Consider the following 144,179-nt stretch of genomic DNA (forward strand, 5'->3'; position numbering starts at 1 on the left):
ACAACATTCATATGACATTCTGGAGGACATCATCTTCACCATCTCCTCCCACATCATGCTTCTTCCAGATGTGTGAGGTTGGCAGAAACAATCATTTCCTCTTCATTTCAACAGTATCCCAAAAACATGTCACAAAGGTGGTAATTGACTGCAGGGATTTTGTCCTTGATACAATCTTTTATCAGGAGAAATTATGGTGGCCATGTGTCTTACAGAGGACAATCTTATATATAAAGGGCTGTCAAGTCTGTGTCATATTTAAAGATATAGAACTCCAATTAGGGAGAGCACTAGCAGCTGCCTAAACATTGCCCAACAAAAGTTATCCAAGTGGCAAAGTAGGCAGTCTCAAAGATCACCTGGTCAAAGGACATGTATTTCTATTTCACCATACTGTATTTCTATCTAACTGATAATGATTATTTCTAAATTAGTGGAAACTGATGACCAGGGTTATGTAAAACAGATTCATTTCCAATTTACTGTGAAAGGAAATAGCTACCATTAATAAAGGATTTGTCTTCCTGCTAGTGTAGATTTTCTGCGAGACAAAAAAGTCTGTTGTTGATGGAGTCCAGATAACCAGGCTATGAAAGGGATTGTCCAACTTTAACATCACTTTATGATTAGCAGCTTAATGGCCATTCCAGCAAATAAACTCACAGACCAGAAACAATGAAATTCCATTAATATAGCCATGAGCAGCTGCTGATGCTGGAAGATGAGCCAGCACAAATATTTAAGCACAAAGTATTACGTTATTAATGGAAACCAGTGGCGCCAAGAATGACTGAGAATATTGGCACTTTAGACCTGCTGAATATATGTCATTTCTCCCTCTCCTGAAAATGTTAATAGTGAATTCATTATATCAGAAGTCTTCATCGCGTGTTTATTTGATACAGAAAAAGAAAACGAAACAAAGGGTGGAAATGTTGTGTATTTGTGAATGAATGGGAAGATGGTGGATTCGCAACACAGAAACAAAACCACAGCATATATCCATATTTAGAAATGGTATTGCCATATTCATGGCTTTGTGTATTTAGAACCTTGATTACTCAAGTACCCATTGACATGGTGTCCTTTCATGACTCATATGTTTCTGTACCTTGCAGATATGTGTTTGAAGGCATAGAGAAGGCAATATAGCCCCATTTAGATACACAAGACAAATACACAAGATCCTAGTCCTTTAATTAAGAAAGCATCTGACTTCCAATATGTTGTGGCAGATAGATCTTTCAATATGTGTGAGTAGTTTTTTTATTTGATTAAATTGGGTTTTGTTTAATTCTGTTTTAATGTTTGTATTGAGGTTTTTTTTTAAATGTATTGTATTTTAAAAATATTATACATGCCTTGGAATTCTGATGATCTTAGGAACCCATTTGGCAGAGGAGCCTGAAGATATCTCCACCTGTCCTTCTCTTCCTTTTTTTGGAAACAGACAGTGAATCCTCCAACCAAAAGCCCTCCTCCTGCTTTCTGGATGTAGGTAAACTAATAGTCGAAAACTCAAGCTCAATGCCCACCAAACCCTTCCAGTTTTTTCTATTGGTCATGGGAGTTCTGTTTGCCAAGATTGGTTAAATTCCATCATTGGTGGAGTTCAGAATGCTCTTTGATTGTAAGTGAACTATAAACCCCAGCAACTGCAACTCCCAATAGTCTATTTTCCCCAAACTCCACCAGTGTTCACATGTGGGCATATTGAGGATTTGTGCCAAGTTTAGTCCAGATCTATCATTGTTTGAGTCCACAGTGTTCTCTGGATGTAGGTGAACTGCAACTCCAAAACTAGAGTCAATGCCCACCAAACCCTTCCAGTATTTTCTGTTGGTCATGGGAGTTGTGTGTGACAAGTTTGGTTCAATTCCATCGTGGGTGGAGTTCCGAATGCTCTTGGATTGTAGGTTAACTATTAATCCCAGCCACTACAACTCCCAAATGACAAAATCAACCCCATCAATCCCACCAGTATTCAAATTTGGGCATATCGAGTATTTGTGCCAAATTTGGTCCAGTGAATGAAAATACATCCTGCATATCAGATATTTACATTATGATTCATAGCAGTAGCAAAATTACAGTTAGGAAGCAGCAACAAAAATAATTTTGTGATTGGAGGTCACCACAACATGAGGAACTGTATTACGGGCTCACAGCATTAGGAAGGTTGAGAAGCACTGCATTAGATGGCCCTCTATTGTTCCCCAGTTGGGTAATAGGACCCCAAACACCGACAGTTGTCTACCTCTGTCCTACAAGAAGAACAACTCTAATAGCAGAGCAGTACTTTTCTAAACAGTTCATCAGTTTCCTTAGAATTCAGCACCAATGGATTCAGTGGAACATATTCCCCAGAAAGAGCACCAGGACGTAAGTCTTACATGTGTTGGCTTTCCTGTGGATTACAAATCACTCATAGAGCCCTATTATATTTAGCAGGATCAATTTCCCTTCCTAACATTAGGAAAAATTAAAATGACTGGGGACTTAGGATACATCATCTTCCAAATACTTCCCCCTGGCCCCCACACATTAGTTGAAATATAAGTATCTTCAGCTGGCCGAAAAACGTAGAGGAATGAAGATGGCTGGAAAGCCCATGTATAAAGTTTCTATTTATTCTCTTTAGATGTGGCTGCTGTTAAATAGCAGGTGGTGGTAGCTTGTTGCCATTACCTTGTGCCAGAAGTCTTGGAAATTTAAGTATCACTAAATTAATTATGTGAACAGTCTGCTAAGGAGTGTTTTCATTTCCTATATGCAGAATTGCAATGCCAGCCATGCTTGAAGTTGCACATTATAATGAAGTTAGAAAGTACCCAAAGAACCTTCTTGCCCAACACTCTGTCAGTGCTAAAACACCCCTGAGAAGTCGTTATCTCCCTACAACACAGCAGAGTTTACTACATTCTAAAATCATGATAATGAATTCAGAACAAAAAACAGAAAAGGATCATAAAGGGGAAGTCATGTTGCCCTTCTATTCTGCTTTGGTCAGAGCTCTTCTTGAAGACTGTGTCCAATTCTGGGCACTACAATTTAAGAAAGATATTGACAAGCTGGAAGGTGTCCAGAGGAGAGTGACTAAAATGATCTTGAGACCATGCTTTATGAGGAGTGGCTTAAAGAGCTGGACATGTAGCTCTTTAATATTTGAAAGGCTATCATAAGGAACAGGGAGCAAGCTTGTTTTCTGCTGCCCTAGAGACTAGACTAGTAGTAGGAGCAATGGGTTCAAATTACAGGAAAGGAGATTCCACCTGAACATTAGGAAGAACTTCCTGGCCATGAGAGCTGTACTACAGTCAAATTCTCTGTTGGGTGGAAGCTCCTTCTTTGGAGGTTTTAAAACATAGGCCAGATGGCCATCTGTCAGGGGTACTTTGATTGTGGTTTTACTTCATAGCATTGGGTTGAACTAGATGGCCCATGTGGTTTCTTCCAACTTTATGATTTTATGATTCTAAGTCAAGACTTTACAAGACTGATGTGATGACATAGTCTGAGCCTGCATGAAGCAGCCACTGTGCTGAAAACTAAGTAGGTCTGCATTTGATTGATGGCTGGATGGGAGACCACCTGAGAACCCTATATATACCACCTTGAATGGGCTTTCACGATGAAAGAAAAGTGAGATGTCTTTGTTTGTTTTTCGTGTCAGGAGTGACTTGAGAAACTGCAAGTTGCTTATGGTGTGAGGGAATTGGCTGTCTGCAAGGATGTTGCCCAGGGGATACCTGGATATTTTGATGTTCTACCATCCTTGTGGGAAACTTCTCTCATGTCCCCACATGGGGAACTGGAGCTGACAGAGGGAGCTCATCCGCACTCTCCCTCTCGGTTTTCAGACCCGCTGGCACAAGGGTTTAATCCACTGCGCCACTGGGGGCTCCTAAGCGAGATGTCAATATATCACAAATAAACAGTTATAGGAAGGTTTTTGAGTTTCAAGTCCAAGCTCTTCACATGTACACTGAAAAAATTATTATTTCTACCTGCTCTTAGTCCTACTTTGGATCTATAGGTACCACTTTCCGTCCCAATTTTCATGGTCTCCATAAAATATTAGGAATCTGTTGTGCTTCTAGTCATATATTCATTCTGGGACTTCATTTCTGTGTTATTTCTAATTTTCTTAAATTATGGTATATGTGGATCCACTGTGCACTCTGACACTACTTTAGCTGCTGTGGCTCTGATCTTGACACTTGGGATTTGTAGTTTGGTGTAACACTAGAACTCTCAGACAGAGAAAGCTGAAACTCCAAATTTCAGGATTCAACAGCATTACATCATGGCAGTTAAAACTGAGTCGGATTACTGAAATTCTTGCAATATAGATCCACTTATCAATACTCACTTGATGAGAGTTGCTTCTTTATATGATTTCTTTATAATGCTTCTTTACATTAAAGTATTCTCAGAATTACCTCCCCTTGTGCTTCTGAAGCCCACCCACCTTAACTTTGATTAGGCAGCACTATCTTACCCAGACTGCATAAAAGCAGAAACAGATTGCTTTAAAATATTTTTTGTATGTTGCCTCTCTCCTGGGAATGGAAATTGCTTTCAGGAGATGAGGAATCAATAATTTCCATTTTGCAGAGAGAAAAAGGAATTCTGAAAAAATGACTTGTGCACATTCTTCCAGCTAGACAAAGAGCAAACCAATGATAAAGCTGCTCTCCTTCATCTTTCTGAAATTCTTGTTCAACCTAATAGGATGTTTACAATACAGAAAATGTTATGAAAGACCGAGAGGGAGAGAAGAACCCTTTCTGGCTCAGCATGACATCCTTCTTTGTAGATTTTCGGTCTCTCTTGAAACCGCAGGCAAGATCCATTTCAGTCTTGTGATTAAATTTCCCCCTCTCCATTTATGTCTTTCCAGGAGAGTCAGTGGAGATTTCCACAACCTTATTACTGTCCTCCTCCTGAAGAGAGAGAGAGAGAGAGAGAGAGAGAGAGAATAAACAAGCATTGACTGTGACCTCACACTGACTTTTGTTTCCCTTTCAGAGGGAAAACATTGTACAGACCCCTTTTGGAAATCTTTCCATTTCTCTAGGGTTGTCACCTCAAGCCTGAGGGTTAGGCTGAAGAATTGGAGTGTACTGTCTATATCCATTTGTGCATACCGCATTGTTGTCAAAATGGCTCTGCTTGGTTTTCCCATACTTAGAAATGCTGCATAGTCAACCACAGCCATGGACAAATGGCACTGTGTTTTTATTTTCACCCATTTGTTCTTTTTTGTCCAGATTCCTGGACACACACACATAGTGCTACACCAGGAGACAAGACTACCATAATTTGGCTTCAGTATTCCCTGATTCCAGTGGTACACCACCTACATCCAGATATATTCTCATGCTCAGCATAGCCAGGCTTTTCCCTTGCCCTGACTGCACATTCTACTGCACATTCTACATGGTGATAATAGGTTTTGCACTAAAGAACTCATTGACAGCCCTGTGTTCTGCAATGTTTAAATTTGATTCGGAACACACCACCTATGACACCAAGGTACAAAATCAAGTCAACAAAGGTGTGAAGCAAGGTTTTTTTTGGTGGTGACCACTTAAATTTGTATTTTTTTCTGCTGCTACATCACAATGCCTTGTTTCTAAAGGTTCACTCTGATATGAATAACCATTTTAGTTCAAAATATAATTAACACAGGCATGTGATGATTCCCCCCCCCCAATGTTTAAATGTATAAACACACAGCAAAATATTATACATGCACTAAGTTCTTTCATAAATTTCATTTTCATTCAGGCACAAGTAACAACATAAAATGTCAAAACAAGCTTTGAAAAAATCTGTATACAATGGAGCAAATCTGAAGTCATTTTTGAATAACAGCTTTCCCAGCTGTCATTACACTTAGCCTTCATAGTTGGGAAGGCAGGGAAATGTCCAAGTGGATCCAGCTGCGCTGCCAACTGGTGCTTCACTTGGCTGCCGCTGGTGGTGTCCAGTTCCACTTCAACTTTCCCCTCATTTCCCAGCTATGAGGACTTCTTTCTAAAAGGGTAGAAAGTGTGCTGACTGCCAGGGAAGCATCTTGGGCATCAGCTTTTTACAGCGATCTCACATGAATGGAGCTGTCGGAACTGGAGTCCTCACCTCTGTTCCCATCTTCTCTTTCTCCTACATTTTTTTCACAGCAACAGAGCAAAAGATCCTAAGGGGGAAACAGCTGGCATTGGATGTGTGACTAGCCCCCTTTCCCTAAAGGCAGAAGTGGGCAGCTGGTGGCAAAATGTTTTAGATATTGGACAGTTTCTAGATAAAGAAGCCTCAACCAGTTCAAAAAATTCTTTCTTAAGTTCTCACTGGTACTCATATTGCTATCAAGTCACCATGATTCTGCAGCCATATCAGGCAAGACATACCCAAATTCAATAAGTAAACCAGCTTTCTGGCCTTTCCATCTTGTCTTAGCAACCACCATGCAATGAGTATTTCAAATGCTGCTCTCAAAGGCAGAAGAGCAGTTATTTCTCCTTTGCACAGCCTGAGTGCCAAGGAATCATCTGGGGAAAAGGGAGTGAAACTTCACTGATTTCCCTGTTGCTAGGCGCATAGATATTAGAGCATCTTTGTCTTGACTATCGATTGCAATCCTGTGCTGCCTATTTTTAATATGCCATTACATTTCTAATATTTATTTTTGTGCTTTTGAGTGAAAAATTGTGATTTTTTTCTAACAAACAGGAAAAAATTACCTAAAACATGAAGAGAAAACACATTCCTAATATTTCAGAAAAAATGCTGATTCAGTCTGAAGTTTATATCAAACCATCACTTCCCCTGAATGGGAAAATTGGAGGTGGAGTGACATCAACACATCCTAACCTTTGTCTCTGTACTAGGTAAAACAAAAATAAGTATTGTAACTGGCTCGCAGGTTACGCCATATCTGAATTTCCTAGTCTGTTAAACTGGGAAAGATCTTACTGCAGGCCTCTCCCTTCAACCCAGCTCTACAAAATAGATATATATACACACACATTATATATAATATAATGCACAGGTTGAGTGTCCCCTGTCTGAAATCCTTTGGACAAGAAGTGTTTTGGATCTTGAAATACCTGCATTTGTATATACAGACATAATGAGATATCTTGGAGATAGGACCCAAGTCTCAACACAAAATAAATCTATGCTGCATACCTTATAAATCTATCTTGAAAGTAAAGATATTCATTTTTAAAATAGATATTGTGCATGAAACAGAGTTTTTGTCCACTGAAACATCAAAGTCACATATGTGGATGATTTTGGAATTTTTCAGATTTCAGAATTTTGGATAAAGGATATTCAATCTGTAACACAACGAAACAATATAACAAAATATCTGCTAGTCCTGAATTTTAATTTACATGACTGAGTATAGGATGCCATCTTCGGAATGGGGGAAAATCAACCACAGACCTGTATATGAGCTTGAGAAATCACATGTCTGCAGTCCTAACCAGGAAGCCTGAGCAACCAGTGGCTACACATTTTAATGGTCGGAAAAGCCACAGCCTCTCTGATTTGACTGTGTTTGGAACTAAGGTGCCATCTTTTCTCAAGCACTTTGGATGTAAGGAAGAACGACTGAATCCACAGACTTAAAACCTTAAGACCTCATGTTCTCAACCTAGAGGATAATAAGTTAACACGATCATCCACTTAAGACTGTTGGCAATCTTCTAAACGGCCACCTTGGATGTAGCTCACTTTTGTTTTCAAGCAACTGAAGATGGAAGAAGCCAAAGTGTTTTGGTAATTTAACATGTAATGTTTCTTAATCACTCAAATAAAAAGGTGGTCAAGTCTCTGAATCAGAGGCTATGACTTGTAATTTCATGATGTTGTGGCTACATCCTTGATGCAATGGGCAACCCCTCTAGTGAATTGTGGCAGTGCATTTTAGGGTGCTTTTGCTATTGTATAATGGGAGCTCCTGTTGAGCAATAAGTCCCATAGTGTTCTGGTGCCCACTGTACAATGGATTTTAGAACACAACAGCCATGTGAATGGTCCACAGACAATGTATTTTTCCCCTCCTGAAAATATAAGCATTGTGTAACACCACAATTCACATTCCATTTACAGTTAAGTAAATATTTAATAGGATGAGAACTATATATTTTTAGTGATCAACTGCATGCTTCTAGAGTCCAGAATATATATGGATTTAGTTGCTCAAAACCTAGAAAACAGCAGGCAGAAATATTCTGAATACACTACAACTATGTAGTCCCAGCTTCAGTTGAAACCATGTATATTTGTACCATGATTACAGGGATTATACTGTAGTTATATTTTCATAAGAAAGGTCCCACTGAAACTGCAACTCTGGTACTTATTTTTCTTAGGCCCCATCTAGACTGCCAAATAAAATCCAGATTATCTGGTTAGAGCTGGATTATATGAGTCTACACTAATAGATAGACAGACAGACAGACAGACAGACAGATAGTGTCAGGAGTGACTTGAGAAACTGCAAGTCGCTTCCATGTTCCCACATGGGAAGCTGGAGCTGACAGATGGGAGCTCACCCTGCTCCCCAGATTCAAACTGCCAACATTTTGGTCAGCAGTCCTGCCGGAACAAGGGTTTAACCCATTGTGCAACCAAAGGGTCCTGACACTACCATATAATTCAGTTCAAAGCAGATAATCTGGATTTTATATGGCAATGCAGATGGGGTCTGAGAGCATGCCATATTCAAATCAGTGAGACTTACTTTTGCGGAAACACAAATGCCCTTAAGTCCAACAAACCTGCTTTAGACCACACCCTTCTTTACACAATAAACTCAGTAATATATCATATATCATTTCATTAAAAATGGCTTTTCAGTTAGGAATTATATATACCAAGTATAATTAATGGAAAAAAGAAGCAACACATTTTTATAAGAACATAGCAATGAATTTTATTTCCTTTGAGATATTGAAATTACTTCCCTTACACAAAACGGTCTCCACTTCATTTTGTTAGATATTCATTTACTTCCAAGCCCAGTAAATTTGCTGCCTGAAGGATAAAATGGAGGGGGTTTACCTCAAAAAGAGAAATATATATATGTGTTGCAAACAGTTTCCAGGCTTATTCATTTGGGATGCTTTGAGATTTAAAAAAGGAGAGATTGGCCAGAATGTTTCATCAAATGAACACTGCATGTTATTTAACATTTTGCTATTTTGGAAAATATAAGCTGGTGAGGAATTTGGGCTTTCCAAATTGGCTGCACTATAAGTATAGCAATTTCATAAGAATGTTTTAAGACTAGATTATAGATATCTGCAGTTGTAATAAGATGAGAAATATTGCAAGAGCTTTCTACAGACTTCTAAATTCAGAAAAACACATAGTGATAAAGATAAGTTTTTTTAGGAAGTCAGTGAATGAGACTGGACAAGTTTCTAGCAGACCTGGAATATATTTTGGCCTTATCACAGGATTGTGGCCAATAGAACTGTGCTTACATTTGGCCAAATGCTACATAATAAGCTCAATAAGGCTGATTCAGACAGATCTGTGAGATGTCTGGATTGAAGTGGAGCTTTTCCAAATTGAACCAAATTGAAATCAGAGCACTTGGTTGAAAGACAGTGAATCCGTATAGGAGTCCAAGTTTATATCAAACTTATATGAACTACAATCTGTTCAACAAAATGAATTACGCAACTATCTTAAGAAATCCAACTTAACCACCATTACCAAAGAAGATCAAGAGGTGCTAAATAGCTCTATAACTATAGACGAAATTACGACAGCCATTAAAAATTCAAACAACAGCAAAGCCCCTGACCCAGATGGGTTTACTTCAATTTTATACAAAAAAGGTGGAGGGCTTTTTCATTGTCCCAGTATTGTCACAAAACTATCTGAAGACATAGACATGGCTTGATGGCTTTGAGTGATATCACTAAATTTGGTATCATCCAGTGGAGTAACATGTGGTATCACCCATTAATCTCTTTCCCTACCAGATCATGTCACAGTTTTGTAGCTAAAATATTTTTCTAAAAAAAACTGTGACTATAAAAAAACCAGCAGCACTGAGCACAACAGTACATGCTTTACCTCCTGCAAAGCCATGTGATTTAAAGTGTCATTATAATAGAATAATAATGACAATTCCGACCAGATTGCATGTGCATCAGAGGGCTATAAAATAAATTAGCATAAAGTTCTCGTCTTGTAGGTGTATTGATACAGTACAGGTAAGTTGCGTGATGAAAAATGTTTTTATTGTGTGTTTTTTTTAAATTTTACCTTCTTCTAACCATGTTGTAAGTTGCCTAGGTCCCATGTCAGGAGAAAGGTGGGATATGCATTCATTCATTACAATTGTGAAGATCTGCTACCACTTCTGCCTCCAACGATAATTAAATCTATCCCGAGTTCTTTATATAAAGAAAACATTGAGAGTGGAAGAGGATGGGTATGGATTTGCAACTGACAGCTATTTATTTATTTCAAACAACTCCACTGGCTGCCAATAAGTCTCCAGTCCCAATTCAAGGTGCAGGTGATTACCTACAAAGCCCTAAACAGTTCAGGACCTGCCTATCTTCGTGAGTACATCTTCCCCTACAAACCAGCATGTACTCTAAGATCATCCGGGGAGGCTTTTCCCTTGCTCCTGCCGCTGTCTCAAGTATGGTTGGTGGGGATGAGGGAGAGGGCCTTCTTGGTGGTGGCCCCTCAGCTCTGGAACTCTCTACCTAGGGAGATCAGACTAGCACCTATTCTGTCCATTTTCCGCAAGGACTTAAAAAACTGGATGTTCCGCTGTACATTTGACTAGGCAGTTCACCAGAGAATTGGTTCAATCTCACCAAAGCTCCTGCACTTTAGTTTGGCCGTCTTTCCTTTAACCCTGACACTTTAAATGGCTGACATTTTAACTAGCTAAGGACATTACCCTCCCAACTGGGCCTCATTGAATTTTGTACTTTCCCTTGGCTCTATTTAGGAACCACCTCACATACCCTGAGCCCTCCAAACACAGCACCTAATTCACTCAGCCATTATGTTGTTTTTATAATGTTTGCTTTGTGACAGCAATGCTTTTTTCTGATGTGTTATTGTTGATTTTATTTATTATGTTTGTTTTAATCTGTATTTTTGGACTCGTCCCCTTGTAAGCCGCCCCGAGTCCCTTCAGGGAGATGGAGGTGGAGTATAAAAATTAAGTTGTTGTTGTTGTTGTTGTTGTTGTTGTTGTTGTTGTTGTTATTATTATGAAAATAATAAAGGTTAGGATTTCTGAATCATAGTCCAGTCCTGAATTTGGAAGCCTCCATATCCGTCTGAGATTAATTGGATTGCTCAGATCCAGATTGCTCAGATCAAGTCATTGTTGCACCATCATCTCCAACCTGGCAACTGTACAGGGAAGCCAAGCAGAAAAAGACAGTTGATTTATTCTAAATTTAAGCTTGATTTTAAAACTTGATTCCCATTGCTGTATAAGGTCTTTTTCCTGTAAAAAGCTATTGTGGAATATAATCCACTTAGGCAGAAAAAATGAAAGGCAAAGATACAGAACGGGGGGCGCCTGGCTCGACAGCAGTATGTGTGAAAAAGATATTGGAGTCCTCACGGACAACAAGTCAAACATGAGCCAACAATGTGATCTGAAATACATATAGGAGTCCTGTGGACAATAGGTTAAACATGAGCCATCAATGTGATGCAGCAGCTTAAAAAGCCAATGGAATTTTGGCCTTCATGAATAGGAGTATAGTGTCTAGATCCAGGGAAATCATGCTACCCCTCTATTTTGGCTTGGTCAGACCACACCTGGAATGCTGTGTCCAATTCTGGGCATCACAATTGAAGGGAGATGTTGACAAACGGGAATGTGTCCAGAGGAGGGCAGTTCAAATGATCAAGGGTCTGGAGAACAAGCCTTATGAAGAGCAGCTTAAAGAGATGGACATTTTTAGCCTACAGATGAGAAGGCTGAGAGAAGACATGATAGCCATGTATCAGTATGTGAGGGGAAGTCATAGCAAGGAGGGAGCAAATTTGTTTTCTGCTGCCCTGGAGTCTATGCTGCGGAACTATGGCTTCAAACTAGAAGAAAGGAGACTCCACCTGAAAATTAGGATGTACTTCCTGACTGTGAGAGCTGTTCAGCAGTGGTACTTTCTGCCCTGGAGTGTGGTGGAGCCTCCTTCTTTGGAGGCTTTTAAACAGAGGCTGGATGGCCATCTGTCGGGGGTGCTTTGAATGTGATTTTTCTGCTTCTTGGCAGGGGGTTGGATTGGATGGCCCACGGGGTCTCTTCCAACTCTACAATTCTATGATTCTAAGATTCTATAATGAAGAAATCCAGCATCCATTGCCTGGCTACCATGCTTGACAAAGTTCATGGAAATCAAATGTGTGTTCAGAACAGCGAATTCTTAAGAGACCAACATCCTCTTTGGGCAGGGCCAAATCAAATCAACTCTTGTTGAAGAGGAAATTCAATGCACCAATATATAAGTAGATTGTCTGTTCCATAATTGTTTGCAGAGTGCCCTTCATTAGACCCATTTCTGAAGACAATATTGGTTTCTTTTTTAAAAAAAATGTAACCTTGGACAAGGATGAACCTATTACTGAAGTTTGTTTTCAAATGGTAAAATCTGGAAATTAACCAGCTCTATCAAACACATATTTCCAAAGCACTTTATCAGTTTAATAGGCTTTTCTAGATCCTACATGGACTGGAATAATCTCATTCCTTCTCCCAAAGTGATAGCAGAATATTGCCATCTTCTCCCCAGTCAGCATATTCGAAAAGGGTTGTATCCATGCCTAGGAAGTCAAGGGAGGCTCAACACACCAGCATCTGTCATATGGAGTCTTTTATTGGGTCCCTTTCAACCCACCCCCTGAAGGAAACTTTCCCCACATCCCTTCAATGTATAACTAAGTGAAGCTCAAGCAGTAGGGGGCTGTCACTAAAGTTATGGAAATGTTCGTCCTGGGCATGATGTGTATTCGTACTGACAGATGCCATTCATTCATTCCATTTGGAAGGCACCCTACTGAAAAGGAGATAGATTTGGGCAGATGATTAAACTGCCTGTCATTCATAGCCACCTTGTACTAGTGGATAGTGAAAACCACTGGCAACTGGGAACACTCAGTCATAGCAAATCTAATAGAAAACAATGGGCTTATTCATGACAAGGAAGGGAGTCTCCTGCTGTGCAGCAATTTAATATGCACCCGTTAAAAGTGACATGATGATCAAACAACTTTCTGTCCTGCTGACACTTCTTCTGGCATTGCTTGTGGTAAGCAAGCAAGTTGTAACAGCACCCTGATAGGAAAGTAATGTTTTTGCTGCTTGTATATTGGACGAAGATTGGATCATTTGCAGGAGAGGTAATGAGATATGCATCCTTTCATCTATATAGGTTTGGCTCAGCTTTGCTGAGGTTAGTGGTTCATATAAGCTTGCATTTTAAAAAAATCCTCGGACAAAAAAATCCTTTCATGTCCACTTAGCTAAGTGAAAACAGTTTGCATAGTCCATGTTATGAGATCGGTTTGGTCCCTTTCTCTTTTGCCACCCTTAATAAAGGTGTGATTTATTGGCTAAACATGGATAGGCCTTTCCCTTTTCCTTCTGTGTTTATGATGTGCCATGAGAGTTATCAGATCGTGAATGGCTAATGGGCTTTTGAGCCACATAGGCATTCTGGGAACAGCAAAACACCTAGAGGACCAAAGGTTGGGGGAGTCATTGGTCTAGTCTAAAACCTACAGCCGATTTTCTGCCTGCCTGGCTTGGAAGTCACCATAAGGTTTTCGTGGACTGAAAGCAAGACTAAACCATAATGTGCTTAATTTCTCAGAGGAGACATTGGGTTTAAATATGAAGCAAAACTTTGTGATGGTCTTTTCAGCAAAAATAAGACAACCAGTTACCCAGAGTAGTAGTTGACACTATCTTACTTATCAGTGGTTAGGCAGCTATTGTCTGTAGATCTGGATTTATTGTATTCAGAATGATTATCTACATCAGCGTTTCTTGACCTGGGGGTCAGGACCCCGGAGGGGATAGTGGCGAGGGAGGTATCAGAGGGATGTCCAAGGACCATCAAAAAACACAGTATTTTTTGTTGGTCATAGGGGTTCTGTGTAGGAAGTATTGACCCAATTCTATTGTTGGTGGTGTTCAGAATGCTCTTTGATTGTAGGTTAACTATAAATCCCAGCAACTTCAAATCCCAATTGTCAAGTCTATGTTCCCCAAACTCCACCAGTGTTCACTTTTCAGCATATTCATGCCAAGTTTGGTCCAGATCCATCATTGTTTGAGTCCACAATGATCTCTGAATGTAGGTGAACTACAACACCAAAACTCAAGGTCAATGCCCACCAAACCCTTCTAGTATTTTCTGTTGATTGTGGGAGTTCTGTGTGCTAAGTTTGGTTTGAGTCCATCATGGGTGGAGTTCCAGATGCCCTTGGATTGTAGGTTAACTATAAATTCCAGCCACTACAACTCCCAGATGACAAAATCAATTTGCCCTCAACCCCACCAGTATTCAAATTTGGATGTTTTGTGTATTTGTGCCAATTTTGGTCCAGTGAATGAAAATACATCCTGCATATCAGATATTTACATTATGATTCATAACCATAGCAAAATTACAGTTATGAAGAAGCAATGAAAATAATTTTATGGTCGGAAGTCATCACAACATGAGGAACTGTATTTAGGGGTCGCTGCATTAGAAAGGTTGAGAACCACAGCTCTTGATGACTTCCCCAAACACCAGTCTAATGTTATTTATTTATAATCCAAAACTTTTCTGTTGTGTGCCTTCAAGTTGACTCTGATTTATGGTTTTATCTGGAAAGATTAATTCGGAGCAAGTTTATCATTGCCTTCTCCTAAGATTGAGAGAGAGTGATGTGCTGGTTGTCACCCAGGGGGTTTCCATGACCCAGTGAGGATTCAGGCCCTGCTCTTATGAAACACATAGACCAGTGTTTCACAACCTTCCTAATGTTGCAATCCCTTAATACAATTCCTTATGTTGTGGTGACCCCCCCCCCCATCATAAAATTATTTTCATTGCTACTTCATAACAGAATTTTTGTATTGTTATGAATTATAATGTAAATATCTGATATGCAGGATGTATTTTCCCTCACTAGATCAAATTTGGCACGAAAACAGACCTTGACATTTGGGGGTTGAACCCCACCAACAATAGAATTGGGCCAAACTTCCCACACAGAACTCCCATGCCTTGAAGGGAATAGCTTGTGCAAGCCCCCCTCCAACCTTGCAAGCTCTCCCTCGCACGCATATGTGCACCATGCTGCCATGCGCCAAGCACGCCTGCTCTCTTCTGTCTGCTTGGAGTCTCAGAAACAGCCCTCCCCTTGGCTGAAAGGCCGGCCAATCACAGTGGAGGAGGGCTTTTGGTGGGAGGATTGATAGTCTGTTTCCAAAAAGGAAGAGCAGGACAAACTGAGAGATCTTCAGAGATCCTGACTCCCAGGTTGAGAAACACTGCCGTAGACTGTTACACAATACTGACTTTCTTAGACCAAAATAGCTGAAGCCAAAATGTTATGTTAAAAATGGCAATTCAGAAAGTACATATTTTTCTGTAATAAGTCCTAAGTTCAGACATCTGCTCAGCTGTTCTTGTGATCAGTGTATGCCCTACTTCTTTAAAAAGAAAATAAAATAAAAATAAAAACAACTGTGTTGTTTGAGTTGTAAATAGACTCAAAGACAAGCAGGACAAATGGAGATGGCACATAATACAGGCATTATTTACAACACCCTAAGCACAAATTCCATGAGTTTGATGGACTGTTTTGGCTGCAGCATTTTGGGAGAATTCATCTGATTTTCATGTTTGCCTTGTGTCTGTGTATAATGGTAGTCTAGGGTTACATGTTTATTAAAAGAAAAGCTATAGGGCTTAGCCAAAATATGATCATCTCAGATAAAAGCTGATTCATTTTGGCCTGAAGGGCAGAATCACTGAAATAAATCCCACTAAGCGCTAAAAATCAGGGAGAATCAAAGCTACAAATCTGGCAGGCAAAGGCATTAATCTAGAAGCGCTATGTGTGTTGTATCATAGAGAGGATTTTAATGTGCTCATTCTTGGGGAGAAATGCACACATCCACACATCTGCTTTACATTATGCCTGCAAAGAAGAGTTAAATTGATTTCAACCACAGGCTCAGAAAAACCTATATGATCTCTGGCCCTCTCTCAAAAGACTTCTGATAATAACATAGTGGGAGCGATTGCTGAACTGGTCATTTGAGATTTTAAACATAAGAGGTAAGCATAAAATGACTTTTTCCAAAAAGATTTAAGACATGTTTAAAACATAGACAAATTATTATTTGTGCGTGATTCATAATTTGCTCACTGATTCAGAGGATCCTCGGAATAATTATGAAAAAAAATGGGAACCCCTAATAGCCTTTGGAGGTGAAATGATGACCACCAGTTTTAGATATTCATTTGAGTTTACTGTTAAAAGAGGTGTGATATCAAAGGTATATAGAGTGTGTGGCAGAAACCACAGAAAAGATAATTGAAATATACTTTTTAACAGATTTGTAGCTTATTTCGTAGTATGTCTGCTGTCTTTTTTGTGTGTGCATTTCTTTATTGTACATGCCTATTTGTTTGATCGTTAGATATTATTCAGCTGGTTAAATAGATATTTGTAGCTTGTTTGTAGTTTGTTTTTATCGGAATGTTTAATGTTATTTCGATATAATTATTATTGTAAAAATAATCCATAATTTGCTCACAACGTTAAAAATGTAACATACATTTGGATATATATATTGTATTAATTTGAAATATATTTGAATTTTTTACATCCATGACTAACTGGCATGTTCTATGTGGAAATGGCGAGTATAACAAAGCACTCCTCTCTGTCCTGGGCAGAACACATAATATAATTTTAAAGCCAATGGAACTAATTTGATGGTATTTTATCTGATTGTTATGCTTTACTATGTTTTATTTTAATCATATTTTTTATTTTTAATGGACTGTTTTGCTTTCATGTTCTGTGGACATGTGTAAGCTGCCACGAGTCCCTTTGGGGAGATGGAGGCAGGGTACAAAAATAAAATTATATTAATACAAGCATGTATTCTCCTGGTGTAATATTCTCAGGAGATGAATGTGAATGGATACTATAAAATTATCATTTAAAAATCAGCTAAATTTGATTGCAAGAGTAGCATATATCTAGTTTTGACCTGCTTTGTGTCTTTAGGATGTACTCAGTGCTGGGACACCTGGGATGGACGATGCACTGGGGTTACAGTGATGTTTCACACTATATAAGATATAAATTGACCTCACACATAAATCAAGGGCAGGTTTTGTTGGGTTTCATCCCTGACTGCACAAGTCTCCAGCTCTCAATGAGTATCTAGCTTAGATAGACTGAGGGATTCCTCCCCAATTTCCTCTAGTGAGTTGACTTTATGAAGGTGTTAAGGGGGGGTTGTCTTACTCATCTTTGCATGCCATTATCTCCACCCTTTTGAATACCTAGGAATGTATTCAAAAGGGAAAAGTAACTTCCTCTTTTGAAGGTATTTTTATTGTCCTGGCCTGGCCATGTGGCCTGTCTCTATTTTCTGGCCTCTTCTCTTTTTGTCTTCTCTCGAGTGAGGAAGCATCTTGCCATTGTCTAAGGCAAGATATAGTAGATAGAGTTACTTTTATTATTTTTCTTTTTGCCTTTTCCTTAGAAGATATCTGTGAAGTTAATTAGCTCCAAGAACCTTTCCTATCTAGCATTGATTTCTTTTATCTTTAATAAACATATTATTTTTGATCCTATGAGTTGTGGATCTGCAATCCTGTTCCATCCTATTGAATGGAAACCAATCCTTGCTCTCTACATGTAAGTTTCTGCTGCTTATGAACTGGGCATCCCACACTCTGCTATATATTTGGTGGAATCACACCCAGAGAGTGTTATTTTTGAGCTTAACAGCTCCTGATTCCCAACAGGTTTTGGGGTCCAAATTATGGATTTTGATGTGATCCATGGATAGGTTGAGGGTCACTCTTAGAGAGGAAAAAGTCCCCACTCCAAGCTGTTCTTGTCCACCACCACCATTTTCCCATCCAGACATTCAAAAAGGCCTTTCACCACTCAACTCGGAAAGTGGTGAAAGTTAAGGTAGAAAATATTAAATATTATTTAAACATTGTTTTCTCTGAATAAATTGGTGAAAAGAAGAGGGCTCGGTTTGTCTCAGGAGAACCTAAAAGAAGCAGTAATCTCCTTATTCTTTTGATGCTTCTGTGAGGGCAAGTGTCAAAGAAGCACCACTGCCAATGCCATTTTCCTGAACAAGCATTCGAAAAGCCCAGAAGTGATTCCATGGCAGAGAGAGTTCTCCTAGGACTAAGATTTTGCCTTTCTTCATTCTACTCTTTTAAATATTTTATTTATTTATTTATTTATTTATTTATTGCATTTCTATGCCGCTTTTCTCAGCCCGAAGGTGACTCAAGGCGGCTTACACACAATTTGATGCCACAATGAACATAAACAAAATTAAAACAAAATTAAAAGCAATTAACACACATTATAAAAACCCTGTAAAAACATTAAAAGCATAAAACACCTTCCTATTAGCTCATTTTCCAAAGACATTGTCGAGCCATTCCATGTTCATTCTTTCCTGGGTTCCATATTCATCCATTACACTGCATTTTCAAAGGCTTGTTCAAAAAGCCAGGTTTTTAATTTTTTTTGTAATGTCAGTAGAGAGGGGGCCGATCTAATATCACTGGAACCGTTTAGGGCAACTCCTATATAAGAGTTAAGGTGCAGTACATACATAGATCTGTGGCATTTCCAGATAATGTTTTGACTGCAATTTCTAATTTATACATAAGTATATATAGTACTATGTTTCAAGAATCAAGAACAATGGAAATGTCTGGATTGAACTTTAGGCAGAAATCTTTCCTCAACATAATGAACTGAAGGACAAAATATAAAGTAAATTAAATATGCTCTGAAGAATGAGAAGACAAAACCATGAAGCAATTTTTCCATTTCTACTTGTACCACCAATTAAGAATAATGTTGCATATCAGGAAGTGGTCTGTAGCAACACAGGAAGATTAGGCAAAGGTTGTTTGTTGGGAAGGTTATGTTTTGTTCATAAAAATGGATAGGCCGGGACGAGAGACAGGGCCTTTTCAGTGGTGGCCCCTCGGCTATGGAACGCCCTCCCTAAGGGCATCAGATCAGCCCCCTCCCTTTTAACATTTCGGAAGACAGCTAAAACTTGGCTTTTTGAGCAGGCATTTGCAAATACAGTGTAACAGATATGGTTTGATGATGTGATTGGACGATGTTTTTAATGAGGAGACCCCAATGATACATGGTTTTATTGATTTCATTGACTGTGTTATGATTTTATTATTCAATTGTTTTATTATATTGAAATTGTATTTTATGGTCTTGGTACCAACTGTAAACAGTCCCGAGTCGCCTGCTGGCTGAGAGGGACGTTATATAAATGCATTAAATAAATAAATAAATAAATAAAAAGTGATCACAAAATTGATATTGTGCTATAGGGAACTTATCACCGTACTTAAATTATAGATAGTGAACTTAATAAGGTATTATCTTGATTGAGCATTGCAAATGATTAAAATGAGGTGTGTGAGAACGATAATCTGGATTAAGGTGGAGAAGTAATTTCCTACCTTGCTGCGATTTGCCAAAGGATGAATGTTTGTGTTGACATACTCTCCAAAAAATGAGAAAAGTCCCAGGCCTGCTCAGGCTCATCTTACATCTTCAAGAACTTCCAAAACCATTATCAAGGTTGAATTATCCAGCACTCACACTCAATGGCTACAAGCACCGAAACTAGATTGTACTAGTTTGGGTAGAAGAAAGGACTTTTCAGGCTCTTACTTTTGAAGCCAAATGGATTATAAAAACAGTTGTATTAGCATGATGCCATTTTAATTCAGTTTCATCTATCTCCTTTCCACCTGGTGACAGAAAAGAGACATAGCATGACTATGAATACCATGATAGCTATTTGCTTTGTCTACAGTCAAGGCAGTTGGTAGATAAAAGCACTGTTTCAGTATAAAAATTTGTAGGAACAGGAAGATTTCCTTGACTGCTTTTCCATATACATGTAGAGAATGTGCATATCTTTCTGTTATCATAACATAGTGAGCTATGGCTGAATATGTGGACAGATGATTATCAGCAATAACTGCTTTTGATGTGAGATTACACAATATAGAGATATTTAGTTTGGGATGTTAGATTTGTTATAGTTCTACTCACACAAAATCCAGTACTGAACAGATGGTACACGTGTCTTTGATATGGGGTTGTTATAGGTTTTTCGGGCTGTAAAGCCATGTTCTAGAAGCATTCTCTTCTGACATTTCACCTGCATCTATGGCAGGCATCCTCAGAGGTTGTGAGGTCTGTTGGAAACCAGGGAAATTGGGTTTATATATCTGTGGAAGGTCCAGGGTGGGAGAAAGAACTCTTGTCTGTTGGAACTAGCTGTGAATGTTTCAGCTTGATTAGCATTTGATGGCCTGACAGTTTTTAGGTGTTGCTTGAAAATCCAACAAATGCTACATTCAGCAAAGGATAAGAAAGATCTCCTCACCTCTGCACGAGTCTACCGTATACCATGCAGCTGTGGACAAGTCTACATAGGGACCACCTAACACAGCGCCCAAACTTCGAATCAAGAAACCTGAAAAGCACTTCAGGCTACTTCAACCAGGGCACCTGATGAACCAACCTGGACCATGAAAATGAACAAAATTTAAAAAACTCTACACCTAGCTCCAACAGACAAGAGTTCTTTCTCCCACCCTGGACATTCCACAGATATCTAAACCCAATTTTCTTAGTTTCCAAAAGACCTCACAACCTCTGAGGATGCCTGCCATAGATGCAGGTGAAACATCAGGAGAGAGTGGTTCTAGAACATGGCCATACAACTTGAAAAACTACAGCAACCCACTCTGGTATTGTTTCTCAAAAATATAGCAGCAGAATTAATAAGCTTAAAAAAACTCTAAGTAGAATGACATTTTGCATTCTGAAAGCCACTTTAATATGCAATTTTGAGATTTGTGTCTGCAATCTACTCTATCCCTGCAGGGTTATATCAGATAAATGATGATAGTGACTAAAGTAAGAAATACATAGACCCTGCCTTCTGAGACTCAAACTAATGGTATAAGTAATGACTTCCATGTTCACAGAGGATACATTCCTGAAGATTCCTATAGAGGACATATTTTGTAAGAAGAGGGTAGGGAAAACCTTGGATGCAGGTCCTGTGAGTACATGAGTCATACTGTAGTTCTAAAAAACAAATCTCAATGAATTCCATTGGAATTGTACTAATTCCCATGGACCCTCTGCTGACGATGGAGGCCCAGGTCTCTGCCGTTAGCAGAACCGCCTTTCTTCATCTGCGGCAGGCTAGACGGCTGGCCCCCTATCTGTCCAGGGATGACCTAGCTACAGTGATCCAGGCCACGGTAATCTCAAGACTGAACTACTCTAACGCCCTCTACATTGGCCTTCCTCTGTCGGTGATCCGGAAGCTCAAGGTGGTACAAAATGCAGCTGCTCGGCTTCCTGCGGTAATTCCGATGAGATGCCACATAACACCAATATTACTGCAGCTGCATTGGTTACAAATTGAGCACTGGATCACTTTCAAAGTGATGGTACTCACCTTTAAGGCCTTGCATGGTCTGGGGCTGATGTACCTCAGGGACCACCTCACCCCCTACCAACCCCAGAGATCCCTCCGTTCTGAAGACCAAGATTTGTTGGAAATTCCCAGTGTCAAGACCTTGCGTCTAACAGCAACCAGACACAGAGCCTTTACAGCAGTGGCACCATCACTTTGGAATACTCTGCCACCTGAAGTCCGTGCCTTGCGGGACTTAACAGCTTTCCGCAGGGGATGTAAGACATATCTGTTTCGACAGGCCTTTGATCTTTGATCTTGCTGTTTTTAAATTGTTTTAAATTGTTTTTAAATTGTGTTTGATTTTAGCCTGTTCTTGTAAGCTGCTCCGAGCCCCAGGGGAGTGGTGGCATATAAGTTCGAATAATAAATAAATAAATAAATAAATAAATAAAATATTAGATTCCAGCCTAAAGTAAATAAAAGGGCACTCATAGAAAGGTGAGAGGACAAGGGAAAACAATGAAAATGTAAATTATGGACATGCAGTGCACTGGCAATCATTGTTCTGCATGAATAGAAATCCATATAATCACATGTTTCATCTAGTCAGGGTTTTGGATCATGGACCTGTAATTATGGTTATACAAGTGTATTTACAACTCCTTTGCAATAAGAATATGATAGTGAATTTTGAGGGGCCAGGCTAAAACACATATTCCTGACTCTCTCTGCTTCAGGAATGGGAATCATGTGGCCCTCTGGATATTGCTGGGCATTCCCTACTATGCTGGAATTGTTGCCGACTTGTACGCCGCCCTGAGTCGCCTTTGGGTTGATATGGGCGGGATACAAATGTCTTAAATAAATAAATAAATAAATAAATAAAATGTGACATGATTTCTACACCTAGTCTATATGCATACAGCAACAGTTGCCTAAATGACATCCTGGGGGTATGTGCAACTTTCTAAATAAAATGTAAGAGATTAGTTTTTCCCTTTATGCAAACATCCAGTTCTTTATATGTGGTTACTAATGAGCACCATTGTTTATTCGTTCAGTTGCTTCCAACTCTTCATATCCTCATGGACCAGCCCACACCAGAGCTTCCTGTTTGCCGTCACCACTCCCAGCTCCTTCAGAGTCAAGCCAGTCACTTCAAGGATACCATCCATCCATCTTGCCCTTGGTCAACCCCTCTTTCTTTTCCCTTCCATTTTCCCCAGAATCATTGTATTCTCCAAGCTTTCCTACCTTCTCATTATGTGCACAAAGTACTTCATCTTTGCCTGTAATATCCGCTGAGCACTACAGAAGACAAATGTTCCAAGAACTGTTACCTAAGTGAGTGATAAAAATGGCTCTCAAGACCTCTTTCACTTTGAAGTGCAGCCATTAATGATGAATCTTTAAGCATGGCTCTCCAACCAATTATGGATCCAGCATTCAGTGTTCCCAGCTATTCTACATTTCATCAGTTATCTAATCAAAATCTTATGGAGGACTTTACCAAATGCCTTCCTGGAAATCAGATGAACATCCACATTTCCACCATAAGTTAGTGCCTTGATTGAAAAAAGGCAATCAATTGGCAAGATTTCTTCTTTTCTATTAATGATCACTTCACTGTCATCAAGATGCTTGCAAACAGGTTCCTGTTGGATCTGTTTAATATTCTTCTGAGTATTGAGGTCAGGATGACTTGTTTTGTCATCTTCTTTTGTCTTTTTCTATCTCGGATACAATGTTTGCCCATCTCCAGTTCTTTGGTATCTCATTCATTCTCCAAAATCTTTCAAAATTGATGGCAAATTGTTCCGGGGATACATCAGCAAGTTCCTTCAGGACTTTGGGATGCAGCCCTGAAGATCTGAACATGTTAAGCTGGCTAATCACCAAAATCCAGTTTCCAGGACAGAATATGTGCAATCTCACATCTTTCAGTTGTTGAGCACCCAGTCTGGACACCAAACTACTTTTATTTTGTCAATAGCGTGCCTCAGAGTGTTGGGAAGGATTCATGGCCAAGTTTTTTCAGCCATGCCCCCCATTTTTGACAATGCAGGAGCAGAGGAACTGCTTGGAGGGTGGCTTGTAGCCTCCACACCACACATTGCCCACATATTTTTAAGGGACAAGTGGGGATGAAAAACCCAAAGGTCCACTATAATATGAATCAAAATGATATTATGGCAAACATTGCATTTTTCAGGATGGACCAAAAAGAAGAAAAATCTATATGGGACTTCCCTTTCCCTTAACAGCCTCTTGCACTAATGCTTTCAAGTTCAGAATAGAAGGTGAATCAGAGTGTCATAGACAGATTTTTCTGAGGTACCCGATAAAGGGTTTGGCTTAGAGTATGTGCCCTTGATTTGTACATAGTGAAGGGGAGATAAATTGTTTTCTAAAGTATGTCTCTGGGTAGACCAATTCCAAATCCACCTGCCACCTTTTGACAGCCTTTTCCCCTTGTTCTTGAAAAACTGCAGATTGAGCTAAATGCATTGTGATTGGACCTCTAGGGCAAGGAACCAAAGTAATGAAAGTAGAACTAGATGAAAGGGCAGAAAGCCAGGGGGGAAATAAGCTATCGGCACACTTCTTTAAAAAATGCCACTTTTCCTAAAAATGTCTACAATAGGAAAGGGAGAATGAGAGGAAATTAGATTTGATTCTGTTCTTGTTCTCTGCCACTTCGTTTCATCCTGGAAATACCATTCTTTTGCAGAAAGCACACTGCTATATGTTCCAAATAGTTTAGAACAGTGGTTCTCAATCTTCCTAATGCCATGACTCCTTAATACAGTTCCTCTAGTTGTGGTGATCCTCAACCATAACATTATTTTTGTCGCTACTTCATAACTTCATATTCTTGTTAGGAATATAATGTAAACACCCAATATACCAGATGAATTCCCACAACCAACAGAAAATACTGGAAAGGTTTGGTGGGCATTGACCTTGAGTTTTGGAGTTGTAGTTCACTTAGATCCAGAGAGCACTGTAGACTCAAACATGGCACAAATACTCCATATGCCCAAATGTGAACAGTGGTGGGGTCTGGGGAAAATAGACCTTGACATTTGGGAGTTGTAGTTGCTGGGATTTATAGTTCATCTCCAATCAAAGAACATTCTGAACCCTACTAATAGAATTGAGCCAAACGTCCTACACAGAACCCCCACGACCAACAGGAAATACTGTGTTTTCTGATGGTCTTTAGCGACCCCTCTGATACTCCCTTGAGACCCCCAGGTTGAAAAATGCTGGTTTAGAACATGCAAGGTCTGTATTCTGGATCTCAAAAAGAGGGTCTCACTCAACTGTACAATTTGAGAATGCATGGGGGAATGAAATTCATCCTGGACAATATTAGCACTACCACTTTCAGCTTAAAATGCTATTCATCAACAAATGCTCTATGAACTTTATCACATGCTTTCTGATTTCTGACAACTGGCATTGAAGCAAGGTCATCAGCTTTGGAGCCCCCGGTGGCGCAGTGGGTTAAACCCCTATGCCGGCAGGACTGAAGACCGACAGATCGCAGGTTCGAATCCGAGGAGAGGCAGATGAGCTTCCTCTATCAGGGAGGCCCTCCTACCCCATGGCGGGCACAGGGACCGGAGCGGGTCGTAGGTGACCCCCATAGAGCCTCCGGATCTCAAGGGAACATGAGAGAAGCCTCCCACAAGGATGATAAAAACATCAAATCATCCGGGCGTCCCCTGGACAACGTCCTTGCAGATGGCCAATTCTCTCACACAAGAAGCGACTTGCAGTTTCTCAAGTCGCTCCAGACATGACAAAAAAAATAATCAGCTTTGGGGTGACAGTTCTGCTTCAAGACTTTGCTATAGGGACATTTGGTGATGGTTCCTATCACATGATGCTGTGCACAACCTGCTGCATCTGACTCGTATTTTTTTCCCTATTAACCTATTTTTTCCCTATTGACAGGCAAAACCCATAAATACCTTCCAGTCCTGAAATGCTCCCATTACCTACGTTGTGTGATGGGTCCATTCCGCTTCTGAATTGACATGTACAAAATTCAAAGCAAATAAAGTGTGAGAAGGTGGAGTTATGAGGCATGTGGACTTACCAGTGTGGGATCATGGATTGGCGAATTGGCATAGTTACACAAATCAAGAGGTGTAATTCTAAAGGTACTCATCCTGCTAAATATCCAGTGTCAGTGATCACCATAGAATAGCAGCTTCATGCCCTAAAATCCAAAGTGACTGGAGGGATTTAATTCAGCACTGCTCTACTTACATAGCACAATACATTTTCAGAATTTTTTTTCACTTTTAAGACTGTGGCATTGAGGCAGCTAATCCAAGAGAGAAAAATCACACACATATTAAGTCAGAACAGGACAGAATTTGTCATGTCATACTTAAAAATAAGAGGAAGCCAGTAAAATATTGCTATGTGCTGTACAGCCATTGCGTGTCTCAGAAATATACTTGTGGATAAGTTGAACAAAAATGTACACACAGCACATTCCAAAAAGCTCAGAGATTCTTGGCGGTGAACAACTGCTTATTAGTTCCATTTCTATTTGTACCAATACAGCCAATTGAAAACTCAAGAGCCAAAAGAGAACTTCATTTTTACACTTAGCACCAATTCGTTGGACTGCTTCCTTGACACAGAAAGCCACTGCCATTCATAAATACTGCATGCCTGCTTCACACATGCAGCAGATCGCTTGCGAAATCAGCTTATGGGACTGTGATACACAGCTGAATGTCGATATATTGACCTATCCCTTGATAAAAAGGAAGCCGCAACAGATCAATGCTTATTTCTATTCAAATAATATTTTCATTTACTGTACTAATTCCAATGGTTCCGCTTGGTAAAATAGGAGTGCAGCAATATTTTATGTGTGTCCTAAAATGGTCATGTATAGCAATGTTCTTTTTAATAGCTCAATGCTAAATTGCAGAATGAAGAAACAAAACTTGGTAGACACAGTAGTGAATTTAAGGAACACAATAATGATGCAGCAGCTAAATTACTACGGCATTCAATGTTTGTCTTGTTGCTTGGAAGCCGCCCTGAGACCCCTCGGGGAGATAGGGTGGCCTATAAATAAATAAACAAACAAACACTGCAGGACAATGCTTAATATAGCGAGGCATTTTTATTTATCAGCAGCCATAGATGCTGGAGACAAACAGGAGGGGAAAAAGATCTATTAGAAAGACAAAATGAAAGTCTAGTTCAGTATTTTGTAGTTGGGATCCTGCATTGGAAGATGAAATTAGGAGACATCACTATGCTAGTCTCCTACACATTTTCTCCTTTTCTCAACTGCACCCTCTTAAGCCTGGTTCATTTCCTCGTTGGCAGAGAGTCAGGAGAGAAGCAGGCAAATGTCCAACTATTTTCTTATAGTGGGTGCACAACAACAGACATCCACAATGATCTGTCTGCAACTACATGAAAATAGCTGGGTGTTTGTCTGACATTCCCCTGTTTCCACTGGCCAAGAACAAACTAGATCTGGGGCTGCAGCATTTGAGAAAAGGTAGTTTTGGGGTGGATTTTGGCTGCAGCCTGGTTGGGATGGAATTCTTCAACAACCAAAAAAGTGAGTTGTGATGGTGTAATTTTGCACTAACACCACTGTAATTCACCAACAGGATGCCAACATTGTGTCAGGATATTTCTCTTCTAGAGGGCTTTAAGTGTATCACAACAGCAGGACCAACAAGAGTATTATATTACATATAAGGAATCCGTAGAACTATTTTTCCTATCTTACTGTTCGAAAGGGTAGTATTTGGGGCTGGGGCTGTTGAATTCTAATGTCAGATCTAAATACGAGAACAATACACAAAGTATTACTTCGACAACTACATAATTCAAAGCAGAGGGAATCCCTATGATCTCAGTTGGAAGATTCCTATGCACATCAAATTATATCAGCATTGTGCTAGCCATTTTTGGAATGTGATCCTAATCAGAGTTACACATAACTGCCTAGGAACTGGGCAGGAATTGAATACCAGAGATCTTGATGTGGTACTTTCAATCCAGATGAGTCATGTGGACAACAACCTTCATCTGTGCTTCACCAAAATGTTTTTACTAAACATTATGAAGACATTATAACTGGGAATTAGAAAATCATTATAATTTAGAATTAGAAAAGTTAGAAAACTAATTTCTTAAATCACTGCAGTGAAAATAATCTATGCCCAGAGATGGAAAGAATCAGATATCCTGAAGCTGATCTGTGAATTAGCTGACATGGCCAAACTGGAAGAATCATAGAATCCTAGAGTTGGAAGAGACCTTGTGGATCATCCAACTCCCTACCAAGAAGCAGGAAAATCACATGCAAAGCACCCCCAATAGATGGCCACTCAGCCTCTGTTTAAAAACTTCCAAGGAAGGAGCCTCCACCACACTCTGGGGCAGAGAGTTCCACTGCTGAACAGTTCTCACAGTGAGGAAGTTCTTCCTAATGTTCAGGTGGAATCTCCTTTCCTGCAATTTGAAGCTTTTGTTCCGCATTCTAGTCTCCAGGGTAGCAGAAAACAAGCTTGCTCTCTCCTTCCTATGACTTCCTTTCACATATGGCCATCATGTCTCCTCTCAGCCTTCTCTTCTGCAGGCTAAACATGTCCAGCTCTTTAAGCCGCTCCTCATACAGACCCTTGATCTTTTTGGTCACCCTCCTATGGACACCTTCTAGCCTGTCAATATCTCTTTTGAATGGTGGTGCCCAGAATTGGACACAGTATTCCAGGTGTGGTCTGACCAAAGCAGAATAGAGCGGTAGCGTGACTTTCCTGGATCTAGATAATATACTCCTATTTATGCAGGCCAAAATCCCATTGGCCTTTTTAGCTGCCGCATGACATTGTTGGCTAATTTCTTACTTTTTCAAAAGCAAACATGGGCACAATCTTCAATTATTTCTGATTTAGATCTCTGACTGTATTTTTCAATAACAACAGAAGTCATGCATGACATGCTGTGAAATAAATTACATATCACTTCTGTTCAGGTGATATTTTATTACCATATATTATGCTTTACAAGTTTTAACGAAGGTCATTAAAAGCACTATAAAATCATACCCTAACACACAAGAAATGAATTTCAGGACGTAAAATACAGAGGACAAAAGGGAAATGGGGAGGAACAGCTGGAAAGAGAAAAAAGCCAAGACATAATCTACAAAAATGGGTAGTAATACTGATTAAAACGAGGAAGTAATTTGCTCAGAACTGCAGGGGAAGGAGAGAGTGGAGGGATAAAAACACCACTTTTTAGGATAACAGTTTGGTGTAGACCAACAGTGCACCACCAATACACAGGTTTGTTGTAATTAGGCACAGCTAATGTAAAAAAGAAAAAAGAAAAAGGGAGTTGATATTATGCATAACAGAATGAAACTAACTTACAATAAGGCAGTACACCTGTCTGTACTGCACCCTTGGCACTTGGTGATGGGATAATATTTGGTTTAGCAGAAGTGATATGATAAACAGGTCTTTATTTGTTGTGGGTTTTTTTTTTACTTTTTTCTCTCTTTTTCTAAAAAAAGTTACATTATCCCTTTGAACCTTTTAAGTTTTACAGTACAACTACTGATTGTCAACATTACGCTTGGTAAAAAATAATAATAATTAGATGCCATTTTTGAAAAGAAATCTACAGATACTGGAAACAAGAGCACAGTAAAGTTTAAGAAAGAATGAGATTACTACTAATCTAATACATTTAGTGATGTCCAAAGCCTTTTAAAAAGGACAATATGTACATTTATTTACAATGATCACTGAACATACAATGTAATCAAAAGATATTGCCTTTTAAATGATCACCAAAAACAGAGCTAGGTCCTCAAATTGAAATTCTACATACAAATTACCTGACTTTCTTTTTCACAATGGCAATATTACACGTTTGGGACGCAAAATTATAACATTCTTAAGGGTTTAATGATAAAAGTAAATGTTCAAGTGCCTAATAAGCTAATAGCCGCTTCTGCCAATATATACAATCATTCCTTGTAGGTTTGTTTTATAACTGTCTAAAACTTTAATCTAAAGTTTCCAGTGGCACAATGGGTTAAACCCTTGTGCCGGCAGGACTGAAGACCGACAGGTCAGAGGTTTGAATCCACGGAGAGCGCAGATGAGCTCCCTCTGTCAGCTCGAGCTCCCCATGCGGGGACATGAGAGAAGCCTCCCACAAGGATGGTAAAACATCAAAACATCCAGGCGTCCCCTGGGCAACGTCCTTGCAGACGGCCAATTCTCTCACACCAGAGGTGACTTGCAGTTTCTCAAGTCACTCCTGACACGAAAAAAAAAAATCTGAACACCATCCTGGAGGGAGTTGGTTTATTTTTTTCTCCTTTAAAAGAGTCTATGCTCTGTCATTTACATGATACATATGTGTATAATAACATGTTTCAATAGTGTGGTATGACAATTGTTTAAAATATTTACAAAGACATTAAATGGTGCTTATTACAATATTAGCTATACAACATATAAAGGTATTCATTGTCTTTCATCCTGTACATATCCCCTCCCTCCCACATTTACACTACTTTGACACACAAAACATTGGTGTCTACTCTTCTAAAAATCTCAAGATAAAAACTCCAATACAATGTTTTCCATTTTTAAAAACAAAGTTTTAAAATATCCTGTTTCATTACGAGGATAGTTCTTCTCTAAATTTGAACTAAAATAAAATTTTAGTATCATCTTTTGAACAAAGACATTTAAAGTGAATCCACATACATAGAAAGATAGCTTTTTCCTTTAGAGTGCAATTGTTAGGGATACTGAATATCAACAGACCCTTTCCCCGGTGGAACAGTTGAAAAACAACAGCCAATCCAAATTGACCCTCAGTGTGGAAAAAGTTTACAAATAGTAAACTTTTGTACTATTTATCATTGGAACAATGCTTTTTGAGCTTTTTATAACCAACCTCTTTCAATAACCGTTTCAAATGGAAGTATTTGCATAGAGCAGCCTTGTACTTTTCAAAAAGGACCATTCAACACGTGTTGTAACACAAGATAAGGCACATGTTTTTCTTCTTCTTCAGTATTTAAAATGCCAAACTAATCCAGAGGAGTCAATTTTCTCTTTCTAGATGACTGTTTTTACCCTGTTCTACCTGAAGAATTTGAATCCGAGTCTTTAACACAAGGAAAAGGACTATATACAGAACCATCTGAAATTCTACAGAAAAACAAAGATACATTTAATAGAGAAAAAGTATACGGCTTTTAGGTTTTCTAGCTTTAAACACCAAACCAAAAGCAACTACAGAATAGTCACAAAGATGGATGACCAATTTATTTTACAGTGAATGTTTCTGTTTTCCTACAAGCTCCTTTCAGAAATAAGGTAGCTATGTTGTGAGGCACTTAAGGCTAACTGTAAAGGAGGAATGCAATGGATTTGGTTGTACAAAACCTAGAATTGCATATCAAATCCTTGTATCAAACCTTCTACTAAAGTGCTAGAACCTGAATGTAAAATAAAAGGAATTTTTTAAACTACTAAGTAAGGTAACTGACACAAAGATGCAATACAACTGAGTGCTTCAATTGCTCCTCTTGTTTAGAGCATCAATTTAAAATATAAATTTCAAAATGAAATTTTACAAAACCTATATTTCTAAAAGAGTTTTTCAAATAAGATTGTCAAAGTGCCCTTTTTTCTAAACCATAAAACCATTTGCCTTATCTTATGTTCTACAATGTGATGCAGTTAATAATATTGCAATAGTGCATATTTTCAATGTCTGAAAATAGTATGTGCACACTTTTAGGCCATATCAGCTCCAGCTTCCACCTACAGTAACAGGTTTTGGATGACAAATCCCATATACATGCATATTAAGTGCAATCACAATTTTCAATCTCCATTCAGTAATCCAGTCCTGATTTAACTCGCTACAAATGTTGGTGGATAACTACATAAAACCACTGGATGCCAAATCTGAGAAAGATCTCGATTCTGTTGGATGATGAAGAGACTGAAGATGCGTTTCAGGTTGAGTGCTGACAACATCTAACTGGGGTGGATATGCATCGTTGAGGTTTCCTCCATTAAAACTATTCTGAAACTGGAAAAAGGAAAAGCAAATTCTCATTAATAATTCCTCTTTGTGATTTTAAAAACTGTGTCCAGTTACAAAAGAAACAATTGGCTTTACATACAGAAAAGATCACATCACTACTAAGCAAAAGAGTTGTGCCCAGAAAGTTTGTTGAACTTAGCTGATGAACCAAATGTAAATTATTGACTCAAGGTCCACTGATTTCATTAGGAACTAAAACAGACAACCTAATTTAGGTTCAATCCAATACAGGCAACCCCCAGGAAACTTGTAACATGGAAGCTTGACAATTTCAAGCTTTCACGAAAAAGCCATAGTAATGGGTGTTAGAATGATTGTGATCCAGAACAGCCCATGTCAGGTGAATGAGTGTATCGCCCTTTCAAGAAAAATTCTTTTTATTGATTTATGCTTTTGTGAATTCTTTTACAGAATGATAAAGTTGGAAAGAATCTTAGAAGTCATCCAGCCCAGGGCTTTCCCACTCATTACTCCTTTTGCTCAAGAAACCTTTATGTAAAGGTATATAAAACATGTATAAATATCAAACATTTACTGTTATCAAACCAGCATTTGCTAGGCTTGCTAAAGTGACCGATTTTCCTTTTTGTGAAGTACAGCTGAAGAATCTTCTGCAGAGTCCGCTGTAAACACTGCACAATGGATTCATGTAAATGTCTACAACAGCCATTAGGTGATGTCCATAAGCCTTTTATTGTTGTCAATTTTTTCAATGTTGTCATTGAGCTAAGGGCCCCCCCTTGGGGTTGGGACCTACAGTTTAAGAAGCAGTGATCTAGCCAATATAGGCACAAAGTGGCCACCTAACTTTTGTTTAAAAACATTTAAGAGGGATGAACTTTTAGATTTGAAAATGTTTAGTTAGTGGGGAGCTTTGGAGCCTGCAATCTGAAAGGGAGGCTGAAAAAAGTATCCACACAAGATAGGTCATAAATGGCCATTTAGTCTCAGATTCCCGTAAAGTTATTTAATTAAAGCTTTTATATACCTCCCTTCTCACTCCGAAGGGGACTCAGGGCAGAACACAATATATAAACGGCAAACATTCAATGTTAGAACATAAAATAAACTATAAACATACATAAACACTAAAATCAGTTATCTCAACATTAAAATCCACTGTTTAAAACTGTCTCAAATCATGCACATCGTTTGGAGATTATTCAGCAAACCATTTGCAGCATATATGCTATGCATGCTTTAAGAGCCAGAAACTCTTTAACTACTAAATACAAGCTTTTCCCCCTGTAATGTAGGCTTAGGCTAGGATCCAAAGAGCTGTTCAGGCTCATATAAGGGTCTTGGATAGGATTTTTGACCTTTTCTCCTTTGAGCAGCTTAGCCTCCACATGATTTCAGAAAATGCCCTTGGAATACCACTCATTTTCAAAAGCAAACATTTTTAAAAAGCAGAGTTCCTTTACTATAAAGTAGAAGGAGTAAAACTGAAATTCAAGGAACTTCAATCACAATGGCTGGCATTTGCAAACACAGCTTTTCAACAGAACCCAGACACCATTGGAAACACACTGAAACCAGTCCAAAAACTACATTGGCTAAGAATGAAGCAAAAGGCTTAATATTTGATTTCTTCAATGCTTTTAAAAACCTTAGCTGGACTACAGAAATCTAAAAGGGAGACTAGTTTTCTCCTATAGAAACAAAGGAAGTAATCTAATCTTTTACAAAAAAATATTCTGGTGTTCTAATTCACCATCTTTTGGCAAATTAATAGAACCCTTCCATGGATAAATTCTATGTTTTGTAAGCTTTTTAAAAGTATAGGTCTGTACTTCAACTTTAAGGAAATCACCCATCCAGAAATGATACTGCATTATTCTGACAAGTAAGAGTTCTGGAACAGTTTCATTAGTCTTGACAATATGCATATCAGCAAAGTCTGGAGGACGGGCCAATTGCTATAAATATCCTATCATACCAAAACATAAATTCATTCAGAATTACTTTGAGGAAAGTACTATTTTACATAAATAACAAAGAGTTGTGTGGTATTTTAAACGCTAGCAATTTATTTTAGTGTATGTTTTGGTGGACCACAGAGGGCTTTTTTTCAAACTAATAAATGAGACACAGATGTGCAGCATCAAAAATGCTTATTCTGACAGTGGAATATAACTTCTTTAATTTGTTGGAAATATCCACACCATTTCCATACTGAAGCCATTCCACACCAGCTTTCTCCATTCACATTTAGCATGTCTATTTTTGGATGGCTCAGTCTTTGCAGAAACCATCAACAGTAACTGCCATGATATGAACCATCAATTTTTATTTTTAAAATAATAGTAACTCTGAATCCGGCACTTTCTATCTAATTTGACTAATGATTTAATTACACTCATTCTTAGAAATAAAAGACTACTGAGTACTTCTGAGGGGAGCGGTGAAAGGATTATATTGCAGGAGACAGGCTGCAGGCATCTCCTTTGGACCTGAGTTGCAAGAGAATGAAAGGCTGTGAACAAGGCTGTTTCTATTGCAACATCTGGACAGACGTAGCTTGAGTTGGAATACCCAAGAGAGCTGTGAGCCAAGAGGAACTAAAGAGGAAAATGGGAGGTGAACTCCTCCGTAAAAGGAAAAACCTGCCAAATAGGCAAAGAGGTGTCTTGGGGTGGCTGATATACAGCACATCTAGGTAGATATTATTTGAGACCTTAATCTTCACAATTTATCAATGCATGGTCTCCTGCAGCTAATTGCCAAGATCCTACCAAGGTCTGTATCCTGAAAGTGTAATACATGGCTATGTACCACTGAATCTCATCCTCCAACTACTTTATCACTGTTTCACTGTCCATTCTTCCTAACTGAACACTATCTAAACTTGAAATAATGATTCTCCTCCCTATGTGAGAGGGCTCTGGGAGTGATGTGAAAAGCTATGCAAGCTGCAGGATTTTATACACCCCTTCCCATGAAGGCTGTGACCTCCATGATAATCTGCCTCACTCAACCATTAACATCCTGCGTATGTTAGGAATGCTTACAAAGCTGAAGATCTTGGCAGTATAGGGTTCAATCCTATTTTCATTAATAGCTTGAATTTTTCCCATTCATTTCTCTAAGTAGCTCCTTCTTACACCCCATGAGACATTTGAAAATAGCTTTATAGTATAAACCAGGAAATGTCCTCTCCAATTAAGATGTCTCCCTCACTAAATGTGATGTCTCTTCCCCTATTATTCTTTTCCACTCACTCTGTTCCATTTGTTTCCATATTCTTTCTCCCCTCAAATTTAATTTTTATCACCCCAGTCGGCATCTTGCCTATGTACAACTTGCCATTTTGATTATCTGTGACCTCCCTTGAAGAAAAAAACCTGGAATTAGAATATTAAAATTAATATGGATCTGTAAAAAATACTGCAGTGTCTCATCTGAAAGAGAACCTTTTCAGGACATCACTATCAGTATCTGGAGGGAGGAGTATTTTCAAAAGGGAGGTGGAAGCAAACGGCTCTGCTTTTTCTACCCCCCCCCCCCTTCCCAGTATGCTCTAACACTAAAAAGTTCAGAACTAGTCATGGGCCTTAAATTTGTCCCATTTGTTTCATTTCTGTTTCTGTTTCATTCAGTCTATTCAGATGGAATGAAATGGAAAGGCCCCTTCTGAAACAAAAAATCCATTGATACGAAAGGCAGGTGGGCCTGCTTTTTGGATGGATTATGTGGGGCCTGGTGGGGTGCTCCTTACTATGTGCTCGGGCCTGGCAGGGCCTGCAGCTGAGTGCCGAGTAAGGAGTGCTCCTTACTTGGTGCTTGGTTGCAGGCCCTGCCAGGTATGGGCACGTAGGCCCAAACGCCGGGCTGCCTGCAGCCGAGTGCTGCAGGCAGATCAAGGTAAGTCCCAAATGCACATGGCTATTCAGAACTGACTGCTCTAACCTACTGCAGGAGGAGAAAAGAAATACTGGTTTCTGGAGAATGTAAATTTGTTTCCCATGCAGCCTGCCCTTTGGGATGTCATAAAACGATGACAGAAAAACCAAAACAGCACATTATGGCAAATATCACCACACAGCATCTCAAAAATTGAAAGCAAAACCTCTATCAAGCTCAGCTCAAATTTTAGAATCCTCTTGACTCCATAAAAGTTTCAGCCATTCAACTACACTGACAAATCACATTCTAGAACTTAATTTTTAACATAGCACAGGCATAAATAATGTAACATATGCAACCGCTTCAAATCTAGCATTTGGGAAACCAAGCTGTGTTTTCCCCAGAATTTTCACAATCTGTGTCACTAAGGAAAAAAAAGCATACAACATCCAAATCAAGGAGATAGGAAAAGACAGTTCAATGTCCATTATTGCTCCTGACTAGATGCAGAACTCATCTCTCCAGTACATCTTGTTAGAGAAAGGAATAAAATTGTTACATTTGGACTAACTGTTTCAAAGACTCAATGGCCACCTGTCCTCGGCAACAAGAAAAAAAATCTTCCCACTGTTTATATAATTGAAGTCCCACCAACTCTTGCCTGAATCATTCATTTCACTTGTTTCATTGGACTTTTACTCTAAAAGCTTTTTCAAGTTCATTTCAGGACAAAACAGGATAGGCTTGAGGGCTTGGGGAGATCTCTGATTCAAATGAACAAATGCTGTGTCAGAAAACAGACTCCAAAGCCCTAAACTAGTTAAAATTATAATAGCCTAACAAATACAGAACATTTAGCTCTATTAAATACAAAGTTCTGAAGTCTATTTTTAGGGAGGATGCATATATTCATATTACCCAAGGTGACAGAATTACAATTGGAGGGTATACAATAGTAAACATGTTAAAGCTAGATGAACAAAGACAATTGTTAAACTATTTATAGTTTACAGGAGTTATACATGGGTTAATCAAGTGGATTTTTCCAAACTGCGTATCTAAAGGATCGATAGAATAAATTAAAGCAACCAAGCAAGAGTGTCTCAAAATGAATAATAGGGATGCTTATCACCAACATTTCCTCTTAATCGTGGAAAGAAGTGATGAGTGGAGTGCTGCAGAGTTCTGTCCTGGGCCTGGTTCTGCTCAACATCTTTATTAATAGCTTAGACGAAGTATTAGAACAGGGGTCAGGAACCTTCGGCCCTCCAGGTGTGGTGGACTTCAACTCCCACAATTCCTTGAGGCTCGGCATTCGCCCCAAAGGCTTACCTTGGCCTCAAGGAATTGTGGGAGTTGAAGTCCACCACACCTGGAGGGCCGAAGGTTCCCCATGCCTGTATTAGAAGGCATGATCATCAAGTTTGCAAACAACATTAAATTGGGAGGGATAGCTAATACTCCAGAAGACAGGAGCAGAATTCCAAATGATCTTAACAGATTGGAGAGATGGGTCAAAACTAACAAAATGAAGTTCAACAGGGACAAATGTAAGATACTTCACTAAGGCAGAAAACATGAAATGCAAAGATACAGAATGTGGGATACTTGGCTCAACAGGAGTACGTGTGAAATAGATATTGGAGTCTTCATGGACAACAGGTTAAACATGAGCCAACAATGTGATGAGGCAGCTAAAAAAGCCAATAGGATCTTGGCCTGCACAAAGAGGAGTATAGTGTTTAGATTCAGGGAAGTCATGCTACCCCTCTATTCTGCCTTGGTCAGACCACACCTGGAACGCTGTGTCCAATTCTGGGCACCACAGTTCAAAAAAGATATAGACATGCTGGAAGATGTCCAGAGGAAGGCGACTAAAATGATCAAGGGTCTGGAGAACAAGCCCTATGAGGAATGGCTTAAAGAGCTGGGCATGTTTAGCCTGCAGAAGAGGAGGCTGAGAGAAGACATGATGGCCATTTTTTTTGTCGTGTCAGACACTTTTGGTGTGAGAGAATTGGCCGTCTGCAAGGACGTTGCCCAGGGGACGCCCAGATGATTATGATGTTTTTATCATCCTTGTGGGAGGCTTCTCTCATGTCCCCGCATGAGGAGATGGAGCTGATAGAGGGAGCTCATCCGCCTCTCCCCAGATTCGAATCTCCTGCTGGCACAAGGGTTTAACCCACTGCGCCACTGAGGGCTCCTATGATGGCCATGTATAAATATGTGAGGGCTAGTCATAGGAAGGAGGGAGCAAGCCTGTTTTCTGATGCCCTGGAGACTTGGACATGGAACAATGGCTTCAAACTACAAGAAAGGAGATTCCACCTGAACATTAGGAAGAACTTCCTCATTGTGAGCGCTGTTTAGTGGTGGAACTCTTTGCCCTGGAGTGTGGTGGAGGCCCCTTCTTTGGAGGTTTTTAAACAGAGGCTTGTTGGCCATCTGTCAGGAGTCTTTTGAATGCCATTTTCCTGCTTCTTGGCAGGGGGTTGGGCTGGATGGCCCATGGAGTCTCTTCCAACTCTATAATTCTATAATGAAGAAACTAAGCATCCATTTCCTGGCTACCATGCTTGACAAAAGTTCATGGAAATCAAATGTATGTTCAGAACAGTGAACTCTTAAGGGACTGACCTCCTCTTTGGGCAGGGCCAAATCAAGTCCAGCATTTCCAGACTCTGGTGGCCACCTGCCCTTAGAAACAAAAAAATGTTGAAGCTGAATGGGGGACTATGATTATATAACAGGATCATTGAACCAATGATATAGAATAGGACATTATTTACAACATTCATCCACTTTTTTTGCATACTGTAAAATTTTCATAGTAAAATAAAAGATCACAATATTTTCACTACAGAGCCGCAAAACAACTATTCTAGTAGTATTTAAAGCATGACATTTTTTAAAAAGAGAAAAGATACACCTCAAATTTCCTGAAATATAACATTTAAAAGCATAATTGTAACCATGTATACCCAGAAATAGTTTTCTCTTAAGTCAACAGGCTTCCTCCCAAGAAAACACACATTATATTACAGCATGGAAGTCCTTTATTTAGAGTAGCAAAAATGTTGCAATTCATTTTCCCCAGGAAAACCACATTGCTGCATATCACTGCATGAGCTCTATACCTTTTTCCTCAAAGGATTTTGCTCAAACCTGACTAGACTAGACTTGTAGCTGAATTAGAATTAGAATGGGACACACATAAGTCCAAGGCTTGTTGAAGCTTGTTTTTGTAGTAATAAAGCATTGTTGTATTCAAGCTGGGCCTTTTGAGGAAGTCAGGCTCACTGATTTCAAAAGATCAAAAGTAATGTTATGTAAACATTTAAATAAATACCTCAATTTTGCTAAGCTTTTCAGATGTTTTTGTTTGTAAATTCTATTGGATTCTATTAAAACTGTAACAATATAAATTACTGGTAAATTTAAAATCAATTGAAAAGAGTAATAGTAGTATGTTTTTCCCCTGACAAAACAAGGGGAACAAACTGTGCAACTATGACACAATGTAGTTTACAGTGTGCCAAAGTGTCTCTGTTTATGTATGTATTTGTGTATTTATATACTACTATATAGGTAAAGGCCATGCCGGGACTGTTGTTCATCTCCATTTCTAAGTCGAAGAGCCGGTGTTGTCCTCAGACACCTCCAAGGTAATGTGGTTGGTATGACTGCATGGACCACCATTACCTTCCTACTGAAGATTGATCTACTCACATTTGGATATTTTCAAACTGCTAGGTTGGCAGAAGCTGGGGCTAACAGCGGGAGCTCATGCCACTCCCCGGATTCGAACCTGTATCCTTTCAGTCTGCAAGTTCAGCAGCTCAGCGCTTTAACTCATTGCACCACTGGAGGCTCCTTTTATACTACTAAGTATAATGAAATCTCTCAGCTCTCCACATTAACTGAGGTCAGAGGTGCAGGACCACTACAAAAGTGAAAAAAACATGAATATTTTTTCTTCCTTTGAGAACACCTCTCTAGGAACTCCTAGATATTCCAGAGCACTACTATAGTCAACTGGTGATGGAGCTTGACCAAGAATCATACTGGAAGATGAAGAAATGGCTAAAAAATATTGACTCTAAGAAACTCTAGGTCAGGGGTCCTCAAACTAAGGCCTGGGGGCTGGATACGGCCCTCCAAGGTCATTTACCCAGCCCTCACTCAGGGTCAACCTAAATCTGAAATGACTTGAAAGCACACAACAACAACAACAATTCTATCTCATCAGCCAAAAGAAGGCCCACACTTCCCACTGAAATACTAATAAGTTTATATTTGTTAAAATTGTTCTTCATTTAATTATTGTATTGTTTTTAAGTGTTTTTTGCACTACAACTAAGATATGTGCAGTGCACATAGGAATTCATTCGTGTTTTTTTTCAAATTATAATCCGGCCCTCCAATAGTTTGAGGAACTGTGACCTGGCCCTCTGTTTAAAAAGTTTGTGGACCCCTGCTCTAGGTCATCCAACACGATTTGATGGTGGAAGCTGACCACAGAATCAAGCTGGAGGACCAAGAGATTCCTAGAGAGAATATATTAACTAAATCCCCAAAGGTGTAACTTGTAAATGTGGAGGTCTCTCTGTAGTTACAACAAAAATATTTAGTGAAATACAAAAAAAATCTAATAATGTTAAAAATAAGATGGAAATTATTTTACTCACACAGCAAAGTAGTACTAAATAGAATGAAAGAAATAACTGTTTTAAACAAATGTCTTGGAAATCTGACCTGGTGAATTACATGCACTAGAGCGTCTCTTATAAGTTCACTGTCTCTTCCTCCCCCTTTCAGTATCTTGTGTACATGCACTAATGGGAAAGCAGGCCACCATTTCTAATAGTCTCTAATATTTTTGTCCTACCTCCGGCCTGGAATCTATCCATCTATGCTCCAAGCAAAATGGGTTGAATGTGGGAAGAAACTTTTCTGCAGTATTTAGGAGTCTCCCATGTATGGAAACAGTATTTGTTTGGGCATACTGTCTATTAGACATGCACCTTCACTGTAGCTTCTGAACAAGATACATTCCTAAAATGATTTTCATACACGTATGTATAGACCCAGCAATCCATGGAGAGCATGTCCAGTAAAAACATTATGGTGGGAAGGTAAGGTATTTTCTTTATGCACTGAAAGGTGCCATGATGAAGAACCTGATTTAGATTTATTTATTTATTTTGTCGTGTCAGGAGCGACTTGAGGCTCCCCTGATTTAGATAACCTAACTATAATGTAAAAGGTGCTGTCAACTTTGAAAAATAACCTAACATGATTAATATAATTTGTAATGATGTCTCAAAATAAGAAAGAGATTACATGGATATCAACAAACCAATCAAAGTTATGAATATAGTGTAGAACATGTCTAGTAATCATTTCATAAAGATTTAGTGACCATTCATAAAACAATACCCTGAAAAAAATAAAAATATAATTGAGCATTCCTTATCTGGAATTCCAAAATACCTCAAAATCCAGATAAGTGACTAAGAATGTCACAACTTTGCTTTCCAATAGTTCAATATACACAAATTGTGTTAAATGCACAAAACCATTCAAATATGGTATAAAATTACTTTTTGAACATATGAAACATCCATGAATTTCATATTAGGAGTTGGGTTCCCGTTGCAAGATAGCTAACACGTATTCAAAATAATGATTAAAAAATTCAAAATCCCAAACATTTCCAATAAGGGATAATCAGTCGTGTGTGTGTGTGTGTGTGTGTGTGTGTGTGTGTGTGTCTGTCTGTCTATCTATCTATCTATCTATCTATTGATACATGCACGCACACACACACACACATCCATCCATCCATCCATCCTATTTCCTATTTTCCCCCTTGCTCACTCCAATATTCTGAATAATAATATACAACAATCCTTCCAAGATTCAAGGACTCTGGCAAGTTTCCAAAGGAACAGAAGTACTGTGACACATATTTGTTTTGATGACTAAGCACACCTGACTGATGCTTTTTTTAACCCACTTTTCGATGATACTGCTGAAGACTATCACCAACCTATGAAACAAACTGCCAATATTCGATTAAAGGGTCTCAGACCATAAGCATCCTGGTATGAAAAATGTATATGTGTGTTAACACATCAATGCACAGTAAGGGTAGTATTCCAAGCTAGCACAGTCACATAGCCATTGGATTAAAGAAAAATAAATGTTTGAAGACAGCTGTTGTTGTTAAAAGTCATTTTAAGGGAAGGAATGAAATGATAGAAGTCGCATTTGAAGAAAGATGTAGGCTTGTAATCCTTCATTGTCACATTTCTTCCCATAGAATTATTTTTAACATCCATGTTTGATGAAGAAGCCCACAATCTTGGAGAAATCCTGTAATGTATTTTATGCCTTTTGGTTGACCTAGTAAAGATATAACCATAGTGATATCTTTGCATTTTGCTATAATTTTTTTATGTATGGAGTGGTCAGATTCAATTCTTTGAAAACTGACATTGTATTGATATTTAATTGTGTAAAATTTAAATACGGAGGTACAAGATTTATTATATTTACCTTTTAAAAAATTATATATTATACTTTATAGTTTGTTTTTATGTCTAACTGAAAACTAAGTGGTTATGATGATAAGTGATGATAAATTCCAGCCATGTAAAATTATGTTAAAATCTTAAAAGTGAATGTGCATAATAAAAGTTTGGAGTTGTGAAGTCATTATGCTGCAGGCATAGTCACACAACTGGGAACCAGAGATTCTATTGTAAATCATATAACCTACTAGTTGATCCACAGGTATTTTTTTTTCTAACATTGAATAAACATTACCAAAAGGTCCATCAAATAAATTCCACTTTTTTTGCAAGCCGTATAGTAATGTTATTAGAATTATGGAAGCTAATATGATCTAAAGGTCATAACATCCAAGCCTAGTCTTAAGGCAAGATTCTCAATACACTGGCTCTTTCAGATAAATCCATATGACAGTGTATGATAAATGGAGAGCCATTGCCAGGCCGGTCAGGTCACTAAACATAGCCAATGTCAAATTACTATTGTCAGCCATCAATTCACATAGACAACCATCCAAATGGACAATTTTCTCCTCAAAATGGGTTTTCCATGACCTTTCCAATTATTGGTTGACAGTATACATTATGGTTTGACTTATTCATGTTTCCAAAATATATTTCCTGCTTTCCACTGTAAGTATTTGTGGGATTCACAGGTATTCCAGTATGAAATTAAGGTATGCTTCTGTCCCAAGTATAGTCAAATATGGGCTTTGTTATTATCCACAGCTTTAAGTATTCACAGGGAACAGATTCCCCACAGATAAAAGGGTCAAATTGTACTAAATTAATATTAAGTCATGTAAACCAACTGATTCAAATTAGCTTTCTCCTTAAGAAATGGTAACTGAATACTTTTATCAGCTCAGGGTACCAAGCAAACTAGAGACAAAATAGAACACTTAAATAGTGTAGCACTTTTTCCCACCAGGACCATGAGCTAAATTGTAAGGTATAGAGACCTTATATTTATATTCTATACCAGTAAGAATTAATACACAATTAAAGAAAATAAACACTGGAGCAGAGCAAAAACTAGCAAAATTAAAATTGCAGTTGCCCTAGTAAGTAGCAATAATAATATTGAACCTGCGACCTGTCGGTCTACAGTCCTGCCGGCACAGGGGTTTAACCCACTGCGCCACCGGGGGCTCCTATAATAATAATGATAATAATAATAGTAATAGCAATAACAGTAAGCTTTATTTATAACCTGCCTCCTCTGCCCGGAGCGACTCAGGGTGGCTTACAACTCAACAAATGAATACAATAAACTATATACAAATAAACAAACAATTTTAAAAGACACAGAAGCCCTATAAAACAATATATAATGCTGTTTAACTACCCATTCCTATGATTACAGTGTTCAGATTAAAAACCATTAAAATCCTGTCCAATAGGGTGGACAAGATTTTAAGTACTTCTCTGTATAACCCAAGAATGACCCTTAAAATATGGAATTTAACAACTGTATGTGAACATTAAAATCTCAATTGATAGATTACCATATAAACCAATTACATCAGCACAAAACAAGTTAAAATTAAAAGCAGTTAATTATAGAGCACTGATAAAATCACCTTCTGCAAGTAACAAAAAGCCAGAACTTCAGCGAAGTTATGACCAATGCCGGACTCATGCCTGGGCCCCTGACCCCGCTGGCCGTGACTGCAATGTCATAACTTTCTCATTATGAAAAATGTGCTGGTGCATACTGCCACACTGTTCCCACTGGGCTCTGACCATCTGTGGGGGATGCTAATCTAATCTGTCTCTCTCTTGAAATACCATTATCAGAAACCCGGGTTTGATGCTGTAAAACTCTCAGTTTTGATTCAAGACTATTTTTTTAACTTTCTAGTTCTTGTTTTTTTTTTTTACTTTGTAATTAACTTTGGATACATTTCACTGTTCTGGATGGTAGGAGAAACCAACTTGAATTATTAGGGAGGATGCCCCACCATACAACTTGTAAATCAAAGCCCAAATCTTCTAGAAATGAGGTTTCTCTTGGCATGCAATAGCAGCTAGCGAATCCCCCCACAAATATTACTTTAGAAATGTATGTTCCATACCTTGTTTAGCAATGCTTGTTGTCCTGAGACCACTGGATTGCACTGTATTTGTTCTGTACAGTTTGGTTGTGTTTCGGATACACACTGGTACATTGACACAGCACCAGCATAACATGTCTGAGGTGTTACTATAACTTGCTGAGAGTTTATTCCACAAGTTTGACTTTCAGGGACTTGCTGCCAGCAACTGAGAAAATCCTCTAAGCCAGAAGAATTGGAATACGTTGATCGATCAAAACTTCCTACTGGAAAGTCTATCTGGGTAAAATCCGGAAGCTGTGAAAGCACGCCGGTGGGTGCCTTGTAGGGAATGAACTCTTGCCTACATGCGTAGGTTGCTGTGTTGACTTCAGATTTGTAAGGGAAGTCCTGAGTTATTTCTTGCATGCTGGAAAAGACATATGGCTGTGTCTGTTGCTGTGAAGGATTATGGGGGATGCTGCTGATAGTATTCCAGTTTGTGAACATCCCATTGACCTGCATGTACTTCATTTTCTGACACAGCTGTTGGTGATGCGGATGCTGTTCCACCACAGATGGTTTCTGCTGACGGTCCAGTTGCTGAGGCTCTATCTGCTGCTGCATTAAACAAGGGGAGTTCTGACCTATGGTCTGTGGCTGCTGTTGCTGGCAACCTGAGTACAACAGGTCAGGCTTACTTAAGGACTCCTGAACATAGGTCAAGATTTCATCAGTTATGTCAATGTCTTTAATGTCGTCCACACTTAAGAGTTCATTTTTGAAAAAGTCTTCATCCTGCTGAAAACTTTTTATATCGTCAAAGTCAACACCTAACGTTTTCATGATGTTGTACAGTTCATTATTTTTGTTATCCTGAAAAAGGCCCACACCGTCTTCAGGAAGCATTAAATTATTTTCCTGAGGGCAATCAGTCTGTTCTTGTTTGAGGATGGTGTGATTCCTTATTGGCAAAATATTTTCCTGCCAATCACTGGCCATTACATTGCCCAATTCGTTCCTGGTGTTCAGAAAAATGTTCCTCTCAAAGGAGATTTTATTTGAAGCAGGTGGACAGAGATACACAGTTTCATCCTGCTGCAACATTGCACCCAGAAGTGAGTTGGGATCAACAGAGTCTTTGCGCAGTGCAGCCTTGGAAGCAGCTCCTTTTCCAATGCCACTTTTAACCTTTGCCTGAGAAGAATCCATTAAGCTGAGCTGGGGAAACGTCATTTCATATAACACAGCCTCACCTGTGGCGAACATGAAGGGCAGCTCCATGTTTCGCTTCCGTAAGTGCTCTGCGCCTTCTTCATCTCTGAATTTCAAAATACCAAAAGCAAACAGTTAACTGTGATAATTGCACTACATAAAAACAGTCAGGTTTTATTTCACTGCTGTTGTAGACTATGACAAGTACCTGAACAGACCTGACAAGGAATCGAGAGGAAAAATTGTTAGGACTTTCAAGGTAACAGATTTCGTTGTCATGAAGCTATGTTGGAAGGTGGACAATCCTGCAGTGTAACTTCTGAAGCACACATTATTTATAGAATGGAAACATTACTAAAACATCAGAGTGCGGCAATCAGAAATCAAGTCCCTCTTCCACAGACAGACACATGGAACAAGTGAAAAATTATGCAGGACCCATAATCAAGACAAAAAGTCGTGTTCTGGAGGGGATGGAAAAAGGGAAGAGACACAAACTTGCTTAACACATTTTTTGGCTGTATATACTACTTCTCCTCCATTAAAGTACTATAACCATTACAACTATTAATTTGCTGTACCTTTATCATACTAGCTAATATTTACATATATGGAATCTGCAAAACTTGTTTGGTGGCTACTTACGTGAGAGGTCTTTGTGTTGAAATGATGTAATCTGGTCTCCCATTTTTGTAAACCAGGCGTGCATTAGCTTGAACCCAGGCCCAGCGGTTTTCCTTGGTAAGTAGTCTAAAAACAGTCATACCACTCTCTCCAGTCTTTATCACTAGAAAAATTAAATAGAAAGCTATGCTTAATTTTTTGCAGGTAAGTTTGACATTCTAAGATTTAGGTTCATTCTAAGATTGACAATTTATTTATTTATTTATTTACTTTACTTTACTTGTAAATCAGGCGACTCAGAGCGGTTAACAACCAGTATCAGCAACTGGTTTATGTGATATATATATATATATATATATATATATATATATACACACACACACACACACACACAAATGCACAAACTAATAAACTAATAAAGCGAATATTATTGTGCCTCCTAAAACTCTAAAAAAGCAAGTCAAACAAATTTCAGAATAACAGATGGAATTAGTTATCATATTAACAGAAGCGGTTAACAACCAGTATCAGCAACTGGTTTATGTGATACACACACACACACACACACACACACACACAAATGCACAAACTAATAAACCGAATATTATTGTGCCTCCTAAAACTCTAAAAAAGCAAGTCAAACAAATTTCAGAATAACAGATGGAATTAGTTATCATATTAACAGAAGCGTACCATTGCTAAAGCACTGAGATACAATTCCTTGAATCTCACAAAGTCAATAGTTGGTTCTCAAGTAGTTTGATTTTTTTATTTACATTTATGTGAATTAGATACTGGCTTTCTCCTAAAGGTTAAACTCAAGTTAATTGCAAGTTTAAAAAACTGATACGGGTGAAAACACAAAACGTTATGATGATAAAATATAATTAAACCAGTTACAATATTAGAATACAACTGATTTTTTTTTTAAATTAAGAGCATGCCAATACACAAATATAGCACTCAATGATTTAAAGCTCTTTTCTCAGTGACCAGTCTACTGCCTAAAAAAAAAGCAAGCTTGTGGAAGGATAATAGCAAAAGGCCAGGTTATTTGCAATAATACAACTTAAGATAAAAATATTATGTCAATATTTTTCTTCTCTAAATTGTTAGTTGTTTCCAATGATGACATCAGGGTTTGGATAAAAAGTAGATAAAGTAGATCAAGGTCAGAGCATATTCTAAATTTAGATTTTGAAAAAAAACCCCTCTCTTAAAGTAGCAAATCTGCCTGAGAAAACTGCTGAATTAGCAGCAAGGGAGGTTAAAAAAAGGAAGTGCAAAGAGAAAGATGTAACAGCAACATGGAGACTCAATCTAAACGATTAATGTGTGAATATTAAAATACGCCTTCTGCCAACATAACTTCACATGTTTAATGTTTATGAATCTTTTGTTGTGAACCGGCCTGAATCCCTCTTCGGAGGTCGAGGAGACCGGGTTATAAAAGCTCTAAATAAATAAATAATGGAAGAAGGACATGTCAGAGGAAAGGCCTTGTTTGATAGTGGGTTGATGAGCTTAAGATACACTTCAGAAATTATTTTGGTGCATATTTTTATGAAACAGCCTGAACAGAAGGTGGTTCTTACTTCGGACATGTTTCTCCGCACAATAGAGCATATCAGCTGCATGGATAAATTGATATCCAGTTCCTCTCATGCACAGTTCTGCTTCTGTGTAACCCAGCACAATTCGTCCTCTGTAAAGAGATATTAACATGTTTTTATAGCACATTTCCATAGTTAAAATCAGCACATAAAGAAAAAAAAACCGACTCTAACCACATTCCCTCCAAAAGCAGAATTCATTAAAAAACTGGACAAGTAAAAATAACACTAGCCAACTAACAGCAATAACAAATGCAATACACCTCCATATGAAATGCTTTGCATCCTCACCAAAAAGATTTTAAAAAACGAACGGATACATTACAATATAACATTTAGCACACAGGCCAGGCATGGGCAAACTTTGGTCCTCCGGGTCTCTTAGACTTCAACTCCCACAATTCCTAAGAGCTGGTAAGCTTGCTGGGATTTCTGGGAGTTGAAGTCCAAAACACCTGGAGGGCTGAAGTTTGCCCATGACCGAAACTATCTGAAATGGATGACTGGCGTTTTGTTTCCAGTGTGACAGGATACCATATTTGTGCCCACTGGATACAATTCTTTTTTTCCTAAGAACTCTCATGGGACCTGAAGCTGTGAGCTGACACCAGTCCATAACTATTGCTTTAAAAGCATTGGAGGAATATGGTACAATATACTATTGACAGAAAAATAAAAAAAAATATTCCCTATCCAAAACCACCTGGCTTCCAACAATAGCTTAAAATCCTTTCTCAGCTGATAGGTCTCTAAAATCAAAATCATTTTTAGAAAAGAAAAGAACAGATTATGAATGAAGCTATGACTAAATTCAGGAATAATTAACTGAGGACAGTGTACAGCAGGCATGGGCAAACTTCGGTCCTCCACATGTTTTGGACTTCAACTCCCACAACTCCTAATACCCCTTCCTTAAGTGGCTGAAGGGGAAAAGGAAAGGTCCTGGGGCTGTTAGGAATTGTGGAAGTTGAAGTCCAAAACACCTGGAGGGCCAAAGTTTGCCCATGCCTGGTGTATAGGATAAGGAATAGGGGGATATGCAGTTATCTAGAAGTTACTGATCTATGATTCCCATGATCCCTCATAGTAGGTTAGATGTGGCTAGACTAATTATAGGCCTCAGTTTCCTCAATGCATAATATAGGATGAACTGATGTTTTAAAGCAATTGCTACCAGTATTACACATAACCTGTTTAATATGTTTAAGCTGCCCTATGCAATTTCGATTGAAGTGTACAGTTGGCTTTCCATATCCAGAGATTCTGTATCTACAAATTTGACCATCCATGGCTTAAAAACAAACAGAAATAAAAAAAAGCAAATCTTGATTTTGTCTTTTTGTATAAGGGACTTGAGCATCCATGGATGCTGGTACCGAGGGGGGGGGGGTGAGGTTGGGGGTTGTCCTGGAACCAAACCCCCAACAGATAACAAGAAATAACACCATGAAGAGAAAATATGATCATACATGGATCCAGCACTTACTTTGCATCACATCCTGTAGGTGTGAAGTCCAACTTGTGTTTAGTTCTGAAGATAAAGTTTTTGGTACGTATTTCAAGAATAGAAGGAGGCTGCAGTGGAGTAGCCACAGCAAACAATGCAAGCTGAGGAGACAGAGTAGTTCCATCCTTCCCTTTTTTATTCTGTCCATGGAGAAACTTTAATCTCCCTTGGAAATTCATGGCCTTTTGAGGAAGAAAAACAGATGTAACCACATGCTGTATTTTTAATATACAGTACATACTGTTATATTTTTGCCTAAATAGAACTATAAACATGAGATAACTCTATATATTTTTAATTTCACTCATAAATTTTAATTTCTTCAGCTACTGATGTTAGTATCAAAAATGTTGAGGACTACTGAATTTTAGATTCTTATTCATAAAAAATGAGGTGGAAAGACACTGTTATGCGCTATATGAACACTCCACAAATGTAGATGATATCCTCAAATATAACTGATGAAAGAGGTAGCTTTTCCTATTTTTGTTTGCTACACAGCATTTTCTTAAATACAGATAAAAACACATGAAACAAATTGCTTACCCTACTAACACAAGAGACGTTACTAGCAGTGTTCTTTGCTGCCAACATGTGCAGTATTTTACAACTGACTATACTCAATCCGTTGTTTTACAAAGAGCACAATACACTGATAAAAATTGGATAGTGTGGTTTTGTGTAAACCCTGAGTATTCAATCCACTAAAAACTGCCATGACTTTTCCATGTTTTTGTGGAATTATATACTGGCCAGACCTGAACTGGAGTCAATATAATGAAATCGATTCATATTCAAAAGTGAAACAGCTAGTTTCATTTTTTAAAGGTCTAGTATATCTCTGATTCCAGTTGTATAGGTATAGTATATACATCTTTTTTCCCGAAGACTTTGTGTGTGTTGCTTTTTGAGGGAGACGAGGAATAGAACCAGAAAACAAGAAATTCAAATATGTGGTGTCCCCAAAATTTATTAACAGTAAATGTTTCCTAAACATCACCTAGTGCCTTTTTTAAAGACATTTACACAAATCTGTTGTGCAGTCTTTACAGTAGACAATACAGAAGATGCATCAGCTGTACTTCATAAAAAGGTAAATTGACCTGTTTAGCAAGACTTGTAAATGCTGATTTGCTATCAGTAGATGTTTGATTTTTATACTTGTTTTATATACCTATATATTCAGGGTCATGTAAACATTTCTCGACCTGAAACACATTGTGAGTGGAAAAGTTTAAGAAGCCCTGATGTACAGCACTGCTGAAATGGGCAAGAGTAGTTAATGTTGCTCTCTTTTTAATTTTAGTGCCTCCTTGGTAATGTAAAAAAACACTTGGAATTAAGACCATCAAGCACACTTACTGTATTAAAAATTAAACACCATCTGGAAAGGTATTTGGTCAAATGCAGCAAGTTTCTTGGTATTTTAGCATCATAAATTGAGTAATAATATATAATTACACAGAGTCCCAAACTCAAGAGGAAAAGAAATATATTAGCAAGCTATTATTTGCCATAATGGGATTAAAAAGCTTTCAACTTATATGCACTTCATCATTTTTCCATCATTCCTTTACAGGGAATAAAGTTTAAAACTTCTGCTTGCAATCCGCAAAAAAACTTTTCTTTTCTGTTTGTCCAATCATTTGTAATAAATAAAGATGAACTAATATTTTCAGATCCAGATCTGAAAATATCTGGATCTGAAAATCCAGATCCAGGGGAGACGAGGATAGTTGATGCATATATCTACGGCTAAACTACATTGGTTTTAAGTTGATAAATTCCTATATATTTGTATTCTATTTTAATAGGACCAGACGTATGTTGTATGTTGTGTTTGCACTGTTTGTTTTTGATAAGTCCAACTGGCTAATCAATAAAAAATGTTGTTGTTGTTGTTGTTGTTATAAATCAGTCACAATTTGAACAAATTGTATTTTTCTGTGTTCAGCCATGGCAGTTTAATCCAAATTTCACGTGGATGCTTTACATTATTTTCCCTTCAATCTGCAGAAAGAGGTAAGGCAGCTGGGAAAAACAATACAAACCCAAGATCTTAGACAATATTATTTATTATGGGAATGAAGACGTTCCTATAAGTCTGAAATTGATCCTTATGTGATTGTGTACTTACTAAGAACCCAGATGAATTATCCAGCAAACAACGTAATCTACAGATGAAGTTTCGTTCCATAAATGAAGAATTCTCCGGAGGTAGCTGTTCTGGATTATAGTACGTTGTGGTCTGTGAAAAGCCATTATCTCCTACAATAAAATATAATAACTCCTTTAAGAGGACTATCTACCATTACTACATCAGCAATTACTTTCATAAACAAGGTTTCAAATCCTAAACAAGACATATATACTGTTTATATGAAAAACTTTTATATGTAAAAGAAATTCAACAGCCTTAATGATTTTAATATGAAATATTTTTCTTTTACTCTGTGATTTCTACCAACTGCAGAAAATCACATACTATACATAAAATGCTGGGAATATGAATGCAGATATGCCAAAGCATCTACACACATGTTCCTGAGATTTAATATGGGATGTGACCAATTTGTTTTTGGTGGCATCTGTAGGAGATTTCAGAACCAAAACTCCACAAATCCAGAGAGCCCGTTGTATTATGTTTTTGTGTGAAAATGTATTTCCTAAAGTTTTCCAAACATAGCAGCTAAATTGTCATTATCTTGTAATAGGCATATACATTCTCCCAAAGGAGGGATAAGTAAAAATTGGAGTTCATTTATGAAATAATCTGCTGCTCGAAAGAGTACAACTATCACTTCAACATGCTATTTTCGAGAGGTTAAACTGCAGCAAAATGCCTGTTTTCTATGTCTACTGTGATATTATCATAATTAATTTAATGGCTCTACATAAGTGATTTGAAGTGCCATGCTATTTTATGTATTCTGCAAAGCATGGGCATTCCCAGTTAATCTATAAACTTTGGAGCAGGGTCACTATTACCCTTTCATAGACAGTATTTTAATTCTTAACACAACAATGTAGAAAAATAAACCCACAAAAGTTTGTATCTGCCTAGCTAATATAGCTCCAGAATGTGAATATATTCTGGAATTGATTTAACACCCTTCACCTTTCCTGCTCAATGGATTGCCCATATACTTTTGGAAAGATCTTATGGAAAAGAAACATGGAAACACACTATTTAAAAAAATCATGTTCCCTTCTCAGCACTCTATAAGAGGCTACAGTTTCCAAATTCTCAATAAAAACTACAGCAAGTAACTCTAATTAACTGTGTACAACTCCCTTGATTCCATAGCATTGAGCCTTGGCAGTTATATTAGTATCAAACTGCATTACCTCGAAAGTGCAGATGCATCCCAATAAGTCTTTATCTCCTTAGATTCTGTAGTACAGATGTAGTCATATGATGTACACTGCACACTGAATGTCAGCTGCATGAAAAGTAGCCCTTGCTAGGTCATGGCTACTTTGCACAAAGAGATTAGTAAGACTATGAGTACTTAACTCCAATGTGAGTTTTCTCCAGGATACCTGAAACTTATCAAGTGCTTAAATATAGAGCTTATCAAGACATATATGCCACTACTTGATGATAGCAAATTCTCACCTGGCATTATTTGTCCAGAATCTGAAGACTGTACAGGATTTAGAGCCCAATGAAGTTGTCGCTGAAATTCTGGTCTGTCTTCTGTGTGTATTAATTCAAACACACTCTGGTGTATAATGTCAGACTAAATCCAAGAAACAGTGAAAAATAGTAATAAAATGCCTACTATTATTTGGAAGCTTTCTAAGCTTGATTTCTAAGCTTGATTTTAAAAATACATATTAACATTCATCCTGGTATATTTAAGATTAAGATTTATAATACAAAATTTATTGCCAGATTTGTAATATGGGAGATATAATGTGACTATAAGGAAAAACATTGTTTAAATATCATGGCTGGAATCCTGCTGGGAATTTAGGTAATAAACCTACTCACAAATGTGCTGTACAAAATAGTGTTGTTGTTCCTAGAAGAGGAGTATTGTTGTAGTTGGGGGATTACTGTAAACATTGAGCAAGCAGCTTAAACTTTAATGCACAACAGTACAATACTTTGACGGACAGGCTGCCTTTTCTTCAATGACAATGCAAGGAGAGAAGCAACAAACCTCTACAGAACCATGGTGACTGATCCAGAATGAAAGGTAATGGAAAGTCATGGGCACCCAACTGGAAAAAGTCCCCATATTTTATGGTGCACTGTGGTGTATTTCACAATGTAAGACCTTGCATCATGCCACATTATGTGGTGGGGGACTCCACTGCACAATGTGACATCTTGTGTGATCTCTTGCTACACACAGTCACAGTTCTCTAAAATGAAGGTATACCAGTCAACTACATAACTCAATCATAATAAAATCACACCTTGTAGCTGGTGATGCAAGTTCTCAGCCAATTTTATGGCAGGTTAACCCTTTGTAGATTTTCCTTAAAACTATGGTTCCAATGGGAGTATACCCCTTTATCCTGAGAAGATGTGAAACATATTAGACCCAGAAGAGAACTGAAACTGGTTTGCATACTTTCAGTCAAGTTAGAATATGATCCATTGAGCCAATGTCAGAGTTTTTATTCATTAAACAATACAGATGATGTTTTGCAATCTGCATAGTCAAACTAGTTTTATTTTTATCCTTCCATGAGGCATTACTCTTGGAACCACTATGGAAGAGGATTTGACTTCTATGCTTCCTTGAACCTCAAGTGATGAAATAACACTGCTCAGAAACTCAGCCAAAGATCTCAGAAGTTTGGCGATTCAGACAGGTGAGGCAATTTTAAAGATAGTCCCACTTATTCTACGTAAAATTAGATAACAGAAAAGATAAGAACAAAGTATGGGGCAAAAGAATTATTAAAATAAATTAACATCTTGATAAGTGATCTCACAGCTTTTCTTTAAAAATCTGCATCATTCTTTCTTTCCAGGACCGATTTGCCACTTCTATGGTCCAGAGAAATTGCATTTTCTAGTACTTTATCAGTAAAAGCTGTTCTTCAGAAGCAGAGTCATAGAATCAAAGAGTTGGAAGAGATCTTGTGAGCCATCTAATCCAACCCCCTACCAAGAAGCAGGAAATTTGCATTCAAAGCACCCCTGACAGATGGCCATCCAGCCTCTGCTTAAAAGCCTAATCAAAATAATAAAATTAATGATTTTTTGAAAAATGTATGTTTTAAAAAAGAAAGGCATTCTCTTACCTGCTGAAAACCCAAATAATCCTGGATTGTAGAAGACACATAAAATATGAGTGCATCGGATGTGACCACCAACACAAACCCATTCAATGCCTGGCGAGGGGAACAGCAATAAAACATCACTAATTAATGTTTCAGAAATGATTTTAAAGTAACATAAACACTGAGAAAAGTTAACCCATCCACTCTCAAAAATATACTGGAAAATGAGTATCGTAAACATGCTTAAAATATTATCTGACGCAATTTATTTTGCCAAGGTTATCTCTACATCTGTACAATAGTCTTACACATGAACCATCTCACATAGATATTATAGTGTTTATCACATTTTTTGGGAGAACCTGTTACGGTGACTATTTTTTTTAAAAAAAATATGGCATATGTTTCACCAGTACTACCAAGGCAAAATGAACAAGAACTATCTCACATAGATATTATAGTGCATATCACATTTTTCAGGAAAACCTGCTACATTGACTATTTTTTAAAATATATATATATAAGGCATTTATTTCACCAGTGCCACTGAGGCAAAATGAACATATTTATAAACACATAAATAAATAGAAACAATAAATTACATACAACAACTTCCATAAAGTTCTTAAAAATTCACAACAGCTAGGTTAGCAACTGAACCTGATTTTAAGGACTGACCCTATGAAACAATAGGGTTTTAGCTGCCTAGAGTTTTAGCTGAAAATCATAAGGAATGGAGCTATTCTGGCCATCTGTCATGTTTTGGCTGCCTTAATATTTAGAGTTTTGAAAATATATGATATATTCTATGATTCTAAGTACTAGATGAAAATTTTATGCTTGCACTGCTATGCTATGTACTTCCCATTCTATAACGTTTTTCATCGTAACTATGACTCATACCTGTAGTAAAAGTTCTCCTTCCAGCAGATGCATATTTTCCTTGGGTTTTGTAACCCTGCTATTGTCCTGGATGCCATTTCTGTCAGACTTTGCAGAACTGGACGATTTTAGTGCAACTGTAGAAACAAATGAAATAAAGCTTCAGTATTTCTATGAACAAATTCACCTTTGTTTGAAACAGACATTTCATGTTAATGGATGGCTGGACAAAATAATCTATGTACAGAAAGTCTGTAAAATTAGAAACCATATCTGCAGTTCTCCTTACTTATGCCTAAGAAAAATGTTCTATCCAGGAATATGTTAAGTCTTCCGGGTAATTCTATGACCTCCTTTCCCCAGAAGTTAACACACAGTTACCCTGGAAGTTCCCAGAGAAGATGCCTTGCTAGGAATCTCTAGGTCTTCTAGTGCAACTCCATGGTATGCTGGAACTGAAAGTTGGGTAATGTAATGGTATTCGGTCATTTCTGTAATTTCAGGTAACTGCTGTCAGGCCAGGAAAGTACAGATATGGGATCTTACTGTAATTTAGAAGCGCTTCCCTAGAGAAGAACAGTTTTTCCCAAATTAATTGAATAAAAGTATCAGGGAGACATAATCCAGAGCAATAATAATGCCAGGACCAAACTGTTTCACACTAAATATATTTATGCTACTGTTTTTATTTTTATTGCTGAAACTTCTTATGTATCTCTTATGTTTCTACTATTGTATATACAATCCATAATGCATATTGACAGTGAACAAGAAAATGAAGTGGAAGATTATCCATTTTAAGCTCTCATAAGCTGAAGATACATTAAAACTAGTTCCATATAACAAACATTTAAATTCATTTCTGCTTGTATAAATCCCTCAATGAATATGAATGAAAACAATTAAGATGCTGATTAAGCACACTGATCAGAATCCTAGAAAACACTGACACGTGGTTGGTGTGGGAGGGAAAAAAAAGCAGCTTATATGAAACTAAGGATCTATATGGGTTCCTGGAACTCATAATATGGTACTTGGCCCTGTTACATTATTTAAGGATACAATGCTATCATTCTCAATGATGACTAGTATTTCGAGTAAGCACGGTTATGCATGGTTAGTACTTAGATGGGAGTTCACCATGGCAGGCACTGTAGGTAATGATAAACCCCTCTAAGTATCCCTTGCCCAATGGAGTTAATGGTGACTCATCAGTCAACAAGCAACTTGAAGGCACACGCGCGCACACCTGTTTTCTGTCTCACTTTGATGACCTCTTTAGTAAAGTAGAAATTGTAACCACCTTTTCCACTCTCTCCTTCCCACCGTAGTTCATCAATTCAATTCACAAAATGTACTCCATAGTGCTCTAATATACTATAATTTGACACAAGTGCTTTAGCTTGTCAGTGGAAATCAGAAGAAACTGGGTACCCTTCTGACCTTATAATCAATTCATGCCTAGATTTCCCAGGCTCCAACAGTATGATTGATTGACACACATACACACACTATTGTTATATCACTGAAATATATATTCACAAGCATATTTTGCAATACATTTGTTGGCTTGAAAAGCGCAAGCGTTTTCTGCGCATATTTAATTTCTTTCAAAAAGTAAAACTCAAGCGCATTAAAGCCAATCTGCCAGTTCAAGTCCAAATATTTTAGACAGCTTACAGGCTTACTAAATTCTGCCTCACGCTAACAGAACAGCACCACTGTTAGCAAGAAACAATGGCAGTCTACTTCAGACAAAGAAATCTTTTAAATCTACTGCACAGAGTTGCCATGAACTTTTAAACTAGGCAGGTTTTTACAAGCATTTTACCAATCTCTTATCTCCAGTTATTGCTCATTAATTAGTAAATGCCACTGTATGCTATCATAACTTAAGATGTGTCTCCCTTCATTAGCAAATCTGTGGTGGGGGAAGACATTCACAATAAGCCAAAGTAAATGGGGGGTGGGCACAAGAGTAGGTAAATTATAGGCAAGTAAAAGTTAAGGTTATCATATCTCTACTGAACATGCAAAAAATGCCAGATATTTTTTTTCAAATTATAAATTCCTGTTGGATCATTCTGATATGCACTTCCATGTACATTCTGAGTGGACCTATATAACTATTAACAATGTAATCTTGGCTGCATCTTACTGCTTGCTGCTTCTTGGAACTCAACACATCAGATTTACTAAGTAGATTTACAAGCTGCAATCTTTAGAGATGGCTTTATTTCACAGCTGTTATCTAACTTTTATGCAAATTTCTGACTGGAATAAGGCCAATTATCACAACTGACTGCCAATGACTAAACAATTTATGATACATCTATTAAAATGAATTCCTCTTTAAATAATACAAATTCTATTATTAGTCCGTCTTTATACGGCCCTTGTGAGGGAAAAAACCTCAGTCCATTGTAGCTTTATCACCCTAATTATATAAAAAGATATAGGTGGGAGTATTTTAAAAGAAGTCAGAATAAAAAAATCTAATAGAAGATGAACAAATACAGTGGACCACAGGTTCTGTATTTTCAGATTCAACCAACCATGACTCAAAAATATTTGGGAGAAAAAAAAATTGAAAAGCAAAGTTTGATTTTGCTATGCTGTTGTGTAGGCACACCCTGCTGTAGCCTCCCACCATTTAACAGATCCCCAGGCTCTGTCTAGCACTTGTTTGTTTGCCATTTTTACATCAGGGATGCCATTTTACTACACCACTGCATATAATGGGATTGAAGCATCCACAGAGATTGACATCCATGGTAGGTCCTGGAAGCAAATCCCAGTGTATACAGAGGCAGCTTCCTGTATAATTAATTTTAAATGTAAATCCAATACTAACTAAAGCAGTTGTTTATAATAAGCCAGCAACTGCCGAAAGAAAAAATAGGAGAGAATGAAAACAAACATAATTGTGAAATGTTTATGAATATTCTGTTACATGAATGAAACAGGCACACAAAATCATACAATGGATTCTATTAACATGCTTATTTTATATTGGTACAGTAAAGATCCATAAAGCATATAAACCCTTAGGATGAAGTGTGCTCATGCGCGCCACAAAAATGATTCCTCTTTCAGAAAGTGACCAGAGGAAGACATCATCCCTACAACAAGGGACACAAAGGAAATTAAACATTATAGTGAGTCTGACATAAATTATTAATGCCATCATGCTGGAAGATATAGCAGTATGTTTAAATGAAAACTTGACCTGGCTTGGGCTGCAAAGCACACTAAATTAGTAGAGAAGAAAGAGACCATGGACCAGAGAAGTAGCAACTAGGGGTAAACTTTCTTCCATGGTTTTTATTTTAAAGTCTGGCCTTTTACATCTGGAGCAAGACATAGTCTTTATCTCTATCAGAGAAACAAATACACTGGCTGTTCAGATCTGTTTGTTATTGCTCAAATGTACTGTAAAGTACCTTGGGGATATTTTGATTGAAAAATACTAGTTTCTTAAACTAGATAAGCAAGAATGTGGTAGGTTCATGAGGAAGAAATCAATTTCACCAAAGCCTTCCTTTGCAATGAAAAGATAATTTCAGCATATATCAGCTTCACAAAGGGCAGCACATAGTAAACAAGTACAATCATAAGGCATGATACAGCAGATGTTGGACTGGCTCCTACTTAATCCTGTCTCAGAGGACATACTACCCTCCTAAGATAAAGAAAAAAGTTGGCACTATAACAGGGAAGCATAAAATTGCTTTTTGTTCCTGGTAAATTCCAACACGTACACATACATAGTGATTTTCTAAAGGCAGGAGAGAGAAAGTAAGTTCTAATGAGAAAATTACAAAAGCACTGGCCTAGTCTAAAGATGGAAGATGTTCAGTAATACAGTTAAGAATCAAAAGAAGCTAATGATAATGACATTGCTGTACTATTGCAAGGAGCTACACAGCTTGACACCAACAAAATAAATGTGCAACACATTGTGTGCTGGTGAAGTGAATTAAGAAAAATGTATATTTAAAGTGAAGTTAATTACTAAGCACTTTCATATGATGTTTATCTTTAAGAAAGCAGGGAAGCAAATTATTCAGTTGAAATTCAGATTATCCAAGCTCAGAACTGTCCTGGATTCACCCAGTTAATGCCACACCTATTTCTAAGATGCTGTCCTGAAACTACATTGCTCTCCATGCCCCAAATTTGTATCAACACAGCTTTTAGCAGTTTACTTGCCAGTAAGAACAGTAAGCAAAAAAAAAAAGGATCACTCCCTCCCTCATCCGCACTCTGGCTTCTGTCTCAACCATTGCGGTTGCTAGTGCCGCCGCCACAAAACTATTTTTATTAGGACTACAGAATGAACAGATAAGATGAAGAAAATATTACAATACATGATAATTGGAGAGAGAATGTTGTATGCTCAAAATTGGTGGGGGGACGGACGGACGGGGGACCAGGAATACAAACAACAGATGATTGAGTCTTAAAGGTTTTCAGATTATCCAAAAATGGACCAACTTGCAATGATGATGAGAGAAACAAGTAAACAACTTCAGGCAGGACTGGCAACAATTTAAAAATTCTATATATAAAAAAGAAAAAGGCACTGAATTATGGAGTGTTTTGAATAAGTTGACAGCAGGATAAAATTTCATCCGAAATGTATCTAGATACAACAGATAGCTATAGTGCATGAGTTAAGAGTTGATATCCTCAAAGAAATACATCATCTATGTTTAGAGTAGAACTAGAACGAATGGGAAGTCTGTATAGAAGATCAAGGGGAAGGGAAGGAAAGCAGTAGTAAGACAACATTGCATTTTATTTTGAATAAAAATGTATCATATATATTCGAGTATAAGCCAACTCGAATATAGGCCAAGGCACCTAATTTTACCACAAAAAACTGGGAAAACTTATTGACTCGAGTATAAGACGAGGGTGGGAAATGCAGCAGCTACTGGTATATTTCAAAATAAAAATAAAAATCAATAAAATTACATTAATTGAGGCATCCGTAGGTTAAATGTTTTTGAATGTTTACCTTATTTCAAAGACAAACAATAAACTAGCTCTGTAAGTGGAAAAGTAGGGTCAACAAAAACAATATGGTATCAACAATAACTTAATAATAATAATAATAATAATAATAATAATAACAACTACTACTACTGCTTCATTTGAATCAAGCCCTATCTTCCCATGGGGACTCAGGCTTCCAACATATTAACAGACAAACATTCAATGCCTATATAAACAATACGGAATAGATATAGCTCTATAATTATATATACTAATTTCACATATGCATTTCCCTCTGAAATGTTTGCAAATCCTCTCTGTATATGTGCATTTCCCCTCCAATATTGGCAAGCCCTATATATCTATATTCATATCTATCTAGACATGTCTATATATATTTGTGTGTGCATTTACCCCTGTAATATCTGAAAGCCTATATTCTCATATGTATGTGTGTGTGTGTGTGTGTGTGTGTAGGATTTGCAAACATGTGAGGGGAAATTCATAACACACACACACATACACACAGAGAGATAAATATTGTGAAAATAATAGGTAGAGACTTGCAAGCATGTGAGGGGAACATTCTTATATATAAATAATGTATACATATATATACAAATATACAGATACTTGGAAATATCTAGATATCTCTATGTATATAGGATTTGCAAAGACTTGCAAACATATGAGGGGAAAAATCACATATAAAATTAATGTAGTTAGATAGATAGATAGATAGATAGATAGATAGATAGATAGATAGATAGATACAGATATATAGGTACATAGTGATTGCAAAGGTTTGTGGGGAAAATGCCTATATACCTGTAGGAGAGATTAACAAATATTTCAGGGGAAATTATTTTATAAGATTAATGGATATATATGTTTTGCAAAGATTTCAGGAGAAACCTGCATATATAGCAGTGGCTCCCAACCTTTGGGCTTCCAGGTGTTTTGGACTTCAACTCCCAGAAATCCCAACAAGTTTACCTGCTGTTAGGAACTGTGGGAGCTGTAGTCCAAAACACCTGGAAGCACAAGGTTTGGGAACCACTGATGTATAGAAACATATTTATAGATCTAGTGGGCTTGCAAACACTTCCAAGGGAACAAAAATACATATATGCAGTGAATACATTTAGATACACAAAAAAGCCAGGAAATTGGGTGAGTATGAAAGAGAGCCATACAAACAAGGAAGACATTAAATGTATCTCCTTCCTTCCCTCCCTTTTGAATGGAAAAGAAAACACACTCCTAAGGAAGATAAGAGGAGAGAGAAATATATCATATATTGCAAGCAATGGTGTCCAGGCTCCGCTGCCCAGCCTTGACTCCATTATAAGCCAAGGGAGGCTTTTTACAGTTTTTTTTTAAAGGCTGAAAAACTCACTTTATCTTCGAGTAAATACGGTAATTTCTGCAATATAAATGTGAAAATAAAACATATTTGTATCTAAACAAATAAACAAAAACACAGCTTGATTAGGGACAAAACACCACTATGCCAAGATGATGCAGTTTCAGGAATAGGACTCCCTCCAGTTGGAATTAATATGTGTGCCATATTAATATAGAACACATATATAGTTCTAAACTTTTAAAATAAAACAGGAGGAAGGAAGTCATGGACATCAGCAGATAAAATGGTGCTGGTGGGAAGTGTAGTTTTCGGGGGAAAATAATAATAATTCCAAGTGTAGTGTTATTCTCACACTGGTTGCGAAAACTAAACCTTGCTTATATTATCTTCCATTCTTAAGCAGCCTTCTTTTGATGGAGATAAGCTTAAGAACCATAACAAGATTACAATATAAAGTAGCAGTGGCTGAAGGAACAGAAGACAGATGAAGATTAGACAACTTCAAAAGCAGCAGAAATTTTGATCACAATTCTGATTACTGGCAAATGCTTGCAGCAGTTGACAAATGTCAGAGAATGTCTGACATTAAGGTCAGGGGAATGTAGCTCTATCTGAATGACTTCTTAAAAGTAAATCCCACCATTTTCAATGAGGTTTAGCTTCAAGTGTGCATACAACTAAGTAATTAAAAACAAAGTGATTAAAATTGTTCCAAATACTGCCATATGAAGACCTACAGGACCAATAATGAAGAGTAGATTTTTTTAATGTTATCACTTCAGTGCACCAAGTTGTTGGCATTTATCAATTTACAAACTTTTATCTTATTTTTTTAAAGATAACAGTAAATAACAGTAAATTGTCACTATCACCATATAACTATGTATCTTGGTAAACCAAATCTAATAACTGTGCTTCTGGTGAAATAGGAAGAACAGCCCCCGAGGTCAGCTCTGTTTCTCAATTAAGTATCAATTAATTTTGTTTCAAGTGATTTGACATAAAACAACTGTACACGAGGAGTGGAGGAAACAATGATTAATCTTAAAGACTTAACAATACTGCAGCCGAGGGAACAATGAAAAGAATATACACCTCTGACCTTTTCCATCTGTGCTCTTGAAGGAATAGATTTTGAAAGGAATAAAGGGTCAACATTCTGCACATTCAGCACCAGCGCATTGCCATAAAGCATGCAGAAAGCAAAGTTGCCTATATGCAGGGTCTGTGCTTGTATACCACTATAATGAGAAAGAGGCTATTAAATCTCACTATCTGAGCTTTTAAAAATGGTCAGGAATTTAACGGGCTCATAAAAACCTATTCTAAAGAGGTACAAATTTGTGATTGGAAATCTTTTATCTACAGAACCTTTACTGGCATGGCTTAAAGTTTTCTCCTTTTAATTTAGAACAGAGAATGTAGGTACTCCACAGCAAAGTATTTCTTTAAAATCACAAGTGGGACCATATAGCTATATTAACACACATAATAATTCCCTTTACTGTTATACATTCATCTATAGATAATGTTATAGAGTAATGGCTGAGCAAGCATCCTGGAAAGAGAGTTTAAGAGTCATCACTTAACATTTTAATAAGCCACAACAATATGATTGACACTAAGACTCATCAAGAAAGCTTAAAACATTAGCAAGTGGCAGTGAAGGGCAGTCTGGGGGAATCACTAGACTTAAACTTAGACCTACAACTTTATTTAACATTATTGTAAAAAAAAATAATCAAAGAGGAAGTCTGCTACTTTGTTAGTTTTTGATACTTGGGAAAAATATCATCCATCTATTCAATGTACACCCTATGTTTCTGTCACTGATTAAGTTTAAGGCAGCTTACAATAAAATAGTACAAATACAAAAAAATGACAAAAGAACATTTAAACACAAATTGAAAAGAGTTTTAGCAAAATAGTAGTAATCAAGTGAAAAATTCCTTCCATAGCAAGTGAAATCAACTGAAAAACGTTCTGTCCAAATAAAAATGCCGTGTCTGCTGGATGAATAATAGTTCCTCAGAAGCAGACATATCTCAGAAGGTGGGACAAAAAAGAAACACCCTATAATTTATGTCCTCAAATCATTTGACCAACAAAATGTATTATGAAAAATCAGATGCATGGAAGACATAGTCCTATTTTCATATTGGTTCCCATAATTGATAATGTTAATTGACGCGCACATGCTTTCAATTGCATAGGGAAGGGTTAACGCTCCTATGGTGTTTGCTTTGCTATCTGTGCCCCTGTTCAGAAGATTTTGCCTCACTTTCTGTCCCTGTGATAACTGGATTTTGAAAAAAATGGCTTGTTGTGGAAACAAAGATTGGTGATAAAGCTTTAGTGGAGACAACTTCTCCAGATGATAACTCTTTCAGGATTTCTCTCACTTCCTGTTGTCTCACCCCTGTTCCTAACTATGAGTTGTTTGTAAGTTTATAACTTGGGGACTGCCTGTATTCAGAAATTATTTAAACTGAGATGTGAATCAAGATACAAGGATTTGAACTGGCTTTGAATAAATACCAGAAATCATTCAAAATATCACATAGATTTTAATAAGGATTTCTACTGGATGATTAAATGCATTCCATTAACCTTCTCTTAAAAACATAATTGACATTTAAAATACAAGAAAAAGATCAATGATAATGAAGTTAGCCAAAGAAACCTAATTGTGTAATCAAGGCAAAAATAATGAAGAAAAATCTTGCTCTTGGTGTGCTATGTATTGGATACTCTGTACAGATTTTTAAAAATCTATTATGGTGTCATTTTAGAAATGAAAATTTAGACTCCTGAAATCTTAGTGAACATTTGTTGGACAGACATTACTGATCATTTTTTGTGTAGATGCAGAAAAGCTATAATTATACGGCACATTTCAAGTTAGCAGGTGTTCCTTTAGTAAAAGATAATAAATTATTAATGCATAGTGGTGTGCACAAATATACCTCTTGTTCCTTTCTGTTAAGAAGGTCACCATTTTCAAGCCTCATAGTGAAGTGCCAGCATTACAGCAAAATGAAGCTCTCTCACACAACACAAGTGCATTGGTCTCCTAATGCTTAGAGAAGTAAAAGCTGTGAACTGGCACATAAAAAATCAATCTCACTATGGATAAATGATAAATCTTGGGGAAAAGCAACTCACATTTTAAAAGCAGATGATTTTCCACATAGAAAACTGCAGCCCCAATGAACCCTCTACCTCATATATTACTCACTGCAAGATTTACACATCCATATTTGAATTTTATGAATTAACCAGAAATCTCATGTCCTCTGCCACCAATCATCTATATAAAAGTCAAACCATTTTAAATGACTCGTTTTATTTCTTCTTTTCTCTCTCACCCCATTATATTATATTATATTCATTTATAATGTAGAATTCATTAACTAAATGTGGATATACATTCATAATATGATACAAAACATGCTTGGAAAGTATAATACACAGCAGTTACTTCATAGAATAATCAAAAGAAAGAGGAAAGAAACCAAAAAAAGTTGATTAAATTTAAAACCATGTTTTAAGATATATCATTCCCTAGGTTGCCATGATGAGAGGGGGGGGGGTGTCAATTGCTGCAGATTTACTGCTAGAATACGCAATAAACACACAATTTCACAATTACACTACATCTTCTGCATTATCCTTTGGAAACACTTCTATCCAACAGTTTCTCCATTAACCAGAAATCTCATATCCACTGCCACTGACCATCTATATAAAAATCACAATTCCTTTGGTTATCTCCACTCTAGCTGCAGCAATAAAAAGCCTCATCAAAGCTTTCTGTTTGGTAACCTGTTTTCTGTGACACCAAAAGTACAAGGGGCCTGGGCAGCCTCTGATCTTTTCATTGATAATCTCAGAAATTGCTTTTATTATTTATTCAATTGTAAAATGCCATCAATTGTAAGATGCACCATAATTTTAGTCCCACCACCAACAAAAATACACTTATGATTCTTCTGTGATCTTCTAAGGTCAACTTGTTTGAACCACTTCTATTTTTCAGAGACAACCACATTTTGCACTGATGCCCAGAAATATGTTTTATGTCCCATTCAGTCAATAGGTCATCACATCTTGCAGTGAGCTAGGCAATCTGTCCCTGGAAATGAGCACTATGTGTATATGCTAGCAACATACTGCATTTCATCACATAATAGTTGCATACACCTCTCCCCTGTTTTTTTTTTTTTTGGGGGGGGGGTGCAACTATTATCCAGGGAAATATGGGAAGGCCTAAGAGGTCTCCCCTGGATGCCAGACAAAGGAAGCCACTTAAATCTTGTCTGATGGCACATGCACACAAGTGAGGTCTATGAGGTCTCCTTCAGCTACTGGTAGCTGAGGGAGACATAGTAGACCTTGCCCACTAGCTTGCACTAGTTACACTTACTGGACTCCATTGGCTACTGGCAGCTTAAGGAAGCTCTATAGGTTCTGCCTGCAGGCATGCACATACACAGCCAAGCCTCACTGGGTCTCCGTTGGTTGGTGGCAGCTGAGGGAGGTCCCCTAGATCCTATACCTTCACCTGCCCACACAACTGCCGCTTGGAGCTACAGAGGCTACAAGGGGCAGGTGCACAGGTGTGGGTGCAGCTATTATGTGAGAAAAGCATTAAACCCAATTTGGCACTCCAAAAATGTGTTGCCCTGTCAATATAGGCAAAAAAATGAATGATGGTGCTGCCATTCAACAACTTCTGGAGGTCCATACACTTTCATATTGAATTAAGATATATCATTTCAGTACATTCTGAAATGTGAAGTCAAATATTTTGAAATTGGTTTCAGACTATACTACAAGGAAATATATCTGGTCTTCAGCAGTACTCATCTATAAAGGCATCACCAAAAAGATCTGTGATTTAAAATGTGATCTTCAGAAATGTGCAACATACTCTTATAAAAGAAAAGCTTAACATCAGGCACTGCAAGGACCTCAATTAGCAGATGTAGAGATGTGGAGTGGTCAAGGCTTTAGAAGACATTGGTATGTTTCCTCACTGTTAGTATGGAAGTAAAAATCAGTGAGCGCTTGAGCTAGCAATGGTAAATAGAGTGAGGATAGATAGAGACTATCAAATTCATCACAGACAGCAAAATGTCTTGGACCAGGCCTGCCATCTTCTCTGAGAAGCAAAACTTTAGCAATACTTTCAGAAAACTTATACAAAAGTGACTTCCTTTACAAGACAGATAATTAAAAATTAGAGTAATAAAGTCAATTGTACAATGCATTCTATCTTAAGGCTTTAAAAAGTTGTTATAGTTTGGTTCTTATACTCAAGACTGCAATTAACATTAAGAAATATTTATACAATGTTTCTCAATATATTTCCTTATTTCAACAACATAACTATTGTTACAGAGTTAAACTCTTATCAGTTTTACTTCATTAAAACATAGTATATTATCCACCCACTCTGAGAACTGCAGTCAGCCAATCAGCATTGCATGTCCTGGCATGGCCTGGCATGGCCTGTTAAGTGACTAGCCCAAATAAATGATCTTCTCTCTCTTTATAGAGATTGAAAGGCTTTGTTTATAACCAACCTCACAACCCCTGAAGATGTCTGCCATAGATGAAGGCAAAACATCAGGAGAGAATGCTTCTGGAACATGGCCATACAGCCCAGAAAATTCACAGCAACCCAATGATTGTGGCCATGAAAGCCTTCGACAACACAATATTCAATTGCTTTCATATTAACACTATTCTTTTCCCACCTTGCCCTGAAAAGGCAAATTATATACAAAATATTAAACTCTCAAAGGTGTTATATAAAAAAGAAAGAAAATTCAAGTCTAACTTTTTCATATTGTTTACGGAAGTGGGAAGTTTGTAAAATATTGTTTTACCATCATCACAAATTATAGCAGACAAAAGCAGAATAGGGCATTAGAAGGACTATAATGTTATTTTTAAAATCAAGAAAATTATATGCTACCTTTAATTTAAATGGTATTGGAGTGGTTTACAAAAACATTGCGGTCTAAACCCAACTCCCAATCCCAACTAGAGTAGACCCAATGAATGAATGAGAGTTACTGAGATGCAAAGGTATTCTCCAGTAATACTGGTGCTCAAGTGGCCATAAGGATACTATGAATATTTGAGACATCTGTCTCAGTGAGTTTTACAATTCGGTGTTTACAGAAAAACACGAGCTACACTAAATGCAAATGTATATGTACATATTGAGGCTTCAACAAAAAATATGCATACATTCTGATACAATAACTCTTGAATCACATTTCCAGGGGGAGAGAAAGCTCACAGACCCTCAGTGGTAGACCCTCCAGTTGGACACTATGAGATTAATAAATTGTCAAAATTATACAAACCAGTGTCAAAGCTCAATTGTTTAAATTCAAGCCTGCTGCAATTGAATTAAATGAAGCATTGGACCTATTTTGTTTTTGTTTTTTATCAAATAGGTATTTGGGTTTGTTTTTTTTTAAAAAACCCTCAAATAAACAGTACAAAAAGGGAGAAAAGAGGGGAAAGATAAGGACCATAAAAGAATATAGTATGTAAGTTAAGGAGTTACACATAAATCTACACATAAGTCTACTGTGTTGTCCGATACACTGGGGGGGGGGGGAGAGTATCATTATACATATTCTTTAGTAAAGGAAGGAAGTGATGTAAAAGGGGAAAAATCCAACTTTGACATCTTTTCTGACAAGAGTACCAATTGTCCTTCCAAATCTGCATTAGTTTCTTTTATCTTCTTTTATTGTCCCTTCTTTTCTTCTCTTCTAATTCTGCATAGCATTCCTTCTTATTTTATCAATTAACTAATTCAAACTATTTTTCTACTCTTAATAGCAGCCAACTATATACATATCTTAAAGTTAATTTCATTTGTTAGTAGATATATATATATGTGTGTGTGTGTGTGTGTGTGTGTGTGTATCATTTACATAGGATCTACACATAATAAATCTTATATAAGTGTATATATCTATAATATCAGCCTTCTCGAAGTTATACACTTTGGACCTATTTTGGAAATAGAACACAAACAAACCACTTATGAGAGGAGTAAGAAGATGTCCTTATCATTCCTCTGATGAGCTATCTCCTTTAACTCCTCCCTATCCTAAACTTCAACAACTTGTACAATACGCGATGTCAACATGACCTGATGTAGTAAGGGAATAATCAATAAACAAGTCACAAGTAGAAGCGTTTATATCTTTAAGATCGTTATTCTCAGCTATAACTTGCAAGAAAAACAAGTAAGTTATTTGATAACCATTGGCAAATTTCAAATTCTTATGACATCTCTTGTGTGTTTATTCTAAATATAGATTTATGGATAATATGCAAAAGAACTTACTTAAAACAGATCCTGAAGTCAGCATGACATTAAAGTAATGGTTGAATAAACCCAGTGCTTTATAGCCGAAATAAATGTTTTGATTTAGTGGCGAGACCATTTTATTTCTGGAAGACAAACTGCTCCAGATTGTGGCAAAGCCAATAAAGATACTGGGTTGCTGCAAGTTTTTTTTTGACTGTATGGCCATGTTCCAGAAGCATTCTCTTCTGAGGTTTAGCAGGCATCATCAGAGGTTGTGAGGTACAATAAAGACACACCAACACAAATGCCTCTTTGAGATCCAAGCCCATGACATCAGCACAAATGACGAAGAAGGCTTTCTCCTTGGTGATATCAAGAGTAGTATGCTTGGCTTAAGCTTAGTGAAATGCTGTTTGAGTATATAGTTCTTTGAATCTCTTAGGAATACAGGACAGTTTTTGGTTCCAGATATTGCAGTATTATCATTTTAAATCAACCTCTTTTGCAAAAATAGCACATGAAAAAATAATTCTCAATTAAAAGTATTCCTACACATTTCCTGACTAGTCAACACATGCATGTACATAAAATATCAATAAGGTTATACCTACTACGTAAATAAACAATAAACCTCCTGTTTCACAAGGGGCTGTAACATCTGATGAAGTAATCTTCACTATTTTCTATTACGGGTTGCTCAGTCATGACACTCATTTGTGTTACCAACTATGATCAGTATTACTTTAATTTGCAGTGTTCCCATAAATGGTACTTTACTTACTTACTTAGGCGATCCCTCGTTGGACGAGTAAGATGGTCTTCCATTATGGATTTCCTTGTGGGTCCGTAGGTGGCTGTGGAGCCCTATTCTTGCTCTGCATCTTCTTCCGCAGTGAGGGCATTGGTTTCCAGGTGGAAGGCGTTCCCGGTCGGGGTTGGCTTGACGCGCCTTCCTCCTGGCACGTTTCTCTCTTTCACCCTCCACTCGTGCCTCCTCGAATTCTGCAGCACTGCTGGTCACAGCTGTCCTCCAGCTGGAGCGCTCAAGGGCCAGGGCTTCCCAGTTCTCGGTGTCTATGCCAGAGTTTTTAAGGTTGGCTTTCAGCCCATCTTTAAATCTCTTTTCCTGTCCACCAACGTTCCGTTTTCCGTTCTTAAGTTCGGAGTAGAGCAACTGCTTTGGGAGACGGTGGTCAGGCATCCGGACAACGTGGCCGGCCCAGCGGAGTTGATGTTGGAGGACCATCGCTTCAATGCTGGTGGTCCTTGCTTCTTCCAGCACACTGACGTTTGTCCGCTTGTCTTCCCAGGAGATTTGCAGGATTTTCCGGAGGCAGCGCTGATGGAATCGTTCCAGGAGTTGCAAATGACGTCTGTAGACTGTCCACGTCTCACAGGCATATAGCAGGGTTGGGAGGACAATGGCTTTATAGACAAGCACCTTGGTCTCCCTACGGATGTCCCGGTCCTCAAACACTCTTTGCTTCATTCTGGAAAATGCTGCACTTGCAGAGCTCAGGCGGTGTTGTATTTCGGCGTCGATGTTGACTTTGGTGGAGAGGTGGCTGCCAAGGTAGCGGAAATGGTCCACATTTTCTAATGTGACACCATTAAGCTGTATTACTGGCATTGGAGAGGGATTGGCTGGCGACTGCTGGAACAGCACCTTGGTTTTCTCAATGTTCAGTGACAGGCCGAGCTTCTCGTATGCTTCTGCGAAGGTGTTTAGAGTGGCTTGTAGGTCTTCTTCTGAATGCGCACAGACGACATTGTCATCAGCATACTGGAGTTCTATAACAGATGTTGTTGTAACCTTGGTTTTGGCTTTCAGTCTGCTGAGGTTGAATAGCTTGCCATCTGTCCGATAGATTATTTCCACTCCGGTGGGAAGCTTCCCATCAACAAGGTGAAGTATCATAGCGATGAAGATGGAGAATAGAGTTGGGGCGATAACACATCCCTGTTTGACACCGGATTCCACCTTAAATGGGTCACTTTGGGAGCCACTGCTGTCCAAAACTGTTGCCATCATGTCATCATGGAGGAGCCGCAGGATGTTCACAAATTTGTTAGGGCACCCGATTTTGTGGAGGATGGTCCAGAGAGCGCTGCGATTCACTGTGTCAAATGCCTTTGCAAGGTCGATGAATGCCATGTACAGGGGTTGGTTTTGTTCCCTGCATTTTTCTTGGAGTTGTCGTGCAGTGAAGATCATGTCCACGGTTCCTCTGGAGGGGCGGAAGCCGTTCTGGGATTCTGGGAGGGTGTCTTCTGAGAGGGGCAGAAGGCGGTTTGCAAGGATTCTTGCGAGGATTTTCCCAGCGGAGGTTAGAAGGGAGATACCTCGATAGTTTCCGCAGTCTGTTCTTTCCCCTTTTTTGAAGAGGGTGATGATGGTGGCGTCCTTGAAATCTGCTGGGATTTTCTCGGTCACCCACACTTTTTCTATGAGCTGGTGGAGTTGGTGTGTTAGCTCAGGTCCTCCCTCTTTAAAGATTTCAGCAGGGATCCCATCTGGTCCACTGGCTTTGTTATTCTTCTGTTGGCTGATGGCATTGCTGACTTCTTCCAAACTAGGCAGTGCTGCAAGCTCATCCCTGGTTTGTTGTTGTGGGATTTGTGAGAGGACCTCGTCGGCCACATTGGAGCTGCGGTTCAGGAGGCTTTGGTAGTGTTCTTTCCAACGTAGTGCAATTGAGTTTTGGTCCTTCAGGAGTTTGGTTCCATCTGATGAGCGTAGAGGCTGTATGCCATGGTTTCTTGGTCCATAGATGACCTTTGTGGCTTTGAAGAATCCCTGAGCATTATGGGTATCTGCCAGGTGTTGGATTTCTTCGGCCTTCTTTGTCCACCAGATGTTCTTGAGTTCTCTTGTCCTTCTTTGGACCTCAGCTTTTGCACTAGCATAGATCTTTTTCTTAGCAGCACAGTTGATGTCTCTCTGCCATGCTTGGAAGGCTTTCCTTTTCTTGTCAATTAGCTGTTGGATCTCGATGTCATTTTCATCAAACCAGTCTTGATGTTTCTTGGCTTGGTATCCAATAGTTTCTTCGCAGGCTTGGATGATGGAGGTCTTCAGTTTGTTCCAATGTTCCTCAACATTTTCGGGGTGTTCTGTGGGTAGATGGTCCTTGAGTGCTGTTTGGAGATGGGCTCGTCTGGAGGGCTCCTGAAGGGCTTGGGTGTTCATTTTGCGCCTTGTCTTCCTTCCTTGGAGTCTGCGCTTGGGGGCGATCTTGATAGCCATCGAGGATCGAATTAGCCTGTGGTCAGTCCAGCAGTCGTCAGCACCTATCATGGCTCTTGTGAGGAGCACGTCACGGCGGTCTCTGGCGCGTGTGATTACATAGTCTAAGAGGTGCCAATGCTTTGACCGGGGGTGCTTCCATGATGTCTTGAACTTGTTTTTCTGGCGGAAGAGCGTATTGGTGATGACAAGGTTGTGCTCCGCACATTTGGTGAGAAGCAGGATGCCATTTGAGTTGCTGTTTCCAACCCCGTCTTTTCCTATGGTGCCTGGCCACAGGTCGAAGTCTCGCCCGACTCTTGCATTGAAGTCCCCCAGGAGAATGATTTTGTCCTCCTTAGGTATCCCCGATAGGACGGTGTCCAGCTGACAGTAGAATTTCTCCTTGATGTCTTCATCAGTGTCTAGTGTTGGTGCATAGGCACTTATGATGGTTGCCCGTTGGTTTTTGGCAAGATCAACTCGGAGGGTGGAGAGACGTTCGTTGATACCAGTGGGTGCTTCGGACAGATGTTTCATCAGATCATTTCTTATAGCGAAGCCAACTCCGTGCATTCTTTGGTCTTCTTTGGGCAGTCCCTTCCAGAAGAAGGTGTAGCCTCCTTTTTCTTCTTTCAGCTGTCCCTCTCCTGCTCTCCGGGTCTCCTGAAGGGCTGCTATGTCGATGTTGAAGCATCCCAGCTCCCTTGCGATGATGGCAGTTCTGCGTTCGGGGCGTTCACTGCCACTGTTGTCCATCAGAGTCCGTACGTTCCACGTACCGAAGTTCATTTTTCTTTTTTGGCCGCAGGGTGGTGACCCCACTGGACGCGGCAGTCCAGTCAGGGATGAGTGAGGCAGACTATGTTTGGGGCACCTTTTCTAGCCCCCTCCCCATGTGGGGTGAGCAGAGTGGGTCCTCAATAGGGCTGCTCAGTCGTGGATACAGCTGCCGAACTACTCAACTGCCTCGGACCTTGAGGTAGAACGACTGAGTCCGTACCCACCGCCCATGTGCCAGTCTGTGACTAGGGGCTTCCAGATTTCACAGTCCTGCCCCCGTCGCCACTCGCTGATCGCCATGGGACTTTGGTTGGTTGGTTTTTATTTTCTGTGGAAGACGCCTGTGCGTGGATTTTTTTAATGTGTGGAGGTCAGTGCACAACTGATCAACACACAGACTTCACAGAGTGAGGTTCCACTGGTGATGTAGTTTAACACAATGACCGTGGCTTCTCAGTCTGTTGCAGCCTTCTTCCGCCTTCGCAGCCGTTGTAACATGTGCCATGTTATCCTCCGCCTGCTCCGCCGTTGAGGTCTTTGGGTCTTCGGACTGTGCTTGGTCTGGGACCTCCCCCGCAGCCACTCCTGGGAGTGCACGACTCCAGTTGTTGTGCCTACAGGTTCATCGGAACACGCAAGCCCCCTCACCACGACAAGGTGACAGTCCATCGAGGGGGCCATAAATGGTAGGTAATGTCTGACTAAACAGCCAAATCTTGATGCATACATTCAGTTACACACTTTTTCTATCAAAAGGAAGGAAGGTTCACACCATTAATACAGTATCTTTCTTTACACATGGAAAGTTTATGTTAGGAACTCTTAAGAAGCTAGATCTTAATTTTGCACACTGTCACCACAATATAGAACAAGCCTAACTTAAACTGGAAACAGCAACAAAAAATCCCACTATATGGTTCAGATATGTGGGTGACACCTTCCCCATTTGAAGCCACGGAGAACAAGTTCCTAGGCCACCTCAACAGCACCTATCTAAGCATCCAATTCACAATGGAAAAAGAAAATAAAGGAAAACTGTAATTTATAGATGTCCTAGTCATTGCAAACCCAATCAACAATAGGGCCACACAGTTTACAGAAAACCTATGCACATGGATAGATGCCTACATAAAAACTCCAACCATCACCCAAGTAAAAAAAGAAGCATCATTAAATCCCTGGCAGACCATGCAAAAAGGATATACAATCCCCCCCTTCTCCAAGGTGAATTGAACCTAAACTGGGCTCTACAGGTCAATGGAGACTCCACCACAGACATCGGAAGAGCTGCAAGACCAAAACCAAGAACAAACCATGAGAGTAAAGACAAAGATCCACCCAGAGGATCAAGGGAACCAACAACCGCATAGAGAAGCTGATGAAGAAATGCAACCTACAAACTATCTACAGACCAATTAAGAAAATCCAACAAATGCCATACATGGCCATACAGCCCAGAAAACTCATAGCAACCCACTAATCTAGATCCCTTCTGTTCTGTGGCCAATCCTCAAATAAGGCAATGAATACTCTCCAGTCTTTCTACGTGAAGCTTGCTTTGCCCTTTTACACTTCTTCCCATTTAGCTTTCTTATTTTATATTGCTTTCAGTGTTCTTGGGGATTTAAGGGAATGCACTACGGTCCCTGCTTATCTACAGTTGAATATCACAGACAACTCAAGGTCTGTTATCAAGAAATTCACAACCAGCTTTTGGTTCTCCTTTCTCCTTCCCTGTAGGCAAGTCAACATATCTGCACTCTGATATAATTTATTGCCTTCTTCCCACTTTTCCAACTTAAAACTTTTTCTACATATGCTGCCCATGTTTAGAGTTTGTTTCTATTGCAGTTAGTCCTCCATCTAATTTTTCAGCACCTCCCAACTTCCTTATTCCTTCCACTCATATATGTTATTGAACTTCATTTGGCAATTTTCTTCTTCCTGTCCAAACTAAATACACTCATACGATCAATCTCTTTGTTCCATTGCAAACTAGCCTTTTAATAAATCCCATGTCTAACAGAATATATTCCTCTTTCATTGTAATCTTTGTATTACTAATTTACTCACTAAAAATGTAAAAGGCAACCTCTGGGGGTATATAATTAGATTAAAAATTCGAACAGATGCACATACACTTGTTTATAGAAGGACTCATTCATCTTTACTTAGTGTTAACGTCATGATCATATGTAAAAGTAAAAGCAACTCTTTTTGCCTCAGAAAGCTACATCAGATGATAAAATATTATGAAGTTATATTTTACTTTGATGCCTTGACATTAGAGATTCTTTGCTTCCCAGATCTTCTAAGCTCTATAAGATCTGGGGAGAATCTAGGGAGATTTTTCAATAAATGTACATCTCTAAAATACTTTTAACACATTGCCCTGAGGCATAATACTAGTACTTAAAGAGTTCAAGTAAATTACAGTTTCATTTTTTGCACTATTAAAATATCCTACCATCAATGGCCTCATAATTTTAAAATCAAATTAATACGCCTTTGATATTATCCAGATAACAACATTTGGTTATATGGGAAACCAGTATTGCCAATTTTTTCAGACATAAGAAGTGATAATCTAATGTCCAATGTTGGTGAAGAACAAGATACAGTGAAGCAAACAAGCCAAAAATCAATAATTTTCATCCTCTTTATGTAACATGTTAAAGTAAAAAGGATTGCCAATGCAAAATCATGTTGCAGTTTTCTAGGACAATGCTTCTTTGTGTATCACTCATATATAAAACAACGACAACATTACCTAATAAGCAGAAAGTCATCCCAAATCAGGGCGATAATGGTAGACTCAAGTCGGACACTTGCATATTCCCATTTTTTTTTAAATACTAACATCTGACAATTTGGATTTCCCTTCCCTACTACAAAGGGAAATGAAAGTTTCATAACTGAACAGCTAATAGTGCTAATAAACAGCAGCTCTTAAATTGCAATTATTATAAGATATACATAATGGCTTATCACAAATGTGTTCAACTGAAGGCGCGTCTATGTCTTGAACATTCACTTTTGAAGTAAAATGCCTAAACATATTTTAAAATAAAACCAACTAATGGTTTTGTGCAACCATTTCTTTCATTACTGATTTTGTTTCTGTATTGTTTTTCCTTTAACATTGGAGATTGAGCTGTCCACACCATTTAAAAGAACTGAGGCAAATTATAATTTGATACAACACTAACTTCTTCTTAAGGAACACAGAAAGCAATCAAACAATTAGTTGTGATATACATAACAGTTGAAAGTTGTGAATTATGCATATAATATTACAGTAATTTAGTTCTATATTCGCAAAGTAACATGCATGTCTGTTCTGCAGTCCTTTTAAAAATGTACTGATTATCTATTTCAATTGTGCCTATATCATAAGGTCTCGGGATGACACATATTTTTATTTTTTTAAGAAACCAATTCCCCAGGAAAAGGTTATAAAATAATTTAAATGAGGTAAAAGCATATTAAATATTAAACAGATCACAAGTTAAAACAATGGAGGAGGATAAAATAGTTAAAATCACACGTACGCACATTTAAGAGAAAGACAAATTAGGCTCCTAAGGCTTTAGCAATTTAAAAGAAACCCAACGGCTAAAAGAAACCAACACTAGAGCTAGTTGGGTATCCAAAGGGAGGATATAGCTGGAATGCCATATCAGAGAAGACACTCTCCTATATTTCCATATGTCCCGAGTCATTCAGAACTTTGAATGTCAAATTGAGCACATTTAATTTAGATCAGAAGTAAATTGGCAGCCAGCGTAAGTCCTCTAATCCCAGTGTTATATGCTGTCAAAAATCTTGTGGGTACATTTTGGACTAGCTGTATCTTACGAGTTAATAACTATGCAGGGTACATTTCAATACTCTAACCAGAAAGCTATTACTGGATGAACTATAGTGGCTAAATTTTCTCTTACCATAAAAGGTTATGACTGGTGCACCAGTTGCAACTGCCACCAAATCTCCAAGCTACGGCCTACAGTCCAGATGCAGCCCTCCACAGTCATCTACCAGACACTCACCTTAAGCATTAGACTTTGGGTTGTCCTAAGCCTGAAACAACTTGAAGGCACACAACAACCCTCCTAATTAAGTTGACTCACTCATCAGCCAAAATTAGGCCCACACTTCTCAATGAAATGCTGATAAGTTTATGTTCGTTAAAATTGTTCTTCATTTGAAATACTGTATGGTTCTTTCATGTTTTTTTTAACTACAAATAAGATATGTAGGGTTTGCATAGGAATTTGTTCCAAGATTTTTTAAACCATAGTCTGGGCCCCCAACAGTCTGAGGACCCTTGCTCTAGTGACACAAGTGGTTCTAAAAGTACCCAGGTTATGCACTTATTCCTTTGGGAGGGAGCGCACCTATCCAAGGTAGTTTCCTCAAAACCAACAATCCACACAGACCCTGTCTTATCAATATTAAATTTCAGTTTACTGTCTTCCAGCATTCAGACACAAAACTAGTACCTGTATAATCTCAGCTGACTCCAAAGACAAGAAGAAATACATAGTTCTGAGTGCCATAAGTATACTGATGGCACCTTAACCCAAACTGCTAATGACTCTTCCTGCCCTGTAGATTTTGCATATGTTTGAGTATATGGCTATGCATGAACCACTCTCTGTGTGCATGTATATATTCAGGGCGTAAAAAAACTGGTTTACTCATGAATTTTAACTGGTTGACTGAATCCCCATGTTAAGTCTATGAGAAGCAAAAATTATATGAGTCCCTCCAGAACTGCAAGCACTATCACTAGCAAATTTTGACAATTTATTCACAGTCATTACTTGCAGCAATAGTTAATATAGTGAAAGCAACCAAGTTGGTCCACCCATAACTGATAGGCAAAGCCAAGGCATGGGAGGGATTTGAAGCCCCCGATGAAGAAAACTAGAAAACTGATTTAATTATGTCTATATAAAATACAGAATGAACCATACTGTTTAAATAATTTTGTGTTATCGGACTACTCTTCATGAATCACTAAAAAAATCTCTCCCCCCCCCCCCCCCCCCAAATATTCTGGCTATGGTCCTGAGTACAGTGAGTACTTTTTGCTGACTTTTGGATCTACTCACATACACTACACAGCCTGTGCTCTACTCATAACCTAGTATACTTCCCTGCCCATATTCCTTCTGCAGAACAAGGTGAATTAAGGGCTCCACGGTACCAAATTGGATGCTTAGAAGCAATTGTATCAATTGTCTTTTCAATCACATGCAATTCCATAATCCCACTAAGGCCTTGATCAAATTGACAACCCTGCCAGTTAGAAAATCCCCCAGAGCATCTGGAATCTTTCAGACCATCTGAATTGGTCCTCACCCAGGCAGGGAGAGCCTGCTGCTACCAACCCAAATCCCATTCCTCCCCTGCCCCTGGGATTCACTAAAGCGTATGTACAAACAGCCTAACACCACAATACATACATACATACAAACACACACACACACACACACACACACGTTATTTTAGTATCACCAGATAAAAGCTAAAAAAAAACCCCTTCTGACCTATCTACCATTTCTTGTTGAGTGAGTTACTACCAGGACTGTGGAGTCAGTTTTTGAAAGCAAGTTGAGCGTAGGGATTCATTAGAAATATACTAATACCAATTCTGGTCTTAAAGTAAACACTTTTAATATGAAGTGTCTAGTTTGTTGTATATTTACTTTCATAGAAATTTCAAAACGTTTTCTTGTTCTGAAATGTTAATTAAACAAATATATTTTATCTTCAATACATCTTTTCAATTTACAAAAAGGAAAAGAACCTTGGTGGCTGAGTGTCTGTGAGAAGGAAGGGTTGCCACTAAAGATTTTTTTTAGCAATTATCTATTCTTTCGTTTATTTATGGAAGCATATACAAAGTAGCATTTGTTAAAAAGGAAAATACTTGTTTATATAAGAAAAATGATTATGTTATGAAAGGCTGTAATTGTAAACATCTCAAAAGTTGAGCTATACAAGAAAGTCTTACTTCCTTATCAGAATTCTGATAAAAATCGAACAGGAAAGCAGGCATTTCCAAAAGAAACAAAGTGCAGTTAAGCAAAGATGCTGAGTCATGAAGGAGATCCTGATCCTGAAAACATGCTTTACTTTAATTTTCATTTACACCACACAAAGGATGTTCTTTAAAATGTATTTTGAAATTAAACTCAAATTCTTGATTAATCTTTCACAGTTACAATAGGATGTCTACACGATGGATGTCTGATATTTTGAGTTACAATTCTGGGAGAGAATGTTTCTTGCCACAGTCATTGAAACCATATGTTTTCATTCGTATTAGTATTTGTCTTAAGGGTAAATTGGTTGCAGACCAGCCTTTAACAGATATTCTATGTATTTTTGAGTAATACAAATACACTTGATATTAAATATAAATTAAGCTCATCTTTGCTGTAAAGCCATCAGCTGTTACACACACATATACAAACACACACACACACACAGGCATTTTTGCTCCATACTGGTTATAATACCAAGACAGTAGGCTGTGTTCAATCTCAAAAACTATGAAAATGCTGGTTCTTTGGAATCTTTGGAATCTGAAGTATTACTCTCTCCCTGTTCTTTAAGCAGCTGTAAAAAGCCAGTACAAGACAGTCCAGATCAAGTCAGACTCCTGACATATTCTAAACGTTTCTAAACCTGCATAAGAAACTATGGTTTCTTAATGTGCAGCTTTAGAATATGTCAGGATTCAGGAAGAAATCGAAGACAATGGTTAGCTCTCAACATGAAGTAAATGCTGTTCATTTTCTCTTTCCAGGTTTATAAGAAATGGGCCGCAAGTGTAAGAGACCATGACTTGTGCATATCTTGAAACGTCTTTCTATTCCAAAGAAAGTCTAAAACATCAATTTCTTCCTCCATAAACAATAAAAATAGAAGGGGTTCAAACTCTCTTGGGTAGGGTTGCTGTGAGTTTTTTGGGCTGTATGGCCATGTTCCAGTAGCATTCTTTCCTGATGTTTCACCTGCATCTGTGGCTGGCATCTTTGGAGGTGCTGTTGGCAGTGAAGCAAGTGAACTGTACATATATGTGTGGAATATCCAGCATGGGAGGAAGAACCCTTGTCTGTTTAAAGCAAGTGTGAATGTTGCAATTAGCAAGCTTGAATAGCATTGAGTAGCCATGAAGTTGCAAAGTCAATCAATGAGGGTATATTCATAGAATTAGCCTGGAAGCATCCTCTGTTTGGGAGGTGTTAACTGGCACTTGATTGCTCGCAGGAGTTATCCTGTTTCTGAGTGGTATTCCTTAACTACTGTCTTGATTCCAGTGTTTTTTAATACTGGTAGCCAGTTTTTGTTCATTTTCAAGGTTTTCTCCTTTTTGTTGAAATTGTCCACATGCTTGTGGATTGCAATGGCTTCTCTCTGCACTCTGACATAGTGGTTGTCAGAGTGGTCCAGAATGCATGTGTTCTCAAATAATACTGTGTCCACGTTGGTTCATCAAGTGCTCTGCTATAGCTGACTTCTCTGGTTGAATTAGTCTGCAGTGTCTTGCATATTCCTTGATTCATGTCTGGGTACTCCATTTGGTGGTCCCTATGTAGACTCGTCCATAGCTGCACAGAACACGGTAGATTCCTGCAGTGGTTAGAGGATCCCTCTTGTTCTTCGCTGAAAGTAGCATTTGTTGAATTTTCTTAGTAGGTCTGTAGATAGTTTGTAGGTTGTGTTTCTTCTTCCCTATGTGGTCAGTAGTTCCCTTGATATATGATAAGAACACTTTTCCTCTAGGTGGATATTTGTCTTTACTCCTGTGGCTTGTTTTTGGTCTTCCAGCTCTTCTGATGTCTGTCATAGAAATAAAACCATACAGTCTTTGATAGGGTTTCATATCTTTTGAAGCCTCTGATTTATGAGATCTACTCAAAATTTTGCTCTTAACTTGGATGCCCAAGCTTTGTTCACATCATCTGGCAGCTTACATCCATGCATGGATGCCTCTGAAAATGCCCAGAAACACCTGATGATGAACCCAAAGTATTGAGGAGGGTAACAGGAAATGTATGACTCCAATGTTACATTAGTAATTAGTATGTTTCCAGGGCCAGTTCCATGTGTTTGGTATGACCTACAAATGGCTACAGAATTTGCAATTAGGTTTTGAGGGGATTAGAAGGTTTGAAGATCATCAGGAGAAACTACTTCCTATGTCTTTAATTCACACAAAGCACATAAGAATGTTGTCTTGGCTGTTTATTTTTTTAAAAGTGTGATCAGGAGCATTTGAAGGAAAGCCAGGCTACATATTTATCAGTTAATAAATAAAATAAGAGAATAATATTCTATTTTGTCCTTGCCAGTTTATTATGCTTTCACCAATGTGATTATCAAAACAACTTCACAGGACATCAAGAAGGAAGAAAAACTGAATAACTGCTACTTCTCCTGCACATGGTTTCTCTGAATACTGTAAAGAAGAGAGAGTTGCACGAATTGTTTGAAAGTGTTCAAAGGAATTTTACAATATTTAGAAAAACCCTGTAATGTAGGTTTATTTTATAGAGAAGTCAGAGGTTGAGAGATTGAATTGCTCAAGGCTATCCAAATATGCACTGTTTGAAACCAAGGCCTCCTATGTGGAAAGACAGCATAAAACTAAAATTTCAAACTGTATCAGACTACAGCACAAATACACCTGAAGCAATGCCTATGAAGGTACAGTAGGCTGCCTAAGTTTAAGATAAAAGTATATCTATAAAAGGCATGTAGAAAAAAGAGACAGCTCACTATTTGTTCAAAACAGAAGCATTTTGGGGGGGGGGGGGGACCCAACTCTTTTCAAACTGGGTTTTATATAAATTTTATATGAGATTTATGGGGGTTATTTGATGGTATATTTAGATTACAATCCTATTGCTACTTAATTGATATTAAGCCCAAGTAAATCTAATGAGATTTCCTTCCAAGTAGACAGATTTCAGTCTGATTTTCTGTACAGACAGGTAACAGGAATGAATGTGTTATAATCTGTTTTGAACTTGTAAGTTTATTAAAAAAAACAGGGTAAGTAATCTGAATCCATCTTTCTGGGGGACTATGAAAAGCCATTCTATCATGCCCTCAAAACTACAGACAAAAATATTTGTGACAGAATTGTAAAAGACTGGCAATAAACTATAATAGTTTTAAATTATTTGCTAAGTTTCTATTAGTGCAATAACAGATTTTCTGTCCTTTAGGAATAAAATCTATGCTATCCATTTTATGATAGCATAGATTTCTCCTGCCTCGCAGACAAAAAAATCACTGTGAAAAGAAGCAACATGGAGGAACTAATGGAATCACATTATTCCATTTGCAATACTAAAAAGAAACATTACTGGGGGAAAAACATGTTATTGTCATAACTTGATTCAACAGACTAACTGAATTAACGTGACAGGATAATGTTAAGATCTGTTTTTACAGTTTTATATGGCTATCCTTAGATTTAGGAAATGAAAGATAATTAAACAAAAATTAGAAATGAAATACATGTTTACAGAACACTCCATAGAATATCAACACAGACTTATAAAAAAGCACATCACCAGTTATCTAATATCTTCAAATCCAGCTCATTTCTAAAAAGTACAGTGCAACCAGAAATGCAATCTGGAACTTATCAAATCATGATCTTTTTCTACATAGGAAAGAACTATTATTTAGCTCAAAGGCTGTTGCAGAGAAGCACTGGGGAATTAAATAGAGTCTTATACATTTCTGTTTTTGTCCTTCATATGCAAAAATTATATTCTTGCAGCTGTAAAAAAACATGTTGGAAGATAGACAAATGTGTAGCATGGGGGTTCAAATAAAATGAAATGCACAATTAAGGGCTTTAAAGGATATAAATTATAATATAAAACATGAAAAAGTAATATTAAAGTGTCCACATTCAACAATAGTATATATAGCAGTTGTATATAGTTTTAAGCAAATAATATTGTTTGCTAGTTTCCCCTCTCCTTTTTCCTTTCAAACCAATAACACCCCCCCCCCCGCACCCAACAAGAAGCACTGACTATTGGAGGAATGTATACCAGTGGTTCTCAACCTGTGGGTCCCCAGATGTTTTGCTCTTCAACTCCCAGAAATTCTGGGAGTTGTAGGCCAAAACACCTGGAGACCCACAGGTTGAGAACCGCTGATATATGTTAAAAGAGCCCTTGTTCATGTAAGAAAAAAAAAACAAGTCTTCTTCCCATCACTCTAATGAGCCCTTACTATACTGTTATTGAATTAGGTCTTTGAATGCTCTATGTAATGCTAAATAAGCAATGTTATAAATCCCACCATTCATGTCTATCATTCTATCTCACAAACATAAAAAGTAATTCTCCTGTGTGTCTAGAATTCACCATTCAGGGATCCCTTCTATTTTCATATAGGCTCTTTAATATAGACGTTTGTAACTTCCCTGATATAAATCATAAAGAAAATGCCTCTTCACTTTTTTTAAAAAATGTACAAATCTGACTACTAAAATATGTTAGTTTATGACTCAACAAAGGAGTTTACCTACATTTTACCAAGGTAATATTTATACTAATTTCAGAAGTAAAAATACATGTGTGTGCCAAGTATACTAGAGGCATTTTTAAAAGTAAAAATTACAACTGGGCAAAGAAAATACACATATAATTGGCCCTTTGTATCGGTGGGTTCTGCTTGAGCCTCCCGCCATTTCATAAATCTGCTCAATTCAACTTTTCTGTAAGGATTCATAATTACTTATTTTATTATTCTACTTATTACCCCAATACCAATAACAGATAACTTATTACAAATCACATCTGATAAGTCTATAAAACAGATTTTCAAATTTTATACATTTTTATAACAGGATTTTCTGAATAAGTCTCTTGTGTCCGACTTAGTAATTTCCTAACTGGGTTATTCAAACTTGGAAATACGCAAGTGTTATCTTTGAGAGGGAAAATCTATTGTTACAGCAAAACCTTGGGTTTCCTTTCAAATGTGATCATATGACTGCACGTTTATATTTTACTTTCCTCAGGAATCCACACACCCCTCATTTGTATCCTGTTATTCATTTTGCATTTCCCTTCACTTCAGAAAACTGTTAACAAGAGCCCCCTAACTAAATCCGCAATGTGAATCACAATATTCAAGACTATATTTAGCAAATATTTTAGAACCCAACACAATGTGAATGATTTCACTAACCCCTATGTATGAGAAGGATCTGCTTGACTGACAAAATTATCTTTCCCTTTCCTCTTACTTATCCACCTCTGTTTACTCTCTTATGCAACATTATGATTAGCTGGAGCAGGGGAGGAAAACAAGTAAAAGAGGCAGGTACATGGCTGTCAGCCCAGTGCACACCTTCTTAACCTTACTGGTTGCCTCTGGGGAAAAGAAGCTGTCACTGCACTGCAGGCTACAGAAGCAAACTATGCTGGAAATGGTTGGAGTCACATCTGTATTGGCTGGGAGCAGCCAGTGATACACCACACAGTTCTGGCTTTGTTCTGGTGCCTGAAGCGTGGGAAGTCAGTTCATAGGCATTCCTAAAGCAGTCGATTTTTGTTTGCCCATTGTAAGCACTGCGGAATTTATGAAGCAGGTATGTGAAGTGCATGTTGAGACTTCCTGGTTTGACATGTGATGAATTAAAAGTAGCAAAATTTTAATACTCCCATATACTTCCAAAGATGTTTTCTTCCACCAAAGCTAGCTCTGATACATACTGAAAAATGTTGCAGATGTGTTAATAGTTGTTTTGAGATTTCTGTTATTTCAGTGTTAATCCACTTGGTTACTCTTTGCAGTAAATAAGGTAAATAAAAAAAATAGTCTCAGCCATTCACAATATGGTGACCCAGTAAGGTTAGGTCTAATGAGATAGTCTCCATTAGCGGGGTTATTTTTTTAGATTTGTTTCTAGTTCAAAATAGTTACTAAAATCTGATAACTTGATAACTCATTAAATAGTTTGCAAACTTTTGTGTAATTGTAACATGTTTGCCATTGTGAAATATACTGCTTTGAAATTGGGTCCATTATTTTGAAACAACCTGTATTTTGCATAGGTTTGAAGCAGAGATTCACCTTTCTATTTAGCAAGAAGACCAGGGAGGATGAAATCAGTAAGGGACACCACTGATCTCACCCATTTAACAGCCTGGCTTTCTTGGAAGCTTGTTTCCATCAGTAGCTTTCCTCTAAATCCAGGTTCCAAACTCATGTCTGCAAAGAATAAACAAATTTTGATCTCTCGACTAGGTAGAGAAGCAGGTAGCAAAGGATGAATAGTGGCAGGAAGGGTGGATTAGAAAGAGGGGATGCTGTGGCATTTTAAGTTATCCCGTGCTAATCACACACTTCAAACCTAGGTTTTAAAAGTGGAATTCACAGTCACAAGTATAAAGATGCAAGGTATTACCTTTTTCCTTGCTGGTGCAAACAAGATATAAATGCAAATCACCAGAGGCAAACTCGAATAATGTCCCCTTTTTCTTTAGATATGGCTTCCTTTCTATGATCATGTTTGCTCAAGGACAATGTTTAACTGTGCTCTTTTTTCTCAATATAGGTCATATTTCTTTCCTGAAAAAGCTCAAGACAGCTAGAAATGATTTACTACATTTTCAAACCAGTTTACAGAATTACGCGAAAGATTAATACACACACGTTATATTTTGAAAATAACAGTATAGAAAAAAAGCTTATCTCAAATTTATTCTGTGTAATTCTAAAAGCTGCAAAATTTTAAAAAAACTATGCTACAGCCATTTAACAAGATTCTCAGCTCCAATTTGAAGATATTGGCAGATCCTAGCAACAGCTGACTGAAAATACTTCTTTAAAAAAAAAAAACAAGCCAACAGAAATAGTAGACTCCTTAAGTACTTTAGAGACTAGGACATGGAGCAATGATTTAAACTACAAGAAAAGAGATCTTACCTAAATTTTAGGAAAAAATTTCCTGGCAGTAAGAGATGTTTGACAGAAGAATACACTTTCTCAGAATATGGTGGAATCTTCTTTGGAGATTTTTAAACAGAGACTGGTTGGGCATCTTTTGGGAGTAGTTTGATTGTGTAGTTCTAATTGGCAGAGGCTGGACTACATGGACCTTGTAGACTCTTCCAATTCTATAGTCAGCTACATTTCTTACTAATTTGTTTCGAAGCAGGCACTGATGTATTCTTCAATAGCCTCAACATTTCAGGATAAGTACTTCATGAATAAAATCTCTTCAAAATGAAAATGCTACAAAACTGTCGTTTTTCTGGGGTACTCCTTCAGCTGGATGTACTGCAGATAGACATCAGACAGTTTGGGTCATGCTATTCCAAATCTCAAAGGGTCACCCAAGATATATAACTGGAATATGTTTTTAAAATACAGGTTGTCCAAATCTTTACAATTTCATTTGGATACAGAATTAAAACTGTAAAGGGTATAGGGTTACAGCCTGTGCTGGATGGGGTCGCACTCCCCTTGAAGGCGCAGGTTCGCAGCTTGGGTGTGACCCTGGATTCATCGCTGAGCCTGGACCCCCAGGTCTCAGCGGTGGCCAGGGGAGCATTTGCACAGCTTAGGCTCGTGCGCCAGCTGCGCCCGTATCTTGGGAAGTCTGACTTGGCTACGGTGGTACACGCTCTGGTCACATCCCGCCTTGACTACTGCAACGCTCTCTACGTGGGGCTGCCCTTGAAGACGGCCCGGAAGCTTCAGCTAGTCCAGCGCGCGGCAGCCATGTTACTAACAGGAGCAGGACGCAGGGAGCATACAACGCCCTTGCTGTTCCAGCTCCACTGGCTGCCGATCTGCTTCCGGGCCCAATTTAAGGTGCTGGTGCTAACCTACAAAGCCCTAAACGGTTCCGGCCCAAAATACCTTTCGGACCGCATCTCGGCCTATGAGCCCACGAGGACCTTGAGATCGTCTGGGGAGGCCCTTCTCTCGATCCCGCCTGCCTCACAGGCACGTCTGGCGGGGACGAGAGATAGGGCCTTCTCGGTGGTGGCCCCCCGGCTGTGGAACACCCTCCCTGTTGACATCAGGCAGGCGCCCTCCCTTATGTCCTTCCGGAAGAGCCTGAAGACATGGCTATTCGAGAAGGCATTTAACTAAATGCTGCAGCAACTGGAAACGACAACTGGAATGGAATGTAGACTACGAGATTGGTTTGATCCTATGATAAGACGAAGCGGATTTTTAGTGTAATTAGATGATAGTGTATTATTGTTATGTTGTTTATAGTGTCATGGTAGTTTATTGTATGATATGTTTGTTATGTTGTACACCGCCACGAGTCGCCCTAGGGCTGAGAGCGGCGGTTAATAAATGAAGCAAATAATAAATAAATAAATAAATAAAATAAAGATAATTTTGGACATTTTGTATGCTTCTGCTGCTTGAAGGCTTCCTCCAAATTTAAGGACTACAGAAATATTTCTAGTCTAATTCAACGGCAAGTCTCAGTGAGAACAGACCCAATGAGCAGTTAGCCCATCATTCAGCAACTAATAAAGTGGCTGTACTCTAGCTGGGAAAAGCAACTTTAGATTTAGACCTTTTTTAAAAAGTAAACTGTCTTGATTATTTTTAGTTAAGGATGAATCAAAATAGTAGAGAATCAAATAATTAACTGTGCTAATGAATTATCTTTTTAAATAGAACGTTTAACCTATTTTTTTATCTGTAATTAGTCAAAAATGTTTAAATTTTTGAATGCTCAAACTTCCACTGTGATGAATTAGTAGCTATGAGTTAGAAATACACCTATGCTATATCCACTCATCTAAGAGAGGATGTCCATCAGTAGAGGTATTCAAGATTTCTCCAACCAATACCTCTGCAATGCCAAAACTAAAGCTTCATGGTATAATGCTGGAAAATGTTAACCATTGCTATTACCTCGACAGCCCCTCTGCACAAAAGTTGACATTGACACCAAAATACACCACCATCTGAGCTCTGCGAGCATAGCATTTTTTTTAATGAAGAAGAGGAATGGGTGTTCATGGAAATACCACAATATTTGTTTATAAATCTATTGTCCTCCTAACTCTCTTACACGCTTGCAAAACATGGACCATCTACAAGCACCACTCTTGACTTCTGAAATAATTCCATCAGTGTCACCTCTAAAGAGTACTGCAAATGTCTTGGGAAGACAGTCAAACAAATGTTAGTATTCTGGAAGAAGCAGAGACCATTAGCACTGAAGCTAAGATTTTCTGCTATCAGTTTCACTAGACTGGCCGCATGCCCAAACGCTGCCTTCCAAAGCAGTTACTGGGAAGTCCTGCCGCCCCCCCCCCCCCCCCCCCGTGTTCTATCTGGAGATTGGTTGTTACCAACAGTGCTACAGATTTTGAAGATGCATGAATACAGAAGAAAAGGAAGAAATATGCCAAGAGGAAGGCGTGTCAGGCAAATTCTTGTTGGAACTGCCTTCAATCTAAAAATGTATGTGTTCAGTGCAAAAGACCATGCAAATCCAGAATAGGTCTCTATAGTTACTTATGGACCCACTGCCAAGACTCTACCCATGGAAGGCAATCATACTCAATCATGATATATGATGACTTAAAATCAAAGACACTGGATTATATTTTTAAGTCAAGGAAGCCCAAAGTGTTTTGATAGGTAAAACAAAGCAAAAGTACATACAACAGGATAGCATGCTGAACATGATACCACTATGCTATCACAGGACTTAACAGAAGCATGTATTGTGTGGTTTTAAATAATTGGTTTTAAGGTTTTATTATATTTTAATGATTGTTTCAATGCTTATGTTTTTATTATGTGTGTGTTTTTGGCATCTAATTGTTGAGAAGGGTGAGGTGTAAAGTACAGTAAATAAAATAAAATAAATAAATAATATTTCTGTTGCTGTTCTGCAGGTGGCTGTAATGGACAAGTCTGTTACAAAGTGAAATAAAACTATTTGCTTTGGTTAGAAACTACAAACTTTCACTGGCTCATAAATTAGGTAAAAGAGGCATTTAAAAGGGTTATTGCAGTTATCTCAAAATATAATTTAGATATTAAGCTGCATATCTAGAAATCCTCATGCCTATATAGGGATACTGACCATGGCATTCAATTCTCAATTAAAACACTATAATTTACAGTTCCATGTTTTGAACTGCTCGGTAAACTCCATTACAGGAGCACACACACACATACAGAATTTTTAAAACAATGACTGGGAATGTGAGAGGTGTACTTCCTTCACAATTTGTTAGCTCTAATTTTCTGCAAGCTACTCCATGTGGTAGTTTACTTATGAAAGTGTCATAAAGTTGCTAAGAGCTGTTGTCCAACCCAAATCAACTTTACAAGTGACCTCAGAAAACAAAAACAATTTTGAGAGTCTTCAAAGGCCACTTGTGATATAATTCAGACCACTCACGAAGAATATGACTCATCTTCCGGGATATTTGCTTTTACTTGTTGCTGAAATACATTTGCTTTCAAACAGAGAAGTAAAAGACTGATCTTAACAAAATACAGTAAACTCTCAGTTATCCGGCATCCATGGGATTGGTAAATGCCAGATAAATGTAGTTTCTGTTGCTTAAGATTTACTATTAGAATAGGCCTAATATTATGCCCCATACCACACCATACATTGACTTGATATTAATATTGAAATAAATTAAAAATTAAGACAAAGTTAATTTAATGTAACAGTTTTGCTATATTATAAAAACAGCTTTTAAAAATTTTAAGCATTATTTCTTCAATTTTTATGCCAATTGCTTGAGAGTGAGAGTCTACTGTACTTACTTATAATTATCAGTCAAGAAAATCAACTCAAATTTCTTACCATCGAAGAAACTTTTTGCTCTCAGGTAACTAACACTGAGCCTAAGCACAGACAGTTTATCCAGCTTGGCAATAACTTCCTGAGGAAATGGCAAAAGACAAGCCAGGCGATCCAGCTCAGCATTCAATCGGTCTCTGTGCCTCTTTGATGGATTAGACTTGATTCCTTCAGGAGGTGATGGTTTCACTCTGTCATAATAACAGAACATAGTGTTAGATCACTTTTTAAAATAATTAAGCCAAAATAATTAAGCCAAAAATGGCACACTGTCAATACGCAATAAATAAGCCAATAGCAGCAATAAAATGATCAACTGCTGAAAGCTAACCCAATAGTAAAATTCAGAAAGAATAAACACATATTGAAATGAAATTGAAAGACACTAACATAGATATCAAGCAATTCTCCGTGAGGCATCAATAAATGGAGAGTCACAACCAAGAAATGCCACTCAAGACAACTGAAATGGCAGGGCACGAGGAAACTGCTGGAAACGTCATCATAGAGGCCACAACACATTACAAATTGTCATTGGGCAACTGGATTCCTGTGAAGTTCTCGCATATTACATCACAAGACAGATTTTTTTTCATTCGTAATTGGATGACTAAATCCTCAGAACTACAAGAGAAGACTATGAAATAAAGAACTGTAAATAACTGTGTTTAAACAGGAACACGCATAGCAGCGTTGCTACATGAGCTGGATTGCAGAACTAGAGGACTGAACTGTTCCTTGCTTACTGGGAAGTACACATGCCATGTGTCCACTACAGATAGTCACTTATTATTATTATTATTATTATTATTATTATTATTATTATTTATATTCCGTCATATCTCCACGAAGGGACTCAGGGCAGATTCCAATCACAAAAAAGCCAAACATTCAGTGCCTGAACATAACAAGTAATAAACATAATAACGAAAATCTAACCTAACTCTTGTCTGTGCCCCCCTCCCCCCTGCTCAGATACTCTAGGTTCAGATGAAACTTTATTAGCCTACCAAGAATGCCTTTTGGAAACAGCCATTTTTTACATGCCTACATGAATTCACTTGGCAGAATCAAGCAAGTTTCCACAGAATTAATGGTATCATGAAGAAGGCCTGCTCAATTAGCAAATAAGCATTAAGCCAAGTGATTAAACCAAAAATGATGAAACTTGGTAACAATGTAAGTTGAGATAAAGATACAGAAGTCCTCTAATACCCTTTGTTGTAGGTATCTTATTTGAATATTCCATATAACCTCCACTATCACTCCCTTCATCATGAGGAGACAGGAAAGCCTAGAGAAGACAATTATGCTGGGGAAAGTGGAAGGAAAAAGGAAGAGGGGCCGACCAAGGGCAAGATGGATGGATGGCATCCTTGAAGTGACTGGACTGACCTTGAGGGAGCTGGGGGTGGTGACGGCCGACAGGGAGCTCTGGCGTGGGCTGGTCCATGAGGTCACGAAGAGTCGGAGACGACTGAACGAATGAACAACAACAATCACTCCCTTTATTTTTCACTACATTTTAGATAAGGAAATCTAACAATAATGCAAATATAGATAAGGTCATATATGTAATTTGTTTATTATCAATAAACAATGAAAATTTTCCCTATTTTCTTGACATGCAGTTAATTATTAAAATTAAAAATTCCAAAAGCTATGTATTATTTATGTATATGTATAATTTGGCACTGAAAACCATCCTATCACAGCACATCTACTAACATCTCTTCAAAATATTTTAATTCAAAGAAGTACTTTGATTAAAAGCAGTTGGATCTAACAAGCTTCATTTCAAACAATCATTCTCAGGTACATTAATTGACCTATATTATACTAGAAATGCATTGAGTTTATCATTATGACCCTTTAAATAATATTTTTTGAGATATACTAAGATTTTTCATGTCAAATTTGCATACAAGAAATGTGCCTTGTGATGGCTGTGAACACTTTTTCTACTATGAAATTATGTGTAAATCTAACAATTTTGATTTCCTTGCTGTCACGAAATACTTTAGGTGAGTCATAATAAAAACCTTTCCACATCGCCTTTACATCTATTTTAATGGTGCTTCTTCCTCACCACTCTCTTTTTAAGTGAAGAATGCTAGTTCTGACAGAATCTGACTGTAAACTCCTTTTTGCTTTACTGGTAAGACCAAATTAAAAATATACAATTTTGGGTAAAGTGTAATAAGTTATTGATATTCATCGAATACACAAGAACCTGAATGATTGATTATGAAAAACTAAAACTGGGTACCCAAAGCTTGTAGGCAAGAAAACACAAATTATAGGAACAAAATCTCTTATCATAGAGAAAACTTCACAAGAAATGACCAAAGCAGAGAAAACCTGACACTAACTCTAGAAACCACATTCTTAATGATGAGCCATTCATTCTAGTCACATCAGTACCATTCATTCTAGTCACATCAGATTTTTCAGTTTTCCCAAACATATAATTAAGGTTTGAGAATTAAATTTTAACTTTTCTATATTACTAAAAACAGATTTTCTTTACATTTTCTTTACAGATTTTCTTTACATTATTCCAAGTGGATGTGCTACTGAATCACAGGAAAGGTGTCACTGAAACATATTCATGCCATACAACTTCAACAATAATTTAGTAATCTTTATTGTAAGGTTTGACTTTCCTTCTCATAACCTTCAGTCAAAATGGATACCACTATGCAAAATAATGTGCAGGCTGTTTCCATAACTCTATTTTAAATTTTCAAGATCTAAAGCTAGCTATTCCTCTGACAACACAGGTAAGTAAGATGTAGGTTTTGTCTGAAAGCCTTCACCAAATTTCCAGAGAAAAGAAAAATCAGAATGAAGGCCATCACTGTGAATCCCAAATTCCTCAGGACAAAAAAGGGATTATATATCCTTTATCTATTCATCTGTCCATTGCACTGAATCTCTTGGGCTATCACATTTTTAAAAAAAATTAAATAATATTTCTCCTGCTTAAATTATGCTTAATATATATCATTCCCACATAGCTGAGAAATTTTATCTAGCAACTCCAAAAACAGTACACAACAGTATCATTTGCCACAGCATTCTCAACTGAATACATAGAGATCTAAGCTGTGTTCTATAGAGAATTTTGGAACAGGAGCAGGAAGTATATAATTTGGAAAGTAGCAAAATAAATAAATTTAAAAAAACCAGGCCAACTGTAATACCATCTACCTTCCATTTAAAAAGACCGCAGTCTGCATCACATATAAGCAGACTGTTTATCTAATAAGAATTATCCCATTCTTTCTAATATTTCTTGAAGAGCTTGTTCCAACATACAATATTGTATTTTGTCACTTAAGAGGGTAGAAGAAGTCTATAATCTTCTTAGATGACACAAGGACCTAGGGAAGCACAGAACACCTGGTTAACCATATAAACCTACAACAGATCCTGGGTTCTTTTTCTGGTTCATTAAGAGAACAACCAGAGAAGAGAAGGTGTCTATGTTATCACAAAAAGATAAACGAAGTATGGAGCAACTGTAATTTGTTCAGTTGCTCCTGCTACAAGTAGGAAAGAGCACTAAAATGGCAGGATCTCCATGGATCCCTATCCATGCCATTCTAAACAGTCTATTCAGTGTTTACGTGTGACAGAGCCTATTATGCACAGGTTAAGAAAAGTATTCTAAAATTAAATTAGTGCATATTCGTTTACATATGAATAAAATTGTATTATATTTACACTGCTACTGTTCATGTGACTTTCAAAGAAATGAAACTGCATTTTTTTCTTTCTTTTTTTAAATCTACCACTACCATAATATGGCTATGAAAGATGCTGTTGATATCAGGTTTCAAAAGACATCAGTTAATTTAGTGTCCAAGTCCAATGAATTAACAATGGTTGACACACTGTCACATTAATGTACTAGTTTGGCAAGAATAACTTTTAGTCATTTTTCTATCACTGCTGAATTATGTCTTAAAATAATTAATGAGTGCAATCCAGAATACCTTTATTTACACATACACTGAAGTGAAGAAGGACTCATATAACACTTCCCTTTGCTAAGAATTCATGAGTATTGAAAATGACAATCTGGGAAATGCAAAAACATGTTAGAACAGGAATTTCCATAACCATGTTGCAACCAAGTTCATTAAAACATGGAAAGGAAGGAAAAATGACAACAATCTTCCTGGCCTTCAGAGTCTAATACATAACCCAGTTCAATGTGACATTAAACCCATTCTCAGTTAGAGGTAGGATATGTAGCCAATGAATCTTCAAAAAAGTGATTTCAAGCTATTGAACCGTATCAGTATATCAGTAAAACAATTGTAGGAGACAAATCTAGCTTATTTTGTCACCTAAATCAATAGTACTCGAAGTGGTGATCCCTGGACTGATGCTTGTTCTAAGCCATAAACTGCTGGGTCCTGGAAAGAAAGAAATGCAATGGGTTCAAATATGGCTGGACGCTTCCATCAAATAGCCTTTGAAGCACTTATCTAAATGAATGACATGTTGTCCATCAGAACTGTGGTACTAGTTACAAGTCCCATATCAATCTTAGGTCAGAAAAGGCTAAAAGTGTTTATTTACTAGGTAGAAGAACCAAGTACTTGTGTTTTGTTTGCCAGGAATGCAGCTATAGTAGCTGCAGCGATACACCACTACTTATACCCGGAAAGTACTACACTTATTACCCTTCAGGGAAAAAAAATTGTTGGTGACACTAATGCTGTCCCAGGCCTGAAAATTCAAAGGGCTAAAAGTGTTTATTTACTAGGTGGAAGAACCAAGTACTTGTGTTTTGTTTGCCAGGAATGCAGCTATAGTAGCTGCAGCGATACACCACTACTTATACCCGGACAATACTACACTTATTACCTTTCAGGGAAAAAAATTGTCGGTGACACTAATGCTGTCCCAGGCCTGAAAATTCAAACGTAAGTTCAAAAAAAGTGAACTCCAATTCTATTTCACATTGGTAATAGAAGAGTGAAACCCCTTAAAAATGTGGTTTTCCTGACAAGACACTCTGCATCCTGAACTAATACCCTGTACTTTAGAATCGCATATAGGTACCATATTGATTACAGCTATAGCAGTATTTCCTAGAACATACACAATGTGAAAGGATTCATAGACAAGCAAGAAATATCAGACAAGAATGCACTGCTTCTCCTTAGTAAAATATACTATCACCACTTTTATCTCTATCAACAAGGACAAAACAAGAACAAAACAACAGCTTACAGTACTTTTCCATTATGTTGCACTAGCTATCATAATAATCAAAAATTATTTTCAAATAATCATGCTAAGAATCATAGTTTTGTTGTAATGTCCTTCAAGTCATTTCTGATCTATGGTTAGACTAAGAAGTCTTCTTGGCAGAATTTGTTCCGAGAGGGTTTGCCCTTGCCTTCCTTTGAGACTGAGACCCCACTGACACTGCCATATAAAATCCAGATTATCTGCTTTGAATTGGATTACGTTAGTCTATACTGCCATATAATCCAGCTCAAATCAGATAATCTGGATTTTATATAGCTGTGTAGATGGGGCCTGCGAGAGAGTGACCCCGTCCATGGCCACCCATTTCTGGTGAAGCCAGCATTCAAACCTGGTCTCCCAGTGTGCTACCTTAACACACAAACCACTACACTACACTGGCTCTCTTCAACTCAAGTTACATCCAAAAACTGCAAAACACGTTTACTTAGAATAAGTCAAACTTAATTCAACTGGGCTAAGCATTTGCAGGGTTGCACCCTACGAAGACTATACTACACAAACAGTTCGATTAGCAGCCTCCAAAATGTTTGCTGAAAGTAGGAAATACATATTTTAATAGAGGCAAACTTTTTATCATAACTACTTTACATTAGAATTCACTGATCTCCCTTTAAAAACAATTTCGTATTGTTCCCCTCTACAACCTTTCTGTATCCTTTCTGTAACAAAAGAGGACCATTTGTATTTCATACACCCTTGAAAGAACAAATCATTCACAGAAGCAACTGTGAATGCACACAAGTCCTCCATAACACACACACAAAGAAATATTTTGTCTAAACATCAACAACACTGTCTTGGAGACTTTTTCCTCGGACAGAATTTCCATGTAGAATATTTCGACACTTCATCCAATGAACAGTATTTTTTCCTGTGCATTTATCACTGGTACATACAGTAGTGATCATATATTAAAACACAGGCATAAATGTCCCATCAAGTTTAATCTGCTAACAGGTAAAATTTTGCTGTAACTCTTTCACCAATCAGCTTCATATACCAAATTCAGTACTCTATCAAAGCCCAATGGCTTGACTTAGCTGTGAATCTATTTCCTTATTACAGATCATATGAAGTCTTCCATATGAAGTTTCTGAGCAAACCTAAACTGTACATTTTCAATGATTTCATGCTTCTCACTGAAACATAATAGTTGCATTTCACCATACCAACCTTTATTTCAGGCCTCTCTAACAGAGCCAAAAACTGGGAGAGACCAGCTTAAGACTATCTAGGAATTACTGCTATTTACAAATGCATTTGAGTACCAGTAGTCCATTTCTGTTTACAAGACCCAGTGTTACTTAATCATAAGGATTGCATAACCAAAAATTATCACCTCTAAAGAAAACATGACTATTCTTTTTATGGGTGTGTGTCACTCTTGTAGAGAGCTCAGAAAGCTCTCTACAAGACTACTTAATAACAGCTTTCGTGTAACATGAAGTCAGATACCTAAGTATTCTGATCCAATTGTCTTGAACAATTTATGGCACTAAAAAGATAAGCATTCTGCATGTTCATGTTATCGACAAGACATAAAGCATGATGATAAGAGAATGGTTCTCCCCCCCCCCCCTCCACTTTGAAGATAGTAGCTTTGCCAAATTATACAATTCAGTGTGTACAAACAGTTCCTACAGATTTTCTCACACATTTATCTGGCTTTCAATCTGAACAGGGTCACTTGCAATTGAAAGACACTACCATCACAAATTATAGTCCGTGGACAACTATAAGCATAAATGCAAAAAACTATGAAACTGCGAACTCAGCACAGATCCCAAACCATTACACTTAATCTCAAAGTCTTTTGGGAAATGCCACCAAGCTCAATACAGTTACTTTGTGTTGAGGAATAAATATTTCATCAGCAGTGCTACTTGAACAGGATACATATTAGAAAAAGTGGTACCTACACCAACCTAAGAGAAGCTGTTAAAAATTAATCTTTAGTTCATTTGAAACACCTAGGAATAATCTTCATACCTCAAAATAACCCACTATAAAATCAAAACATGAAAATGTTTTTGTATTTGCAGATAACATCTCTTTTGAGTATTTGTATCAACATAATACAATATATTTTAAAAACATATAGCTTTGAAAATTGTGGAATCCCAGAACTTACATCATGTTTTAACATTTTAAAATCTTGGCTTGAAAAATTGCCAAGTGTTAAGATAGTGTTTTTAAAGCAAAGAAAAAACCTTCCAGATTTAGCTTCCCCACTTCCTTTAAGTTATTTCATCTACATCACAGTTCTGATTTCATCACTTGTGAATGCTATGACTATAAACTGCTTCTCAGAGACATTTTCCACTCAACTGTGTTTTGGCCTACAATCCTTTTAAGATGAAGAGAGAAAAAATCATGAGTGTGTGAAGAATAAAATCAAACCTCCTACATTTTGATGCTACAGGCTGAATGTTAATCCACAAACCAGGGACTAACCCACTGCAGTGGCAGAAGCCAGACAGCACAACGTGGCTTTCTGCACATAGACACAAACAGCATGTGCTACTAGCAATCCCTGTTGGACTATACAAGGCAGGCTCACAGCCAAGGAAGCCAGAAATTAGCCAACTGCTGCAGACTTTCAATTTTTCTTTTTACATTGATTCTGTACAAACTGGCAGGGAGTGATCACCTTAAATACCTGTCGTTCTTGGCCAGGGTGCCAACTTAACACTGATTTAAAGACTGAAGACATTCCTTCATCTCCTCCCACCTCACAGCCCTTGTTCTGACTTTAATCAGCCGCTTGACTTTAACTGGGTCATCGGAGCTTGATAAAAATAGGGCCCTGAATCAAGGCTTAATTTGTACTATGTCTCAGCCCAGAAATCTGTTCTCATCCTAAGGCTGTAGTCCTTGAATATAGGTTGTTGGGGAGAAGACAGTCCTCTGTGCACATACAGAAGACATTTGCTTGTCATTCAGGAATCACTGCTCCTCCACCCCACCACTGCAAAGAAGTACCCAACGGTTTCTAAAAACCCTTAAGGCAGTGTTTTCCAAACCAAGAAGTCTTTTTCATTTTTTTTAAAAAAAGATGAAATATTATCTACTGCTCTGAAGTAAGTCATAAAAATAACAAAATGTTAGCATTCAGGCTGAAAACAGAGGCTCTTTTGACGCTCCCCGTGGATTATTGACAAAGAGCCAGGAAGTCACTAGAAGCGGCTCTACGGCAGCAAGGGAAGGGAGGGTTGACACAGATTGCACAAAGGGCCACCTCGGGCCACCAAAACCCTTTATACAGGTAGACGTCTTCATTCCAGCAGACACTGCTGGAAAACAGACAGAGAGAGATAGAGAGATGCACGTATATTATGTCAGACGTCAGGGATGCTCCCACCAGCAAACTGAAGAGAGGCCTTTGAGCCAGGAAAATAAACAACAATCACAAGACAAAAACTTAAATGGGGAAAGAGAATACATATTTGTCTTTTTTACAGTGTGTGTGTATATATCTTAGGCATGGTCAAACTTGGGCCCTCCAGGTGTTTTGGGCTTCAACTCCCACAAGCCTACCTATTGGACAATCTTATAGTAAGTGACCATTTTCTTTATAGGGTTGATGAATGTGTCATGGACAAATGGGTCTGTGAAAGTTCTTTCCATTCCTATCCCAAACAACACTGCATTTCAGCTGTCCACCTCTGGTCTTGCTGGGTGTTCATGAAGACTGCATCACCCTCTTGCAGTCCTTATTCTATGGGTGCATGTATTGATAACACATTTTTTCCACAGTATTTTTCTTTCTCAAATAATGCATCTCAGGCCAGTTTCTCTTTCTGGGCATGACTGTGTGAAAATAGTTTCCCAAGGTTCTCTGTCATATGAAGTACTTCATAAAAACAAGGCAAGCAATTCCAGTAGATGCAAAACAACAGGGGTTCCAAGTCAAGCATCCCCAAAAAACCTGGAGGGCCCAAGTTTGCCCATGCCTGATATATCTTTTAAAAAAAGAGCTACTGAAATTCTGAAAGTGATCAGCAATTCCAATAAAAACACAAGGTTGTAAGCAATGGGGCAATAGGATGAAGGGGGAGAGATCAGGAAAGAGGGGAGTAAGGAAGGTATAGCAGGGAGAGGAAGATGGGAGAGGAGGGCAGAAAGGAGAAATGGGGTTGAGAGGATGAGAGGAAGGAGCCCAGAGGAGACAGGAGTAAGAAGGATGGGGAGAGGAATGGGAGAAAAGAATTGGGATGGGAAGAAAAGGGAAAAGAGTTCAGAGAGGGGAACAGGAAAAGCAGAGGAAAGAGAAGTACAGGGGAGAAGGAAGGGAGGGGAAAGTTGAGATAGGTAAAGAGGAGGAAAGCAGGGCAGCCTGGGGCAAATTGCGCCCTCTCAGAGGCGGGGGAGGAAAGGCCTCCCACAGAAGCAATGGGAGGGATCCCAGTCTCAAGAGCAAGCCTGGAGGGCTCAAGTTTACTCATGCCTGAGATTTCTGGTTTTGTTTTTGTTTTTAAAGAGCTACTGAAATTCTGATGGTGATGCCTTATATCTGTACACTGTACAATCCACTCTGAGATAAAGCGGAATATAAATAAAGTGTATTATTATTATCTTGGCATTGCCATGAAAACACAAGGTTGTCAGAAAAGGGGCAATGGGATGAAGGGGTGGGGAAAGAGGAAAGTAAAGGAGCTAAGACAGGGAGAGGAGGTCAGAAGGGGGAAAGGAGTATACTGTAATCTGCTCTGAGACAAAGCAGAATATAAATAAAGTTTATTATTATCATCTTGGCATAGCCATGAAAACACAAGGTTGTAAGGAGAGGGGCAATGGGATGAAAGGGGAAAGGTGGGGGGAGAGAGGAGTAAAGGAGCTAAGACAGGGAGGGGAGAGGAGGGCAGAAAGGGGGAAGGTGTACACTGTAATCCTCTCTGAGATAAAGCGGAATATAAATAAGGTGTATTATTATTGTTATTATTATTATTATTATTATTATTATTATTATCTTGGCATTGCCATGAAAACACAAGGTTGTAAGGAGAGGGGCAATGGGATGAAAGGGGAAAGGTGGGGGGAGAGAGGAGTAAAGGAGCTAAGACAGGGAGGGGAGAGGAGGGCAGAAAGGGGGAAGGTGTACACTGTAATCCTCTCTGAGATAAAGCGGAATATAAATAAGGTGTATTATTATTATTATTATTATTATTATCTTGGCATTGCCATGAAAACACAAGGTTGTAAGGAGAGGGGCAATGGGATGAAAGGGGAAAGGTGGGGGGAGAGAGGAGTAAAGGAGCTAAGACAGGGAGGGGAGAGGAGGGCAGAAAGGGGGAAGGTGTACACTGTAATCCGCTCTGAGATAAAGCGGAATATAAATAAGGTGTATTATTATTATTATTATCTTGGCATTGCCATGAAAACACAAGGTTATAAGGAGAGGGGCAATGGGATGAAGGGGGAAAGGTGGGGAAAGAGGGAAGTAAAGGAGCTAAAATAGGGAGGGGAGATGAGGGTAGAAAGGGGAAAGGTGTAGATTGTAATCCGCTCTGAGATAAAGCGGAATATAAAGTGTATTATTGTTATCTTGGCATTGGCATGAAAACACAAGGTTGTCAGGAGAGGGGCAATAGGAGGAAGAGGAAGAGGGGAGTAAAGGAGCTAAAGCAGGGAAGAGATGAGGGGAGAGGAGGGCAGTTATCTGAGTCCACACTGCCATATTATTCCAGTTCAAAGCAGAAAACGTGGGATTTTATTCAGCTGTGTGGAAGGGGCCTCAGAAACAGGTCTAATAAGGGAGGCACCAAAATGTGTGTTGACCAGTAGATCAAATCCAGAAAAAGTCAAAACTGGAAACATAGAGAAGAGAGGAGACAGAAGTGAGAAGGACTGGAAGAGAGGGGAAAGAATTGGGATGTGGAAAAATGAGCTGAGAGAGGGCTAAGGCAGGGAGGGAAAGAGGGCAGAAAGGGGGGTGAGGGGGAAGAGAGGCGGGGGGGGGGCAGAAGAGACAGGAGTCGGAAGAATGGGGAGAGGAAGAGGAAGTGGAAGAAATAATTGGGATGGGAAGAAGGGGGAAAGAGCTGAGAGGGGAATAAGAAGAGAAGGGGGAACAGGGAAAAGAGGGGAAAGTAGGGGAAGAAGGAAGGAAAGGAGGGAGGGGGAAAGTTGGGATGGGTCATGAGGAGAGAGGGAGACAGCGGGGCGGCCTAGGGCGGGGGAGGAAAGGCCTCCCGCAGAAGCGATGGGAGAGCCTCAGTCTCAAGGGCGAGCCCCCTTTCCTTCCCTCCCCTCCCCTCCCTCAGCCCCGGCTTACATTTTCTGCACGGGTTTCCGCCGCTTGCGGCTGGCGTAGGTGACATTGGGGTTCATCCTCCTGCTGCTCCCGCTGCGGCTCCAGCGCCTCCGGCCGCAAGAGGTTGTTATTGTGTGTGTCTCTCTCTATATATAAATGTATATGCTTCAAAACACACACACACAGCCACAGCAAAAGCACGCCCTCCCTTTGAGGTCTCCCACCAGCGAGGAAGGCAGGAAGGCAGGGGGGTCTCTTCAGAGGCCTCCTCTGCCTCAAGGAAGACAGCACGGGTCTCCTCGGAGAAGCAGGTCGCGGCCGGGCCTCCTCCGCCTCGCCGCCAATCCTCCTCGCGAGTCCCTTCCTCGGCGGAGAGGGGAGGAGAGGGAAGGGAAGGGAGGAGGGGAGCCAGGTGCTTGGCGCCGGCAACACCCACTCGTCGCCGCTGCCGTCCTCCTCGCTCCGTTTTCGGGGCGGAGAGACAGGTGCGGAGGCGGCCGCTCCGTCCCCCCTCCTCCTCCTCCTCCTCCTCCTCTTCCAAGAGACTGAGGCGCCTCAGCGAGACTGAGGGAGAGAGAGAGAGAGTCTCCCTTCCCTTCCCTGCCTTTCCCTTCAGCGCAGCCGCCGTCCTCCGTGACGTCCTCACACTCGCCTCCCTCCGTTTCTGCGCTCTTTCTGCCTTGGTTTCAGCGTCGGGAGATGAACCTTGGCTCTCCCGAGAGGCCCGGCCCACCGCCCACCGAGCAGGAGAAACAGGAGGAGGAAGAGGAGAAGGAGGAGGAGGCCCCGGTGGGAGGGGGGCGCTGGGCGGCGTCAAGGGGGCGGCGCGGCGCCATGTTGGGAAGGTCAGGCCGGGGAAGCAGAGCGAGGAGAGCGCAGAGAGGGAGAGAGAGGGGAGGGGCCTTGCTCTGCCCTAGGCCTGGGCAAACTTGGGCTCTCCCTCCAGGTGTTGTTGACTTCAACTCACACCGTGCCTAACAGCCTCAGGCCCTGTGCCTGTGTTAGGAATTGTGGAAGTCCAAAGCACCTGGAGGGAGCGCCCAGTTTGCCCAGGCCTGTGTCCGTGTTAGGAATTGTGGGAGGACAAAACACCTGGAAGGAGGGCCCAGGTTTGTCCAGGCCTGTGCTTAGAATTGTGGAAGTCTAAAGCACCTGGAAGTAGGGCCCAAATTTGCCCTGGTCTGTGCCTGTGTTAGGAATTGTGGGAGTTGAAGTCCAAAACACCCGGAGGGAGGGCCCAAGTTTGCACAGGCCTGTGCCTGTTTTAGGAATTGTGAGAATTGAAGTCCAAAGCACCTGGAGGGAGGGCCCAAGTTTGCCCAGGCCTGTGCTTGTGTTAGGAATTGTGGGAGTTGAAGTCCAAAGCACCAGGAGGGAGGGCCCAAGTTTGTCCAGGCCTGTGTATGTGTTAGGAATTGTGGAAGTCCAAAACACCTGGAAGAAGGGTCCAAGTTTGCCCAGGCCTGTGCTTGTGTTAGGAATTGTGGGAGTTGAAGTCCAAAGCACCAGGAGGGAGGGCCCAAGTTTGTCCAGGCCTGTGTATGTGTTAGGAATGGTAGAAGTCCAAAACACCTGGAAGGAGGGTCCAAGTTTGCCCAGGCCTGTGTTAGGAATTGTGGAAGCCCAAAACACCTAGAGGGAGGGCCCAAGTTTGCGCAGGCCTGTGCCTGTGTTAAGAATTGTGGGAGTTGAAGTCCCAAAACAACTAGAGGGAGGGCCCAAGTTTGCGCAGACCTGTGCCTGTGTTAAGAATTGTGGGAGTTGAAGTCCAAAGCACCTGGAGGGAGTGCCTAAGTTTGCCCAGGCCTGTGTATGTGTTAGGAATTGTGGAAGTCCAAAACTCCTGGAGGGAGGGCCCAAGTTTGCCCAGGCCTGTGCCTGTGTAAGGAACTGTGAGAGTTGAATCAGCCCTAGCAAACAACAATGTATACTGTACACCTTGAAGGAAATGTGTACACCCTGAATACCTTACAATTCTGGTATTATTTTTTTTGCAGGGTTCCCCCCCCCCCCCAAAAAAAAGATAGTATGTGCCCTGAACAGGAATTAAAGATTTTAACAGTGAAGAAGTGTCACAAAATTACATGAGGAACAAGTAAGGTTGTTAACTGTGCTTCGATAAAACAAGCAGTGTATATCTGGGTAGGGGTGACAATCTGCACATAAAATGGTAATTTAAGATGGAATTAATAACTCTGAGAAAACCCTTATAATAACATTTTTTTACTTAGACTTACATACTTACTTGTATTACCAACTCAACATTTTTATTATGGTCCAAAGACCTTTATTACACTTACTTATATTAGGGTTCGAATGAGCTGTTAAAGGGCAAATGCATTGGGGGTGGGGCACACTATTGTGGGCATTCAAGACATTTTCTGGGAACTATAAAGTGACCCTTTCATTAAGTTTTCTTAGCAACTTTTATTCAGAAGAGGTTTGCATTCCTCAGAGTTCCTCTGAGGCTGAGAAAGTGTGACTTGCCCACTCCTATAATTCCATAGCATTGAGCCATGGCAGTTAAAGTGATGTGAAACTACATTAATTGTACAGTGTAAATGCACCCTTGGAGGCCCTGCCTATATATTTAACTGTGTATTCCTGTTCAGGACTAAGACCCACTGAGTTCAACAGGGTTTATGTTCAGCTAAGTCTGTATAGGACTTTAGCCTTACTCTTGAATTGCTGAATGTAAGTGGGCCTCCAGCCTCAATAGTACAATTTTACTGTCTTAAAATTAAAATTATTTGGCCCACTCAATGTGTTCTGGGATTTGTTCAGACAAGCCTTTAAAAAGAAAAGTGGTCTGTTGCAACATTTTATTTTATGTTTCTAGAAGATCTTTTTCTTCCTACTTAGAATGCACTGAAACAATAGAAAAATATCCATGTCATAAAATGGAAACAGAATTCACATAAAAACAAATTAAGGGCATCAATTTGGTATTAGAAACCAGTTTTTATGTCTCTCGTGCCTGATAATAGTGATGATCCTCTAGCTCCAGAACTGCTCAGTCATTTCCTTACTTCATCTCACATGAATGTATACAGGGATTGTTTGTTAGATAAACACTTTTAGTACGAGTGTCATTAATTCTGAAGGATAGCCTTTTCCCACAGCTTCACAACCTTTCCAACATGACAACACAGGCCCAGTAAAAATGACAAACCTTGTGGTGCCTTAAAAGCTCCAGTACATTTATTGTGGTATGACCTTTGCCTGCATGTAACCAAAGATACATTCCTCAGAATGAAAATAAGGAAGAGTAAACTGGAGCTTACAACTGGAAAATAGAGGGAGAAAATGTGGAGGCCGTGACAGACTTTGTATTTCTAGGTGCAAAGATTACTGCAGATGCAGACTGTGGCCAGGAAATCAGAAGACGCTTACTTCTTGGGAGGAGAACAATGTCCAGTCTCGATAAAATAGTAAAGAGTAGAGACATCAGACTGGCAACAAAGATCCGCCTAGTCAAAGCCATGGTATTCCCTGTAGTAACCTACGGATGTGAGAGCTGGACCTTAGGGAAGGCTGAGCGAAGGAAGATCGATGCTTTTGAGCTGTGGTGTTGGAGGAAAGTTCTGAGAGTGCCTTGGACTGCGAGAAGATCCAACCAGTCCATCCTCCAGGAAATAAAGCCCGACTGCTCATTGGAGGGAAGGATACTAGAGACAAAGTTGAAGTAGTTTGGCCACATCATGAGGAGACAGCAAAGCCTAGAGAAGACAATTATGCTGGGGAAAGTGGAAGGTAAAAGGAAGAGGGGCCGACCAAGGGCAAGATGGATGGATGGCATCCTTGAAGTGACTGGACTTGAAGGAGCTGGGGGTGGTGACGGCCGACAGGGAGCTCTGGCGTGGGCTGGTCCATGAGGTCACAAAGAGTCGGAAACGACTGAACGAATGAACAACAACAACAAACTGGAGCTTAAAAAAACCATGATCGCTTTCTAGCACAAATAGGTATATGGTATATATATTACAAGATACTTCAGCCTTCTAGTGACAGCACCATGCATTTCAAAAAAATACACAAATGAATTAAAAGGCTTTGCAACACATTGTTGGCAGCTGAGAAATCAATTTTCTTTGCCCCCTTCATTAATTTAAATTGCACTTATGTTTTAGAGCTGTTTCCTTTAGTTCCAAGGAGAGGAAAACATGAGCTAATCTACGCATGATGGTGTAATGGATTGTTTGGTGGCAGGACCAATATGAAATAAGTTCAATGTTTATAAGACACTTTCATAAAATGAGTATCGTGGAATTACAGAGGTGGAAGAGACCACAAGGACCATCCAGTCCAACCCCCTGCCACTCAGGAGCACAGAATAAAAGCATCCCTGACATGGCCATCCAGCCTCTGTTTAAAAACCTCCAAAGAAAAGAGACTGCCACACTTCAATGCAGTATATTCAACTGTTCAAGAGCTTTTACCACCAGGAAGTTCTTCCTATTATTTTCTTCTAGTTTGAATTCATTGCGCTGTGTTCTATTTGTTCGGAGCAGCAGAGGACAAGCCTGCTTCATCTTCAACACAACACCTTTTCAAATATTTAAACATGACTATCACATCCCCTCGTGACCTGTTCTCAATGCTAAGCATACCCAGCTCCTTATAGGAGTTGACTTCCATAATAAAATAATTGGCATCATAGTCATTGTTTTCAAAGAGTACACGTATCTAAATTTTTCAGAATTCTTTGAATTTAGAAAGATGGCTATACAGGTCTCATACATTGGCAGACTTATCAGAAAGGAACAAAATGTCATGTTGGCATCTTGGCTCCCTGTTTAACAGGTAGCCTACAGTCCGTATGCAGAATCAACCAGTTTGAGAGCTTGGGATGTGAGCTCAATCACTTACTTGAGCTCAGCAAAACACCAATTTTTACCCAAGACAAACTGATGATGCCCATTGCCCAAGTAAGCGCAGGCAAAATACAGATAAAAGGTACGGTAAAAATAAAACTTCATCAAAATAACAACTCAAATCATTTGAGGAAAAAAAAGCCAAATATTTCTTTCTCCCACCCATACAGAACAGTCCCCGTTTTATTATCTTTTTCCTGCCAGCTACGCACACTTCCAAACCACTGGTCAATTCTGTTTTCTAGAATTGCATTTGGGGCCTAGAGGTATTATTGGAAGCAAATATGGCCTCAGAGGCTAATGCTTTAGTGTAGTAGTCCGGCCTCCCAGATTTATTTTTCACTGGAAAAAAATCAGAATGGACAGAATCCAGTTGATGCCAAGGAAAGTAGGAGCTTGTAAGTACCTTCAGATATCATTGTTCGAGACTACCGAGTCAGAACTGTGATGCTGTGGACTAGTAATTATTAATCAGAGTCATATTTACATAAAGTATTTTTCTTGGTGATTATGCAGGCATTTCCTGACAAGAAGATAGAAAGGACCTTATGTCTAGTTCTTTATAATATGTATGGAAAGGAGTTTGAACCCAAAAGACTGAATAAATATTTCTGATTCCTTGAACACAATAAAGAGCAATTTAAATACTTTTGACCTTATATAGATAAGATCTTCATTGCTGTCCTTTGATGCTGAGGGAATGTGACTTGCCCAAGGTCAAATAGTGGGCCTCCATGGCTAAACAAAGATTTGAATCCTGGTCTCCCAAATACCAACATTCAAAAAGATACTCATTATATGTATCTCTCAGTCACCATTTTAAAATTATTACGCCATTTTCTTTGCAGGGTGGGTGTGAATGCCAAGAAGCCAGGCTATGACACATTGCTCAGCATCAGGTATGCCATTGACTTAACTCCTAGAAATCCACATGTGGGTATAGACATTTGCACTATCATTATTTCCTGATAATCACACGATTGATGTTAATAAGTGAGGCGAATAATCTTAGTTCAACCTCGCCAAGAATAAATTCCACAGAATTTAATAGGACTTACTTTGGAGGAATCATACTTAAGCACATGATGAAATCTAAGGGTTCAATCACAATTCGGCCGAACCTTCTTTTGTCAAAAAAAGTTTGAATCCCCACCCCCTTTTGATGAATATATTTTGATACACTGTTTCGTAAAAAAAAACAACCCTAAAACGACTTTAATACTGCCCTAGCTCTGTTCTTACAAATCGGAATCTGGATTCCATCACTTTCAGCATCCTGAACAGCTTCTGTGAAGAGACAAAGCTGGACAGTCTTTCAGATAGTTCATCTCCTGTTCATCTATGTTTTGACAATAATGATAAAGATCTCAAAACGGTCATCTTATTGAAGAGGCTGGGCAGCACAGAAATATGTGAGCAACTTGCCTTATATAGTAATTTGAGAGCTGTGACTAGAACCAGTTGAATACCCCAGCTCACACTGGTCATTTTGAAGTGGAGTGTGGTGAAACAATTTAGCTGATCACATCATGTAAACATGCAAAAACAGGAGTTTCTGCATCTTTCCATTAAGCACTAGTAAACTTAGCTAAATTTAGTAAAGCTAGCTAAATTCTGGATTCACATCTCTGTAATGATTGACAGTGTAGATAAAGATTTTCAGGTTATTTTTTTTTACATATAAAATTAATCTTTTTTTCTGTTAGTGGTACTGAAATTAGTGAGCATTGTACGTACAATTGACGGTGTCTTAGAATCAAAGAATTATGGTAATAACAGGTGCATGAAACTCTAAAAGAAGCCGAATCTGGACCCAGAAAGGGTCAATGACTAGTAGCTAGTGTCCTGTTTCTGGCCAAGATGCTTGAATCAATTGACTGCCAAAAACTCCAGACATTCTTCAATGAAATTGATTGTCTAGATCTCTTTCAGAATTCAAATCTAGTTTTGAAACAGAAACTACCTTAGCTAACCCATGAGATCTTATTGAAAGACAAATAAAGTACTGTCCTATTGATTCTCTTGGACATTTTAGTTTTATCAGCCATGGAAATCTTCTAGATGGTTGATGTCTGGGCTTGATGCCATGGCTACTGTGATACGGTGTTTCCACTCCTACTTAAATTGCCAATTCTAGTAGATTATGTTTGGGGATTATTGCTCTTGTCCTTGGCAATAATGCTGTGTGATTCCTTTGGTCATTTCATTTTCCCTGCTGATAAAACAGCTCTATGGAATAGATAGCAGAAGAGATCTAAAGACGTAAACTGGCATGCCAGTGTAATTGCATGACACTTAGATATAACTTTCCACATCCTCAAATTAGGATGAGGGAGTAGGTGTAAACCCCTGTTCGAATGTAGATGGATGAACTATGGGTATATATGCTGGAGAATTGTGTTTTTAGAAATTGTTTAGAAACTTCAGTTGGTTGGAAAGGTAGTGAAATCATTAGTGGTAGCTGGAAAATGTAATCGTACTAAGCCAAAGTTTTCTGACTTGCAGTCACTTTCAATCCTTTCTGGGTCCACTTTAGATGCCCAAACAACCCCAATGTCATACTAAGACTATTTGCTGATTATATTTCCCTCTACAGAGATGGAGGACCAATTTTAATGGGTTTCATCAAATTCTAAAGTTCAGATCAACCATGTCACAGCATTTCTGATTTCTATATGTAGTTGTGAGAGCTGCCAGGAAGAAATTCAACTCATTTGAAATAGTACTGGAGGAAAGGTTTTTGTATACAGTACTACAGACTGCCAAAAAGACAAGTAAATGGGATGGTGAGGAAGCCAAGTCTGAACTCTCGCTAGAACCTAAATCAAGGTGTCATACTTTGGATGTATCATGAGACAAAATGACTCATTATAAAAGATGATGATGCTAGATAACATGGAAAGTTGTAGGAATAATGAAGACCTCATTACAGATTAATTCACTCATTAAATGAAGCCATAGTTTGAAAGATCCAAGCAGAGGCATGATGACTTGAACTCTTCACAGGGTTTCCATAAATCAAACAACTGCTACTGCTAGCAGTGAGGAAATACAATGGCTTTTGAGTGCTCTGAGGGATTTCCCATTGGACTGACCTGTTGAAGCACCGGTCTTACTGTGGAATGTGAAAGACTCTAGACATGTTTGTTCCTGAGTGAGACTGGAAAAAAACATATGCAGAAATTCAGGGAGATGAAAAAGTGGTTTCTTGAATGTTAGGAAACTCTGACAAGGAGAATCCTGAAGCTCTTTTTTCAATCCGAGCGTTTTTTAGTGTTCTGATAGCTGGTGCACAATGATGCATGTATCTTCTGGGAGATGTGGGCATCCTCCTGCATTCCCAGGGGTTCTGTGGAGGTCTCAAAGGATGACATCATCATTGTGCATAGCAATAAAAACTTATTCAGAGGATTTACTCAATTCCCCACTCCCCATCTTCTGTTTTGGGAGAGGGCAGAGGAGAATACTGAGTTTCTCAGGAGGAAGAAAAGAGAATAAATTATTTGGTCTCCCCTAATACTGGAAACTACTACTACTACTACTACTACTACTAATACTAATAATAATACACGCATTCTTTTGCCGGAATGCCTACTGTGGTGCTAATTTAGCATTCTGGTAGCCCAGAAGCCGAGGGCAATAAAACAAGCCAGGCAACATCTAAATGACAGCAAATGCTGCAGGATTCCCTATGAAACTGACCCAAACATGTTAGAACACATAATTTCTGTCATTGTGTGTATTATATGGCACCTGAGGGCAGTAAAATGTTTTTTTTTGTTGCTTTTTTTCAAAGTTAAGTGTAACTTGGAATTGATAACTCTTTCACTGAATGGAGATTGATGTGATTTTCTTAATAAGCACTTTGAGGATAACATTATCTATTTCAGCATTGACCTTGATGCTGTTAATTGGGGCAGCTGTGGTATCCAGTGCTGCATCTAATCCATATGTTTGGAAGTAGTTCCAATTGATGTCACCTAAGGATATTATAGACAAAGTGCTTGCACTTTCTACATCCATGGGTTCGACCATACATGGCCTGGAAATATTTTTTTTAAATTCCAAAAAGCAAGCTTTAATTTTGTCATTTTGTATAAGGGATACCATTCTCCTGTGTGACTGTATATAACTGGACTTATGCATCCATGGATTTCAATATCAATGAGTAGCTAATACCAAGAGCTCATTGCATGTGACCCACATACACTTTTGAATTTCCCTTCTTGTGGCTGATTACTGCAAGCTGAAATGGCATGTCTAGGTGACTCATAGTTGTAGTTGTAGTAGCAGGAGTAGTTGTATGCCTTTCAGTTGTTTTCAACCTATAATGGCCCTAAGCTGAAGCAAGATTTGTTCAGAGGGATTTCACAATTGCTTTCTCTAAGACTGAGAGAGTATCAACCGGTAGGTTTCCATGTTGAGCAAGAATTCAAACCCAGCTGTCTGAAGTCATCCAATGCTACACTGTGCAAATGCATCCTTATGTCACTTCTGTTGTTAGGGAATCTATTAGGTGATCAAGCTAACACGGTGTGGTGAGCTACAATACCACAATACTGAAAATGAGCCTAAGAAAATGGCAAAGAAACCCCTTTCACAACAAATCTTGCCAAGAAAATCCTGTAACATGGTCATCATAAATCAGAAACAACTTCAAGACACCCAACAACTTAAGGTGATCTTAGCAGTAGTTTCCAACCTTTGGTCCTTCAAGTGTTTTGGGCATCAGCTCCCATAATTCCTAACAGCTTGTAAGATGGCTGGAATTTCTGAGTTGAAGTCCAAAACAACTGGATGACCGAAGGTTAGGAACCTCTGATTTAGAGGATGGGAATGCCTTTTTCCAGCTGTAGCCATTCTTCAACATAGCTTAGGTAAAAGTAAAGGTTTTCCCCTGACATGAAGTCCAGTCGTGTCCGACTCTGGGGTGCGGTGCTCAAGAGCCGGCGTTGTCCGTAGACACCTCCAAGGTCATGTAGTCGGCATGACTGCACGGAGCGCCGTTACCTTCCCACTGGAGCAGTACATATTGATCTACTCACATATGCATGTTTTCAAACTGCTAGGTTGGCAGAAGCTGGGGCTGACAGTGGAAGCTCACGCTGCTCCCTGGATTCGAACCTGTGACCTTTTGGTCAACAAGCTCAGCAGCTCAGTGCTTAAACCCACTGCGCCACCAGGGGCTCCTCAACATAGCTTAGTCAGACAGTATTCAAGCCATTGGAAACTTCAGGGTTTTATTATGTGTGGTCCAATCTATAGTTTTTTGGAGCAAGGCAGTTAGTAAAATAGAACCCAATGTGTGGAATATTCTTCTCTTGTAAAGCAAATATGCAGTACGAATTTTTAGTGGTAGATGCATGTTAGAAGCTTTATAAAACTGTCATGGTATAGTATATTTTTTATGGAAATGTGTCATGTCTTGATTGTTTGTGTTAGAATCACAGACACCTTAAAGGGCCAGACCCAAAAGTCTTTTGTTTTCAAAACAGAGTTTATTAAAACAAAAGAAAAAGGACACAGAGGCACTTAAATGCAGTGCCACTGGTCAAAACTCAAGAAACAAACCAGACCTGGTCCAAAAAGGTTAACAGAAATATAATCCAGATTAACTGGATGCAAAAGAAACAAATCAAACAAAGCACTCTGAGGCAACACAAAAAGGCACAGTACACAAATGGTTAACAAAAAGGAGGGGCTGCAGGAAGAGAAGCATCGTCGTCAGCCGAAGTCCAGGGTTGAAGTGGGAAAAATCCGAAACAGCGCTGCTGCAGTGTCCGCAGAAGCAGCGTCTTTAGCCAAACCGGTCCAGGTCCTGGTCGGGAGAAGTCCACATTCACGAGAATCCAATCTGGGTCAATAACATGCAAATGATCAGGAGATCCAAACTGCAGATCCTAAACCAACGCCGAACACGAAACAGGCAGCAGCAAGTCTACAAGAATCTTTTCCAATACACAGCACCCAACACACGAACGCTCATCAACACCTTGCCTTCTGCAAGGACCCATCACCCTTGAACCCACTTTTATTTACAAATCATCATCAGAAGATAAACTGACCACCACCCCATCATTATCCCCCGCAGCCGCTCCCAGCTCTTCACGTGAATTCCCTTGTCCTTCCCGCCAATTCCTGTCAAGACTTAGGTCCCCCCAAGACTCAGTTGTATCCCCTGATTGCCAGTCTTCACCTCTAGAGACCCCATAAAGGTATCACTAGTTGTTGGCTCCTCACAAATAGCTTGCACTTCTCTTATCTTAGTCCAATCCATGGTGTCTCCTTCTTCTCCTTTACTCATTCACCCATCATCCCCAGAGAATCCCTCAAACGACTCCACATCTGTAGGTGCTTTAAATATGTCCCGGATCCTCTTTCTCTGCTGCTCATCATCAGATTCCTGCTCCCGAGTAACCCTTTTCCCCCTTCTGGCACCCATACTACTGTTTGTAACATTACTCACAGGCTCTACTACAACAATTTGTGTTGATTTTATTTTGCACATTTGATTAAGTTCAAATCTTTCTTTGAAATATTTAGCTATAGGTCAATTTTAAATAGTAATAAATAAATATGGTGGTATTTACCTTTAAAACCCTAAACAGGTTTAAGCTAGGCTACCTGAAACCTTGTCTCTTCTCATTAGTACGTTCTCAGTTCCTAAGACCATTTTGGTGGTGATAACTTGTCTGTGGAATGACCTTTGTAGATGGGCTCACCTGACTCCTACACTGTGACCTTTGAGCAATCAAATGACCCTTTATTCTTCCAGACTTTTTCAGTCCTACACTTTTATTATTCTTGGTTCTGCGTGGGATGGATAGAATATTTATCCCATAGAATTGAAATATATTTCACCTCCCCGCAATGCTGGAAAAACATGTTTCTCGTGTGCCATGAAAACGTGATAAGAAGGATATGCACTGATAGGAATCTTTGCAGTTACACACGTCACACTCTTTCAGGAAGGCAAAGGCAAACCCTCTCTGAACAAATCCTGTGATAAGTTTGTCTTTGCTGTTGCCAATACATTTTTTTTTGCTTTTTTCTCCCCAATAATGTGTGATTTTTTCATGTAAGTCCCCAGCTAAAGCATTTTCAACTCAAGAAATATTTCTGGTTTTAAATCAGTGGTTCTTAACCTGTCGGTCCCCAGGTGTTTTGGCCTACAGTTCCCAGTTTACCCGTTGTTAGGATTTCTGGAAGTTGAAGGCCAAAACATCTGGGGACCCACAGGTTGAGAACCACTTGTTTAAATACTACTTTCTACACAGAAAATAGATGTAAATACTAACTATGGACAGAGGTTGGGAATCTCATTGAAGTTAGCACTTGCTTTTAAATAAAGGCATAAACATGGGAATTTTTTAATGTTAACTGATTGGATCAAAAAATTAAGCAACTTCATAAATATAATTTCTAAGGAGGTTTATACTCATCACTTCCTTCTTGCAGAACTTAATCCACTATGTGCTTTTTGTAATCTGTACCTTTCCAGAACAAGCCAATTTTTTTTTAGTAATACAATAACAAGGAAAATGAAGCAGTTTGATCCATAGCAACTTGATGTATGAGATCATTACAGGGTGTACTTTTCTAACTCATCATTAATAGTTTGGAATTCCCTAACAATAAATATAATATTTCATAGGCTCCATTCATCTGCCCTATTTTAAGGTTGTACTTTGTTTATTTGTTTGCTTACTTACTGAATGTGTACCTCATCCTTTCAATGAAATCACATGTTCATCAGCACTTGAAAGCAAGGCAGTTACTTGCTGAAATCCAGAGACAGAATGCATTTTTAAATTATCCTAACATTCCCCAAGAACTGCTTAATCTGATAACAGTAAACTCACTATTTTCTAGTGCATTCAAACTATATGAAATTGGGATCAGCTTGAACGTGGGGAAAGGTCAGACATTTTGCTGCCTGATGAGAAACAGAAAATGCCTTCCAAGCCAAAGTCCACAGTACCTAAAGTCAGCCCATGTTGTTTTCATACACGGGAGGACAATTGCACATATTCCCCTCTCTTCCATGGTGTTAAAAATAGAACAATACAAATTACGTAGTTGGTTGCTTGCTGCTCTTTCATCACACCTAAGGTAGCTGCCTCATTCCCTCTATTGGTAGTGCAACCACTGGTGGACATAATGACCTCTATGGTATTTTCTGTTTATACAGCAATAATTTATTTATTATTTATTTATAGTCTTTATATACTGTTAGACCAGCCACAGCAGCATGTCACAAGACATTACACATTTGCCACAGAGTTGTATTTGCCCACCCTGGTAGGGAAGAAAGAAAGAAAAATGACATGTTTCTTAGATCAACATTTTTCTCTAATTAGGTTATATTACAACTATGATATTCATTTAAGACATGATTTCATTACGTTCTGGTTCCATTTATTCAAATTGCATTTTTGGCATAAGGTACAATTCCTTTTGGCATAATGTTTTTAATATAGTGAAAAGGAAAGTAAGTACTACACTCACAGTTAGATTCAGATTTAGATGTTCTTTAAAAAGTTCCATTGACTTTAACATGTTGGCGCTTTGTGTGACTGAGTTTGGACTCAATCCAGTGTCCAATGGTAAAAAGATTAATCATTTTCTCTCCAGGGTGAAATGTGTAAATACAGGGAACAGGATGAACCTTGCTAACACCCATTAAGTCTTTTGTTTTACTTTATAAACACAACAAAATTATAACACTGCAAAATGAAAAAAAGATAAATTTGTGAGACTTTTACTCACTACATAGTTTTATATTTCAAAAAATGTATAACTAGTTATTTCATAACAAAGTTAAAAGACCTACCCACCAAGATATTTTGCGGTCTGATATGGAGGACAGTCTGGTGCCCCCCCCCCCTTTATTCCATATGGAGAAGATGTCTTAAATCTCTCTTAACACTGTAATTGGGATAATTTCAACTTATTTAAACCAGAGACTGCAAGAACGTCCCATATAGCTTGTGCTGCGGTTCTCAGCTGGAACTAGCTGCATTTCCAGGCCTCCCAATTTTTTTATTTGGTATTGAAAAGTGAGATACAACACTACTATAACATATGTTCCATTGGTGGAGCAGAATGCCCATAGCAGACGATGCAACATAGTCCTTCAGCCAGTGGGTTCCTGCATTTCCAACCAACATGTGGCAGAATTGGGTCCTCAAACAATGAATTCTACCTAGACATGGCTGATATTTCAGTTCCCATGGTTGACTAATTACTTTGTTCTTGCTAGCTGCCTTCAAGTTGACTTTGATTTATGGTTACTGGATGAATGAGAGATCTTAGTCATCTTATCCTTAGCAGATCTGCACAGATCTTGTAGACTCTGACTGGTGCTTCCATGATTGAGTTCCAACTGCCCTCCACCTTACCAAGCATAATAATATTTTCTAGTTAGTCATCTCTCCTCAAGATATAGCCAAAGTACAACCAACTCAGTTTGGTCTTCTTGGTTTCTGGCGAGAGTTCAGACCCATCTATTTATCTTATTAGAAGTGTTTGCAGAATTCTTCTCCAACATCCCATTTCAAATGAGTTGCCTAATGGCACTCAAACTAAAGTAAAAAGACCTATCAGGATCTATTAAATCCCACAATGGCAATACTGATTCTAAAATCTTTCTGTCTGGTGGCAGAAACATGGTTACCACATAAGCATACATAATGCTGTGTGTGAGTTCAAGAGAGATAGATAGGACACTGACAGTACTGCCTTCCAGGTCTTCTGCTTCAAACAATTGCCTTGCTCTAATGTTGTAAGAACAAAGAATTGGTATGCTAGCGGCATGAAATCTGCGGTATTTTATGGGCATAGCATGGTTGCCCAATAGCAGGACTCTTATGAAAGTTTTGGTTTGGGATATCCCTTGAGTTGCCCAATTTCTGGTTACAGAGGCACCCAACCACTTCCACTTCTAAAGTGGAAATTGAAGTGCCCTCAAAGCCAACCATGGAGCCACAACATATTTTGATTCAGGATGAAACCACAAACACTAATAGTTGCATAGTATTCAGCTCCTCTCTATTGTTTTTGTTTTTGAAAGTAAGTGAATGATTCCCACAGCACAGTCAGGACAATTACAAACTGGAAAGTTAGATTTAATCCCTCCCAACTATTTCCCCAGCTTTTTTTCTTTTTCTTATTTTTTCATGTTTTTCCCCCTTTTTACAGTTATTTTTTTCATTTTTTATTTCTGAAAATCATACAGATAACAATGCACTATAATACAAACCTTGACATTAAATAAATCAATATAGATGACTATTTACAGTTTTTGTAATTAACTCAACTTGCCTCACTGTTTGGGAAAAATAGAAAAACACCTGCTGACAACCTCCATAATCTATTTGTTATGATGCCATGTTTTCCATTCTTTGTAGCATGCATTTTGGGAATGAGACAAGTTTATGAATGTCGTCAGCTGCTTGAGGCACTCCAGGCAAAAAGTAGGACACGAATGAATGAATGAATGAATGAATGAGCCATTGGTACAGACTGCATAGCCCATACTGGCCCCAGAAACATCCTTATTTGTATATAGGCCAGTGTTTCTCAACCTGTGGGTCCCCAGGTGTTTTGGTCTGCAACTCCCAGAAATCCCAGCCGGTTTACCAGCTGTTAGGATTTCTGGGAGTTGTAGGCCAAAATATCTGGGGACCCACAGGTCAAGAACCACTGAGATAGACAGCTGAAGAACTAACAGCAGGTCATATGTACAAAATGCACAGCCCATTCTTTCCTTGAAATCATTCTTATAGACAGCAGGCAATCTAAGGTAAAATTAGAGAAATCCCATTTAATTAAATCTGGTCTCTGAAAGAAGATTTGGTAATAGAGATAATGAAATACTGATGAGGGCCAGCCTTACCATTAGGCAGATTGAAGCGGCTGCCTCAGGAAGCAGATTCTGGGTCTCAAGAAAAGGCAGGAAATATTTAGCCTATTATGATTGTATTTACTGCCAGGAAGGCAATGAGGCATGTGTGAGATTTTCTGCCTCAGGTGCCAAAATGACTTGATTGGCCTGAAACCCCATGAGCTTCAGCTTTGTGGCACAGGTGCCATTTACTGCTAAGGCTCACATAGAAAAATGTCTTGAGCCAAACTTGAGGCTGATTAAAGCATGAATGCACTATGTGTGCATTAGAACAAATGAGCACAGCTTTCAGAAGTGTAGGAATAAAACAAAAGGACAAGTTTTAGACATCTTAGGTGAAGGACAAAATGGTATCTTCCCATTTCATGCAATGTTGGACTTGGGTTTTATCTTTTTATGGAATAAATCCATTACTACATGTGGAGTGGGGGGGGCTTTCTAGATGTAAGGTTGCACATAGACTTTGTATATCGAACAACACTATTTACTTCCCACTCTTCAATATTTTCCACCAGAAGCAGCTGCCTCACCTTTATTGGATGAGAGGATTGGCCCATATGGGCTTTTGAGAATGTAGCTGACTGTACAGATCATGTTTGTACATCTCAGTCTTAGCACACACAAATACACAATATGAAAAATGTAATCCAAGGGGCACAGCCAGATCCCATGGTCAAATATGGAGAGCAAAACAACAACAACAACAGCAGCAGCAGCAACAACAACAAAACAAGCCATGATCCAAGTTATTTCTTAGCCAGCAAAGGGAAATCCTAAGTTGGATGATGATTCTTCCTGAGAAGAAAATCCCATTCAAAGCTATGGCATTTGCATCCAAGTGATACCCTGCAGTATAAATATACCGTGTCAATTAAACATGTTTGCGGTGGAGCCATGTAACCAACTGTAGCACATCAGATGACAGTCAGCCATTTTTACAAAGGCAAATTTAAACCATGCTGGAATGTTAAAGAGGCTCTTTTGGAACAACGTATTTTGGAAAATTCTGAGCACTGTTCTTGGAGAATGAGTATAGAAATTGAAAACAGACAGGACGATGGCTGTGTTTAATAGCCGTCTGTGCTGTGCCTTTCATTACTGACAATGAGAGCTCAATCCCTGCAGTTTTAACAAGATGGAGATATAAAAATAAACATCTGGTAGTGTAGCCCTCTATATGCAATACTACCAGATGCATAATGATATCTTCTTTTTTTCCTCCCCTTCTCTCTTCTGGTTACTGCGAAGAAAGGATTTTTCTGTCTCCCTTCCTTCTTTCTGTTGCTCCCGCCCACTTCTTCAAGTTCATATAAGGACAAGGCATCTATCTTTCCAGCCTTACAATCAGTACTCAATTTGCCTAAAGCATATGCGCCTCTGCTGCAAATCAGAAGCAGGCCCTCCATGTGGGCAAACTGTATTAGCAGCATTCCCATGACACCTCATCAAACAAGCAAAAGTCCTCCAGAGGAGAAGTTTAGATTAAAATTTCAAAAGCACCAGTGTTTCATGTAAATTCTCTTCCTTCCTTTCTTCAGCCCCTGCTTCCCTCTTTTCTCTCTCATTAAAAAAAAGAATAAACTGAAAAGCTCAGCAAAAATTGTGCCATCTACAGCAGACACAACACTTTCACAGCCTTTTGTCTCATAAGACCTTTTTCAAAGCCCATCCAGACAGGCTCCAAATGACACCTCCAGGAAAATCCAATTAATCCAAGACAATGCAGGAAAAATTAATTTGATACCTGATAAGAACCAGATATTTGATAAGATCCAGGTCTTTCTAGGTATGGGCCAAGGTGTGTATTGGGCCCGGGAACCGGCGCACGTAATCTCTGGGCCCAATCCACACAGCCCTCTTGGTTTTTTTGGGCGCGATGAGCCCAGAAAATCTATATGACTCCAGAAATACTTTTATGACAGCCAGGCAAGTTCTTTTAATTTTTACAGGCTTATTTCGGCGTATATTTTTGGGTATTTGGGTGCCCTCCCGGAAGGTACCGGGAGGGCATCTAGGCACCCCTCTAGGAAAGCGTGGGTTTTGGGGGGAGCTGTGGGGACTTAAAAACGTGCCTAATCAGGTTCCTTGAAGGTGTGCCTAAGTGGGTTTCTTAAACTCGCTTCCGTGTACACTTAAGTGCTGCCTGGAAGTGGCTTTGCTGAAGTCTTTGCACACAGCCAGAGTTTTGTTTTCTCATTCTTGTCTTTTTTAGCACATTAAAAACACACTGGTTTTGTTTATTTCTAACTTGCCTTTTACCACAAGGTAGTGCTACTGTTTCAAAGATATCAGTTTCCTACTCTACTAAGCAAACATTTTTTTGTTTCCACTTGGAAAAATCAGTCTGGACTGATCACTAGTTATCCAATAATGTTTCTTCCGTTGCTTCTAGTACTACTGATACTTGATATGTATATATAGTTTATAATATAGCTAATGATTGGAATGTAACTCGTTTATAATGGGGTCAGAGCAGAACTGCTGAAATTGAACATCCGGTGTCAATTTCTTCCTTACTCTGTGAAACTCTGTAGGGTCATCTTCTTCATATCAAGACATCATCATGTAGGCTTCACTGAGCATCATTCATGGGAACAAAAGCACACAAAATAATAGATCTCATGCATGTTATTTAACTAAAATAGCTCTAGTTTCTAATTCTCTGTTGAATCCTCCCTTCTTGTTTAAACAGAAGTTCAGATATTACTGTAATTGGGATCACAGCAAGGTATGGAATGGGGATTAACTTCCTTTCTTCCCCAGGTGTCATGATCCTGTGCTTGACTGAGGTTTTGGGTTTTGAAACCAGACACATTGATTGCAATCACACAATTAACATCTCATGTAGTTTGGCATTAAACAAACATTTCAGGGAGACTCCCATACTTTGCCAGGAAGAAGGTCACTGCAGGATAGTATGATGCTATATTGTGTACAACCACCATTTTAAATTCACACTTCCAGCTAATTGTTGATATGAAATGCCATGGCAGCGCAAAAGGGCCCAAGGGCTGAAGCAACCTATAAATGGCTGGATCAAAATGTCAGTGCATTTCACTAACATCTTATAGATAAGCTGTTGAGAACAGAAACCAGTGATCTGCCACATGACTATGTATAGAGATGTCTGTGCTTGACACCATCATACAGATGCAATGACAGGACAATTCTTTCATGTGTTTCTTGTAAAAAGGTCTTATGCATGTCTTGCACTGGTCAGAAGCAGAGGTGCTTTGACATCATCATGACTTGTTAAACTTGGCTGTATGCTGATATCATAGGAAATGGCAGCAAAAACAGAATTAACATGTTAAAAAATAGAAGACCAAGCTAGACATTCTTGTTAATATTATGACTCTGGTTCCTTGACTTCTGGGACTGCTTCCAGGAAACAACAGCCTGAAGAAACAGAACAATTGATGACTACGAAGCCCACAAAATTAGGAATGAATCTGGCACAGGAGTCAGTCATTTTAAAGGAAAGGGCCAACTGGGAACAGTTCTGTAGACCTGGCACTGGATGAATAGCCCCTGTGTGCAGGAAAGACTGATACCTTTGGCAAAGAGATGAAACAAATGCCATTAGAAACTTTTAAATTAAATGTTTTGGAGCAGAGCACAACTATGTAGTGGGTAGTTGAAATGGATCTATGGAAAATATAGAACGGGATAGCCAAACTCTGCTGATGTAGCACAATGAATCGGTATACATCCTACAAATGAAGCTGAAGAAGAACGGGGAGGAAAAACCTGGGAAGGAATGCCAGTTAGCAGGACTATTAATAATTCCCAAAGACAACTTCACAAAATCAACACAGCTGTGAAGACAAAGAATGGCTTAAAATACAGGCAGGGTTCACATTCATCTAGACTTGCACTGGAAATGTTTTGCATTATATATGGTGCACTGATACTGATGCCACCTATCCTTTAGCCAAGGAGATGTTGGATAGGACCTCCCATATGCAATAGTCAACTTAGTAATGAAGCACAGTAGGAATTCTAGTTATACAACATCAGGAAAGTCATATCAAGTTGCCTATACATGTATCTACTTGGAGACACAACTGTCTTGTTCTGCCTAATGATAGGGCCGATCCTGTTAGGCTGATCCTTCACAACAGAGGGAGTTGCTCAAACGTTGTTGGAGTACAACTGAGCATTCAACACTACTGGCTGTGCTGGCTAGAATAGAGCACAAAAATTACCTGGAAGATGTACAGCCAGACACTCTCAGACTATTGTTTGATCATTTTGTATTTCCAGACTTTAGGAGTTTCTCCCTTTCACAGAAATACCTGTAACTGTCATTTTCTTTGAGCATCTGCCAAAGAGTTAAGCCTAACTTAGCTTCCAAAGAGTCAAGCCTATAGAAGACTCAACTGGCCTCTTCCTCCCCACCACTTTCAAACTACTTTGATGTGTTACAGTATTCTTATCACTGTAAGTTTCTGATGAGTACAATAAGCATTTTTTGCTAAGTAATTGTGTGTTTCATTTTATTATAAAAACAACTGGGCACTTTTGACTTCATCTCTCCTGGGTTCTTGAATTAATATCCTCTGATGGGAACTGGAGCTGAATTTAATTCTTTTGTTCTTAGAGTTCCTTAGTTCTTAGCCCAAGATTACTCACATTCACAAGCTGGACTGTTTGACATACATGCTAACTTTGTTTTTCTGCAGAGATCAAAGGAAGACCTGGCCTACCTCACTGGTTGGAAAAGCAGACATCCCTTTGGTCCCAAGCAAGAAAGTCAAGAAACACATGCCATATACTAATTTCCAGAGGTTAGTCTTGTTATTCTGTTGTAGCAACAGACAAAGTCGTGAAGTTTTATTTGGCATAGAGCTTCACACAATATAGCTTCTAAGACATAAGCCAAATAAAACCCATTATCTCTAAGCTGCCCCAAGATCCCCTGTCGTGTAGCCATAATGCCTCATGTGTTGATGGTGCAGATAGACTTGACATGTGCACTGGAGACATTGGAGTCACCATATTTCATGTATTCTACCTTTCCTTTTCTCAAAACAGACAAGCTCTCAGCTACAAAACTATGAGAGCAGGTCCCACTGAAAATAACGAGACTTATTTCCGAGTAAAAATTCACCAGGAATTAATCACTGTAGCGTATCAAATATGAAATAACGGAACTGATGTGATGCACCAGTTATTGTCACCAAAAGAACATATATGAACATTTTACCACAATAACCGCAAGTCAAGATGTAGGCGTTTTCATTTTTTGACACATTTACCACAGAAATGTTTAATGGTCCATGTCCAGACCAGAAACTTCTATAGTCCCCAGTCTGATTAAGAAAAAATGTAAGAGAAGAAGCATTTCTTACTTTTTCAATTTAGAATCATAGAATCGTTGAGTTGGAATAGACCACAAGGCCATCCAGTCCAACTCCCCTCCATACAGGAACACCCAAACACTCCTGACAGATGGCCATCCAGCCTTTTTTTAAAAGTCTCCAGAGAAGGTGACTCCACCACTGTCCAAGGAAGAATATTCCACTGCCAAACAACTCTTACCATCAGGAAGCTTTTCCTAATGTTTAAGTGAAAAACATTAAGAACTTCCTGACAGAGCTATTTGACAGTCTTTCTGTCTCAGTGGTATGATTTTCTCATATCAAGGGATGGAAAATATGCCCACAGCTCTTCAAAGTGACAAAGTCTTGTGTAAATTTATTTTTCCATTCTGCTTTAGATTGTCTAATTTATGTTTATTAATTCTCCATTCTGACCTATATGATTTCCAATCTTCATAGTTTATCATTTTGACCCTTCAGGTCTGATGTTTCTCTAAGGTCCCAATTAAATGAAATTCATGTGGTTAATGGTTTCATAAGTGCCTTCAGGTTAGATGTTTCTCAAAGGTCCCAATTAGATGAGATTCATGTGGCTAAGTGCCTTTTAAAAAGTAATGGCAGGTGCAGTGCCCCAGTCCACAATGGACTTTGTGCAAGTGGGTGGGAAGGGATTTAACCCTTCGATAACTTTTGTTGTACTGATCCAATCAAGATTCAATATCATTTTGTTCTTGTTTGAGTCTGTTAAATTTAAAGCAGACTTATCAAAATGAATGAGTTTTACATCTGTAATGTATAAAGTCCCACTTATTTCCATGGGACTATTATAAGATCTGATTGTGGGTAGTTCCAGTTTGCTGGAAAAAAAACTTTCATTGGTCTGAATGGGAACTTTAAGTCTATATGAGCTGAGCAGGGCTGCTGAAACTAGGGCAGGCATGGGCAAACTTTGGCCCTCCAAGTGTTTTGGACCTCAATGCTCATAATTCCTAACATCCAGTTAGCTGCTGGGATTTCTGAGAGTTGAAGTCCAAAAGACTTGAAGGGCCAAAATTTGCCCATGCCTGTTCTGTACTGTGGTTCATGAAAGCGAATACAGTACAGAGTTCCCATATCATCTCAGTATCACTACACACTCCTGGCATTGAATGACGTGTCTTTGTGGCTGTTACAACAATCATCCTGCATGGTGTAATATGTAGATTGTCTGTTAGGACAGGGTTACTTACTCAAGAGCTTATTGTGAGGACTGTTGAGGTCTGTGTGGCAATGAGGGAAGAAAAGCATCATTTTTGTGCTGCAGTCTTTAGAGAAAGGGTGGGATAAGTAAGAAGTTGATCTTCATTTCTTTAGCTTATATCCTGCTTCTCTCTCTCTCTCTCTTACGAAACAAATGAGGTAACTTGATTCTTGTTTTTTGAGAGACAGCACTGAATGCACATTCAGTTCCCACCTCCATAACAATTCATAACCGGGACAGGGCCATATTGTGTAGCACTACCCTTGATGTCATATATGCAATTGAACCTCACTCCTAGAACTTCATGCATATATGACATCTATGGGAGCTGTGTGGTTTCCAGGCTGTATGGCAGTGTTCTAGCAGCATTTTCTCCTGATGTTTCACCTGCATCTGTGGCTGACATCTTCAGAGGTATCATTGTGCTCTGGTGTTGCTGTGACACCAGAGGCACTCCAAGCAGCCAGCCTCTGGTCAGAGGACATTTAGCATAATGTCAAGTTTTAAACTTTTTGTGTTTAAAGGTAAAGGTTTTCCCTGACATTATGTCCAGTTGTGTCTGACTCTGGGGGATACTGCTCATCTCCATTTCTAAGCCGGCATTGTCCGTAGACACCTCCAACGTCATGTGGCCAGCATGACTGCATGGAGAGTTGTTACCTTCCAATCTAGCATGTTTTCTAAACTGCTAGATTGGCAGAAGCTGGGCCTAATAGCAGGAGCTCACGCTGCTCCCCAGATTTGAACCTGCAACCTTGCGGCCAGCAAGTTCAGCAGCTCAGCGCTTTAACCCACAGCGCCACTGGGGGATCCTCCTTGTTTGTGTTTATGAATATATTGTAACTGTACCCAATTCACTTCTGACACAATAAATAAATATCTTCACAGGAGAAAATGCTGCTAGAACATGGTCATACAGACCAGAAATCACACAACACTCCAATATTTGCTAATGCTGGATTTCTACAGTCCCATTCTCCAAAAATGATCCCATTTCAGAGATTGTTTGACAAGCACAAAAAAACCTGTTTCCTTCTTTCAAATGTTCATTTCTGATACTGCTATGCCATCCTCCATTATTTTGCTTATTTGGGGGGCTTTTTAAAACCTCCCTTATCAGTAATTTCATACACACAAGGAAGTGGTTCAATTGTGGTGGAAATAGTTACAAAACATATCTACTACATTGTAAGGTATTTGTTTTCAGGCAAAAAAAAAAGAATGTCCAAATGACTTTCACTGCAGTCTGCCTTCATCTCCTATATAGGCAAGAAGAAGAACACACAGATATGAATTTCTGTAATAATATTTAGATTAGTTTCCCCTTATCTAATGTTTATCTCCTTCATTGCTCTTACATACTGTGAGGCAGAAACCAAAGCTAGCAAATAAGAAGGATTACAGCAGACTTTTGCCAGTAGCTAAATTCAGGATTATTGATGCATGGAGACAGGTCAAATGCTGTTGTGATTGCACATCAGCTTTCTTCTGCTTTATTTCCATATTTTGAAAACTTCCTTTCGGTTAGGACTGAAAACATGAGGGAGTCTATCTTCAGTGCAAAATGTAAGAAGATTCTCCTCATGAAACAAGAGCAGTGTTTTGCCAGTAGGTTAGCCAGAGGGCACAAGATGAATTGCTCTCACTTGCTGTTACTATCCAGATAGAAAAATCTCTGTTTCGAGGTACCCTTCACAAGACGTAGAAGGATTACTCATTCCTAATGATATATAAATTACTCATCCTTAATGATGAGTTTTTCTCCATTCTCTTATGACTGCCCATTTAAGACTCTCAGTAAATAAGACAAAGCTATAGTGATCTACCACAATGTTCATATATACAACATCTCTTGCTATTAGCTGTCACCATGTGGCCTTCAGTTCTGACTACTGGTGAACATAAGGACAAATGAAAAGCCACACTGTTAGGGACAAACCATTATCTAGTCTGGTATCCAGTTTAGCAAAGTAGTCAAAACATGTCCCTAAGAATCCAAAAAGCTACATTAGTCTTCTGTTATTTTCCTCCAGAGCTTATTATCATACAGTGCGGGTATGAGAAGCTTTGCAACCAGGACCAGCTCAACCATTAGACAGAGTGACGTGGTTCTCTGAAAGTAGCAGATTTTTTACTGTCATAAAAAGGCAATGGACTTTTTAGTTATATAGTATTGTGCTGAAGAGACCAGGGCTGCGAGCTTTGGCAGGCTACACTGCCACTATAGGGAACTCCCAGTTTACAACCCCATCGCAACTTCTCAATTTGTTGCCCTCAAATGATCCTCAATGGCTTCTAGAGGGCACGGGAGACTATTTTAACCGTTTTGCCCAGCTCTGTCAACTTTTGAGGATGCTCAGGGATTCAGAGATATTGGGGGGGGGGGGGGGGATATGGGACACATATGCAACTCATGTTACATAATATTGTACGTGTTTACTCATGCACTTTCCCATGAGTAATATATAATGTTGCACTTGTATACTCAAATCCCAGTCCATTGAGCACCCATACCACATATGATATATAATATTGTACATGTATACTTATGCACTTTCCAAATGATGATAATCAAATAACAATAAAACATTATTTTTATCCCACCCTATCTCCCAGAGCGGTGAACAACTCAGGGCGGTGTAATCCTCTCCTCTCCCCAACTCATAATATTTCATATTGTACTTGGATTAATGCACAGTCCATTGAGCACAGTCTAAACCAAAGTGACTACTATTACATCTGTGTAATTTTGTTTCATATAACAGGAAATTTCATATCAATAGTTGAATAAAATGGAGCAAACTTTTTTGGTACTGTTCCATTACCTGGTCAGAGGCCACAAGGGGGCCTAGACAGAGAAGGATAGTTCATTTTATGGGGGAGGAGGATTGAAGGAGTTAAACCACTTGTCCCTGTCCTCCTGTCTCCCCCTATAGACATGGGAAGCAGGGAGGGAAGGAAATAACCAGAGAAAATGGGGGAAATGCTTTTCCTCTTTCAACTCCCTCCACCAAGTTTTTTTTTTACTGCTAAATGCTAAACCACACCTACAAATGTTTCCTCTCCCTCTTTCTGGTGAACAATGGACTGTTTTGTGCACGTGTTCTCCTCATTAATTCAGACCCGCATAGCACAACCAATGTAACCAGCATTGGGTCCCAGCTATCATACTTTTACCTGACTGAATTTCATTTGAAAACTAATATACCATGCAATTGTCAGGGATTTATCAGTTTGTTGCAAAACAAGGAAAATTTCCCATGTAAATGTAACTCATTTCAGATATTCAAACTAGATCCATATAATGAACAAGACCTTTGCTTCATTGAGATAAATATAGATATGGACAAAGAAAATGCAAGGCAATGCTATACTCACAATTTATCAAGTGATTTCACTATTGGGCATTGTGTCCAGTGGTGAAATCAGCAGGAAATTTGATTGGCTCATGTATAACCCTATCGGTATATGCAATCAAAATATGGCAAGATTATCATGGCTCACAATATTGTGTCCAGTTCCTAGAATGAATCATGCTTCGTGGAGAGTTATCTTCAGGAAATGGGTGCACATTAATCAGTTTTATTCAGTGGTTGAGGCCCTTGAAGGTTTATATCTCTTTCTTTTTTAACCCTCTTTGTTATGTGCAATTCTTCAGTGTCTAAATCAGAAAGACTGGAAATATGGCAGTGTGTGGTTGGGATGTAGCTAGAAAGAAAAGGGGCGGGGATTGAAACATTTTTTAAGCAAATCATGAAGAAAAGGTCCCTAACACAAAACAATTTAAATTATACGATTCATTCTATCTGCAGGAATACAGAGAGCACAGCATCTGCAACTAGAGTTTGTAAAGAGCTCCAAATGGTATACTGTAACCTCTATTGTTATACCCTACTGATTGAAGTAAGAGAAATCACTTGCCTTTATTGACACATGCAATGCACCTGCATGTGGAGTCTTTCTTTCATTACACACATACATCTGCAATAATCTTAGTGCTGATCGTTATGAAAACTTACCCAGTTTTCTATATCCCTTAACATGTGCCTTGGTCTGAGGCCAAGAGAGCAGGACCGCACAGCTTCTAGAACAGACCGGATCTGATGCCTTCTGCTTTGTTAGGCCATGAGTCTGGCCAGGAAGAACCTGGAAAGCCTCTCAGATACAGGGGAAGACCACATGGCCTCCTCCAGAATAGCCCCAGCCTGGGGCAACAACAGCCCAAAGACATGAAACCTAACATGAGGTCTGAACAAAACAGAGACCTCCAAAATGGAGACTTAGCATGTACATAAGATATGCTACACATATGGTTTGAATTATTCACCACAATGCAACAGATGTATTCTGTTGATAGTGGTGGAATTGAAGTGGTATATAGAAGTAATGTACTGAGCATTGCATATTGCACAATCACTCCCAATCATTGATATGTAAAGTAACTCTTGACACATTGAAATGCCCATCAGGTCATGAAATTATAATCAGTGCAAGTTTTTTTTTAATCTACCTAAATCAATGTAAATATAAAATACTTCAATTAATATATATTTGGTGGAATTATGCTGTTGCTTTTGTTATTAACTGTAAATTGTTGTAGAAACAAAAAGTGGGAAAACAATTATTAGAAGTGCAAAATTCATGATCTAGCAGTATGACATTAAGAATATTTCAAAATCTAATTTTAGCAACACAAATGTCAATCTGTTAACTCCTTTGGTCCTGAATCCGTTAACAGGTGCATCTCAGAAATGCATTGGTCTACTATGAGTAGAGTGCCTTGCTAGATTCCTGACCTTCTGTGCCTTGAAGCAACATATCAGCCTAAAGCATTCTCAGTGCAGCTGCAGAAGAGAAAGTTAAAAAAAGAACATAAGACAGCTGGGGCTTGATTTAGATGCGCTAAACAAAGAGAGAGTCACATACTGCCAACACTTTTTCTGTGGATGTTTGTACAAAGGTGACATATGTATTGAATCAAATCATTCTCAGAAATAAAATCAAAACAATCTATAAAGCTCCCCCAGTGACCCATTTGGGCAATCTGTGCACTATATCAGTATTTGTGCTTGGATAAACGAATGTGCATTTTATAAATAGTGCACTAGGCTCCTCCCACCTATCCTATTTTTAGACCTTGCAATTCCTAAGACTGTTGTCAGTCAGGAGATTTGATTCAGGATGTATCATTTCAGCATGAGATGTCATACCATCCTTATAGTCACATGGCGCTTCTGGAAAGATAGAAAAAGAAAGAAAGATAGATAGTAAATCCTTCCCTAGTTTACAAAAATAAGTTTCACGTTTTTTCTTAAATGTTATTTATACATGTTATATATCATCCATAATTGATACTAATAACCACATAGACCTTAATAACAATAAAACTGTCAAAACATTAATAACGATAAAAGAAAAATAATAATGTAAAAGTGTCAAAATTTTGAGTCTAATACTGTAATCATGAAAAAATCAAAGGCAAACAATAAAAACAAAACCAGAAAGGAGAAAAACTATTGTACCGTCTGTAAAAGAAAGAGAAGACCCCATTAAATCGATCCTTTTAATATTGATATTAAGGGAAACTGCTTGAAGAAATTAAGCAAACATGTACCAAATGTCTATATTAAGAGAAATATGAAGAAATGCAAGAATTTTTGTGCAGAATTTTAAATGGATTGCAGACTTATGCAGATAGGAGAAGGCATGGATTTAAGGTCAGTAAAAGCAGAAGCTGAGCAAAACCAAAACTGATTTCCCTAATCATCCATGGCAGCTGATGACTTCAATGCCAGTGATAAGATGAATCTTTTCAATGTTTTAGTTTGACGGTCCTTCCAAAACATGGCTTTCAAAAGTAGGGCAAAAATCCCGGCACCTGACAGCACACACAAGTCCACACACAAATCTGTCAGTCCTGGGAAATGCTCCCCCACCGTCTTCATGCCTACCTTTGAATTGAATCAAGATGGAGGGTGGATGGGGAATATCTGGTGGTTGGTTTTTTTGTTTTTGTTTTTGCTTTTAAATCTTTCTGAGATGTGCTGAACCTCATCTATTCTCGTGTGAAGATCCTAAAATACATACAAGCACATTTCTTATTTTCTTCACCGAACTCTAAATTCAAGCTCTGTTTAATATTATAAAGCTCTAAGGAAAGAAATTGTTGCAGAGAGTTCTAATTGCATTCCAATTGTGCTTCCTTTTAGCCACCTGTGTGTCTGTGGCTTCATTTTTTGACATCTTGATCAAAAAATCGAGATGGGATGGGAAGGATGGGAAGGAAGTCATATGTTTTGCATGACCACAGGGTTATACAGTCATTTTGTGGGTGGAATCGGGTTTTAAGCACACCTTTTAAACACATGCTTTTCAGCTATTACCCTGATTCACCTCACACTTTCCTCAAATGTCATCTAGCCACCACCCCTCTTATCTTGGTTACTTCTGGGTTTTACCGCATGTGTAGAAGGACCCTGAATTTTAAAGAAATTATTCAATGCCAACTTTAGAAATAGAGTTTAGAAGCTTAGATTACTCCTTTTAAAGTACAGGCAGTCCCTGCATTGCAAACATGCAACTTACAAATGACTCATGGTTAAGAATGGGGGTGAGACAACAGGAAGTGAGAGAAATCTACCTTTTGGAAGGGAAAATCACTCCTGAAAGAGTTATCATGGCAAAAAAGTGTCTCCACTGATGCTTGATCACCAATCCTTGTTCCAACTACAAGACATTTTTTTCATAATCCAATTATCAAAGGGACAAAAAAGTGAAGTGACTTTTTTTTAACACCATAGGGATATTAACTCTTCCCTATGCTATCCAAAGATAGATAGAAAATTCCATTTTACAAATTCAAATTAATAATAAACATGCAAAACCTATCTTGTTCATAACTTGTGGACTGCCTGTATAGTCCAAAACTGGGAATGAATTTATCATGCCTCCTAACACAGTAAGTGTCACTTCTAACCAAGTTTCTCAAAACCTTCCCTGTTGGCCCAGGAAATTTTGCTGGTTGAAATGGAATAGCACTCAAATTCATCCAAGCTGTAATGACAGCCTGATGCATATGATCCCACAAATACCTCTTCTCATTTTTGGCAGTCAAATAACAAATGAACTATGCATTTGTCATCTCTTCATGACACGCTACTGAAATGACACCATAACATAAAGTGTAAAAGGATAAAATTTGTAACCACTCTTGTTATTCCCACAACTAAAGCAGACACATTAAAGCAAGGAAATCCACACAAGTGTTGACTTCCCAAACTTTCATAATATAATGCATACTTTAGTTGGGCCTAAACATTAAATTTAGATGCTTGGACTCATTCCTTTCAGTAGGCATTATATCTAAGTGGACATGTTATAGCGGCTTCCTAAACAGCATGACTTTCAAGTAAGCATGCAAAGATATACCAAAAGCTATCTTTCAACTCATTTAACACAATAACAACAACAACAACAACAACAACAATTTTCAGTGGTTCCAAGTGATTTGGATAGTTTGTTTAAAATAATCGTGATGCCTTCCATCTGTTCTATGAATTTGTAAGAAGGCCTAGTTTTTGATGCAATTGTTTTTCTTTCTCCTATTCCAAGTCCCCCAAGTCATTGTTACTTCTTCTGCTTCCTTCTCCTTCCTTCTGTCTTCCTCTTTCTTCCTCCTCCTCCTTCTTCTAACAGAAACACTGAAAGATGGTGAAATACCACAAAGGAACTTGTGTGAGATAATATTTCATAAATTGATGGGAACAGTCCTAGAAAAAGCGGAACTTGGCACTTATGAAACTAAAAATAAATAGATGATTCAATGATGCAGAGTTAGTGAAGTGTGAGGGCTGAGGAATAAGTTTTGTTGTTAAGAAAAATCAGATTTGTTTTGACCACCATGTGAATAGAAAGGCCACTGTACATACTCCACTACTTCATAGCAGTTTTGGGGATAAGTGAAATATGCTGCCCTTAGCTCATTGAAAGAAAGATGAGGGATTCTTCTGGGGCTTCCCCCCCCCCCTTATTTTAATTGCATACATGACAGTGATTTTGAATTACTGTGCTATTTTAGACCACTTCTAGTGGACATGAATATATAGTTTTCAGAATCTAGCAATGTCATAGAATCCAGAATAGAGGTTGATAAATAAGTCTTTTTTCAATTGACGAGACTCTAGACCCATGTTTCACTGCTTTGATGTTCCAAGGACAGCAGATCACTAAGCTCAGTAGAAATAATGCCCAAAACAGCATAGACTCATAAATCCAAGCTGCTAGAGGCAATCTCGTGATTATTGTTCTGGTCCCAGTTCCTAAAATGGGCCAGCATATGAACTCCAATGTACTCACAGTCCATGGAGTCAGTGTGTAAAACTGAGCAGTGCACCCAATCTAAACTCTAAGACAAAGAGAGGACTTAACTCTAGGCAAGATACCTACCTCTTTCAGGCCTTCCACACATCAAGGAAAAGGCAGAACCTAAGGGTGAACTAAGAGTCCTTCCATACAGCTATATAATCCAGAACATCAACACAGAAAATCCCACAATATCTGCTTTGAACTGGGTTATCTGAGTCCACACTGTCATATATTCCAGTTCAAAGCAGTTAATGTGGGATTTTATTCAGCTGTGTGGAAAGGGCCAAGGCTGTTAAAGCTTCTGCTTGGTATTTCCAGAAGTTGCTTTATTTTATTTTTTACTGTAGCCATCATGAATGGCAACAGAACAGTGGACATCATGCAGACTATTTAGTTACAGACCATTAATTATGATTGAGAGCTTTCATGAAAATGAACTTTTAACCCAGGAGTCTAAAGCCACAGGCTGAATATGGCCGTCCAAGTTCACTTACCTGGCTCCCACCCTAAACTTTAGACTTAGGGTTGCCCTAAGTCTGAAGGAACACAACAATAACAATAACCCTAATTAATCAGCCAAAAGCAGGCACATACTTCCCATTGAAATGCTGGTAAATTTATGTTGGTTAAACTGTTCTTCAATTTAAACATTGAATTGTTCTGTCATGTATTTTTTTGCACTGCAAATAAGATAAATGCAGTGTGCATAGGAATTTGTTCATTATTTTCAAACTATAGTCTGCCCACCTCCCAATAATCGGAGGGACAATGAACCTGCCCTTTGCTTAAAAGGTTTGAGGAACACTGTCCTAGCCTAAAAATATTCACTAACCAAATTAAAATGCAAATCCTATAGATCAAAGGTAAGTTTCCCCTCTGCTTGAGCTAGCATTCCCTCAAGGATAACCTGTTGAGAGTTGCATACCAGCAAGGGGAAGTATTAGAAAACTATATATGTCCTCTCAATCTCTCTCCACGACCTTCTCTGTCTCCTCTGCATCTCTATCCAGCAAGGTTTGGAAAGAAGGTTCTAGCACATGTTGTCTGAAATCAAGACAAATTTTCAAGCTATCCTGAAACACCATTTTAAATTGGACTAGCCTTAATGAGAAAAACCTGTTCTATGAGGAATCAATACCTAATTTCTCTGGCAGCCATCACTTCCATTGTCTGCCATGCTCAGAGATTCAGAAACATATTGACAGTTGAAACATCTAAAGACAGAGGAAAAATCCATATATACCTCTGCCTATGACAAACATACTTCAACTTGGTCAAGAACTTCACTTTGTATATGGTATGTAAATATTCCAAGGTATTTACTCCACCAGTTTCAATTCCCTTTTTTTCTCACCAGCTGGCCCAAACAGACTGATGCTGTTGTCTACATCCCATCATTTATACAAGGGAAGTTTTCTCTGAACTTCCCTTGCATCTGTGATTCGAGACACCATGGACTTCCTATTGTAAAGAAATTGCCACCAAAAGCAACCAAGTGAATCCTTCAGGAGGGTAGAACACATTTCACACTAGACCGGTTTTTGGTCTCCATTCTCCAGATGATCCCAAAGAACCTCTGGTTATCTTGTTGTTTCCTATTATTTCCTTCCCTATACAAACTCCTATTTGCTACTCTGTTAAATCTCTTCTTTGCCAATGTCAAGGGCAATGCCAATTTTCCATCATTACTCTTCCAAGAAATTATTAGTTATAATAAGATCAACTGACAAGATAGTCTTTTCCAAGATGTCCCATATCTAAAAAAGAAACTTATCCAGCAAACACAATGAAGGACATTCTGTTTGGAATATTTAAAAAACAGCAAAACATGTGAGTGTAATTTTACAAGTTGTTATGAGTTTAATTAAGCGAAAGTACCAAGGGAAAGTGCTATCCCCATCTGCCGAGGCCTCATGAATTTCACACTAACTTGATGTAGGGGCTATATAGGAACAACAATGAAAGTAAGGAACTTGCAGAATGGGGTTGAAGATGGAGCAGCAAAACTATCACTGACTCCATTGATGGCTTAAAGTCTAAGATATATAAATGTGCATTAAAAAAAAACCCTGGAGAACTCAAAGTAGAAATATTTCAATGTGATTCATGGATGATTCAAAGAGAGTGACATTTCCTTTAGCATGTTGTTGAAAGGATGAAGGGGTCTGTTTCCTGCTGCATCGTTGGTATTAGCTACAGTGGTAAACCACAATAGGGCTAGTCTACTATTGACTTTGTAACTGATAAATGCCAGCATTTTCTAGAACAATGCTGTCGTTAAATTAAAACAGAGCATTTTGTTTGCTTAGCAGTATATCTGTGTGCAAAGGAGAAGATTACAAAGTCATCATGCCTTTGTATATGTTAAAGGGATCTGTTTTGCAAAGTCTGAACATAAAAGAGAAATTTCTGACACATTTTGGTTAGTAAAAGATTTCTTAATCATATTTAATTCATGATGATTGGGATTAATTTAAAAGAAATACATTGCCTTGACCCATCAACTCTGAAAACTGACTTAATTATTTGACCCGAAGTCAGGGGTCCCCAAACTAAGGCCTAAGGGCTGGATACGGCCCTTCAAGGTCATTTACCCGGCCCTCGCTCAAGGTCAACCTAAGTGTGAAACGACTTGAAAGCAAAAATCCTATCTCATCAGCCAAAAGCAGGCCCACACTTCCCATTGAAATACTAAGTTTATATTTGTTAAAATTGTTCTTCATTTTAAATAAGTGTTTTTGCACTACAAATAAGATATGTGCAGTGCGCATAGGAATTTATTCATTTTTTTTCCAAATTATAATTCGGCCCTCCAACAGTTTGAGGGACTGTGACCTGGCCCTCTGTTTAAAAAGTTTGAGAACCCCTGCCCTAAACCCTTTGGGAAATCCCTAGAAAACATCTTGCGGTACAAATATTTTAATACCTATTATTTCAGTTGTTCTGTCTTAAACAGGTATTTCTAAACTGACCCAGGAAACAGAAGATGCTGGTGTGGATAATGTAAATTTGGCTTGAATTTTGTGAAATTTGAGATGGTACACCACATTTAAACTGCCATTAGTTTATTTATTATTTCAAAAATTACTCATTTTTCTTTTTAAAAAAATAGTTAACAATTAAAAAAACAAAAAGAGCAAGGAAAGAGAATAAATAAAGACATTGCACATTAACAGTCCAGAAGTCTCAGTATCCCAAGGTCTTAACCTGTGAAACAACATATAAAACAAGAATGATCACAGGAATAAAATACAATTCATGGTTCATTAAAAGAAATCATTAAAAAGTTAGCAAAGGAAATTGATCCTAATAAAGGCCTCTCTTGGGAATCTGGCAGATATCCTCTTCCTCTTGGAGAAAACATGTGAAGGCGCAGACAGTTGTTTTTAATAATCTCCAACCACCAGGAAATTTGAGCAGCCAAACCCTTTGCCCATTCTGTTGGGCCAAGGGGCTGTGGTGGTGCTGCATAAATTAACATGTTGAATTTACATTACATTCTTGGAAGTGCTCCCTCAGATATATTCAACTGGATTTTTCTCCTAAGTCAAATATGCTTAAGGTTGCAGCTATGTTTATTTAGGCATCCTGAGTCCAATGCAGTTTATTTGCAAGTTAAATCATCTTTTTATTAATTTTAAAATTTCTACATTATTTTATATATTTGATATATTATTTTCTTACCCGCACTTTCTTACCTGCCTCCTGACCCATCCCAAGGGCACCTGCCTGCCTCTGCAGAGCCTCCGGAGCCACACAGGCAGCAGCAGGCCAGGGAGGCAAGCCTTCCCCACCGTGCCTCAAGCCACCGCACTTCTGGGGTCCCTGGCCTCCACTGAACATAAATATTTAATATTTAATATTTTTATTAATATTTTCAAAAATCTGCGAAATAGCAAGTCCGCTAAAAGCGAACTGCAAAGTAGTGAGGGAACACTGTATCTTCATCTTCAGTCTGGAAAAAATAAAATTTAATCGAATTGAATTCAAGAGAAATCCAGATTGACAACATTTCTCTTGCATGCTTTGAGCAGCATCCTTCTATTGATGAAAGGGTGCTGCCAACTTGACGTCCATTTTTCTGATTGTATAAGAATAGTTCTTGGTTGCTGCAAGAGAATAAGGAAGCAACTCTTTTAAAACAGACTCACTTGGTTGCTTACCGCTATATCTTTTGATTTCAACAGGAGATAGCTGAGAATCAGTTTCCATGTCTCATTCTCTGAAAATGCTCAGCTTTATGTGAATTACACCGTAACTCTCCCCATTCAATAGGGCTTTGTTTTTATATGTTTGCTGTGATGAAATAAAAATTGTGTTCATTATACAACAATTCTAGTACACTGTATTTTTGAAAAATCTGTAAATGGCAGTGGTAGGGGATGGGGATGATTAGGGAGAAAATATTCCCAAAAGATTCTACATTAGAAATTGATGCTATGTCTGTGTTGAAAACAATGTGTCCTTCATGAATCTAAAAAGCTCGACATTAAAATAAGTACCAGAAAATATTCTTTTCAATTTCAGGAAAATGTCAAGTCTCCAACTTTAAGAAGGGAAATGATACTTTTATAGTTATACTATATATGCAGCTGCAGACACCAGGAGTTTCCTCAGCCATTTAGTGAAATTCCTCAGTCATTTAGAAAGAGGATTTAAATCTTATCTGTGAAAACCTGAAGAAATATATTAATATTTTGTGCTTTTAAAAACCCATCTATGACTATGAGGAAAAGAAGGTTATACATTAGGCTGCCAGTAGCAGCAGGAATTAAAAGTGGGCAATAGATACAGAAATACATGAATGAATCCCATTCAAAGTGGGCTTTCCTCCCAAATCTTCAACCTTGTGATGAGAGGAGAGCATTTGTTTTAAAAGTTGTTGTATTGGTTAAAGTGGGAAATTGGGAGACTGGCAACCTCCATAGGCCAGCAATGCCTCTTTCGCTATAAAACTGTATAGACACCCCACTCACATCAGTTGAAAGATATTCCCAGGGTGAAAACCGTTAATGGGATGCTAACCAAAATAATCAGAGAAGGAAACATATCCCCTGTATGGGAAAGACACAGCAAAGATGTGCCCAGTGAGGGACACTGCGGAGAAAGTGCACAGAGAGAGGTTTTTCTATCTCACTCTGCTGGAGTCCATGGTCTTTCGATAAAGCTGATTCTGGACAGAAGAGAAGAGATACTTTACAAAGAGTAAACTATGGAATTTATTACCACAAGATTTCTGTTGATGGCCATTAGCTGAGATGGCTTTACAGAGAGATTAAACAAATCCATAGAGGATAAGGCTATCAGTTGGCTTGTAGACACAGTGGCTATATATTGACTCTATTATCAGAAACTGTATCTGTCTGGATACTATTTGCTGGAGAAGGGAATCATAGAGTTGGAAAAGACACATGGCTAATCCAGTCCAACTTCCTGCCTTTAAAAAAACACACAATCAAAGCACTCCATCTATCCTTTGTTTAAAAACCTTGCTTGGCCACTATAATCATAATCATAACAACAAACAATAACAACAACAACATTTATTTATACCCCGCCACCATCTCCCCAAAGGGACTTGGGATGACTCACAAAAGCACTCCAGAGAGCTGCACATACAATAAATAATACATAAGCAAAAAACAATTACAACGTAAAATTACAACGGCAAGGACAACGAATACACATAACATCACATAATAAAATTTAAAATTTAAATTAAACGCAGTAGTGTCTGTGGATAAAACTGGCTGTTTTCACTTAATGACCTAAAATGCCAGAGTGAGTAATCAGTCCTCATATATCACCATTTAACTCTATCACAATCAAAGGCCCATTTTAAAAGCCATGTTTTTAGACTAGACTGAAAAGTTTGGAGAGTGGGGGCTCACCTAATCTCTCTAGGGTGGCATTCTAGAGCTGGGGAGCCACCACCGAAAAGGCCCTCTTTCCCGTCCCCACCAGCTGTGCTTGGGACATTGGTGGGACCAAGAGAAGGGCCTCCTTGGCAGATGTCAGAGGCCACACTGTTTCATAGAAGGAGATGCAGTCTCTAAGATAGATTGGACCTGAAGTGTATAAGGGTTTATAGGTGATAACCTGCACTTTGAATTGAGCCTGGGCACTTTTTGGAAGCCAGTGGAACTGCTTTAATAGGGGCATGGTATGCTCCCTATAGTTAGTAGTCTGGCTGCTGACCTTTACACTAACGGCAGTTTCTGAACCATCTTCAGAGCCAGCCCCAAGTAGAGTGCATTACAGTAGTCTATTCTCGATGCAACTAAGGTGTGGACCACTATGGTCAAGTCAGACTTTTCGAGGTATGGTCACAGCTGGCGCACACGTTTTAGCTGTGTGAAGGTACCCCACCCCACCCCCGGCCACCGCCACTATGACAAAGAGGATGCAAGACAAGTTGTATTGATGCAAAAGGGAAAATCTTATGTCCTTATATCTTCTGCTATGCCAGAAATTAGAACTGTGAAGCCTTCCAGATGTTGATGGACTGGAACTCCCAGTATCCCTCACCTTGGGCTATGTTGGCTAGGACTGCTAGGAATGCAATCTCTGGAGGGGCACAGTATTCACAGTCCTGTGCTATACCATCTTTCCCCTGAATCCACCATTAGGCAGAGCGAGACAGTTGCCTTAGATGGCATGAATTGGTGCGTGTGAAAATGGATAACAGCAGAACCAATCTCTCTTCAGTTGTTCCTCATAACTCCCCATGCTTATTTTCCTCTTTTGGAGGAAAGGGCTATATGTGCTTTCCATTAAATATAGACCTCTATACTCTTGGTAGTTTAATGAGGCTAGAGTTTGTGTGATTAGTATAAATCAGACTGTGGGGGATTGTAAGCTGTATGAAGTTTCATATTTTGGAGCTGTTCATTAGAAGGCTGAAAGGCTGATTCAAAATAAAAATAAGGTCTGCTTATCTCAGTCATAACTGAGAGGACAACTGGAATGTACTGAAGTGGAATACAAACCCTGAGCTGAATGTTCAGGCTTCACAAGTGACGTTTTTGTGGTCTTTCAAAGAAACAAGAAAGAACCCCAAGGCAGTTGATTGTATCTGACAAAATGAAAAAAGAGTGTTGAATGGCTGGATTTGGAGCTAGGAGGAGGAACACTATTATTTTGCTGAATAACCATCAAGAGTCTTAAGCATGTAATCTTTGTTGTGTAACATGAAATCTATATTTTGTTTTTGACAAACTCCACCAAGAAGGTTTCCTATGCAAATACTATTAGTTGCACTTAGGATTGTACAATATAACTGTCTGATGGTTTTTTATTAGACTACCAGACAGTTATTACTCTGATTTAAGGTCATTGTCTTGTGGACTGTCACATGTTTCCATTTTGTTGTTGTAACATCTTCATTGGAGCCCCCGGTGGTGCAGTAGGTTAAACCTGCTGAATTTGCTGACCAAAAAGTCAATGGTTCAAATCTGGGGAGTGGGGTGAGTTCCCGCTGTTAGCCCCAGCTTCTACCAACCTAGCAGTTCAAATGTGAATAGATCAATAGGTACTGCTTCTGTGGGAAGGTAATGATGTTCCATGCAGTCATGCTGACCACATTATTTTGAAGGTGCCTACGGCTTAGAAATGAAGATGAGCACCAACCACAAGGCTTGGACACAACTAGACTTAATGCCAAGGGAAAGCTTTACCTTTACCTTTACCTAACATCTACATCAGGCTGGAGCTCCCAGAGTCCCTAACCATTGACTATGTTCAATCTTTGTAAACTAACAACATCTGGAAGGCCAGACAACTGGAATTTTCACTTCTGGTCTGTACAAAACCTTTGATTGAATGTCTTCAAAAGTATCATGCTGTATTTCTAGTTCTATGAAATCCTTCACAATTTTATATACATTGATAATTTGTTGTCAAGACTAATTAGAACAAGGCTTAGGTACTCTCCAAAACAAATATTGAACATGAATGCCAATTAGGTGAGCTAATAGTGAGAAATGATGGAGATAATAGTTTCTCAACACCTAGAAGAAAACAGATTACAAATAAAGTTGACAAATAACATTTACTATATTATCTAGTAGTTCAGACATAATGAAAATTACTCACTATGGCTCATTTCTGTATCTAAACCATGTTCACTACCCATGGTTTATTTGAAATGAGGGAACAAAACCAAGGTGAAATCCGAGCTTTGAATCCTGGTGAGGTATTGCCTGCTAACACAGCAAACCAAAGAGTGCATGAAATGCTACCTCACATAATACTTCTTTGCATTGTAATTTTTTATCCACCCCTCCTTCCTAAATCTGCCAGAGCTTGGTCGGCCTGCTTATTTTCAAAGAGTGACCCATAAGCAAAACTATTTTCTTTCTTCATAGTCTGTACCATCAGCATTTACTTACAGGAAAAGGAATATTTTCTTCTCAACAGCTGTTGCTGGCTGCTATGATGCCTCATATCTTGACATTCAGTATCTCTATCCCCTCAACCCAATGATTTGCCAGTATTTCACATCAACACATTCATCATGCAAGAGTGAACATGAATCTGTAATACCGCTCAGCTGTGAGAGATTCTGTTACCATCACTCTCTGAAATATGCATTCATATTAACTGCCATGCTGAATAACTTTGATATACTTTTTTTTGGGTGGGGGCAGAGGGGGGTAAATGATCTACTCTTTTTTATAAAAAGTGACATATGTAATTAACATCTTGCATGTGTTTGGCATTACTGTACCATTTTTAGCCATTGAAATAATAAAAAAAATAATACGTGTGTAAATCTCATTAATCAGAAATGGAATTCTCACATGATCTTCCAAGCATTTAGGAAGCATCTTACAAAAATAAATTTCAGAATTATTGTCCAACTTTCCCCATATCTATCTACATAGGTCAAATAAAAAGTACTAACCTCCAACTTATTGTAAGCAGTCCAGATGATGTTCCATTAAAAAAAGTGTGGCTCCTAGATATTAATCAAATACAAGAAGAACTGAAGGTTACTCTGGAGCTTCCAGCATATGTGAACAAATAATAAGAGAGTCTGCTCTATGGCTATCTTGTTCTTAGGCAGACATAGAATGGGCAAACGGGAAATACAAGAATCCATATTCATTTTGTATTGCCATCAGTTCATTTTTGTCTCTCTGCAGAACAGAGCTGATTCCCTGATAGGTGCTTGAGAAAGTCTTCCCTTATTTTCCCAGAGCAATGAAACACTCTAGCTTGCAGACATTACTGTAGGATTTAGGGAAGATTAAACTTTTAGTATCCTGCCAAAAGCAATAATTAAAGTAACTGGGGTCTGCTTATATAAACAGCTGTCATTTTATTTTAACTAGGGCTTTTGCCTTTTACCAATGTCAAATGGAATAAGCTTCCACAAGACTCAACTTTCAAGAGGATCTCTTAAGAAACATTATATTTTCTGAAGAGTTAATAGAACATGTCGGTTCAATCCAGAATGGATGTGATCAGCAGTATGACTCATAAAGGACTGGGAATGTTATAATGTATTCATACCAGGATGTATCTACAGCTCTTGCTGCTAAAAGGAGTTCTCTCCAGATGAATGTTTTTGCTTTCTCTTTCTGGTTTATTTTATTTACTTTGGTAAATATTCTACCCTGTTTATTCATGCATTGATGTACTTCACCATTATGTTTAAACATTAAAATCACAACATCATAAAATGACGTTATCAAAATGGGTTGGATCCAGGTTTAAATGCATGCCAATGGACTTTTCCAGAAATGAAAGTGGATTTGTCCTTTCCCTCTTTCTCATGGCAATATTTTAAGTCTACTGAGAATGCATTGCAAAACAGAAGGGGACAGCCCAACCACACTAACAGGGGACAGCCATACTACACTACGCTGTTATAGTCCTGTTATTCCATTTTAACTTTCATGGCAATATTTTGTGGAATTCTGTGCATTGTACTTTGAGAGGTCACTAGAGCTGTCTGGCTAAAAATCTAAATGTCCCCCCTTAAACTGCAATTACATACAATGCTGCCATGACACTTGAAGTGAGACAACCACACCATAACATTGTAATGTAATAAGATCTATGTTGAATGGGCTATACTGTGATGTTTATGTGTTTCCAGGCAAAAGTGAGAATTCCCCTTAATCTAGGAAAGACCAAAGGGCTAATCAAGAGGCTAAAAACACGGGTTACCACAAACAAAAACAACATGAAATTTTGATTTTAAAATGCAGAAAGAATCACTATAAATACATAAAGGAAGTTTTCACAGTACTTGCCAAACAAAAATAGTCAAAGAAGGGAAAACTTGATCCTCCTGTTAAAAAGAAAGTTATGTGAAATTAGTTTCCCCCAGTAAATTTGACATAAGTAAGTAGGCACGGTATAATTAATGTAGTTTCCTACTCTTTTAACTATAATGGCTCAATGCAACACAATCCTGGGATTAGTAGTTTGGAAATGCTCCAGCACTCTTGGTCTGAGAAGTCTGAAGACCTTGTGAAACTACAATCCCCATGATTCCAAAACATTGAGCTATGACAGTTAAAGGGGTATCAAATCACATTAATAATACTATATAGATGCACCATAAGTTACATTACAATCTAATGAGAAGTGATACCACTGAGGGGTATGGCCTTTCAGATGCTCCCCTCTTGTGCTATTAAGACTAGGAGGTGATAACTCTAATTGCTTCTGAGAAATGAGAAAGAAACAAAAAAACAACAAATAGCTTTGGGGTAGGACCTCATCAGGCTGGCAGGGGGAAAGAGGCGAATAGTATGGGACAGTGGGGGGAACTGTCTTACTCTGTTCCCTCCCGTCAAGGTCCATCTTGTGCCATCCCATGCCCTGCCCCTTCAGGTCTGTCTTCCCACTTTGGGCCATTAGGAGTTGGGTAACACCTGACTCTTTCAAAGGCACTCTGAGCTCTGTTTCACTATGCTGCCAAAGCGGAGCCCTACAGAGTACCACCAGAAGTTGTTCTGTGTCATTTGATATGGGACTCCATTTTGGCAGCATAGAGAAATGAGGAGAAGGCACAGAGAAGTCTGTGTCTGATAAGGTTGGCAGACAGACATCTAAAAACAACTAATTATTTCAATAAAGTGACTTCCCAAGTTGTGTTGATGGGGAAAGATGTTCCATAGCTTGTATGCAGCTATTACAGAAGTCCTATACTTTGCCAAAGCAAATCACGTGGTTCATGGAGACAAAGATTTCTTAGGTCTTTCCTGGGCTGCTGTGGCCAGTGTCTGGAGGCAACTCCACTCCAATGCCTTTTTGGTGGGTCTTATGTATCCCTGGGCCAGTCAAAAATGCCACAATATCAAAAGATTTGGAGAGGGAGCAATAAAAATGTTAAATTACTATGCCATGGATTAGCTTCAAACATTCTTAACTTCGTGAACACACCCTAGCCTTGAAATCACATATCTGGTTATATTTCCAGCTAAAAATGAGGTGGTGCAACCCACTGCTAGGAGATGAATAGTAAAAATAAAATAAAAATTCCCCTACCTGCCTTAGATGGCAGTGACTGCATCTGTGACCTTGTTTGTGCAAAATAGAGCTCTGCTACTGAGTTCTGCCTCCTTCCACCAGAGCAAGCTGTACTGTTAGACAGATGTGATCCTCACAGTCAAGAGATGCTATTTATTTATTTATTTGCTTTATTTCTATACCGCATTTTTCAGCACTTAACAGGCGACTCAATGCGGTTTACATGGTACAATTATCAAGCAGTGTCAGTGCAATTAAAACATAACAATGCAACAAACAGGATCAACAGCATCAATCCACAACAGTTAACAATCAACAAGACAAATCAACAAAACAGACATAACATAACGCCTCAGTTGAAATCAGATCCGTTCTCATAATCCTTGTGCCATTC

General features: G+C 38.6%; 1 protein-coding gene across 2 annotated transcripts; it reads right to left on the bottom strand.

Moving 5' to 3' along the window:
- Window positions 1-4,009: 4,009 nt before the first annotated feature.
- AHR (aryl hydrocarbon receptor) lies at window positions 4,010-102,349 on the bottom strand. 2 transcript variants are annotated; one of them, XM_060782143.2, is made up of 11 exons: window positions 101,612-102,349; window positions 90,049-90,236; window positions 55,479-55,594; window positions 54,597-54,686; window positions 52,951-53,074; window positions 51,469-51,599; window positions 49,311-49,513; window positions 47,807-47,916; window positions 46,233-46,374; window positions 44,415-45,693; window positions 4,010-4,946 (listed from the first exon to the last, which is right to left on the bottom strand). In XM_060782143.2, exons 1-11 carry the CDS (start codon window positions 101,665-101,667, stop codon window positions 4,890-4,892), a joined length of 2,496 nt encoding a protein of 831 aa, XP_060638126.2. In that variant the 5' UTR covers window positions 101,668-102,349; the 3' UTR covers window positions 4,010-4,889. The 2 variants fall into 2 exon arrangements, with proteins under 2 accessions (XP_060638126.2, XP_060638125.2); XM_060782142.2 differs by lacking the exon at window positions 4,010-4,946 and adding an exon at window positions 28,793-31,897 and having other exon boundaries at window positions 101,612-102,348.
- Window positions 102,350-144,179: the final 41,830 nt, after the last annotated feature.

Source organism: Anolis sagrei, chromosome 6, assembly GCF_037176765.1.
Source record: "Anolis sagrei isolate rAnoSag1 chromosome 6, rAnoSag1.mat, whole genome shotgun sequence".
NCBI lineage: Eukaryota > Metazoa > Chordata > Lepidosauria > Squamata > Dactyloidae > Anolis > Anolis sagrei.

Excerpts from the sequence above, each read along its gene's own strand:
- AHR (XM_060782142.2), bottom strand. The coding sequence starts at position 101,667 with ATGAACCCCAATGTCACCTACGCCAGCCGCAAGCGGCGGAAACCCGTG. Across the intron at positions 53,075-54,596 it reads ATTATTTGGGTTTTCAGCAG|TCTGACATTATACACCAGAG; the intron begins GTAAGAGAATGC and ends TCTTGGATTTAG. Across the intron at positions 45,694-46,232 it reads TCAACACAAAGACCTCTCAC|AGATGAAGAAGGCGCAGAGC; the intron begins GTAAGTAGCCAC and ends TTTGAAATTCAG.